Here is a 143567-nt window from a genome sequence, read left to right on the forward strand (position 1 = left end):
CCTTGAATACCTGTATAGTTTTGTAATCTGTCTATGAGTATGTCATGATCTATGGTGTCGAACGCAGCACTAAGATCAAGTAAGACTAGAAATGAGATGCAGCCTTGATCTGATGCAAGGAGCAGGTCATTTGTAATTTTAACAAATGCAGTTTCTCTGTATGAAATTCTTCATACAGAGACTTGGCACTGTATCTTACCCAACTGGATGGATCACATTCTTTTTACAAAGTTAAGTTGCCCCATTTAAGGGGCCAAGTCCGTTAGATTAAGTTATGATAATAAAAAATATCCTTTTTAATTTCCCTCTTAATACAGGCCCATGAAAATAGCTATCAATGTTAATAAGTACACATTTTTCTACAAAAAAACAACAGCCTTTAATGTGTCTGAATTATCTGAATGCATCACACCATGTAAATTCAAATGTGAACAAGAACCTTTTTGTTGACTTATTACAACATTAATATTAATAGTAATGTGAGTGAGAGTAGCGTGCTAGAGGATTTGCATCATGTGGTAAACTATATAAAAGAGCATTCACTGCATTCCCATATCCTACAAACCCTTATATGTCTCTCTGTTCCTCAGTATCAGTAACATGCGTTTAAAGTTTTGGTTTCTCTAAATACACATAAATAACTTTAATGAAAGCGTGACCTGCTATGGCCAGTTGCATAAAATGTTTAGATTAGTCTTACATTATCATTTAAGTTTGTCATCTAATTTTTGTCTTAAAAATTGATCATAACTTTTTTAGGTCAGTTACCAAAACATAGATTGATCTCATTTTAATCTGAAAAATTAGACTTTTTGCCCCTTGGCTAACTGCTAGATGTTCAGACTACTTATAAATTATCTTAAAGGCTTAATTTATGAAACTGAATAAACAGGTTGTACAGTATATTTAAATTTTTATGTATAAATGTAGTCTGTTTTATTAAGGTTTAGATCAAAGTAATCTGACTATTGTAACCAATGCACAAAATAATCTCTTCTGTCTGCATTCTTATCCTGGGTCCCTTCAACATATAGATGGATTTGGGATCACAATGATTTGGATTTAGAAGTCACAATGACTTCCTAAAATCACTGAAGAGTTGCACATGAATTAGCACAGACATTCTTCTGTAAAGTATTTGTCCAGACATTAATTTTATCTTTGAGGTCTCAAATCTCAGATCTGTCTGTGAAGGCATTACTGTAACCTGTGTGAGATGTATGGCATGTGAACAACAGGATATAATAATGACCAATCACCTGTGACATACAGGCGACAGGTCATTTTTCAAAGGTTGCATGCTTTAAAAATGAGCTGAAAGAAAACTTGCATGCATACAGCATTTTCTCTAAGAATGTATTCACTCAGATCACATGATCACTAACTGCTAGGTCACAGTGATTTGTCTTGCTGCCCTTCGTGGAAATGAGCAACACAAAATCAATTTCTACTTTTTCAGTCCTCCTTTTGAATCCAGTACACACTATACAAACCATACAATCTATTGTAAGCTTTGTATATATGTGCACATAGTACAAAAACTATGAGCACATATTTTCCACCACAACTTACACATCATTTCCTTTCCTAAATCCTAAAGGGACTCCTAAAGGGACTCAAAAAACATAAAATGAATTGCAATGTACTCTGTTAATGGTCCTGATATTTTAATTTACTTCACTAGAACATGACATACAGTACAAAACGCTGTTCAGTTCTTAATGAAAATCACAAAAAATGAGGGCTTGAAGACAGATTTCAATAACCTTAAACAGTTCATTAGGCTAATAATACTTGCAACTGAACTGCTCTGATTTTATAGAGCAGATCTGATGTTTTGATACACTAAATGTATTCCATGGGAATGGAAAAAATCAAATCAAAAAATGCCACAGAAATTACCATAACCTGAGGAAAAAACTCTTTATCTACTTCTAAGCTTACATCAATAACAATCAGACATTGACATTTGTGTAATTGAAGGCTCATGAAACGAGTTGAAGGCGTTTGTCTTTTTTCTTCTGACTGGTTGGTCTCTTTTGGATGAGTCTGGCTTATCAGACAGTGATCAACTGATAAATTGCCTTTCAGAAAGCTCAGAAATGACTCAACAAACAAAACGTATCATATTGCATTGCCTGTTTGCAGCTTAAAAAAAATGAGTCAAGAGCACCAGCGGTTTGTTCAGAAATCTGATATATTTTGCACACACACCACACACAAAAGAAAACCTTGTGGACTGTTTGCTTTATAATCAGCTGTAACACAGCAGATCTGAGAGCTGAGTTCCTTGTTCGCTATCAATCTGCAAAAAAATTCCTCAACAAAAGCAACATTTAAACCTCTCCCGCCGCAGTATTTATATACAGAATACCTCAAACCACAAAGGACCACAATCATGTGAAATGATAACCAACACAATTAGAAGGAGGCCCAAGAATGCTTGAATGCATGTTGCAGTTTTCATAGGCCTGTTTGAAGTGAAGAGATATTTGAGAAATTTTTTCTGATGAAAGACAGATTAATTTAATTCATAAAACTCATAAACAAATATCGCTATATATATATAATCCAACAAATAAGGTATTTCATATATTTTCAGTTGAATATATATATATATATATATATATATATATATATATATATATATATATATAAATTACATTTAAGAAAGTAAGTTTGTTGTGCTGCATTAAAAGTCAACTTGAAATGTTAAGTTGTACTAAATAGTTAATTATACTTATAATTATTTTAAAGGTGCATTGCTTAAAAAAAGTCCATATTTCAAATATAGTATATTTGAATTCAATGTAACCCTACTCTGTAATGCAGTTTTTCTATTTGCCTACATATCTGTCTCAGATACATTATATGACTCAGAAAAAAGGTTTTAAAAATTGTTACTCTCATGACTAGCTCACAGCTTTCAAGCCAATACATTATTACTAGTAGTCTGTGGTGTGGGAGACCCGGGTTCGAATCCACTGTGAGACACCAATGTGTCCCTGAGCAAGACACTTAACTCCTAGTTGCTCCAAAAGTGTGCGACCTCTGACATATATAGCAATTGGAAGTCGCTTTGGATAAAAGCGTCAGCTAAATGAATAAATGTAAATGTAGTATGGAGTGCCACCTGACAGATTCACTTCACTAATAGTGCACTAATAGTGCTCTCAGCTGACATGACTAGAGTCTACAGCTCTAATAACAGGTGCAGTACGTAGTGGACGTTTAAGAACTGCTCCACAATAAAACAAACCAAACATTCAATCTCAGTCTGAATTGCTTTACTGTACTACTCTTTGAGCATAATTTATCATGACCCCTAGAGGCAATTGAAAGCACAGCATGCCATTATAAGATGCTGAAGCGATCAGTGGGAGTGGCTCATCATGAGATTACTTCTTTAACTGAGGCGATAGCCGCCACATACAGGCGGGTGATGTGTACCTGTGCAGAAAAGACTAGAGGAATAGTGCAGCTCTCAGTCGCGTCTGTTTTGCAAAAGCGAGACGTTTCGAAATTTGATGTTGTTTATTTTTGCCTTTGAACTCCTGGAGTCGAAAACACTGGACAGATTGTGTACGAGGAGGATATAACAGTCTGCTGTATTTATGAGCAAATGGATTCCAACGGCACTGCTGACAAACAAAGTAAGTGTTGAATGAAAACTAAAACGGAACTTTGTTGCGAGTGAAATAAATTAATCCAAAATGTCACAAAAAGTCTTTCGAACAATCTTCTGACATGTTAACTAAACCTGCACGCGATGGAGTCTCAGCCACGCGCAACTGAATTTGAGCATTACCAAACATGGTTCCTCAGGTACTAATTTATGAAATATTTCATTTAAAAGTCAATGTTCCGAACAACGGAGGGGGTAAACAAACTGATGGTGAAGCAAATGTTATAATGTACTGTGCAATACATTGGAAAATTGATTTGAAAATAGCCTACTTTTGCGAATCACACTTTTTTTTCTTCAGACAGCTACCTGTTGATGTCTTATGATAAAAGCATGAATGGGTAATGAATAGTGTAAATTGAGTTAGAGGACATAATATGGCTGCCACACCCTTAGAAACTTTGTATTGTCTTGTGTTGGGTTTATTTATCCATCTCTTACAGTGCTCTGATTTTGCAGCAATATTATAACCTACTAGACTTTCTATTAAGGATGGGGCACAGGAGAGGCATCTGTAGCCTGGAGCAACATTCTTTGACTGTCTCACATAACATCCCTCTCATTACTTCAGTTCCTCTGCCTGAAACGACTGTCAAATTATGGGTTTACCCTGAGTTTTTCAACGGATCACAGTTTACAAAAAAAAGTGGCAAAACAAAAAATATTCTTAAAAAGAGAAACATTTTATAACAGAAAAAAAAAATCAGTTTGTGCAGGGTTCTTCCCAGAAGGTTACAGTGTTACAGTAAACGTGACCTGCGTTAGGGTTCTTAACCTGTTAACTGTCGGTTCCACTTTTTGAGCATAGACGTGAAAATGACATTTCCAACTTAAACTGTTATAAATTTTGAATGCTTTGGTCCACAGACTTAAGGTTAGTCTCTTTTTAAAGCAGACACTTGGCAGATTATTGTAAAAGTTATAAAGATTATATAACAAAAAGTTATGGAAGTTTAAATTTATGAAAATATAAAAATATATTATATAAAATATATTAAATAAAATATATATTTTACAAAACATGTTTTACTCTAAAACTGCTAGAAAATCAAAACCAAGATTCTGAACAAGTTGTGTTCAAAATTTGAGGTTGATATCTCAAAAAATGAGCTTTCAGTGAGATTTAATTTGGCCGTAGTACCGAGCTTTTCCCATAGATGACCATCAAAGCCCATTGGTAACCATTTAAGGGTGCCTTCATTTCCATAAATGAGTGACCTGAAACATGTTTTTCCATACTTTTGGGTCAGTATGGCAGTATTTGGTTTCAATTCAACCTCAAAAAACACAAAAGACATGCAACGAAAACCATGCACTTGCATTATAGTTCACAATGCATCAAAAAAGGATCATCTATTGCTTTTTCTATATATTCAAAACACTTTTAGACTTTTTAAAAAATACAATGGATGTTATCTATTGAACACTCCATGAAAATGAATAAAGATTTTTCTTGATTTCATGCATCACTATTTCAAAGTAAAGGTCAGAACTCACTCTCTGACTCTGATGATGAGTACTCTTCTTGCATATCAATAAATTACAGTTGCTCTGTACAATATTCAGTCTGTACTAAAATCAGTCACCAAATATAAAAACTACATTCTTTAAGCTTTCCAATGATATATTGTTTGTCAAGATTACTTTTGGTTCAGACTAGGATATTACTGTTTAAATAATGTAATTGCCCGGTGGGCACACTGGAGGGCCCATGACATTTAACAGGTTAAAAAGCCTGAGGAATTTCTAAATAACTGCGTGCTTGTTGTGTACACACTTCCTGAATCTCCACTATTTTTGTCATCCAGATGGAAATGAATAGACTCTACTGTCCTCCCTGAATGTCAGCAGGAAGCAGCCTGTGGGTTGTAGGGGCAGATAGACGCACTTCAAATTAGTATTAGTATTAGTCATAATATTACTGGGGGAAAAGTCCATAGAACCACTGCAAGTGTTTGCTTTCTTGAACAGAAAGCTGTCAGGTAAATGCATACATATCTGAATCCAAAACAAACCAAATACAATTTCAACAAAAGACCGTAAGTGCAGAACTTTGTTTAAACAAATTGCCACTGTGCAATAACAAAAGTTTACTTTGAAAAGTAGGTACAGAAATGTAGAATGGAATTAAAATGTGTAAACATAAGTGTAGCCTTTATCAGTTTCATTTTAGTGTTATTTATATACTGTCATGGTATTCATATTTGAAATCAGCTTTTTTATTTCCATTTTTCATTTTAGTTTTGGCTTTAGTAATGTTATGTGCTTTTGTCACTTGTTTATCAAATATTTCTATTTAAATCAAGTTTATTGCTCTTTTTTTATATTTGCACATTTATATATTCCGTTTTAAACCTTAGATGCCAATGTTTCATTTAAACTGTTCTCATCTATGGTTTGTATTTAATTTCAGCTTTCAATTCATAAATAATAATAATAATAATAATTGTTAACAATAATATAATTAGTCTGTTCCTATACATTTAAACATATAGAATATATAAACAATATTTATATTGCCGTTGCAGCACAACATTATTCTGCTCTTCACATGTCCTTTTTTATTAACGCATATGTTAGATAATATTTCTCACATGTCAAATGCTACTAAGGTAGGTATGAACGACTTTTCTGAAATTATAAGGCTGTGTATGATTCTGAAACGATCGTTATTACTACCAACATAATCAAGGGATGAGATTTCAAGTGCGGCTGCTGGCAAATACAGCCACTAGAGGGCGCCATTGATTCTGTACAGAAAGACGCTAATAAAAAACGAAACGAACAGGTATTTCACCTGCTGTTGTGTAGTATTCGACAGTCTATACTTTTAATAAGTATACTTATTAAATCTAACTTTAAACAAACATCCTTAAAGTGTGGTTTGAATTCACCCACGAATATAGCCACTCGATGAGATCAGGTGTCCCTTCAGTCTTATTCTAGGGATGAACTTTGGATTAGTACACGCCCCGAATCCAGGGACGACCGAGTGAGCACAACACAACAGGTCTTTGGGAAATGTTTGTGGCTTTCTTATTCAGAAGCGGTTTTGATTTTTGTCGCGGAATATTCACAATATGCAGTGTGTACGAAGACAGCCAGCGCGGACCAAATCTCAAGAGTCCTTATACCGCGCGCAGACGAAAACAACCGCGAGAAACAACATGAAACGTCTCGGTAGGACAAATAATAAAACAATAGTCTTGTATTTAACCTGAAAACTTGACCTTTCATACTTGCCTTTACAGTGGCATTCAGTTAGTTTTTTAAAGATGTGTACAGTTCATTGACAAGCACCTCGAAGGAAATCGAGGAAGTTGTCTTTCTTTATTAACTTGACTATCTAGAATGTATTGTAAGTGAGCTTTAGCTATTGTCGTAAATAGAGTAAAAACACATCACACCTAATTGATTCATGGTTGTGTAAATTACTCCTAAATACACACCACGCCTTTGTAAATAATTCATTTTTGCTATGGCAGTTTGACCTAAAAGCAGGTCCTGGTTGGTGTCAGTCTTTAAGCAGTCTTAATCTTTTGTGTTTTACATAAAAGCTCATAAGCCACGTTTTCATCTTCAGTAGGTGGGTTCCTTCCTCAACACAATCGTTTTCATTTGTTCTGGCTTCATAAAACGAATGTCTAGGGAAATAACCCACAAATCTGTCTTTCAGAATGAGCTTTGAAAGAATGAATGCTTGAGCAGTCTTGCTTTTGTCCTCGCCACAGGTTTGGAGGGTGACGGAGACATGCAGTTCCTGATGAATGGCGGAGATCTTTTGAAAGTCCGTTCAGGATCGTGGAAAAAACCCCGCTACTACAGACTCCAGGAGGACTGCAAGACCATGTGGCACCAATCCAAAAAGACCTTTAAGTCCAAACAGACATGTGAGTCCCAAAAAGGAGGTGCGCAGGGGTGTGTCAGTCATGCCTGTCTATCCTCATGTCCTGAATTGACCTATAATGTGTTTTGTTTGTCAGTATATATGTTGATGAATGTCTCTCACTGAAGTTACTACAGCTCTTCCTTCCTCAACTCCACATTTTTAAGCATAAACGGGGTAAAATGAATGCATAAAGACTAAATGAAGTTGCATATAATATGTACAAGCAATATAACGTTAATGTCTGTGACAGTGAAATTATCTTTTTTTAATATTAAAGTTATTTAACTATAATGAATATGAATACCATTATCAGGTTGTGCCAACAAACTCAGATGGACTAAAGCCGATGTTTACTGGGTGTGGTTCAAAAATACTGATATAGACATTAACATTGCTTGTGGTTTATTGAATTATTGATGTGTATTGCCATTCAAAGGTTTGGGGTCTGTAAGATGTATTATATATATATATCTCTCATTGTATTTTTAAAAATCAAATTTTAGAAACATTTTAAATAGTAATAAAAATCACAATAATGCTGTTTTACTGTGTTTTGGATCAAATATATGCAGCCTTACTCAGTATAAGAGATAAAAAAAATAAATAAATAAATACATCTTTTAACTCTAAACTTCTGAATTGTAATGTATGATTATATCACTACATCTTTTCATCATAATAATGTCATAATGATCTCTTGCCCATGGCAATGCTTCGAAGCATTGGCAAGAAGAGTTGTGTATCATTTTTAGATGTAATCAATTAAAAAGGCTGTTGATAAAAACAAATGTTTCTCCAAATGAGCTATTTGTGTACTAGTTGTGTGTTTTACTACAGCACATTAAAGTTACATTGTCATTTTGTGACCAGTGCTGTAAAACACAAGCGTGGGGCTATGTTTAAAAACGTATGTATATTTTCCCTCAAAGTATGCAAATGTCAAAAATTAATTTTTTTCTTATGTATAGAATTTCCTTATTCATATTACCGTGATGGTACAGAGTTTAACAGTAATCCCTAATAGAAACTAGGAAAAACTACTTTTAGGAAATATGTTTATTATAAATATAATTTTTATTTGGTTTTAAGCATAATCACTGTAAGCATACTCAGATATTTTAACTGGAAAATAAAACCGAGTTACTGATTTACAACACTTTTGCAGTTTAAAAAACTGACATCAGGTAATCACTAAATTTGGATGTACAATAAATAATCTAAAATATACTCTCATTTGCACAGTGATAAACTGCTGTGTTATTTTTGTTAATGTTGGGAAAGCCATGGATGATCTAGATCTGGTTCTGGGTTCAGTGGGACCTACGTTGTTATATATTATGTTTCTCACCCAGTCTCTGTTGAGGACATTGACGAGGTACGAACAGGTCGGCAGACGGAGGGTTTGAAGAAATACACAGAGGAGTCAGTGGAGGGTCGAGCTTTCTCCATCCTATTTAAGGGCCGACAGAAAGGCCTGGACCTGATCGCCAGCTCTGAGGAGGAAGCCAAGAAGTGGGTCGGCGGTTTGGAGAAGGTCATCTCAAACATGAAGAACCTCACTCCTCAGAAGAAAACAGAGCAGTATCCTTTTCAAACGCCTGTGACATTGAAGTGCAATTCAAGAATTACTTGTCAGACCTTTTTTTAATTGTCCTTACATCAGAGCTCCAGCTGGATCTACAGCTCTTTGCGTGAAGCAGATAAAAACTTTGATAACAAGATCAGTCAGAACGAGATGAAGAGCTTTCTACAAGACATCAACATTGAGGTGTCTGACGTCTACGCTGAAATGCTCTTTCAGGTAATATTTCTGTAATTATGCAGGATTTTATCCTAGTTTGCTCATCTATAATGATGTTCCCACAGTGCTACATCTCATGCATTAGCTAACAATAAGCAATACATTTTATACAGTATTTGTTGAACATTGTTAGTGTTTAGTTAATAAAAATAGAAATGTTCATAGTTTGTTTGTTAGCTCAGGTCCATTAAATATTATTAAAGGGATTAAGATATTTCTGATGAAATCTGAGAGCTCTCTGACCCTGCATAGACAGCAACTCAACTGAAATGTTCCCAGGTCTAGAAACATAGCAAGGACAGCAAGAAAATAGTCCATGTGACATCAGTGGTTCAACCATATGTTGCGAAGCTATGAGGATATTTTTTTGCGCAAAGAAAACAGTAATAACATAATTTATTCAACCGTTCTCTCCAAGTTACCATCTTCCGGCATTTTGGAGAGTTGCCTACCCCAGAACGTAATCAATGTAATCAGCATTGTTTATGTTCAGGATAAAGCATGTGCATGCTGAACATAAACAACACTGATAACTTGGGGAGAAGAATTGTTGAATAAATTGTTATTATTGTTTTCTTTGCGCACAAAAGTATTCTCATAGCTTTGTAAAATTACGGTTGATCCGCTGATGTCACATGAACTATTTTACCGATGTCCTTGCTACAACTTGACTAGTAATGCCTCTATTTTCTCTCTTTCAGAAATGTGACATATCAAAGTGTGGATACCTGGAGGGCAAGGAGATTGAGCATTTCTATGAAATCCTGACACAAAGAGAGGAGATTGATGTCATCTATGGAGAGTATGCTAAGACAGATGGTCTCATGAGCGCCGCTGACCTGCTCAATTTCCTGATGAAAGAACAGAAAGAAGATGTGTCTCAGAATGATGCCCTTCAGCTTATTGAGAAATATGAACTGGATGAAAAAGGTAATGCCTATGGATAGTTGCTATAGATAAAAAACATCTGCTATACACTACCATTCAAAAGTTTGGGGTCCGTAATTTTTTTTAAGAAATGACTTATTCAGCAAGGATGCATTCAATTCATTAATTACATACCAGAAATTAAAGACATTTAAAATGTAACAAATGGTGCTGTCAAAAGATTAATTGCATCCTAAATAAATTTTTGTTTACATAATATATGTGTGTGTGTGCTGTATAATCATGTATATGTAAATAAAAATACATGCATGTTTTTATGTAAGAAAAATATATTGTTTATAACAATATAAATGTATATACATGTAAATATTTCCAAAATATATGGTGTGTGTAAATGTACCTATATATACTTAATAAATATACACCCCACACACACATATGTATTTATTTTGAATGCGACTGAATTGCATGGAATCGTTTGACGGCACTAGTTACAATATATTTTTATTTAAAATAAATGCTGTTTATATTCTTTAAATTTTTAAGTTTATATTCTATATCTTTCAAAAGTATTGTGATTTCCACAAAAATATTAAGCAATTAAGTTTATAATCACTATTAATACTAAGAAAAATAAATGTTTTTTGAGCAGCAAGTCAGAATATTAGAATGATTTCTAGGAATAAATGGCATTTTAAGATTCAAACTTTTTAGCGATAGTGTAAGAAAATGAATTTTGTTTCAGTCTCAGGGAAAAAAATGCAAGTGTAACTACAATGTCTTTATAATTGCATGTCTGTGTTTTGCACTTTTTGTAGCCAAAGCCAAACAGCAAATGACAAAGGATGGCTTCCTAATGTACTTGCTCCAGCCGGAGGGGATGATCTTTAACCCGGCTCATAAAAGTGTTTACCAGGACATGAACCAGCCTCTCAACCATTACTTCATCTCCTCCTCTCACAACACATACCTGCTGGAGGACCAGCTCAAAGGACCCAGCAGCACTGAGGGATACATAAAGTAATCATGCCAATCATTCTGCTTTTGTTTGTTTGGATGACATGCATTATTAGATGATATTAGATTATTAGATAAAAAGATTCAGGGTCATAATGAAAGTATCTCAATTAATTCACCTTTCTTAAAGCATGGCTTATTTTTGAAGTACCCAGTTGTGTTGTCCCTCCATAGAGCACTTCTGAAGGGCTGCCGTTGTGTGGAGTTGGACTGCTGGGATGGATCAGACGGAGAGCCGGTCATTTACCACGGATACACTCTCACCTCAAAGGTCCTCTTCAAAGATGTGATCGAAGCCATTCAAGAATATGCCTTTAAGGTAAAAATATTTATAGCAATGAATGCAAACAGCTGTCATTTCACCAAGATAATATAGTGACTGATAATATTTGTTTTGGGACTTGTAGAGCTTGTCCTTCTGGTGTTCGTTCCACGTGTGCCTGACTGTCAACAATGTGTTTGTTTTTTCTTTTACCAGACGTCCGAGTATCCTGTGATCTTGTCTTTGGAGAACCACTGCAGTGTGGAGCAGCAAAAGACCATGGCTCAGCACTTGAGCTCCATCCTGGGTAGCGCTCTGGTCACCAAACCCCTCGGAGATCAGATGCCCACATGCCTCCCTTCCCCAGAGGTTAGCGATTGAAAGATGTTAATGTTCAGTAATCCGCTAAGCCATGTTATACAGGCATACTCAGTTGCAAGAATATGTAAGGCACACCGTTTGTTATTATAAAAGAGAGAATACAGGGTGCTCGGGAAGCCGATTCGAGCGTAGAAGGTTTGTTTGACTTATTGAATGCTATCCTTCTAATTACACACCCAATTGTAAATAAGAAATTAAATGGGCATGAATTATGAGGTTTAAATTATTTTAATAATGTATGAAGAACCAGATTGTTTATACATGCTGTAGAATAGGTCACTCCAGGATGACACATAAGTTTTTAATACTAGGGGGAAATTCTTCAACATGTTCTCTCTGCCAAAGCCCTTTATATCTGAAGCATGTTTTATTATATTGTGTTGGTTTTAACCGTGAAATAACTTTTTTTTTATAATGCAGTTAACTCTTTTGAAGAGATTTTTTTAACAGTTAAGTTTTAGAGTTTTTAGAAAAAATACATTTCAAAAACCTAATATAATTTGTAATACATTTTTCTTGCCATGAAAATAGCCACAGAAACTGTGATGGTGTTAAACATGAACAAACAAACAAGGAAAATGATGTAAGAAGAAAGAGGCGATGGGGGAATGGAAAAAGAGACCGTGTTCGAGATTGGTCACCAGGAAAGGTTATCAAAATATTTAGTTGGGATGAAATTAACATTCTGGCCGATGCAATAAACCAAAATAAGTTTTTTTGTTGATGATAACGATGCAAAGACATATTTGTGAACCCAGATTTTAAAAAAAAAATTTTTTTATCACAAGTGCATTTAAAGAATCTTTGATAGTAATTGTGCTTAATCTTGCTTTTTTGTCTGAGTAGTTTTTTATATTTATAATATTGTGTTTTTGAATATTTAATTTGTATCTGGCTTGTAAAAGCCAGTGAAACTGACATGGCAATACATTTAAAGGGTTAATTCACCCAAAAATGTAAAAATCTCTCAATAGTTACTCACACTTATGTCATTCCAAACCAGTAACGCCTTCATTCATCTTCTGAATGAACACAAATTCAATATTTTTGAGGAAATCCGAGAGCTTTTCTGACCCTGCTTAAACAGCAACATAACTAGCACATTCAAGGCCCAGAAAATTAGTAAGGACATTGTTTAAATAGTGTGACATCAGTGGTTCAACCATAATTTCATGAAGCTATGAGATTATTTTTTTGCACAAGGAAAACAAAAGTTATTCTCATAGCTCCGTAAAATTAAGGTTGAAACACTGGTGTCACAAGTATGTCCTTACTACTTTTCCGGGCCTTGAACATGGTAGGACCCTTCCTGTCTATGCAGGATCAGAGAGCTTGAGGATTTCATCAAAAACATCTTAATCTGTGTTCAGAAGATGAATGAAGGTGTTAAGAGTTGTGAGAGGCGTGAGGGTAATTAATGATAGAATTCAAATCTTTTGGTGAACTATCCCTTTAAATACAACCAACCAACGATACCTAAAACTGAAGATCCAGTGTCTCTTAATAAAGATAGATTAATGATATTGTACCAATATGTCATATGTTCCTACTGTTTAGTTGTTGGAACTTAAAAATATTTGACCACAGTATGCCTTGATTGACCAATTTAAAAGGGTTCTAGGCATGGTTTAAATATGCACTGGAGTATATGCCATTTATTCAAATTGAATATTTACTTAAACTCTGTTGAAACCAGTTTAAAAGATCAAAGTAGTTGATTGAATCCAGTAGCTGTGGCTTTAGATGTGAGACCTTAAGAGAGTTTTCCAGCCTGTCTGAACAGGAGATGCTTTCAGGATGGAATTCTGTGGAATGTGTGGAATGTATACCGCTGCTGCTCTCTATTTTAAATCGCTGCATCTCAAACTCTCTTTGTCTCTCAAAATTACAAGCATCAACTCAGAAACCCCAGACTGACACCTTCAACACATCAGTTGTGCTCGCATACTTCGAAATGAGGAAATGGCAAATGCAGACTTAGCGATCACGCCGGTCCGTGGTGGTTTTGTGGTGACCTGCTTTGAAAGACTCTGCTTTGTGTTACTATGACGACTGGTGCTCTGCCAGCAGGGGAGCAGATGATTATCATAGCTTACGTAACATTGTTTTCCATTCCCCTCAGTCAAGGTGCGGCCTGTCCTGGTCACTGTGACAGTCAACAACACAAACACTGCTGCTCTCCACTTACAGCAGAAGCTTCCTAAAACAAACAATCTTCAGTTTGTGCATGTAGAAATACCAGTATTGGATAGTATTCTGCACTGTTTTTAAGCTGAGATCTAAGAATTACATTTTTAGTTAGTTGCTCTTAAAATGGCATTCCTTTTGGTGACACTAGTTATTAAACACTGGTTTACACTTATGGCTGTCTCGTGTATTATTTAGGAGCTCAAAGGCCGGTTCATAGTCAAAGGGAAAAGACTAGACAAACTTGAGGACATGTTTTCAGAGTCCAAAACAGCAGATGAAGAAAGTGTAACAGAGGAAGAAGATGATGAAGGTGATGAAGACCAGGAAAAGAAGTCTAGTGTAAGCTGATGTACATATGTGATCATTTTATGAAAAATGTCTCTTTCTTTTAATTGCAATTTTTTTTTTCATTGTTGTAATTGCATATACCAAAAACCGAAAACAAAGTCGCTGAAGTTAGCGAAGGAGCTGTCTGATATGGTGATCTACTGCAAAAGTGCCCATTTCCATGGATTTAAAGATTCCCGGGACAAGCAGTCCTTTTATGAGATGGCCTCCTTCAAAGAGGGAAAAGCTGTGAAACTGGCGGAAGAATCAGGTGTGATGTCAGGACTTGTGCCGCTCAGACACAACACAAGCTATTAAACACATGAGTGTCATGAGACACAGACTTGGACACGGTCCAGCTGCACAGATTTATTACGATGCAAAATACACAGTCAGAAACATGCATAATGTCATAGGTGATGGTTCTGCATGAGGGAGACACAACTTTGAATATGGAAATGAGCAGGTGACTAACAAGGAAAAGAGCCATTCATATATTCATCACTTTACTGGACAGCAAAAAGAGAGACTGATTTTATTAATGAATGTAAAACTATCTATTAATATCGAAAAAAAACTAATTTATCTCATTTCAAATCTAAACAAATTTTAGTTTTAGTTTAAGTAAAATGTTAATTTACAGCATCTAAAACAATGTACGCTACAGTTCAGTGTTTGAAATCACTAAGATTTTTATTTTAAGATGTTAAAATGTTAAACGTTTTAAATATATTCATCAAATATGTTAATGTTAAATTAATAATTTTATTCAGCAAAGATTCATTAAATTGATCAAAACTGACTGGAAGTACCTTTATGATGTTGCACAAGATTTTTGAATTTTCTATGTATCAAAAGTTTTCTCAGATATTAAGCTACATTTTTAAAATTGGTTTCTTGAGCACAAAATTAGCATTTATACATTTTTTGAAGGAATATGTGACACTGAAGACTGCAGTAATGGATAAGCTTAAAAAATAAGCTTTGACATCTCAGGAATAATGTAAAGAAAATGTATATATGTATTTATATATTATATATTATACATTTTATATATTATATTTATATGTAACATATAAACCACAGCAACCTTTTGAACAGTAGTGTACATTTTGACCTAAAATCATATGCCTTTTAAAAGGTCTTTTCTATTTGTCAGCTATCCAAACCCATTCCTCAGCTAATTACATTTTTCTGTCACAGCGAACGATTATATCCATCACAATATAGACAAACTCAGCCGGATTTACCCAGCGGGAATGAGAACGGACTCCTCAAACTACAACCCTGTGCCTCTGTGGAACGCAGGCTGTCAGATCGGTAAAGACAACATTAATTTTATACCCACCATACAACTGACACAAAAACATCTATTTACAATCTAGTTAAAAGTGGAAGTTGATATTAATGTAACAATGCTAAACTCACAGGCTTCTTCTCCGAACTTGATTGAAACAATCCATTTGATCTGCCTTTTCTCCAGTGGCCCTTAATTTCCAGACGCCCTGCCCGGAGATGGATCTGAATCAGGGGCTCTTCCTCCAGAACGGACAGAGTGGTTACAACCTCAAGCCTTCTTACCTACGAGACAGAGACACTAAATTTGACCCCCTCACTCTTCCTGATGGGCCGTGGTTAAAGAACAAGATTCTTCATTTGATGGTAATGGATCTGTAGTTGCATTCCTTCGTTACAATGCTGCATGTTACATGGGCACTGTTTCTGTTGGTCTAATAGGTGATCTCAGCCCAGCAGTTACCCAAAGTGAGCGAAAGGAAGTCCTCCATTGTTGATCCCATTGTGAAAGTGCAGATCTACGGTGTGCCGGCTGATACCACTATGGTGGAAACGAAGTACATTGAGAATAACGGTATAATAACACCCTAAATGTGCCGAGTCAGGACTCCTCAGGATGTTGCTTAATTGTTCTCTATTGTGTCTCAAGGCTTCAACCCCATGTGGAATGAGAGCTTCCAGTTTAATGTGCGTGTGCCAGATCTAGCCCTCGTGCGCTTTTTGATTGAGGACTACGACTTCAGTTCCAGCAATGAATTTATTGGCCAGTACACACTTCCCTTCAACAGCCTAAAGAATGGTCAGTGTGTTAAAATACATGCTCCTCTCTGATTTGGTGAATTGCCATTACTGTCTTAAGTATGCATGATAAATATTTCTATAACCACATAAGCAGACAATCAATAGTTTGTTTGTTATGCCACAGGATATCACCATGTGCCACTGCTGACTAGGAATGGAGACCACCTTTCCTTCGCTGGACTTTTCGTTCACATCCTGATTGTGGATGCTAAATAACACATGATGGCACAGATTTTTTTTTTTTTTTTTTACTGTATCTGAAATGATCATGCATGGAAATGTGAAAGGGTCGGTATAACATGAGGCAGCTTGAGTGATTCTAATGGGTAAATGTGAAATTGTGGGAATAGAGCAACTTTTCTGAAGTTGTGATATGATGGTCTCACACATGAACTTTTTTTTTTTACTTTTTACAATTTGTAAAATACATTTTTAAATTTTATTATGCCGAATAGATGACTTAAACGTTGACTGTCAACCCTTAGTTTTAGTTAAACGGAGTACTGTTTTTAGATATTCAGGTTTTAGCAGAAGAATCATTTGATTTGACGGAATTACAAATAAACACAATCACTCCATCTCTAGATACATGTTCTTCATACACTGCATGACATTGGCATATTTTTGAAAGAGTATCATGCTAAAAGCTTTTAAATCATGCTATGATAAAGCAATAAATTACGATTCTACGCTATTTCTAGGTCTCAAATCAGTAAGTTGATCATGTGATTCCTTTGTATGGACGGTTTGTTGTTTGTATAATCTCAAATCATGCTGAAGAACACGATCATCAGGATCTACACAGACTTGTGGAGTTTATGTAGCTTTAAAGGGACAGACCACATTCAAAATCCAGGTTTTAATTTAAACTGTTAAATCGTGTTTATAATCCTGACTGCTGATTCTGTAAACGAACTAAAGCTAGTCTAAGATCTCTCAACCAACCACTTAAGAGATGCCCGCCTTGCAAGAGCTGACGTGCTTTGGAGAAACAGTAACACCTGAGATATTGAACTTTAAAGCACATGCCAAGAAGTCAAATGAAACTCAAATTGTGTTGTTTTTTAAAAAGGTGCTTTATTATAACATGTCAGAGTCCGGAAGAAAACCTACGACAACCATGAATCAATTCAGCTTGAAATCTACTCCAGACCTCAGCACTGTACAGCCTCTCTGAACTGATTTCAAACCCCTTGTGGACCATTTAAAGTGTCCGTATGGCTTACTAAGAAAAATACAATAAAGAAAATAATGCATAATTTAACAATGTGCAGACTTGAGCTATTTAAGTGACAAAAACAGTGTTTTAAGAACAGCACCTGACAGTTCAGTTGTGAAAAACAGAAGCAAACAACAACTGAGCAAAACCAATAGTGTTTTGACGCTGCCAGATCACCAGGACTATATACGGTGTTCACAGAAAAAGGTGAAATATGCAAATGTGAAAAGTATTGTTTGACAATTCAAACAGAAAGCTAGAAATCATACTAGCAAGCCAAATATCCAGGCAGTCTGGAAGACCGACGTCGACGACTGAAGAGAGGCTGTACAGCACAAGCGTGGGATAACAGAACCATACATCTCAAATACTGACAGAAGACCATACATGTGAGAATGATTTGCTCTCCGCAGAACAGGATGAAGAGAGAGAGATAGAGAGAGGTAGACGATGAAAGACTGGGGGGACAACATGTAGTGACCGAACTGTGACGTGGCGGACTCTGGGCAGAGAGAGAGAGAGAGAGAGAGAGAGAGGGAGGTTATTGCCTGTTCAGCAGCGGATCGGGACATCCCGTCACTGCTCCTCTCGTCTTAGGCACTGTGGTGATGGAGAGTCTGCACAGCTTGCGCCAAACACTTTTGAAACCCCACTGGGACAAAAAGGGTTTCGTTTAGCACTGCAAGAGGCCTTACTGTGTCCGTTCTGCTCTGGCACAAGCTGCACAGCGCTCTAGTCCCTGGGCTGGTACTGGTGGTACCCTACAGGGAGGTCTTTTGTAGTGTAGTATACAGTGGTAGCAGCAGCAGGGTATGGTTTAAAACAAGTCGAAACTAATAAAAAAAATATACAAAGATGATGGACCTGTACCAATTCTGAAGAACTTGCGACTCAAACAGAAAATAATTAAAAACGACACAAGGGATACATTTGCAGTTGTGCATCATGGTTTCCATAAAGGACACTTCCCCTTTAAAAACGATTAGCGGGGAACAACTGCAGTGTCTACGCTACTTCACCAAAGGCAATGAGATCAACGTAAAGTTCCAAAACAAAAAAAAAAGACTAGCGGCTATAATTCTGTTTTTGAAATGTCCGAACATTTGTCTCCAGCACCAATATTAGCGTCGGGCCTGTTCGCTGAAAACGAAACGTACTTCAGCGTCAGATTGCGAGACAAATATTAGCGATTGGCACGGTTTAAGGGGTTCGTTGGCAAAAGAGGCTGTGGTACGTGAGACGAGTAACCTAACAAGTGCAAATGCATTCCTTTGCTCTTAAAAAACATACTAAACATATACAAGTCTAGATAATAGTCTCGGTCGATATAATGGCACAAGCTAAAGCAAAATCGAAAACAAAAGGAACATGAGAAGAACAGAAAATGGAGAAATGTACCCAGCTTTACACATTTAAAAATCTCTGGCCTCTTTAACAGTGCTTTTATAAAAAGAGTCTGACCTGCCTCCGTTTTAAAGCATATATTTCTTGTAAAGATTAGGTTCTCGCGTACAAAATGTTCATTTCCCCAATAAAAATGACATTCAAAAAAGGCACTTTGTTGGGTCGGAGAGGAAACCCCACAGTCCTTTAACCCTACGGATTTCTACCTGCATAGCGACACCTCGGAGATTGGTTATGACTTGGAGATTTCGTTTCAAAAACGGGAAAGAAAGAGTAGTTGAATTTTTGGTTTATCATAAGCACTTTTCAAAAGAGAAATATTTGAGTGTCCATTAAATGTTCCGAGTCTGTTTATGTCCTGGTGTGCGTGGATGAGGTGAGGATTGCAGGCTGGAGGAGAGAGCGGGGGCACTCGCACTGGCCCCTCAGCCTGCTACCTGCCCCTCAGGTTCTGCAGCACACCGTACACGTCCTCCTCTTTGCTCAGTCCCTCAAAGAAAGGCAGCAGGTCCCGGAGCTCAGTGTCATTCATGTCATCAAACCACGACTGCACAGGAACCTTCACAACACACACAACACAGACAAAGTTATTATCTGACATGGTCTAATAATAATCACATTCATGTTATGACATGTTATTTGTCCAAAATCTTGATTCACATAACTGTATATTCACCACAAATATTGCTCTAGATTTGTCACACTGTGAAGAAATTTCACTTTCAGTGTTATGAAAAAAAAATGCCAAGAGTGGTAAAGCTGTACTGGTTTTTACAGACAGTGTAAATTGCTGCTGAAACCAAAGTAGATCCTAAATAAAACAAAAAAGAACAAGGATGGGAACAAAGATATGTATCGGAGTTCAAGTTCTGATTCCACAACGATTCTTTTGGCACTTCTGAGGCAGAAAAATAGGTGGGTTGGGGAATGCAATTTCCAAATGATAATATCATAAAATATATATATATATATATATATATATATATATATATATATATATATATATATATATATATATATATATATATATATATATAAATCCTTCCCACTTTATATTAAGTGGCTTTAACTATAAGTCGTTATATTGTATTATACATATATCTTAATTTAGAAATCTTTATAATATAAAATGGATAATAATAAAATCATAAAAAAATTAACAATACACAAAATATGAAAATGTGAATTTTTTTAATAAGTATAACATTAAACTATGGTAAAAAAAATCATAGTAATATGCTGAGCAATTTAAGTTTAATTAAATGACTAAAAATATATACATATAAAAATAAAATATGTATTTAAAATATATAAATACATAAATATTGAACCAATTTTTTATTATCTTTTGCAAAAGTTGCATTAAAAAAATACTAAATTTTTTAAAAAAGTGCATACTTATTTACATTTAAAGGGTGGATACTTATTTTACTCACTTATTTGAGGCAAATGATCATTTCAATAACTCATGAGTGTGGTAAAGACACGGTTTGGTTATACATTGTCATTTGAATAACCAGTTTTACCATATTAACCAGTTTAGGTCTGAAGCAGAACATAACAGAAATTATAAGCGGTGTGCGTAAATCAGCTAAATTGGCAGAGCTGTATGGTTGTGATTCCCTTAAAGAAAAGTCTCATAAGAGTCCATTGTGACTCTGAATGTCATGTTTACGTTTTTTTCCCACTGCTATACAAGTGCAAGAGTAACCAAGCTGTGGTTTAGTTAAGAGTTTCATCAGCGTTCAAAACTCACAGCATTTTCAGGATGGAAAATGTAGGAAGCAGGGGAGTTGTCCACAATGATGACGTTCCTGAGCTCTCTCCCGAGCCGACTAAGGTCTTTAACATAGTTCCCTCTGTGGAAAACGCAGGATTCCCGGAAGAGTCTCACCCGAAACACACCCCACTGGTCCAGCAGGTCAGCCACTGGGTCAGCATACTGAAGCACACACACACACACGACAGACACTTACAAACAAGTTAAAGGAGGACCTTCAAGCTGCTCATGCACTGATTAAACAGTCGAGTCACTGCAGAATCATCCAGCTGCTCCCTGCAACGAATACAAATAGAAAACAGAGAAAAGCAAGCTGCTAGGGCAACGCAACTCTATTTCCATGTCTGGGCAAAAAAAAAAACATCTACAAAGAGAACTTTAAGGAAACCTACAAACCACAGTCAGATAATGTGGCTCTCAGTAAGAAAGCTTGCTATTAAAGCCAATGAGCCGTTATGCTGTCAATATAACAGACACGGAAGCAACCAAGACACGTGATCTAAACTACAGTGAGCCGCATACACTCTCAACAGCTAATGTGTCACTAACAGCTATGAGAAGAACAAAACACATCGGCTACAGATACGGCGACAAATGAAACTTCACAGCGTATCGTAAAAGCGGCCAAACGCAAACAGTGTGAGCGTTCAAAGGTGAAGGCAGCAGCGACTGGAACTACTGGTACACGGCACGCATTCTGGAGGAGTCACAGATGCCATTGAGACACTTACCCATGCATTAGCGGCTAAAACAAACGCAGGCCACACAGAGACAGAGAGGGGGGTCAGATATTAGCAGAGCAGGGGTGTATCACAGCATTATCTCCCTTAAACACTGCGGAGTCTTTTGACATGTTTGATGACATTAAGAGAGTAGGTGTGGTAGTGTGGTGGACGAACCTTGGCTAGACTGGCTGTGAAAAGCACACATTCAAACAGCTCGCCCATTTTCTGCAGGAACTCATCAACGTGAGGTCTTTTGAGCACATACACCTATAAAGGGGAGATATTGTGATACACAGCCATTTAAGTCAGTTTAGTGCTGCTCATAATACATAAAATCATTATAAAACAATGCAATAATGCAATAAAGTGTTAAACCACTATTAAAGTACTTTTTAAATTTTATATATATATATATATATATATATATATATATATATATATATAAAACTACAATAAATTTATAAATTTAAAATATGAAAGTGCATAATATGACAAAACAAAATAATTTACACAATTAAATATAGTAATACAATATCAAATAATATAAAACAAAATGTAATAGTGATATGCTGCAACATTTAAGTTAATTCAAATGATAAATTTAATCTTTATAAATCTTTATAATTTGTAACAATAGATCAATCTTTGTTTTAACAAACTATAAAAAAGTAATATAAAAATGTATATACCTTTTTACAATACATAAAAAAATTGTACTGCAAGAAAATATTAAGTGATACATTAAATCCCTTAAGTTCATTTGAACAATAAATGTAATCTTTATTATGCATTATCTACATTATGTTATTATAATATATAACAAATACTGAAATTAAATCCTTTTTTAAAAAAACTAGAAAATATAATATGAAAATGTCTCAATAATAAACATAATAATAAAATTAGAAAAAAATTTTTTTATTAAAGGCCAACCTATTTAAGTTCATTTAAATAAGTAATTTAATCTTTGTCATCTTTATAACTCTTAATAAAATGAAACATATTACAATACTAGTACATGATCATAAAACAATACACCATAAAATATAATGTAGCAATATAACAATACAACACAATAGAATTCATTTTCTTGTTCCTCAGTCTGAAGGTTAAAACACTAAGGAACGGATGATTTGCTTTAGCTCCATGAAGACACACGACTGCCACCTAGTGCAAGTAATCATGAATAGGCCTCGAGGACAGACAGCCTATCCTGGATTACTTGAACAAGGGAACAGCCACTCAGCCACCACTTCATCTAATCATTCAATATTCCCATCTTCAGCAATCTGATGTCAGTGTAATATGAAACCAGCACATGTTTCCATCAGTACTGTACCTGATGCACCGTGCCGTCGATCTCCACTGGGACGATGAAATCAGCGTTGCTAATGGGCTGTGAGAAAGCAACAAACACAACACAGACGAGTTATGATCCAACTCAACCCACCCAAACCTAAGTCTGACATGATTTCTTCCAATAAAGTAGGTTTTACATTGAAAACTGAAACCTTGTCTTATTGCATGCAAGACTCATGAAATCCATCTTTCCAAATACAGAATCATTTCAATACCAAGAATCAACCATATCAGGTTGCATTTGATACATGAATCCATCAATTATAAAATACTTATCACTATTCAGCCAGTTGTATCACCGGATTCTTAAAAAAATAACAGCTTTTGGGGGCTTCTCATGGTTTTAGTCACACACGGCTATTCAACATTGTCCCCAACAACTTAAACATGACACTTTCTAATGTGCATTTTCTGTAAATCATAACTTTTCTCATGCTTTAGCTTTCTTATAGTAAAAAGGAATCCTCAAGTGGCCTTTTAAGTCACATCTACTATATCCAAATATTATGTAACAAACTAATAACAGCTGATAAGCATTATGACCGCAATCAGATATGACTGATTTGTGATAAGCTCTATTTGCATATTGCAGAAGCAAAATGACAAACAGCAGAGGGCGTCTGTGCTCTCTCAACACAAAGCTGCCTAATCAAATATTCATAATCTCTTGTGATGGAGGATTGAAAACTGCACACCTGAAATATTTGTCCTAAAAAAAAAAAAAGCCTGATATTTAACAGTTTATTTTTATATATATAAAAAAAAAAATCTTATTTGGTATATCAAGCTTGTATGGCTCATGCTCTATGACTCACAGACTTTTGGTTTATTCAGAGGCACAAACTATGCAATTTTGCTAATATTTATACGGCCAACATGGTGAGTATATTTATATATTTGGCGGGATATTTTTATGGATTATTAAGTAAAAATAAGTTACTTCAGTTCATTTAATCTTGAAATCTTACCAACAATATAAAAGTTATATTGTTTAATTATTAAAAATCATTTACGATTTCACAGCAGAAAGACACGTGTATGGCGACCTAAAGTGGGATGTTTTAGAATGATACTAAAATGTCTTTTACGTGCTAAAAAGTATGAACTATGAATCAGATGGCAAAAGGCATGTAGCCTAGTAGATTGTGTACCAGATGTTTTCAGCAAAGTTCTTATGTTGATAATTTAGAAGTCATAAAATTGTGTATTAATATGATAAATTTGGCTTTAAAGGATTAAAACCCATTTTTAAACAAACTACCCCACACCGATAATAATAAGATATGATTATATTATAGTTTTATTAATATTTTGATTCAGTTTTATTTATATATTATCTATCAGCAGCAGAGACAAATGAGCCCTGACTGGGCCGTCACTAAGCATCACAGGAAGCTCTGCCCGCACACATGTACATCCCTAACGCAAAATAGGTCACAGTGGGTCACAGTCACTGAGCAAATTACAGATAGAAGTCACAGTTACCCTGCATCTTCAGTCCATCCCTGGTTGTTTCTGAACTAACTTCTATAGGCAAAAACTGATAAATTACCTTAAACGAGCTGTGCACCAGAGTCTCATCCAAGTCTATTACCACACACTTCTTCCCATAGTCATTTATGTTAACTTCAGGGAGGAGGTACTTCTCTGGAGGCTGTGGAAATGTAAAACAGAGAGAGTAAACATCATGAACATGGAGCAATGTCAGAGAAATGAGACGGGAGGTTAAAATGCGGCGCGTTAAGACTGTTATCAAGCGAAATCAGCAGACATATGGGAGAAAAGCAGCACGGTTCCCAACCATCTACACATTTCCTCTGGAAATTGTAAGGGACAGCTAAGGGCATTTTAGGAAGTGTGTTTCCTGAGCTGCACAGATGACGCTCATGCAGTAACATCCCAGGCTCTTCCGAGCGGAAGTGGAAAGGATTACGGCCGTGCATAGGGATTAAAAGGTTTCTCACACATTAATCAGAGATGCAGGATGGGTAAGGTTAGAGACTGAGGGAGTGACTTCAGCACTGGCTGTCTGTATGAAATCCCATCACTTTATTTATAAGCTACGGGTGAATGGCTCCCTCTCTTGATCCAGTTCTCTAATCCTCGCTGCACCGTCTCAAAACAAGCAGAGGCAATCTTGTTATGGAGGGAGGCAGTATGCTGTCGAGTCCATCTAATCTAAATCCCTGTCTGTTTAATGGGATGAATCAAGTTTAGGAGGAACCGCTGAGGCGCAGTCATGATCCAGGTCCGAACACTTACAGTTCGGCTTGACATGACTTCCTAGTCAACAACTGTACAGCAAATCATGCAGCAGAAACACCATTATGGGGTTACGAAAATCTAATGAGGAAATCATTAAGGATCATGAGATCTGGATTTAAACAGACTAGCACTGAGATTAACAGCGGAAGAGACGCACTAAACCCTTATCAATTAAAGACCGCAGATAATCTGCCAACCTGGTCATGAAACTTTTAAATGAAGAAGCGTCATATTTTTACTTTGATCAAAATCACAACATAAGAAGAAAAAAAAAGGGAAGCCACTTGTAGGTTGACTTTCAAAAAGGTGCGAACCAAGACTTGAAGGGACAGTTCACCCATGATTACCCTCAAGCCTCAAGATTTGTATACGGCTTTCTTCTATCAGAGTTGTATTAAAAAAATGTCCTGGCTCTCCCAAGATTTATAATGCCATTGAATGGCTGTTGATTTTCAATAGTACAATAGAATTACAATAAAACACATTCATCCATCATAAAAAGTGCTCCACACAGCTTCGGGAGGTTAATAAAGACCTCCTGAAGCGAACTGATGCATGTGTGTAAAAAAACGCCTTGGTCCTACAGCATCCGCTGGACCACCACTCTCCCGTATACACTCGTATGACTTAGCAGAAGAAATTATGGTTTAGAAAGTTTTAAATATGGATATTTTTCTTGCACAAATCGCATCGATTATCTTAAGGAGGCCTTTTTAACCCCCAGAGCATTTTTAATGATGGATTGGAGCAGATTATTAGACTTCTATTGGACTACTGAATATCAACAACCATTATAAAACTTGGAAGAGCCAGGACATTTTTTTATATAACTCCAACTGCACTCGTCTGAAAGAAGAAAGTCATATACAATTAGGATGGCTTGAGTAATGCCAAATTGGGTCATTTTTATTTTTGGGTGAACTACCCCTTTAACAATAAGGCTGGCCTAGTTTTACCATTCACACATTTGGGTTTGGTATTTATAGATTTAAAAAGTATAAATTTCTTTCATTTTTTAATCTTACTGACCCCCAAATACTGCACTCCAAAAAGTTTTTTTTTTGTCATTTTGGATAACAGCACTTAATAAATGATTGAATATAAATGTTAAATACTTAGAGGTCTTCAAGGCATCATTAACATTATGTTAAACAATGAACCAACCAGTAATGTTTGGCATCGTATGGAATACTGTCCCAACAAAAATGAATTAATTTATTTCACTACATTATAGCTATAAAATTTTCAGCTTGTTAAAAAGTTTTATTCTGTAAATAATTTGCGTTCATGAACAAAAAACTGTGAAGAGGAAACAGGCTAGTGAAAATAGTGGCAGGCCAGGTTAAAAATTTTTATAATAAAGTACTATGGGATTCTGTAAACACTTTGGAGGTGGTGCAGAAAATTTTGCTCAGCACCTTTAAACGGACGAGAATACAGTGGAAAAACACTTGCATTATCAAATCAAAAGCAGTCATACTCCCAACAGTTAAAAAGCAGGAGGGTGGGCATTGACACATCTTGAAAATGCCTTAACCTATAATTGTGCGGTAAACTTTAGGCTTTCCAGGCGCTTCAGAAGTAGTATAATATACAGTGCATGCAAGCATCCATCAGGCAAAGTGCATCACTGTCCACAGAGCCGCTTCAAAATTCGAGTGTACAGTGGTGCGGCGCTCCATGCGGCATGCGAGAGCACACAGACAGACGACACGGAGTGGAGTGGAATCATACATACACTGGGAATAGGGATGACCTCAACCTGGTCACACTGGGACATGAGAGATGAAGACAGAGGAAACAAACAGGAGAGGAAATGAGGTGCTGAACCACAAGACAAATGAACAGTAATTCAGACAAATGTGACACAGTCTGCACAGAAAAAGAGAGTTGTGATGACTTCTGTTTAACATCAGCAAACCACACATGACGGTGAGATGCAGAAGCAGAGGTCCTTGAATCAATGCACATCTGATTGACTGTAATCATTCCCCGTGTCGAGAGGATGTTTGGGCAACGTCTCACCTTCGGTGGAGCTCCGTTCTCCTCCACAGGTGGAGGCTGAGGGGTGCTGTTGTTGTTAGGGGTGGCAGGGGGCTCAGCATCGTAACTTCTCAAACAGCAGAACAATGAGCTGAAGATGCTGCGAGTCCTCTTCTTCTTCAGACTGCTGTTAGACAGCGAAACTGACAAAAGAGTGCACAGAGAGAATATACTGAACACGGTTTAAAACAGATGACTGCAATAATAATTTACTAGGGATGCATTTTTAGTGGCAACATTGCTGCATATTGCTGCAATAGATTCTTTTTTTCATATTTTTATTTAGAAAAACACTTAAATTATCTCTTTAACCATTTTATGATTGTTTTTATGGTTACCCGCCGTAACGTGAAAATATATAAACTAATATAATACCAAAACATGTATGCTCAAAAGTGTCCCAACAGTTTGGGGTCTGTATGATATTTTTAATGTTTGTGAAAGAAATCTTTTATTTCACCAGACTCCATTTATCTGATCTAACATACAATTAAATTATAAAATATTATTGTAATTTAAAATAACTTTTTTTATTTTAATATATTTTAAAGTGCTATTTATTTATTTGATTGAAAAACTGAATTGCAGTCATCAATGTCACATAATCCGTCAAAAATCCTTCTATACATTTTTGTGAAAAACTATTTTTTTCCGGTGTCTCTGATTATTATTATCGGTCATCGATGATCAGTTTATATATGGCACAAAGTTCAATAACACTTATTTGGACACTGGTGGTGGGAATGTCCGAACACCCTTTAGGAAATTGGCTTTGTCCCAGTGCAGGATGTCACTTGGGATCTTTAATTAAATATCCAGAATATTATAACTGATTATGAACAGGCTTTACATCAACACACTGCACAACATCAAAGATCCTCACGGTTCTCCTCATTCACAAACACACACACACACACTAATAATAATCTGCCTTCATTCCAGCGACACGGCGGAGGCTCTAAATGTTAACACTGAGGTCACCAGCAAGTAAAGGCCCTTTAAAAATAGTGACAAGCAGGAAAAAAAATATGAAACTAGACCCCAGTTGCTCACAAACCCCACCCCGTCCCCTTTAGGCTCCTAAACCCTCATCCCTCCACTCATTGGCTGCTGAATCCAGCACCATTTTAAGGGACAGAGGCTATTTTCCCTCGTTCCTGAAGCTTGTGATGACTTCAGAGGCATTGGGAGGGAAGGAATATTTGAGGGAGAGAGGGAAGAGGAGAGGGAGGGGCAGCAGCAGGGGAGGAGGAGCTAAGAAAATGAACAGCCTATGAGAGCCGTGCATTCCCCTCCCGCCCCTTTAGCCTTCTCAAAGCTTCAGCCAAACATCTCATGCTTTTCTCCTCAAAATGTTAAAAACTCTGCAATACTTTACACCCAAATTAAATTAAATGCATCCCAAATTATGAAAACTGGAAAGATTCTGCTGACATTTACACCTTTCAATAGTTTTGATGGAGAAAGCAACTTCTAAATATGTATTACGAGCTGTTATTTTCTTTTCAAAGGAGTGGATCATTTTTCATAAGTGGGAGGACAGCAGCTTGGCTTTACTCAGGAATACTGTAGGAGCAGACATGTCAGAAAGCATGTACAGCGTCACACATTGAGGTGTAAAAACACATATCTCGATATCTACTAACTAGCCCTTCGCAATGAGAGCGTCTTTGCAACTCCACAACAGAGAGCTAAATACAAAAGGCAAAAACACAAATCTGTCTGTAATCCAGTTTATATTTAAATGCCTTTAAAAGATAGAGCAATAAACATTAAAAAATCTAGACTACAAAAGCTCCCAATGAGCAACTAGGTCTAATTGTTATATAAAAGTATTTCCATATGAATTTCAAAATAAATATAAGAAGAATAAAATGCAGTGAAGTGCAGAGAGTTTTACATGATTGTGGACAGAATGCAAAAAAGATCCCTGTCAGGCAACGGGCCAGAGACATTGATCACTGCGGCGGACTCACTCAGATGCCATCAGAGCCTGAAGGCATGAGAAGATGCAGCTGCCTTAAAAAAAATCCTGTAATTACTACTGACTTTAATTACTTCTGGCTTAATATTAATCTGCATGTTGGAAAGACTCATTAATGGCTTTGAAGAGGGAGGCCTGGTCTGGATGAGATCAAGGCTGTGTATGTAAATCACAAAAGGCATTTAAAGTGTTGCCTAATAGGCCATCAAGAGCACAAGGACCATTTTAGAGGGTTCAACTTTATTCTGTGCTGTTTTGAGAGGGCAGCTGTTGAAGAGCTTCTCTACTCAGCCACCCAGAGGTCAAAGGTAAAGCCCTGGAAGTGGTCCATCCAAATATCTGCTGTCAGAGCCGGACATCCTCAGATGGGCAGCCAGAGGCAGCTCTGCAAAACTACCTTCATAGCTATTTATCTCTATAGCAGAGACAGATTAACTCATTTTTCATTTTCTTCCAATCTTCATTTTAAATATTTAGATATTTAAGGCAGGATAGTATAGGCACACCTATTTTTGTTTTCATGCACTAATCAAATTTTATTTTAGCTGGCTTTTTTCATAGCTCTTTTTTTTAAACTAATGGAAAGGAAACATATATAGTATAAATACAGTGTTTATTATATATATTTATCTTTTTGTGTTTGTAGATTTCCACTGCAATACATATTTTTACACAGTGTTTTCTCAATATTACTCATTTCTCATGCACCGAGCCAGAAATATTTAGTTTCACTTTACCAAACTTTCCCGTTTTTTTCCTACCAATATACTTAGGACTTTTACAGATGTGTTTATTCTTACATCTTTTAGCCTAATTTATAGAACACAAAATTCCTGAAAAGTTGCTTTTTTTTCTTTTTTTTTGTGGTTGTTTACAGTATTTTCTGATTTATGGAGTGATTAAAAAAAGAAACCAAAACCACTCTGTATAAACCAATCGGTAAAAAAAAAAAAAAACTGTCAACATAAACCAAGAATTTTTTACCTGATTTTTATCAAGTCTTCAGATTTATTTTCTGGATTTTTATGCAAATTAGTGCCAGAATAATTACACAGCGAATTATTTTCATTACATTTCAGAAAACTTGGTGTTATATATTAGTGAAAATGTGTGCCCGGTTCACCTGTGGAGTGCATTAATTGTTAAAAGTTCGTTTACCTCCTAACAACCTAAAGCAACACATGACTGACTTTTCCGTTGTAGGCACCTAAATAGCACACAATACTGTTGCTGACTGGACTGAAAATAGAACAAATCAAAGTCCACTGCTTAAAAACACACCAAATAAAACATGTACCCTTTAAAGCACTCTAACGTTACTTGTGCAATTCTTCCTGATCACTTCTGCCACATGACAGAAAGAAACATGTTTATATTGGTCTCATCCAGATCAGGTCGACGGACGCTGACAGAGCCCAAAACTTTCAGTCTCTCTCCAGCAGTTTACATCGCGCCTTTACGACGACTCCGTTATATAAACACACACACACTCGGTCATCGTTCTGCGTCAACAACACACTGTCATATAAAAAGCATATTAAAAGTTAACAAAAAACGCATTATTCTCACTTATGTTAGTGCAAAAAGTAATTAAATGCCTAAAATGTTTCTTGTGTGTTGACTTAGGCGCGCAGCCCGCTCGTTTAAAATGGTGGGTAACGTTAACGTTAAAGCTAACAAAACGCGCAACAGCGAGCAACTTCAACACACAAAAACACCTCTCACCTTTCTCAGCATTTGACGAGAGTATCTCTTCCTCCTTGGGGTTCGTAACCTGCGTTATTATGGACGTGTTGTCCATGGAAACGAGATATTAGCTCCTTTTTCCAGCGAGTTGTGGCCGTGTCCGTGTCTCAGCTTGTGCTAACAGCTAACAGTTAGTTGAGTTAATGGCAGATCTCCAGCCAGCAGCAGACTGCTGTCGCTCAGGCTAGCGTGGGCGAATGGACGGCACCCGACCACTAATCTTTGCGTTTTGTTGCATTAAAATACGCGTCGCGGACACACATTTGATCAATCAGTCCGTACGGATGCGCATAACAAAAATCAGTCGCGCCAGCGCCGAGTGGCTAACAAATAGTTGGAAGCTGGATTGCTAATATAAGACAGCGTTAGCGAGTTTACCATGAAACCTCCAAATGTAGGTTAGTCTGAATAAATGCCCCGCGCGATGTCTGAACGCTTGCGTCTAAACTCCTGGAGCTATAGCCGACAGCTGTGCGCTTAAGCGACCGTCAAGAACTGCCTCTTCATTTTTCCCCGTGTTTTCTGATTTCTGCTTCCAATATGGAGACGGCGAGTGTTTGATATTCACGAGAGAGAGCTGAGGAACAGCAGGAGGAGGTATTTTCTGGGAACCCCCTCCCTCCTATTAAAAATAAAAGCGCAGTCGCGCAATGACAGGAGTGCCTTCAAAGTTGACTGATTTCTAAATTAACGTCTTAGACACTCGACTGTGGAGCTGTTTAATTTATACTGAGGAGCTTTAATGTGCGAATAAATAGTGAAATGCTACGCTATTTATAGTAAAGAAATGGATATGGAATGTAAATAGGCATCCGCATCACACACAATCTAGTAAAAATCATCCTTTGCTTGTACAAAGCGGAATCAGGCTATATATTTCTGCTTGTGAGGTTTAAATAGTTAAGGGCTTTCCCTGTGCGTAGTTATTTTCACAACATCGTATCCCATGTCTCCATCTGCTGTTCAAAGATATTGTTGCAGTTTTGTTAAATAAAGAAATTATTTAAAAGTTTTTGTTTCGCATGTTTCCCATGATCTCTGTCTCTGCTATGTAAAAGCTGAATAAAATAAAAACAAAATAAACAAACAACCGGGTGTGTATTTTATGCTGTGCCAGTAGGTGAATTCAATAGAAGAGCAAAACCTAAAGGCTGTTAAGAACACACATGAAACAGCTACATTTTCTAGCATTTGCATTTTAACCAGTGAATTTTGTGTTTCGTTTTTTATTATATTTAACTGTAAACTGATGAACCTATGTTACATTTATTTATGGTTTCGTAATTATAGTTATCATAATGTATATTTTATAGTTTTGAATCTTTGCTGCAAACCTGGTTCTTCTATGCATTTTAGGCATTTTACGCTGTTTCAAATTCTGGGGCTATAATCAATAGTTGGGAGCAAACTGCATATAGAAGCACATTTTTAAATATTCAGGTGGGATATTGGTATTTAGAATATCACCTGTCATCCAAACCCCCAACAAAATTTTAATTTTTCCCCAAATTCAACTTAGTGTAATTCAGGTCCTACTTTTACTCATATTGTAAGTTGCAAAATTTGCAGAAAACAGAATCATACTGAGGGAGAAAATGATGACATGCATGTGATAATTTAAAATGCTTTGAGAAGTGTCCATTATAACAAAGGATGATAGATAATAGGCTATTTGGCTATTTTATGCTTTTTAAATATGTCAATTATGCCAATTAGCTGTATTTATTTGTTCAAAAACTTCAGTAAAACGTCTTTCAAAAACATTTAAAAGCCTTAAATATTATGAAATTTTGGTTGCAAGATTGTTGACAATGGTTGAAGTAAACATGGTTCATCTTCATTGGATTAGCCTACTGTACATCTACACACGGATCAGAAGATGACAAAAGAAGGGCTTTCTCCAGCCGGCCGTGATGCACCTGTACCCTGAAGCGCTCATTCTTGAATTTGTGCGCCTTTTTGATGGACTAGTTCTAGTGCCACCCCTCTGCAGTTTCAGTCCGGATTATAAATACACTCTCTACACCCCTCCCGCAACATCCACACCAGCCATTGCCGCCTCTCACAGTGCACCATCGGTACTGGGAAACCGGGACGGATGTATTAGGAGAAGCCCCTACTCACCCCCCTTTTTCTTTTCTTTTTTTTCAATTTTGTGGGGGTTGACAGACATCTGTCTTCAAACATCTGAGCGGCTGTGAGGTTAGTACTGAGCAAGTGCACTTCCTTTTGAATGACACTGTACTTACCTTACTGTACACGGTGCTGTACACAGACAGAGCCCCACGGATCATGCGGCGTGTGGGCGTTCAGAGCTGTGCAACATCTTTTACATTTAATAGGACTTCACATATGCGAGCACCTATATTAATTAGTTGAAACAGATACTCAGGTTTTAATTGAGCAGGTACACGCATGGTTTTTTAATTCATTCAGTGTTGAAAGGAAATTGATTTGGGAGTTCAGTCCTCGGTTTTCATACTCAGGATCTCCTGATGTGTGGGAGATCGCATTGCGCTGCAGCTGCTGCACCGGACCATGAGCACCTGCTCGGGCTAAAATAGGAAGAGACTGCAGCTGACTGTGCTGTTTCTGAGGAGCCGTCAAAAGAGGCACTCCCATTTACAGTCTTGTCTTCTGAGAAGTCTGTGGGAAGTTTTTTTTTTTTTATTATTCGTTTTAGTTTTGTTATATCTTTATCCTATTATAATTCGATTGTTATTGATTATAGGGCAGGCTGAGGCTGCATCGTGGCATATATATATGTGTTTCTTATACATTATTGATGATCGATGTGTGTGAACTTCACAATAATTATTGTAATTAGTATGGAGTGTCTTCCCTAAACGAAAACAGCGTTTACTTTTACTTTTACTGTTGGCACTTTGCAGAGAGGCTACATTTAATACAGTATAGTTTACAGCAGGCACAGTAACACAAATAATGATATCTTTATTTCACTGTAACGAACGAACTGCACAAATAAATGGTAGGCTACATTAAAGGCTCACAAATGAACATGTTTTGCTGTACCATTTACAGTAAATTTTTAAAGCATTACAGAGCACCACTCCTTTATAAATTGGATTTTTCAAACTAGTTATTCAAGAAAAGCTTGATTCTGGGTGCCAAAACCCGAAATGACAATAGGTTGCCTCTTGACTGTTACATCAATGTAGTTGCAGTTGTAGTGACCTTGAATAATAACTAAAACAATGATATTAATAAATCGAATAAAATAAAAATAAAAAATCATGAAATTTTGATTCTAGCACTTTATTACATGTATCTTCTAAAATCGTTACTTTTTACATTTAAACTCAAGTTCAAATTTGTAATGTCATTAATATTAATAGGCACGTCAAAAAAGTCTCCTGTGATTGGATAGCCATTTTCCCCGCTGATATCATTAGGTGAAAATTTCGCCGGTTTTTCTCCGTCAGCTGTAGCTTCACAGTATTACCGTAAATTGTATTTTCTTACAGTTTTAGAGCTAAACTTTCTCGTTAAACCACAAATATACATTTTAAAACCTTAAAATTATTAATATAGTGTACTTCTGACCTGTTTATAAAGTACCAAAAAGAGGATAAGTATCAGTGGAGATCTGAGGAGACGAGGGTGAGTGACGTTTGACCTGCAACGGCCGTTAGTGAGTATGAGCGCGAGGCTAATACAATTAACTTCAAAACGGACAAATATTAAAGTAAATACAAAATTAGGATTTCACATCCTAATAAATCACTGTTTTATGTACATTTGCCATATTAAACCTTAAAACCAACCGTAAACAAGCTTGTGGAGGTATTTGTTATCTGTAAGTTTCTTTTTATTTACCGTATTTATTTCCTGCAGTGGTCAATGGTTGATTTTAGTATAGAGTGTAACAGGATTTTAATCTTAATACTTCTCTTCAGGTTAACCATGGGGATTAAGACAGCCCTTCCCAGGACCGAGCTGTACCTCTACACTGCTGTCCTGTCTCTTGCGCTCTTATGGGCAGGCAGCTGGATCATTGAGGCCTCCAGTGGTACACTTTATTTTTATCTCTCGCTTTTTCTTTCTACATTAAGATCACAGAATTATGTTCACATCAATCACGAATGACCTAGAATACAACGACTGAATGTGCATTTGCTTTTGTTAGTGGTAAATCAGAGCACTGTAGTATTATTGTTTCTATGTGTGCAGACTGTTTTGCTTATTGACATCCGAGCCGTGCAGGAGCAAACTAGCCATGTCCTGCCTCAGCCTTTTTAAAGATCACATATGGATTATGTCTTATTTTCGGTTTATACACAGGAACATCAGTTTAGACTAACGTTAGACTCTAAAAGTACCAGACAGTCCTACACTGATAACCCTCAACAACCCTCAACAACGACTCTTATATTAAATAAAATCTGTTATGCAATTTGTATTTTATTTAAAATTCATAATACAAAGGTTTGTCAGATTTCACAGTACCATTTCATAATCTCAAAATATATTTGAGAGGCTGGATTATTACAGAGAAACCCCTGAATATGCAAGCAGGCAAACTTGAATTTATGTGTGTGTGTGTGTGTGTGTGTATGTATATAAAAAGAAAGCTTTATAATTTAGCCTGAAACACACCTTGCTGCTTTTGGGAAACTTTTGTTTTTTATTTGCAGAGAATGTGAACAGAAAAGCATTTAGGGAGAATGTAAAACCAGGATGGCACTACTTTGGCAGGAAAATGGCAAGTATTTCACACAAGGGTGTAACTTTGGTTTGAGAAGTGGGGGACACACAAAATGGGGAACATTTTCTCGATTTGAATCCCATTTCCTCCATTTACATACAGTTACGGACTATGGTGATACAAAATCCAGGAAATGATTAAGTTGTTTAATTGATCTATTTATCACTATAAATGTGTCAAAATGTGACTGCGTATCATAACTTTACAGACTAGACTGGGCTGATGTGTAAAACTATACTCAGGCTCACCACATATCCATAACACTATATAAAATATAGGCTAACTCAGGCTAGCTCGACATTAAGCATTTTCTTTGAACAAGTAAATCAATTTTTACGAATTAACTTCCATTTTAAATGAACAAATATTGTAAGTGAACAACAATAGCTCAAGTGTACAAAAACATTTATTATTAAGACTTATTTTATTTCTGCATCTGAGTATAATGAGTTGAGTAGCCTATAACAGCAGCCAGAGTCTGCTTGTCATACATTGCTGACAGAAAACGCTGCTGTTTAAAGTGGACACAGAATGTTCTAGGCAACAGTGTATGTTAACGTTAGCTCATCAAAAGGTGTAGACCATAGACTGTAAAAAAATAAGTGGACAGACATTTTGATTACCCTGACCTGAGCTAATTTACTGAATCAACCAACTTGCATGTCCTTTCTTTTTTTTCATCCATGAAGACATTAAAGTCATCTGTTGCTGGTGTTTCATGACTGACTGCGAGACCGGCTGCTCAGTAGAACTTTCAGTGCGCTTACACTATTTAGAGTGTGCAAGAGACGTCCCTGCCTGTACGCGGACGTGCGCATCGACACAGACAGGCAGGATGTCTGTTCTGCTCGGTCCTGCTCCTCCGTGACGATGACGGCGCGCGGTTAAAAAAATCATAACAAACTAATTTGAAAGTGGGGGGGATACGAACGGGATTTTGAAAAGTGGGGGGACATGTCCCCCCTGTCCCCATAGGAAATTACGCCCGTGATTTCACATCCTCTACTGCTGTAAACACATTTAAAAGCCACCTCAAGACATTTTTTTGATGAGGCCTTCTCTATTTTTAATGATTAGTAGGTTTGAACAGATGGATTTGTTGTCTTTATTTTATTTTTACATTTTTTTTTTAAGTGTACAGCATGTTGGTACACTCTGTGGTTTCATGGGGTTGCTAAAGGCTTTATAAATAAGTTCTGATTTAATGTATATTACATTAATGACTCTATTTAACCATATTCCATCTAAAATTTATCACTTTCTGTGACTGATATTCTCTGTCTCTTTAGGATGTGTCAGATTTTGAATGGGTAATGTGGTTTACCACTTTCCGCAACCACATCCTGTTTGCCCTCTCAGGTCATGTGATTTTTGCTAAGATCTGCTCATTGCTGTCTCCAAAGGTACTGTATGGGGTTATTTACCTTATGCACAATGATCAAGTCATTTAAGAGTGATAATATTTTGCTATTGATATTTTATGTGAGTGTTTTGTGAATATTGCATGATTTTATGTATGGACTGAGTCTGAATACTCAATAATAGTAAAAAAAAAAAAAAAAACACATTTTGCTATTAACAATGCATGTGTTAAATGATCTAATATGATTGTTGTGTGAAATTTTACATGCTTTCGTGTTTTTTTCTGCTGACCAAGAAGACTGGTATAGATTTATTCAAGGTAACTCTGAAAGTACTTTCCATTTGTATTTGGATTATACTGACTAACCAATACTACTACTGCTACAACTCAAGCTTATACTGGACTTATTTTGTAATTTCTAACACTAAAAACAGTAGTTCCTTAAAAAGTCCCAAAAAATAATCCAATTAGTATTGTTGTACGTGACAGCTGGATAAACATAAATGTGCCTTTTTAGAAGGAATTTTCTTCCTAACCCACAGAACAGATCTTTGATCTATATGCTGTATGGATCTCTGGCTGTGCTGATTACTATGGGATGGACATACATCAGTCTCATCCTGTCTCACTGCATCATCCTCTACAGCGTGGCCCTTGTCAAGAGGAAGTGGCTCTGCTTTGTGGCTGGACTTACCAGCCTGGCAACTTTCAAAATGGAGCCCTTTAACACCTGGCAGGTGAGAAGGTCCATAGAGAGTGAATGATCGTTTCTCTAGTATGATTTACAGTTATTGAATTGAACCAAATCAAAACTGAACTTACTTGAGCTGAATAATGGAACTATTGTCTTTGTGGAGCTTCTTTACAGCAGACCTTGAATTTGTTTCATATTTGAAGAAATTAGCATAATTATTTCTGTTATTTTCCTGTTTACTACTGTGAAGCGGCTTTGAAATTACCTTTATTGTGTAAAGTGCTATAAAAACAGTAGTACTTTAAAAACCTTTGTTAAAGTTGTGAAAGAATAGCATATATTCATAATGTGTGTATTCTTGCAGCAGTATAAATATTGTTTGTGTTGTTTATAACCCCTTATATAACATGTTTTCCCCCACAGCCTAACCACAACTCCCTCTGTGGCACAGGTGTCCATGTGCATGTACAGACACATTTAGTTTGTCATTTTGATGTTCTGATAATTTGTCTGTTTTGATGCAGGAAGGATTTGCAACAGGCTCTTTTGATCTCCAAGATGTCCTGTTCTATGGAGGCTGTGGCTTTTCCATTATGCGCTGTATGAGCTTTGCTCTAGAGAACTGTGAGAAGAAAGATGGCAACTACAGTTTCCTGGATCTGATCAAGTACAACTTCTACCTCCCCTTCTTCTTCTTTGGACCTGTCATGACCTTTGATCGATTCCACCAGCAGGTGAGTCCTGTATTTGGAGAATCTCTCAACTTCTTTACATTTTTCTCAAGAAAACTTTCAGTTTATGGACGCTATATAATCTATAGAATAGAATAGTTAATTGTTATAGTGTTGATAATGTCACTCTGGTTAGGTATGTACTGTAATGATACCTATTATATTCTCAGGCTAACAACCCTAACTTGACACGTAAAGAAAGAGAGATGTGGAACATCACCATTCATGCTTTGGTGCACCTTGGGGCTATCTTGGTGGTGGATGTCTTCTTCCATTTCTTGTACATTTTGACCATCCCTAACGATTTGAAGCTTTTGAAGCAACTGTCTGACTGGTCTCTGGGTCAGTTAATAACTAGAAAATACAGTAGATTTTTAGAAATAATGTTACAAGTAGTTTCTAATTAAATGTAAGGACAGTTTCATTTGTTTACTATCACTAGTCGGTCTGAATTGTTTTGCTATTCAGCTGGCTTGGCGTACTCCAATCTGGTGTATGACTGGGTGAAGTCAGCCGTCCTGTTTGGTGTCATTAACACGGTATCCAGACTGGACCATCTTGACCCTCCTCAGCCTCCTAAATGCATCACAATGCTCTATGTCTTCGCTGAAACGTAAGTATAGTCATTAACAGAAGAGAAAAGACAGAGTATGTTTTTAAAGCAGTTGACGACTGTCTAACCAGATAACATGTTTACAGTTTCTTCTGACCTTGTCTTTTTTAGACACTTTGACAGAGGAATCAATGACTGGCTGTGCAAGTGAGCAAATAACCAATTCTGTCTGTGTATCATCACCTATAATTTTTTAAAACATATATTTCTATAATAATCATATACTCAGGAAAAACATTCAACTTTACATGTATCTCCTGTTCTTTGTTAAAGATATGTCTATGATTATATCGGAGAAAACCATGATGCCATCTTAAAGGAGCTTCTTGCAACCATTTGCACCTTTGCTGTCACAACTCTGTGGCTCGGACCCTGTGAGCTGGTTTACATCTGGTCTTTCTTTAACTGCTTTGGCCTGAACTTTGAACTGTGGGTGGCTAAATTATTTTCTCTGCCACCGTTCTCCACCATTGAGGTAAGATCCCAAAGACTTTCAGTTGTGAGGGATTTTTGAGCATTTGGGTTTTGAATCATTACAATATCAATTGATTGTCTTTCAATATTACATCATGACTGATTAGCCTACTTTTCACTTATATGAAAATAACATAATTAGCTTACTCTCTAATAATGCAATGTTAATGTTTTTCTAGCGGAATCTTATGTCTGAAGCAATGTCACGTCGAATCAGGGGCTTGTTCAATGCTGTTAACTTCTGGCAAATTGTCCTGTACAACGTCCTGGCACTGAACAGTCTGGATTTTGCTCAGCTGGTTGCTAAGAGACTGCTTCTTAAAGGTAAGTGTTTCTTTTTAGACCATTATATAATGAAAACGGAAAGTAAAGTAGCTAGAATCTTGTGCAGAAGGTGTTTCTTACCTACTGTACAACATATAGTTGTATCAGCAAAAAAAAAACTCCAGAGGAATGGGGCAAACACAGCATGTACACAGAGAATAATAGCACCCTTGTGATTCCCTCAGGCTTCCCCTTGTCCACTCTCTCGGTGCTGTTTGTGACTTACTGTGGCGTGCAGCTGATAAAGGAGAGAGAGCGAAAGCAGGCTCTGCTGGATGATCCAGAACCAGTGCCGCCCACAGAGGCGGACAAACAGAAGGCCGAGTAAAGGACAGAGAGGTCATTGAATCTGATCCAGCTCTTGAGGTCCCTCTTGTTAATTCTGCCCCTGAGCTTTCATGCCAGACCGATGCAGTCACACCACTATGGTAAATGATTTGCACAAGTCTGTTTTTAACTGTGTATAGTTCTGAAGTGCACTTGCTTTAGCTAAATGCAACCTGTTCTCTGACATACTCTAGCACAAATAAACCAAGTGCATTTTTTATTTATATTTTCAGTGAATATGGCTATTTAAAGAATGGGCTTGCCAAATATTTTATGAATAAATAATATATTGAACAATAACTGTTGTCTTTTATTTCATTACTCTTAATATCTTTACAGCAGTGTAATTCGAGTATTGTTGAGATATTATAGTTTCTAATAATATTTTTAATTCATTTTTTTTATTTTAAAATGGCTATTTAATTTTTATTCATTTCAGTGATTCACTACATCATTTTAGACACTGAAAATGCGAAATGATTCCTCAACCACTATATGTAGTTGAAATGAAGATTCTTCGTTTTTTTTTTATATTGTATTTCAATTCAATTTTTTTTTTTATTTCAAGTAACAACTTCTTAATGGTTTTAATTTAAGTTTTAGTTAACTATAATAGTCCTGGTTTACAGCCATTATTATGACACAAAACGTACACTACGCTCCTAAACAATAGTCACAATGATGCCCCATTAAACCACAAAGCTTAGTCACTTAACCACATTAAACTTTGTGATGTCCCAATCTTTTAAATGATACGGTGTGAACACATTCCCCTATTAGGCTTTGTCCTACATCGAGCTTTGAGTGGCACACTAGAGATTTGAGTTGATTAATGGGCCTAAAATATACACTGATGAATACTGAAGGTCTGCTATGCTGTCATCAGCACACAATTACATATCTCCTAGTTTTCAGTCTCCCTTTGGATTTTTTGTCACATTACACAGGTTATTATCGCAAATGAGAATTTCCCTTGTCTTCATATACACTAAAAATACACTTTTTTCTTTCTTATGGTTCCATGAAGAACCTTTATTATCCATGAAACCATTTCCTCACACAGAAGGTTGAAAAGTATTCTTCAGGTTATTAATATTATTTAGACTAAGAAAAAAGTTTTAAGAACTTTTAAGAACTATTGACTGAAAAGTTCTACCTCTATATTTAAAGTGTGCCTTTAGAAAGTTTTTAACTTGAAACTGGAATTATTTCATTAAATATCTACTCAGAGAAATTGCTTTAAACAAAGACATGTGTTCAAACGTATTACACCATGGTCTCAAGTGAAGGATGCATGTTTCCAATTCTTGTTTTCCCTGCAATCTTCAGTCCTCCCCATATACAAAAAAAAAGTAAAAACAACAAAAATATAATGCATTCTACTGGAACTGGAATAAATAAAGCACAGTTACATTCACGGTGCCAATGTTCAAGTCTAGCCCGGGACACATCTTGTTACCCCTGTTGTAAATTCAAAGATTTGCAATGCTTGCTTGCTACTATGAATTGATGCTAATAGATGTAGGAGCCCATAATACCAAATTGCTCCACTAGAGGGTTCCATTAGGTGGACTTTATCTCCCAAAGCAAGAGGCAGTTCTATTTCTGTGTCTCCTTTTGAAACTAGTCTTAAATGGGTCTGATTTCCACCTTTTCTTTCACTTTGTAACATTCTTTTCAAACTATTCACACCTCACAATCATCTTGTGGTGTTCTACTGTCCTACTCCATAAGATCTACAACTAATTCCCAGTGAGCAACATGTCAGCTGTTGGTCTGATCTGTTTGGTGGGGGGAAGGGAGGGAAAGCTTGTATTTCAGGCGCTAAGTGTGGTTCATTTACGCATTTCTATATATAGATGGACAGTCAGTAGCTGATAGTTTGTGACAGCTGAGGAGCTGAGGCCACACCAAAGTGTCACATCCTCTGCCACTTCTCTTTTAGAGTAACAGTGTTAATACAGTCAGTTCAGTTTTGCAGTGGGAGAGGCACTCCTCCCTCCTACTGAAATATTACATCAAACCATACCAAGATGGCCTCCTTGTCAGTAGATCCAGTGACGGAGCCACGGATGTACCAGCAAACGCTTCTACAAGATGGGCTCAGTGATCTCCTGGATGCTAACAAGTTTGTGGACTGCGTTCTGAAGATCAAAGACAAAGAGTTTCCTTGTCATCGGCTAGTGCTAGCCGCTAGCAGCCCTTACTTCAAAGCCATGTTCCTTTCAGACCTGGAAGAGAGCAAAAAGTGGGAGATTGTCCTAAAAGACATTGAACCTGGAGTCATGGGAATGATCCTAAGGTACATATACACCTCGGATATCAACCTGACTGAGCAAAACGTCCAAAACATTTTCATGGCGGCGAACGTGTACCAGATTCCATCAATCTTCAGCGTCTGTGTCTCGTATCTACAGCAGAAGCTGGTTCTTAGTAACTGTCTGGCCATTTTTAGACTGGGTCTGTTGCTGGACTGTCCACGTTTGGCTATGGAGGCTCGGGACTTCATCTGTGACCGGTATGCCCTCATCATTCGGGACCAGGACTTCCATCAGTTGGGTCCCAGTGAGTTGGCGGCTATCATCACATGTGACTCTCTGAATGTGGAACGAGAAGAGTTGGTGTTTGAATCTCTCATGGACTGGGTGGAGTACGACACGGGCGAGAGGTTGAAAGACCTGCCACAACTTCTACACTGCGTACGTTTCCGACTTATACCAACGAGTTACTTTAAAGAGAAAGTCGAGGGCCACAGATTGATCAGGACGAATCAGGAGCTCAAGAAGGAGCTTCAGATCGTCAAGGATGCACAGAAAGGAGTGCTAAACAGGGTCAAAAGGGTCAAGGAGGAAGGCGGGACAGCAGATTCTGAGGACGAGGATGAGGAGGGTTTGCTCCCGGGAATCCTAAATGACAATCCACGTTTTGGAATGTTTCAGTCAGACCTTTTATTGATGATTAGCGATACAGGAACAGTAGCGTATGACGTTGGTGCAAATGAGTGCTACGTGGCATCTTCATCCACCGAGATCCCTAAGAACCATTGCAGTCTTGTCACAAAGGAAAATCAGATCTTTGTTGCTGGAGGTCTGATGTACAATGAAGAGAACAAAGAAAAGCCATTCAGTTCCTACTTTCTTCAGGTAACGCATGGTCAAGTCTTGCTAATGTTGCCAAATATGTTTGTATTACAAATCAATGAATCAAAGCATCATGAATCTCTGGTTCCAAAAATACATTTGTGAGAATGACCCACAGGGTCCATTTAGCTTCAGAACAGCTGTTAAAGCTTTGAACCTCATGTGTCATGGTTTTAATGTTGCCTGCATGACATTTTCCTTGTGTAATTCAAGAGAAACCTTTGAAGGGATTGTGTAGGAGGAATCAAACAGGAACAATGTTTATAGATCATTATATTTGAATCTGAGCTCTTCTTCTCCCTACAGTTTGATCCCATGAGCTCTGGATGGTTGGGGATGCCCTCACTACCAGACCCTCGGTGTCTGTTCGGTCTGGCGGAGGCTGAGAACTCTATCTATGTGGTGGGAGGAAAAGAACTGAAGGAGGGAGAACGTGCGCTAGATTCTGTTATGATCTACGACAGGCAGTGAGTACAATCATATAGCAAATGACATACAGTGACAGACCTCGCAGATGCAGCAGTTTTCAAACTGAAGGCAGGTTGCACAAGTTCTGAAATTCTCATTTAAGATTTATTTCTAATTTTTTTTTAACATGACGCACTATAAATGTATATCTGTCAACCCTCCCGTTTTCCTGGGAGTCTCCCATATATCACACCAATCTCCCATCTCCAGGTAATTTTAATGGCCCAAACCCTCGCTATATGAATAGCCCCATCAATATATTATTCCAAGATTATCCATCTGCCACATCTAATTTGAAACTCATCCTACTCACACATTTGACACGTCATACAAATTTCAACCCATTTGTGACCTCAACCTGGCAACCTACAACCTTGCACTGTTGAGATCTGTGTAGGTAGTGGATGTAAAGATCAGTCTAATGAATCGTTAACTGAATGGACCAGAGCTACAACTGAATCAACAATCAATCATTTGACTCACTTTACATTGACATGTCACAGTTCTGTGTCAGTAAATAATTAGTTACTTCAATACAGCCATTGGGCATATTTCATTCTTTTTGGTAGATCTTGAGATTGATTATACCTCTCCAGGTCGGCCCTTGCCATAACCCCTGATCAACAGGATTTTGTCTGTCATGGCTGAAGGCTGATAACTATACAATTATACACAGGTCATTCAAATGGGGAGAGTCGGACCCTCTTCCATACGCAGTTTATGGACACGGAATTGTTTCGCACAAAGGACTGGTCTATGTGATCGGTGGAAAAACTGAGAGCAAGTGAGTAAAGAATTTGGTTTTATCATACTTTACAAACACACTATGCCAGGTTGTCTTGGGTTTTCATAACCGGACTTGAAATGTGATGTACAGGAAATGCCTGAGGAGAGTATGTGTCTATGATCCCTCTAAGTTTGAATGGAAGGATCTGGCACCCATGAAAACTGCCCGCTCGCTGTTTGGCACTGCTGTTCACCAAAACAAAATCTATGTGGTGACTGGAGTCACTGATAATGGCCTGACTAGCAGTGTGGAGGTCTATGACATCGCCAGCAACTCGTAAGTCACACTTTTGTCATATTTTGTCAAGACTCCTTAATCCAGGCAATTTGCTCACTTGTGTGTCTCCTGCTTAGCTGGTCAGAGTTCGTGGAGTTTCCTCAGGAGAGAAGCTCTCTTAACCTGATCCAACTGGGCGGCTGCTTATATGCTGTGGGGGGTTTTGCTATGATGCCCAATGAGACCACAGAAAAACTGGAACCCACTGAAATGAATGATATATGGAAGTGAGTACTTATGTTCATCTAAAATTGGTTTAATAAAACTTACTGGCCTAAGGAAACTTGGTCATATATATTTGAAAGTAAATAATTTGAAATTGCGATTTGCGTGACAGGTTTGAGGAGGAGGAGAACTGCTGGAATGGGATTCTGAGGGAGATTCGTTATGCTGCAGGGGCCACTGTGGTTGGAGTAACTCTGAACACCTTGAGATTCACCAAGATCTGATCTACAGCTCTCATCTATTGACAAAATATCACCCACATCTTCATAAAGAGCAATACATATTCCATTGAATAACTTGTCACAGACTTTGCTTAATATTGATTTAGTTCGCTTGTGATAGATCTTGAAGCTGCAGTCGGTAACTTTTGACGCTCTAGCGGTTAATAAACAGAACTGCTTGCATGTTGCGGAAGGACATTGTAGCCGGAACTACTTCTCTCTGTTTATGTCTATGAAGAATCACAAAGGTACTGGGTTACTCCGCCGCGGTACCCCTGAAGCAATCTAAAATAGTCCGAATATAAACACTTAGTTATATAGTTGCACCCTAGTGATTCAGGACAAGCTAAAAACACGGTTTGGAAAATGGATTCATGGTGTACTCGCTTATTATATAAATTTTGTAAATTTTGAACACAAAAAAAAGTTACGGACCGCAGCTCTGATTGGTTGTTTCTTACCGGGAGCGGTATAATAAGTGTTTATATTCGGACTATTTTAGATTGCTTCGGGGGTACCGCGGCGGAGTAACCCAGTACCTTTGTGATTCTTCATAGACATAAACAAAGAGAAGTAGATCCGGCTGCAATGTCCTTCCGCAAGACGCAAGCAGTTCTGTTTATTAACCGCTAGAGCGTTCCGAGAAAAACTCAGCAGATGGAGATAAACACAAGACCATCTATTTTTTTTCATGAGAATGCTTTGTTATTTAGATGTTAAATAATTTGACTTTTTTAAATAACCATGTACACTGATTTCTATCATTCTATTATGTTATTTTAGATGACAACTACAACTGAACATTTTGCAGTTATGACCAAGTACAATGTTCTTACATTCAAAAAACAGAAATAAATGGCAGTGACTGAACAATAATTGAATATACTGTAGACAATGACCAAACTAAAAAAACGCGAACAACTCAACACGATCATTTGTGATAAATGTCAACACAAATATTGTCATACACCTTCCAAAGTCACATGAGAATAAAAAAGTAATGGGTGAAAGAATACAATTGATTTTCTATTCTGTATGCCGTCTTTTTTCATGTTGATGCTGCTTGACATCATGACTTTCATGATGGATCCTGAATGGAGCTTCAGAGTCATTTTTTCATCATGAATAATAAACAGCTAGTGCTGTGAACACAAACACTCTGCAATAAAGAGATCGGAAAACCGCTCGGGATTTGGAATGTTGTGCATAGACCAAAATATTCATAGAATTACACAGACAGAAATGAAAACATTACAGCAATAAAATAAGGTTGCAATACCCAATTCATAAAAAATATTGCTGTGTAAAAATATTTACAGATCTGAAAACGTCAAGATTCTTGTCTACAAGTGCAAAAAAGACCAGTTAAAAACAATAAAAAATAGATTTTTCATTCAGAAGATCAAACACTAGAGTCTGCACGAGACTGTGAGAAGTGGATAAACACTAAATAGTGGAGAACAAATGATTTTTTCATTAATAATATATAATACACTGGCTGCTGTTGTTTTTCTGACCTACACGTTCAGCCTAAACACATTCATGAATCTGAACATCACCAAAAACACAAACCATCAAGGTTTTTGAAAATATAAAAACAAAAACAAATGAGCCGTATACTTGAACCAGAAATGTCCATCTGTTGACAACATACAAACTGTAGTCATTCACAATTTAGACAAAGTCTCAGTTGAATTACATTTTTAAGGTGCTTCTGACACAAAATTCTAACAGAAATAATAAAACTATGACAATATTTAAGGCCTAAACAAATCTTTATGAAACCCCTTAAACCAACAAGCCAGTAAAGTGCCAGAAACCGAATCTCCTGCCTGCACACAAACAAGACCTGCGTTACTTACTAATAAGTCTCTGACTACGCATACATATATCAGGTCATCACCCAAACACAAATAGTGCTAATTAACAAACTTTTACATAATGCATCTGAAAGCGACATAAACCAAATATTCTGTTGTCTATTTATTATTCTCTTAATATACTGTACATAAAGTATATATGTCTTACATTTTGCATTCTACATTTGGGTAATAGTTTTTGTATCATACATATTTAATACTTTTTGCCTAACTAGGTTTATTAAAGCACAGAGGGCTGATTTGATATGGGAACGGAAGGGATATTAGAGAATATGACGTGAAATCAAAGACTAACATGATATCTCAGACTCTCTGCTACATAAAAAGCATCTCTGCATCACAAAAAGTATAATACAGAGCAGCAGTTACAGGTTCCTGGAGTCTGTAGAGTAGAGCGGCGTAAGGGAACGCAGCTGAGAATGTGACGGACCCCCGTCCACTGAGTGGAGCATAGATGATGATAAAGAGACTACGCCATGCAGATGCGGCCTAATATCTCTCAATGTTTCCATCCCGACCGCCAGTTGTTGGTTTGCAGCAGCCTGTGTTTGATTGGTAATAGCGGAGGAGTCCAGCAGGGGAGGGTTCCTGACCTGGGAACACTTCTCTCGGTGAGCTTTCAGCATGTTGGAGAAGCGGAAGCGCTGGCCACACGCTTCACAGGGGTAAGGCTTTTCTCCCGTGTGCGTGCGCCGGTGCCGCTTCATATTGGGACGACTCGTGAAGCTTTTCCCACAGATCTCACAAATATATGGTTTCTCTCCTAAAAAGAACCAGCAGGCCTCTTAGACTGACTGTGTATTTCTAAGTGCTATACAAGTGTACAAGCATCTCACCTGTGTGTGTCTTCATGTGTTCATCAAAATACTGTTTCATATTGAAGTCTTTCCCACACCACTGACACATAAACTGTTTGTGTCCGATGTGGATGCTCATGTGAGAGCGCAGCTGGTACTTATACTGAAAACGCTCACTGCAGACCTAAAGGACGAGGAGTGGACACATTTCAGACATGGCCAGCGGTTAATAAAGGAAATCATGAAACCGAGTGTTCTGGTCCTGGATGCTGATTGGTCAATTCTGTGCTACAATCAAAACGTTATTGGTTATTTGTTAACGTTATAGTTCACCCAACCAAAAATGACAATTCTGTCATCGTTTACTCACATGGTCCAATAGAGTATATGTAATAAATTATATCAAACAAAATATTTCTTGCTGAACCTACTTTTTGTAATCTCTGTTTGATGCTTTGCACCACAATGACTTTAAATTATATTTTTAGAGTAATTTCTCCAAATTTGATGTGCGATTAATTAGATTAATTAATTACCACATCATGTAATTAATTAGTTAAAAAAATGTAATCGCTTACCAGCACTAATATATATATAATTTAAACATCATTTTAATGTTAATGTACTTATGTTTTATATTATTTTGAAGCAATAATGTATATATTCACAGCTTTTTCTTTATTGCTTCATTTGACCGTACCTCACACTGGAAAGGCTTCTCTCCTGAATGTTGGAGAGAGTGGACCTTCAGTGACATGCTTCTTTTAAATGACTTGCCACATGTCTCACAGGTAAATGGCATCTCTTTTGTGTGGGCTAAAGATGTGCAGAACAAGACAATGATTAGTCAGATAATTCAAGTTTACTGTTTAAAGTATAAGACCAGGAGTAAAGGTCTGAGAGAGGAAGCATTCATTTACCGTATTTTCAGGACTATAAGTCACACTTTTTTTCATAGTTTGGCTGGTCCTGTGACTTATAGTCAGGTGCGACTTATTTATCAAAATTTATTTGACATGAACCAAGAGAAATGAACTAAAAATGAATCAAGAGAAAACATTACCGTCTACAGCCGCGAGAGGGCGCTCTATGCTGCTCACTGAAAACATACAGCGCCCTCTCGCGGCTGTAGACGGTAATGTTTTCACTTGGTTCTTGGTTTATAAATAAACGCGACTTATAGTCCAGTGCGACTTACATATGTTTTTCCTCATCATGATGTATAAAAAATACGTGTAATTTAATTGAACTTAAAAGCAACTCACCAACCATGTGCTTGCGTACATGAGCCATTGTGTAGAATTTCTTCTCACAGATCTCACAAGTGTACTTCTTCTCAGCAAAGCCATGAACAATCTTATTGTGCTCATGGAGCGACCAAAGCTTCCTGAAAGCTTTTCCACACGCTAGACACTACAAAATGAGACAAAAACAAATCTTGTCCATTGCATTGGGTCAGTTACTTTATTGCATTATTTCTTTATCGCAATTGTCAGCAATAAGAAAAAGAAAAAATGGGTAACTATCTACAAAAAGGTTGCATTTGTTAACTTTATTCAGCACATTAACTAACAATAAATAATACATTTATTACAGTATTTATTCATATTTGTTAACACTAGTTTAAAGAAACCTGTTCATTGTTAGTCTGTGTAAGCTCAGGTCCATTAACTAACATTAATAGATACAACTTGTCATTTCAGTGATGTATAAGTAAATGCTGGAATCAGTATTAATGAAGATTAATAAATGCTTTAGAAGTATTTTTCATTGATAGTTTATGTTGACTAATGTTATCAAATGGAACCTCATGGCACTGTAAAGTGTTACCAATAAATGTTTTAAATATCTAGGTGAAGTGCAGAAATATGTATTTTCTGTATTCATCACACCATATGACATTTCACAACCAGAACTAACTTTGCTTTGACATTAAAAGGTCAAAAAATATATTTTTTTTATATAATAATTAAATGTTTCTATCTCACACACATACATACACACACACGCACACCTTTATTTATTTATTTATGAAGAGTTCAGGTGCAAAACCTCTAAATGTTGTCAGCAATTTTCTTCTGAAATTAGCATTTTTATCAGGCCCATGTATTTATGTTCAGTTATTGCACTTTAATTGCATAGAAAAGGACCTATACACTGTCATTTGAGTACAATTAATGAACCTTAACATACCAGCCTGATAAAAATGCTCATTTCAGATGAATTTGTTTCAATACATTTTTTTTTTCAATTCCCATTTGCCCAGTAGCAAAAAACAAAATCCATGACAGTGATGCTTTACAAAAAAGGACAAAAATATTGAAAGATAATGCTGGTCAAAGCTTACCTGTATGCTCTTCTCACAGTCGCTCTGCTGATGCAGCAGTAGCTCGCTCTCCATAAGGAAGCGTTTGCCACACTTGTCACAAATATGCATGCGGTTATGAGACACGTTCATGTGTTTCTCCAGGTACCAGCGGTTGTTGAATGTCTTGGGACACCTCACACAGGTGAAGCTCTGAAACTGGTCCAGAAGCTGATCACTGTTCCCTCCATGAGCCGTCTCCTGCCTCTCTCTCACACTGTTTCTCCTGGAGACCATCGCTGCAGCATCCGCAGGGGCCCGGGTTTCTCGTACTGCTCTTTCAGACATGAATGCAGGGGATATGTGTTCTCCTTCCTCTTCACTGCTGCCTTCAAGTCTCACATCATCATCTTCACTTTGCTCGCCTTCATCTTCCTCCTCCTCCAAAGCCACATTGTCTCTTGATTCCTCAACAGTCTCATCGCTCCGTCTTCCTCTGCCAGGAAGCTGTTGTCCTGAGGGAGACTGAGCTGCTGCGTTTCCCTCTAAACCTTTAGACAGGTTAAGTGTTTGGTTGTTCAGGTTCAACTCCACAATAATTTGCTCTCTATTAAATGAATCAATATCTTCAGAGTCCTTCAGGTTTTCCATTTCCTTCCCTTCTATTTTACAACCATCTACTTGCACTGGACGCCCATCGCCAACCTGAACAGCATATGGGTTCCCTTCACTTTTCCCTCCAAGGATCCTGGCACAGGTCGGGTCCTTCTCTTGCTTGATCTCCATGTGAAAGTTGGAGTTCACTGAGTTGCTGTTGCTCCAGCTCTGAGCGCCGACTTCCTGTTTGGCTTGGTCCACACTGGGACTGACGTCCAGCGAGCCTCTAGTAATGAGCTCACTGCAGGAATTGGCGATGTTGCTCATCTGGAGCACCGTGGCAGCCTTGAGCACGTCTTGGGCATTGCAGCCGGAGACCAGGAGCTTGGAGGTGTAGATGAAGTTGAGGATCTGCTGCAGGCCTTGAGGCTTGAGGGTCTCCAGAGAGAGTTCCACGCGCCGCAGCTCCTTACTCGACGCAAACAGCGAGTGGAAGAAGGGGCTGTAGGCTGCTAGGACACCCTTATGGGCCTGGAAAGAAGTCTGGTGGTGCAGGAGGACGATGTCTACGTCACATAGATCTGGCTGAAACAGACGCTGCTTGTTCAACCTGTCCATTAAAAAGGTGCAGTGAAGGGCCACATCCTCAACGAGGGAGAACTCTGCAGACGGATGCTCAGCAGTTTTCTCCACTATGAGCTAGAACAGAACATCAGACTCAACTGAGATGCACAGAAACATTCAATGTGTTAATATTAGATATTGATTTTAATTGCAGTCAAACAACAGGCTGGAGTAACTGTCATTTTAAAGGTAGCTGTCGAGCAAATTAAATTTTTAAATTCTAGCAAACATGATTTCTATCATGTCTTTTATGCCTTTGTAAATTTAATAAAGAAGGTAACTCAAAAAGAAAAGTATTTTACATATTAATGACATTATAATATATAATAAATAATTTATGTAATTTACAGAGTGTCTAAATCTATATTATATTCGATTCGATTAATATGATTTTAAAATGTATATTGCAAAGTTGTTGTTATATCATATATATTTTATAAAGATAATGTAATAATTTATATTACAATATTTTATATGCTATGTATCTGAATGATATACAGGCTTTCCAGCTATCATTATATAGTCATTTAATTATCCAGACAAGTAAACAGTGAAGATATGTAAAATATTATATTATATTATAAATATATTTATTTTACAAAATAGTTTCTTTATTATTATATTATTATATGTCCAAGTTCTACTAGATATACCAACATTATTACAAACAGACAACATTTCTCATTTAAGCTAGCATTCTCCAAAGCAATGAGCCGGGACGGGTAAACTCTCTGAAATAGATTTGGAAAAATGGTCCATTTAGGGGTATAACATCTTGTCACTGGGGCAGTTACAGGACAGCTTTCTCCCTTCTTAACCTCTATAAAATATATAATAGCATCATAAAACTACATATTACTATACGGATCCTACATACTACACTAAGCTACTAATATGCAATCTTTAGGGATGAAGAAGGTTGCTTTGAGGGTACTGCCCCTGTTTAAAGCACGCTTGTTCTCAATGTAATTAGTTTAGTGGAGGGCGATATTAAAATTTGAACGGATGTTCCGATAATAACAATCATTACATCAGCATCTTATCGAAAAGTAGCAGAAAGTTGTAGAAGCTCTCGACAGATGTGAAAGCAGCATGCTATCAGCACACCTGCATGATCCTCCAGATGTGACTGATGTCTGTCAGATTCTACAGGCCGAGTAAACATTCACAGACGTGCAGGTAACAAAAAGAGTCAGAGAAGGGTCTTACTACCATGGTGAATCAGTGGTCTCTGTCTCGATGGAGTACAGTGTCCTCTCCTTAGCATTGCACAGCTTCGTTTTCATGGAGAGAGCTGTCATTTATATCCACACTGCGCTCTTCTGTTTAGACATCTGTCCGATTTCGCCATGTCCGCATGCAGAAGGGCTCGCACTCTCGGCCGGGGGAGTGATGATGATTGGAGGTGGAAAATCATATGGGTCGTTTTGTCTGAAGCTTTAAAGCGACAGGGACGTGATTAAACGAAAAGGAAAACACAATTCGTTCGGAGCTAAATTATGGCTACAAATGGCAGAATGATCGCTTAGGTAGAACCATTTTTTGGATACGTTCGAACGGTCTCCTTAAGCACCTGGCGCCGCTGAGCAGTCAGAGCCCGAGGCAGCGGGGTCAGCGAGTCCACCGCGGAGTGAACCGGTTCACCGCGGACAGCGCTGACGCCTGCAGAGCAACGCTGCGGCCGCGCGGTGGCGCTACAACACAGCTTTTTTTTAGACGCTTTTATCGACGTCACACAGCTGTGACTGAGAGGTTACATTGATTTTTTTTGTTCACCTCTACACCTTATTGGATCTATAAAAGAATGTTACTTTTCATGTTTTGAAGTTGTTGTTTGCTATTTGACGTCTTACTCCGAACTCTTAAAATATTTTATTAACTGACTTAAAAGGTTTTGTGAGAACAATCGCAATAAATGCCTTTGCTATGATCTCATTTTTGCTGTCAGTGCAACTGTTAGATCCCTCCAGAACAATCAAATCTAGTTTATTACAGCCTACTAAAAGGCAAAAGTGTTTATTAAAGACTTTTTCCAAGGGTTGGTGCACGTCATCAAAAATGACAAAAAAAAGGCCACACACATGTAAAATATGGGGGATAAAATTATATATTTTGTTAGGAGCTAACATTTAGTAGGCCTATATTTTAGACCTATCTAGTTTAGTTTGTATGGGTTTAGTACCATGGTCTAGTGCAGCTTCAGACTAGATCTGCAGAGGTTAATACTCAGTGTATGCTTTATAGATATGTTTTTAGGGTTTTGATAGTGTAGAAATAATTATCAGCTGAAAAACACTGAGAGAGAGTGAGAAAAACTTGTATAAAGTTGAAACAACACCAAAAGATGCTCTGACTGTAAACATGACAGAGCTGTATTGTAAAACAGAGGGACTGGATATGAAATATATCTTAGCTGAGTGTATTATTTACGTTTATGTATTTAACCCTTATGAATATCTTTATTTAGGCTAATTGATGTCACTTTTGACTTTAATAGGATTAAAACTTTTTTTTTTTAAATGCCTCACACAATAAGTCCCATGGAGCTCACTGATATTTCATTCTTCCTATAAAATATCTACAGACTAAACTCATGTTATCTTAATCTCTATATGAGACCGACTGTATATAACAAAACAAAAAAATTTAGCCATGCACAGAATCCTAAAATGTAGAATGATTTATCTTATTTTGTCTCTTTGTCTTGGGTGTTGTTCTCATGCACAAGTTCAGAGTGTGCTGCAAAAAAGTAATTCATTATAACAACTGCTCTGCTGTAGCACATCTAGTGTTAAACTGTCAAAAGATCACAATCATTGGACAAATGTCTTTAACAACATGGTATTAGAGGAAGGTTGTAAATCATACAGTGGTGTTGAAGTTCATGAGTAAGCTAATGTAAGTTGCAAATAAACATAAATCACAAGGTCTATAAGAAAGGCATCTAATAATAAGACTCTCAAACAAAAATGATTATGGTTGTAATAATGATTTATGGGAATTTAATTATAATATAGTCTTTGAAAATAATTTCCAGATGTGAAATAAATGAGGCTTTTGGACATAAGAATGGGTTGCATGCTTATTGAATTAATTTTTATATCTTGCTAGTTAATATGGTGTGATTCTAGGCTGAGTTTCCAGCTCTCTGTGGGAGTCATTTCATTAATTTCAATGAAATCGTCAGGAGACTCTGCCTCCTGTTGGCTCATCTGCTCACAATTATAAACATAATTTTGTTTATGTATTGGAGATCTGGCTGTAATTTTAAACCACGCTTGACCAGCGTTCTGCTGTGACATCAGCACGCTCACTGGTATTCAGACACTGAGAATGACATAAGGAGAGACACACAAAGGGATGAAGAGAGGCAGAGTTACGAGAATAATTTAACAAGGGATTTGGTAGATAAATAAATGACAGATGTGTTTTAGATATGAGGTAAACAAAATGAGATCTGCTTCACCCTCCACTGGGTGCGCTTTCACCCACTCCATCATTCTTGCTCAAGATTTGATTGTCATGCTAACAGTGATGTCTCTGATTTTGAAACCTCATGAGAAATCTGAAATCCACAATACACAAAAAACAAAGCAGTTGCTATTGTGCTTGAATTAATGCAAGAATTAATACAGTGTGTTTGGTTTTTACACAGAGCCATGTGTATATAGATACACACAAAGACGGATGCATGGATGGACACATTTAGAAGGCAGTTACCTGTTAAAATTAAAAATGTAAATAAAACACAATATAGTGATAAAAAAAATTGCACACTGGTGATAGTGACTTGTTAAAATAAAAATAATACATAATTTAATATAAAAATCTGTTATTTTCTCTGACCAGCATATACATACTTTTATATGAAGAGAAAAGACATTCAAAGATCTACTGTAATAAAATTGATCTGTATACTTAACAACATCCACAATGCACTTTCCAAAAACAGCAATAAACACTCATATACTGACTATACTGATTTTCTCTTAAATGTACATCTTATTCACAATGAGGTACAAAAGAACTGTGCATGCAAACATAGGAGCATTTTCATGGCAGCTACTATGACTAACTCTGCACATGCACTTATGACAGCTAAAAAGATTTCAGACTAAAAATACCCTTAGAAAGACCAATCTCCTAAAAATGCATCTTTTGCAAATACAGAACACAGTTACAGAACAAATGTCAATTTTCACATGTATACAATTACACAATAAATCACTATTATAAAAGATATAGCATGACGCACTACTGCTGCACAAGCAAACATGCTTTTATGGCTCTCGATGAGAGACGTTTGTGTTTGTCCACATGTACACAGACACGCAAGCACATGACACGAATAGGGAGGATGCAAAAACAGAATGTCAGACTTTTTTCCTGGAATAAGGAAGAAGATAAAAATAAAACCTGCTCACTAGAGACCCAAAAGGTCACCGTTCAGCTTTACAGATTATTAAGAGACTGAGAAATCTTGAGCGGCATAATGAGGGCAGGGAAAACAGAAAAACACAACTGACAGATACCAACTCTAGAGCTGAAGATTAATTTCTGTGTTGCTGTGCACGAAAACAGGGCAATGATTCAAACGAGTCTTCTCAGAGTCAATATTGCATCCTTATAAATCTAGCGCCGCTTGACACAGTAGTTTGGTGAAACACAATCAAACGTCAAAGAGTCCATTTTACTTGCATGTTTCTCTCCTGCTCGAAGTGTATGAACGAATGGCCAAACGGTCACCATGAGCTGCACAGTTTCCCTCACGTTCCTACTGAGCGGTGAGATGCACAGATCCTACAGGAATGATGGCAGAGCAGCAACCTGCAGATGATTGAGGTGGTCCGGGTGACAGAGCACAGACTCAATGGTTTGTGTGTCTTGTCAAAGACGGAGCATCACTCAGCGCTCAGACGGAGGAGAAGTCATCTTGACAGGAGGAAGCGCGGCGTGTGGAGGGGCTGCATTTTGTCATCATGGTGATTTGGGAGCTGAAGTTGAGGCCGTTGCTTGCCGTCGAGGGCTGCTGGTATTTGGTGTCGGCTCCCAGAAATCTCTGCATGTGCCACCGCCTCCACTTTCGTTTGATCTCAGACTGGACCTGGAGAGTGTGTGTATGAGATCAATAAAATATCAATAATTTTCTAAAATAATTTTTGTTAGAAAAGCCTTTTAGAATCATGAGAAAGCAAATTCAGTCATGGGTTTCTAAACTATTGACTGGCATGTACAGTTCTCTCTAATATATATACAAAAAACATTAAAGTGCCCCTATATATGGGTTATGAAAGGTAATTTTTTTTGGTTTGGGAGTACCCAACAACAAGTTGACATGCATGCAAGCTCAAAAAACACTTATAATATACAGTATTTTTCTTTTTACCTTACTTGCTCAACAACTCGCAAACGATTCGTTTAACGATTCATTTTCCCAAAAACCCTCCTTTGCCTGACACTAATCTGTGGTGACTGGTCTGATCGATCTCATTTTCATTTCATAATGCCCGATAAAGCAGTGTTTGTAAGCGCAGTGCTGCTTTGTGTACAGCGTTACAAGGGAAACCGCTATTTTACCTCCAAAAATGGCAGTTAGTGGCAAAGAATGAATTTGCTTTTTTTTAAGACAGACACGACAGCTGAGACAGCTTGAACAGCTTGAGATTCGTTTTACAAAAACAACTTGTTTCAATGTTTCAAAGTCGACTATTTCTTTTGAGAGACAATAACTTTACACACGGTGCAGTTTCAGATTTAAAACTTTGCAGGATGTTTTCATTCACTCAGAGCTGTTCCACACTGCATGAAAGGTCATTTCCAAAAATCCGTAATTGGGCACTTTAAAATTTGATTACATTACCTCTCCATTTAGAAAACAGTACAGGACCGCGACACAAAATCCCTGAAGAAAAATAAAGAGAACAGTCAATTATAATTATAATTTAGCAACAAACACATTTTAAAAGAAAATAATGAAATAATACAAAGTAAACCATTTTTATCTTTATTTAATCTAATTTCAGTATTTTCTGATCAATATATTTAGATACATTGATGCTGTTCTTATCATAAACTGTTTTTAATTATAGCCTATGTAAACACATGTAGAAAATTAACCATCTTAGTCTACAAAAAGCCATGTTTATATTTCAATTTTAACTCGTCTGAATTTAGATCAAGATGGATGGTAAGTCTTGGAAGTATTTAAAGGGGTAGTGGGGGGGGGGGTGATCTGTCATCATTTTTGTTCTTCTGTTGCACACATTTTGATAATGCCTTTATTCTTTTCAATACTCAAACTGTAAAGAAACTAAAGCTTTGGAACATTACGAGGCTGGGTAAATGATGGCAGAATTGTCATTTTTGGGTGAACTAAGGCCATTTTTGCATGTCCTCGTTCAACCTTTTCATCTGGCTGTATAACAAACATGGAGGGAATAAATATCACTGGGCATGTCTGGGGTTGCGGCGCGCTGGCAGATCCCACGGTGAGTCTAATGCTGTGGCCAATCTTAGTATTCTATTGGCATTTAGAGAATCTAAACTAGATAAACAATCCTTAAACAAAACAGTACAACTGTGGGTAAAAACATATTTCTGTCTCCTGCTGCCTACCTGAAAGGACCCCAGGATCAAGTCAAACACCAGACGCACATAAGACTTGATGTGATGAGGCATGAAGGCAAAAATGATGTAGTTTATCCCAAACAAGGGAATCAAAAGCAGAGTTGATTTTGCCAGTCTCCTGAAGATCAAAAGAAATGGCATATGTTGGAATACGTTTGTGTTGCATGTAATGCATGTAATACAGCAACGTCTATGGTCTAAAAACTCACGAGTACTGGTGTGACTCATTTCTCCCAATATCCCGGGAACTGATTTTCTGACGAAGTATCCGGATGATACAAATAAAGAGAATGAAGTTCATCTTGAAAAACAACAATAACAGATTAGGCCCTGTTTTAAAGTATTTCATGCACCACCTGCCATATTTGTGATTTCTCCTGCAAGTTCACTCACCAGTATTGTTATCAATGTAGGGGTTTTTATAATCCACCACAGATCATCGTCAATAAAATCCCAACATCTATCAAAAGAAAACAACATAATTATTAATGGAGCAACATATTTGGGTTCCTAAGTAAAATTCCCAACCATTTCTTGAATAGAGGAATTGATTTTAAGCAATAATGTATGAACCATTTGAGACGGATCATTTGAGCTTCAAGGAGATTATGTGATGGTTTATGCTTCTTTAGAAGATTATTGTAATAAAATTACAAATGATGTTTGTTAAAACAACTTAAAGTTCTAACTCTTCTCCGAGGCGACTGATTTAGTGCATCTCTTGAACTCTTTGTTAAATTGTTGTTTAAATCCCTATGTAGAAAATGACTGGGAAAAATATTTCAAGAGCCAAGGCTGTTGAAAAAGTGGATTCTCACTGTTTGAACAATCCACATGAAGACTATGCAAAACCAAACAAAGAAATAAACAAGAAAAACGTGGCAATGAGAAATGAAATGATCCACATAAATTATTTTCAAATGTCTCCTCCTATGAGCTCTGCTCTAAATATAGCCTACTGACCTCCATGAAGGCAAGTCATTTATCATCAAGGAACAGCCTTCAGTGAAATGTACAGTGTCAGCTATACTGTAACTATTGGCAAAAGGTGTGTAGAAGACAGAAATGCAACTGAGCTCATAAACAAAAAACACTCATATCCTTTACTCTGTTTTAATTGTCGCTCTTAGAACAGTGGCTACAACAAGCAAAATGAATTCTTATGGCTCCCATGAAAATATTACGAAGTATCAAAGTGTGATTCTGCGAGCACAAAGTTGTGTTTACTCACCCAATATCATGTAAATAAGCTTTTGTGATGCTCCAGATTGTTATGAAGACACCTGGAACTCCTGTAACACAAACACTCGTATTGACTGTGAATATTGTCAATATTTGAATACATACAGCTCTGACATGTTGACATTCCTCATTCAACTGGCCTACGTGATCATTCGGAATTCAAAAAAACAAGTGGATTGTCAATTATCCTTAAACCTTACTTGACCCTGAGCTCTGAGCCTGCTTAGCCTAAATTTAAGAAAAGTGACACATGAAACGTTTGCCAACACAATACAGTGACGTCAGTGGAAATGTTAACTGTTAAATCTAGAGTGTGTACATGCACACATGCTATTGACTTTAGACATCAATCGGTCATTTGCATTTGACAGGCGTTTCTCTCCTGCCATGAAGAATTATGAGGCCGAGGGCCGATACATCTTAATGCCACTGAGCACATACGCACCCCAGCCAATGAGAATGTACCACCAGAAGTACTTCCTCTCAGAGAAGAAGGATACGGCCAGGAGAGCATGCAGATACAGACCCTCCACCAGCAACCAGAAGAAACTGGCCATCACGCCATACTGGAAGAAAACCAAGGCAGCCTTGCAGCCCACCTGTAAAATGCAGAGAGGATTTTGTTTAGAGCTATTATGCGTTTGTGTATATTATAACAGGAACTGCGGTCTTGCATGTTTACCGTGTACTTAAACAAAGGGAATGCCTTTGCGCTAGTGTGTTGCATGCGCAAGACATGAGAAAACATTGTGCGATACTTATAAAGCGAGGCATTAAATAGAGTGTAAACACATATAAAGAACCTCTGCATGCTGTTCTGTTAATGTTTGACGCTCTTGTAGTGCGCTGTCTTTATTATCACCTAGAAGTGTTACTTAATTATTGCAACAATCACACAGCACTAAACAATCTTTAAAGGAATGATCTCTAATAAATAGTGAATCCATTTTAATTACTGACAATATCTAACTAAGCCTAAATAATCCTAAATAATCTAAAGGCTGTTTAAATGTCAAACATGTTTTTGTGACCTTGCAAAGGTGTTTACAGAGGGGATACGTGCCATCAAGAGTGTTTGAGCGCCCTGTTGTTGTGACAGATGTGACATATTCTGTTGGCAGACAGCTGCGTCCAGACGGCCCAAAACACTCAGACCCAGATGAATAGTGTTTATACAGGAAAACACACAGAGAACACATTACTTAACCTTTACACACACTGGCCATCCAAACCGTTGGATGCATTGGACTCGCTTTAATTAATAAAATGTCACTTGACACTGCATATGATATTAATAACTACGAAAATGACACTAAGCAATATAAACATGACCATGATGTTGGGTAAATACAATGTCGGCCATGTCCGGATGAGGGAGGTCATTTACAAACTCTTCAAAGATCTTGAAGGACTTCTCAAATACTGCTATGTCTCACCACGGAATCATTTAAAGACCATTTAAAGAGCAAGCCTTGTGACAAAACATCCGAGAAGTTTACTAACGAACTAATGTTTATCAACTGCTGTATGTTTCTTATGAGGGGAAAAAATGTCATGATGCGGTTACATTTAGCAGTGATAAAGTAAAGTGAACCAAATACAGTGTACAAAGGGTTTGTCAGGTGCGGGCTTTATGTGGTTTTATTCCAGTAAAAAATATGATGTAATATCACTGAATCAACCTGACTAAGTTAGGTTACAGCAACCAAAGTCATTTTTAAATGTCAGTTCAAGTAAAACTGCCTGTTAATATGTTTTACTGTGTACCAGGAAATATAATCATAACTATAACTGGAGTTTAGATGTCTGTCTGGAATGCTTCATTCTGATTGGTCAGTGGTTGTGTTTTCAACATTCAAGATCTGGAATTAATTGATTTTTAATGATTAATTTAGTTAGAGACAGACCTAATGTATGCTACGAGGTTGATGATATGTTGAACCAAAAGGCAACATTGTACTGCATTAACCTTATTTAAAAACATTTAAAAATCATATTTTACTCTGGAATTCCTGGTAACAACTACATTACACATGATTCTGCAAAGACTCAATAGCGCCCATCCAATTTTATGAACCCCTGTGCATGACTTTGTTGAGACTTAAAAAAGTAATTTGTTGTAAAGTATTTTGCCTGTGAAAGAGTATCTTTGAATTCATATTATTCATAAAACAGTAGGCAAAAAGTTAATAAATTACCTTTATGACAATGACATCAATGTACTATGTTCAGATCACATTCATCTCACACATACACACACACACACACACACACACACACACACACGTGGGCATGTTTTTGTGACATATCAGGACTCAACTCTGTATAATGACACAGGTGTGTGTATGACACAGGTATTACAAGGAGAAGGTGACTTATGAGGACATAACCCATGTCCCCATTTTTCAAAACACTTATAAACCATACAGAATGAGTTTTTTTCTTTTTGAGAAAGTAAAAATGCACAAGGTTTCCTGTGAGGGTTAGGGTTAGGTGTAGGGTTGGTGAAGGGCAATGGAATATACAGTTTGTACAGAATAAAAACCATTACGCCTATGGGATGAGCCCACTTTTCACAAAAACACCCCTGTGTGTGTGTGTGTGTGTGTGTAGTATCAATATTACACTATTAATATTACTGCTATATTGTTGCAGCATTTGTCTTGTTGCTAGGAAGACTGTTTTGGATATCATAATGGACTATGGTTTCTCAGTAAAGGCTTTAATTTAATATAAAGTATAGGTAAGATTAAGTAAGTACACATATAATAATTGGCATAAATGCACAGTCAGCCAGTCTATCACAATTATACCCACTGACTGTAAACTGATCCTTACTTAAAAACCACTTACAAATCCATGGTGGCAGTCCTCAGCTTCCTCCACCTCATACAGGACTACATCCTTCATCATTACAGCCACAGCCTTCAGTATAAAGGACATGAACAGGTGAATATGGATGTAGTTCCTTGTGCAGTGGAGTTTTCTTAGCAGCAAAGATAAAAAGAGACACATTAAGTTGTTTTAGCATTATAAATGATACGCAAAAATGCAATTAACCACATGCTCATTGCTGCATAATAGGCTCTGCATATACTGTATATAGACAATGCATTATAATAACAAGTGCACAACAAGGCAATTCATTACATTTCCATGCATATTGCTATCTACACTCAAGAGAGTGTGCATACAGCATTCATATATGCTTTATTCATACATGCTACACTTCATATAGGCATAGGAAACTCATATGCTGTGTGTGATATATACTAAGACTCTCAAGATCTGTGTTCCTGTTTAATGAAGTGTGATGCAAGAGGAAGCTTTTCAATACACTTGAGATATGGCTTGACCTCTGAGGTCACTGAGGGGAACATCTACTGTGAGCAATGGATCTACTGAGAAGCTTGTGCACGGCAAAGCTGCATGTTAGTGGTTACAAATTACTAAGCTATTTTGTTTGAGAGGTTGTGCAATAACGGATTCTGTGTATAACCATATCAAACGCCTGAATATGTGCTCTTTCGCAATGCACATGTTAAATGTGATATAAAACTGGCCTTTTTGAACAAGGTCATCTGGCTTCACACCAGTATGATTTAGCTGAACATTGATTCGCTGCTAGATCACAATAAAATGTGGGCATTCACTGAGGACAACAAAACTATCAAATGGGAGATATTTGGGAGTTTCTTCTATATGGGAAAAGCAAAAGCTATAAAGAGCCAAGGTCCTGTTCTATAACACAAGTCAATGGTATGTTTTGAGTTGTATGGAGGGTTTACCTGAAAAGGCACAGAATGATGATGGCGATGATGAGGGATATAAGAGACACAGAGTGACCAATAGTGTATCCAATTCTCACAGAGCCCAGGAATTCACCCTACAAGGAAAGAAAGAGTGAATGACTGACTTATGACTAAACTCAGAAACACACTAATGATGATTATGTAGAACTGGAATCAGAACTACAAAATCAGTCTTGATTTGTTTTGAATATTTCAATTATGCTTACTTTGATTAGATTATGGTGTAAAATTCTACACCATTAGGTGGTGCCAAGAGATTCTCTTTATTGATTTATTGCAATCGATTCATGTAAAACACAGATTCATCCTGAGCCTAAACAAGTGACACAGCTGATACTGGTAGGTCATGCTATAATGACAACGTGACAAATGTAGTATGTTTACATTATTACTAATCTAATAATGTAAACATACTACATTTGTCATGTTGTCATTATTATCATTACAGTAAGTCTGGATAGTGCACACATATTGAACATACTTTTTTAAACAGTGGCCAAGTTTTACAAAAGACAGACCTTCTCAGAAAGTGTCTTTATGAGTGAGTCATTGAATCATTTACTCAACCGGTTATAGCAGCTTCTGCTTTGTAACAGATTTGTAATATTAAGATATTATGAACTTAATATTGTGCCTAAATTGTGAGCAGCTCAACTTTAAATTATATTCGGAAATATCTGCAAGGCTGTTATTATGAAAGTACAATAGTGTGCTGTCGCTCATGTGATATTGCTTCAATTATTTCAGCAAACTGAGGTTAAGAACCAGATTAATTAAATGGCAAATTAGCCTAAAACTGCGATAGCATAATAGTGTTGATGGAAGTAGAAAGTGCAAATTAAAGAACAGAGATGCAGCCAGATAATAGTTTCCATAATGACTAATGCAGTCTACAAAAATCAGTGCAAATTAGCAACTATCACAACTAAGTCAAGAGCAGAATGGGTTAATATATGGCAAGCTGACAAGCTGACGAGCGCACACCATAATAAATCACACTGCATAATTTATTAATACTCTCCTCTGTAAATTTTGGATCTGAAATAGAAACTCCTACAAATGCACATTCGTTAAGGTCGGCCACAAAAACAACTGTCTTAGCCTTTTCATTGCTATTTTTTCACTGTCTTTAGTCAATTCCAACAGAAGTTATTAAATGCCAAAAGAGATTTTGTGCTGGCACAAACTGTTAGTAATTCCAGGCCTAAATGTCGCAACTTTATTTGATTGTTGAATTAGTTTTATGAAAAAATATACGTTTATTGTTTAAAACGCATTGGGTGCCAGTCCAAACAAAGCAAAAATACACACCATGTTTCTATCCTCTGTGTTATTGGGGTCATAGCCACAGTTATATGCAGCGACAACTGGCTTTATTTCTGTCCAGCCGTTGAGAGTACAAGTCTTCGATATGTTTCCTGCAAAGGGCAAAAGGACAATGAATACTTAGGTCAAAACAGAGAGAAGAGTGTTAAACCACAGCCTCATTCCTCCGATAATCACTGCTACTCAGTCATACTTAAAACACACAGCCAAAGAAGAGGCTGGCGATTACTGCAGAGCAAGCGAAGGAAATAAGCACTTCATCGATCTCAAGCGGCCAATGACTTAATCATTCACTTTAACTGAAAAACTTTTTGCATATTGTAACACAACTTTATGATCTGATTAATTTTAGCAGAATTATCTGACATTTTTTGGACCGTTTTCCATGTAATTTGTGAAAGCAGATTTCAGCGACTGGTCATACTGTGCTAAACGCTCATTGGCTTGAGAATCCTCTCAGGCCTGGAGGACTTCAGACTGAATGGGCTTGATTTCTGCACCCAGCCTGTTTTTGTGAAGTAAAGAGTAGACATGCTCATCATCAGGTAATCATTCTCTGAAAAGTGGAGGAGGAAAAATAACAGATGTAGTCCTGTCTGTCTTATTGCTGCTTGAAATACCAGCTGGGAAATCATTTTACTCACTGGACACATAATGACCCCTTAGATCCTCCTCTCACTTTTCTGCACTACATGTTATGTCCATGTCACGCTTATCAAATTCATGACCTTTCTACCATACTCTTGAGGCCAGGATTTTTGAGGGTTGATGTCACAACAGAAGATGAATAGAAAGGAAAGGAATTTACAAAAAACTCCCAAAATATTCCTTACGAGGCGAGGATTATACATTTTTCTCTGACTTAACCCCATATTAAAATATCATGCAGATGTCTCAGTCGGCCTTTTGGAAATATTGTTTACTATCAATGAAATGAAATTAATTTAAATTAAATGAAATGCTATTTTAATGTACTGTTAGTGACTGGTTGTATTTTAATCTAACAAATTCACAGAGGATGATTTGCCTCACAACGTCAACATCAACATTTTCACCCTTGAAATCTCTGGGGAACGTAAGGGCATCACAGAAGGTAGGCATAAACCTCTAGAGAACACAACAGGCTCTACTTATGGACAGTGAAACACAACAGCATACAGGACTCTGCTGTACATTAATTAGACCGGAATGCTTGTAACAAAATGGCACAAAATCCATTAGCAACTAACCACAAAAGCCTAACCCTAACCACAAAAGTAGCATTTTGTACAGTGGAATTTAAATACCACCTATAGCTACTATGATTATGAGACTGTTCTAAAAGCAATAAAACTGCATCAGAGATTTCAAAATTAATTTGTACATGAATGAGCACCAACAGAGCCCCATTCCATCTGCCCACCATGACCTTTAAACATGTTAGCAAGAACAGAGAAGCTTATTTTGATCATTTCTAAAGTTAAATACCAGGCCCACGTCCAATTAAAATGTCTCTGTGGTAAGAAAGACAGAAAATACCAAAAACATAGACAAAATTTTAAAATGATTAATATGCGTTTGGCAAAGTTGTGGCAGTGATCATCTAGCTCAGATGTGACGGCTTGAAAACCTCATTACCACTGTGCCAGCAGTATGTGTAGCTGATGATGTTTACTTCTGAGAGAGAAAAAAATCCACATTTAGACAGAGTGAGGATTGAGGACATTCAGAGATCCTGCAACAGGAATATATAAAACATGAGCTAGTGCTAACTAACAAACAGATTATAGTCAATAATGAATAATGATAATGTATGAAGATGTGGATCGAACATTGGAGCTAATCAATCTGCAGTTATGTTATTTCAGAGCATGCCTTTGAATAGGTCTTCTGCGTCTAAGCATGCGGAGATACTCGCTGGGCCTCAGGTTAAAGTTCGCCCTTGTGAGAGCTTACGCAAGATTCCCTCCAGCCTGAAGGGAGAGGATGGGGGTTCTGGTTCTGGTAAAGTTTTGGTCCTTGAACAAGTGTTGATGGTAGCATGACTTGTATAAACATGAATCAGACTGGGCTTTTGTTAAAGCTCTTTGAGCAAAGTGTTATTACAGCAGCTTTCTGCAATGAAGGTGGGTGTGTGGGTGTGTCCTTCTCTTTCAAACACAAGCTGCTTGACAGATTACGACAGCGGCTTTAAAAGTGGATCTGCTGTCTGTGAGAAGACGCAAGAATGTGGGTAATTAAAGCAGTATTCGGGGTTCAATACAAGTTAAGCTCAATCAACAGCATTTGTGGAACTCCTCCAAAAATAATTTAGTTTCCTCCCTTGTTTTGTTAAAAAAAGGAGGTTACATTGAGGCGCATATAATAGAAGTGAATTGGCCAATTTTTGGATGGTTTAAAAGCAGAAATGTGAAGCTGAATTGAATTCTTTTATTAAAAGTATTGCATTCTCTGAGCTGTAAAGCTTGTGTGGGGTTTAAAGGTTTATAGTCTTGTGTCGACATGTGATGAAGTCATAAAAGAAAGAAAACAATAATTTTACAATAAAATTATTTCAGCACATAATATTCATGTCTGTCAAGTTTCAAGTTTTGAAAAAGTATTTTCATGTGTAATGCTCAGGGTTTTTAGTTATAACTGAAACTAAAACTATAAAAACTATTTAATTGTTTTTGACATTTGAAATAAAGCGTAAATATAAATATTAGATGAAAAACTTAGAAAATTAGAAATGTTGCATTGGGTAATAACTGAAATAATTTTTAAGCCGTTAAAATTGTACTAAAAAGTACTGAAACTACTAATTAAAATTACCATAATTAAATTCATAATTTTAATGAAAACTGAAATAAATAGAATATTATATAGAAATATCTAAAAGATAATGTATATTAAATAGACAAAAATATATAGAAATATTAAAAACGAATAAAATAACAAAAGCACATAATAAATTACATAAAATAAAACCCTTAAAATTGTAATTGCAAAATAATTCCAATTCAATATATCAATAAATATTTTAGATTGCTTCCATTCACTTCTATTGTAACTCACTGCAGCTCAGATTCAGCATTTTATTATTATCATTTTTTTAATCAACAGGACACAAATTTTGGAACCTGGAACTTTCCTAGTGTTTACCTTAGTTTGCAAGCAAGAAAAGTAACACTGAACATTTTTGGCTTGGTAAAGTTTACTTTCTGATAATTTACATGAGGTGTGATCATGAGGTCACTGCGCTATTGATAGTGTGTTTGACTGAAGTGAAGTCTGAGTTATGAGCAAAGAAACCACTGAGAACAGTTGAGAAGATTAATGACTGTATGTTTGCTGTAAAGCTCCTGGGTAAAAAGTTCACATGTGTTAGGACACTAGAAGCTCCACCCAAAATAAATTTATGACATGGCCCTGGATCTGTGTGCTGCCAAGTTTCGTAACGCTTGTTTTCATTTCCATGCTCCTATAAAAATGAATTGCTTCTTGATTAGTCCATAACCAAAACCCAGTAGATTCCTTTGAATCAATAATCTGATACTACCACTGGACAGATTAAGCTTCAAAGAAAGAATTTTACTCCTGCTGGATAATAGAGGAACAGCTGGAATACCGGGAGTGAGATTTAATCTCCAGGCTTGATTACACAGAGCATCACTGCTATTAGAAAAGAGCCATAAACTGATATTTCTACACACAAAATGTATTCAATGTTTTGCTTGATAGGTGCATTTAAACCATATTTTTTCTCCAATAAATGGCACTTTGTATGATGTTTTGTTGGATAGCTTAATTTTAAGGGCTGTTAAACATGTGGTTGGGCAACAAACAGACAAAAGGGAGACTCTACAAAATATGAAATCAGCATAATGGCAGCGATCACTAATGTAGTGTAAACACTAGTGTGTACAGTGGGAGCCCTGATAAAAAACAATAGCTAAAATCATCAACGTTCACTGTTGAATATCTTTTAAACACACTTTCTGGGCAATAAACATGAATCATTTCTGGGAATCGGTGCTGAGGTAAACAAATGTTACCTTTGGTCCAGAAAGCCTCAATATGTTCGCTATAAATTAATGAGAATTTTTGTGTCCACCGGGCCCGTGCATGTCCTTTGCGCTTTTCTCTGGTTCATAAATTGTTCCATCAACACGTTTGTTATATATGTCTTTGTCTCCCCTAAAATCCAACTCAACATTCCCAGTCAATTACTTATCAGTGTTTTCCCATCACATGATCAAGTTGGCCCAGCCCAAATCTAATATATTCAGGTCTTTTCCCAATCACATCTGGCCTGTATCACAGCTCACCAAAGGCTATCTCCTGCATGAACTCCACAAGCACATGAGGAAGATAAATCCACGGCATTTCACCCTGTAACTTCTAAATCCCTCAATCCATGTTTTGGATTTCTTCCAGAAAGCACTCTCTCAGAGCACTCAAGAGTTTCACAAGGAAAGGCATGCCCCTTTCAGCAAGACACAGATATGACCTGGAAGCCATTAGATGTGTGTAAACAGTTCATAGGATGAAAATTATGGTTGTAAATCAAAGCTGACATTCTGACGGAAAGCACAAGTGACTGGAAGGACATGCAAATAAATCAATTCAAATTCTGTACTGTCCATATGGAGATCATACAAAGAAAAAATGCAGACACTTTCTATAAGATAAAGTCAATGTGTCACAGCTACTATTTGAAGCTCAACCAAAAGTGCTGTATTCTCCACAATGATATCTCATTACAGTAATGGACCCTACATTACATGGATTTCACTGCTGCATTTAAAGCAGGAAAACTTATTGATCCAAACAGTCATTTTCACTTATGATTTCATAATTATTGAGCAACCCAACCTCATGAAATACTTTCATTGGTGTTCTTGTGCCAAACTTAACTGATGTAGTCAGTCCTCAATTCCTACGGACATTTTATTCCAACTTCTAAAGTCAAAAATGACTTCTTTTACTCCTCTGTGTACTTGAGGGGGAAAGGGGAAATTTAAGAGGCAGAGTCAAATCAAAATGATATTATTATTACAGAAAATATGAAAATAAAAGCTGACACATTAACTTTATAACAAAAAGCCATTTTCGATTCTCTAGATGATTACATACACTAAAATAAATCAGGGTAAGGTTTCATTTTAATGACATCTGGTATGATATGAGTGCTCATATTTAAACCTGTCCATCATAGGTCTGTATGATTGACAGGTCCATTGGATGATATAACAGAACAGAGGTCCGCAGTGATCCAGATGACTGCATGCTGGTAATATATGCTGAAAGCAGTTTAGTTATTAGGCAGTCAGCAAATAGTACATCAGCAAGTCAAGTACTCAAATGGACATTCACTCATACATTTTCATGGTCACCAAGGGTGCATTTATTTATAAAGAAAATACTGTTAAAACAGTAATATTTGTTTTTTATATATATATATATATATATATATATATATATATATATATATATATATATATATATATAGTATTTTATATATTATAGTTTAATATAATAATATTTTTTTTATTTTATTTATTCCTATGATGGCATCATTACTCCAGTCTTCAGTGTCACATGGTCCATCAGAAATCATTCTAATATGTTGATTTGATGCTCAATTATTACTGGTACCCACTTAATAATAGAATAATAGTGAGTCTTATCATGATTAATGCTGAAAACAATTTTGCTGCTTGAGATTTTTGTGGAAACTGTGATACATTTTTTTCAGGATTTTCAGGATTTTTAATAAATATGAAATTTTAAAATAACTGTTACATTATAATTGTCTTTACTGTTACTTTTGATTGAACATTACAATATGTATGTGTGTGGTAATGGAATAAAACCCATATTAAAGCTGATTTACATCAAAACAACTTTTTCTAATGTAAAATATACATATATATTTATATGTACACAAATAAGCATCCACAGATTCAGTTTCTAAATTTAAAGCTAATCCTGATTAGCCAAAACACAGCCACAAAAGGCTTATCAAACATAATTCAAAGTTTAAAAGTTACCCATGGCTTTTCTCGTTTTAATAAATTACAGTGGTCATGAATTCTCAGCAAATAATTGGCCCATGAGGCTCTTCCCAAAGAAAATCTCATGAATACAGTTCGTGTGATAATGCTTCTGCTTAATTACAACAGCAGGTCCCAATAGCACAGACAATCCTTCTCTTTTCTCCAGAGTTATCAAAGACTAATCAGAAGAACTCAGTAGAAGGCTTTGTGAACAATGTGACGTTGGTTATGATGCTAATTCAGTAGTGATGACATTTGCTTTCTCTAAAAGTAAGTCCCCACAGAGATTGTTGAATATAGTGACTTTAAAAGACTTTATCAAGAATATTAAAAGTGGAGTCCAGTGAAAACACAAGGAGAAAAACAGGTTTAGAAAACATTTAGCATCTTATGTATCGAAGAATTTACTGACATACCTGTCTGATCACTGACATGGTTGAAGTAATTCGGACAGGGGATGGTTACCAACTCCCCAATCCTAGCTGATGGCCAGCATGCTATATCCCATTCACCTGTGCAACCTTAAAACAAGTGAAAGAAAACATATTAGGACATAAAATACTCATAAGATACAGGCATCTAATCACGCTGTAATTGGTGATCTTTTATCAGTTGCTTCTTGACACATCAAACGTTCATCACGTCCTCTTAAGGCCAATTGACACTGTACCGACAGACACAGGCAGATGGCAACAGACATGTTCATCTGATTTAGTAAGCTACAATAAATGAATAAATAAACTTGTGATGTAACATCAGGTCACTAGTTTTGAGCACATCTCAGGAGGTATTCGGATTTCACATTTATTTCTATAGCACTTTTTACGATACAAATTGTTGCAAAGCAGCTTTACAGAAAATTTTAATTTCTACAATATTTAGTAGTAGCTTATCAGTGGTGACTGTCAGTTTATGTACTTATGTCAGAAATATTTATATTAAATCACCCTCTCCTCCAGAGAACCCTCCATTGCCAGCACCATGCTATAATATCCTGGACATGGCATTACCCCCAAGTTTCTCCGTACCCATCCTCTCCCCAGATTCCCCTCTAGGGCACTTCCCTGAACCTCCTTCACCTCCTAAGTCTCCTATGCCTCCGCTGGTTCTGTCCATTTCTTCCTCATCTCCTGAGCACCCTGAGATAAGCCCAGAAGAGGCTCCCTATCTCCTATTATGCCCAGAAGAGGCTCCTGTTCTTGAGTTAAGCCCAGAAGAGGCTCCTGATCTCCCGTTAAGCCCAGGGAGGACTCCTGTTCCCCCATCAAGCCCAAGGAGAGCCCATGAACCCCAGCTCGCTCCAGTGTTGGCTCCAGGCCCCAAGTCCAGCCCTGTATTCGGCTCCAGCACCAGAGCTTGCTCCAGTGTCTGCTCCAGGCCCAGATTCCGGAGGGGGTGGGGGTAGAGATCCAGCCTTAGAAGCCAAGGCGGGGGTTGGGGGAAGCTCCGCCATGGCCTCCCGATTCTCCACATCCGCCATGGCCTCCTGAGTCTCCACATCCCCCATGGCCTCCCGAGTCTCCAGATCCGCCAGGGCTGCCCGAGTCTCCAGATCTGCCATGACCTCCCCAGTTTCCAGATCCGCCATGGCCTCTTGAGTCTCCAGATCCACCATGGTCTCCCGAGTCTCCAGATCCGCCAGGACGGCCCGAGTCTCCAGATCCACCATGGCCTACCGGGTCTCAAGATCCACCCTGGAGGTCCTCCTCAGAGGGGGAAGTAATGTCACAGTCATGGACTTCTATTCTCTTGTTCCTTTTGAGTTTTCCTTATTTGGTCATGTTCCTTTTCTTATTTAGTTAATTGATTACTCCCCACCTGTTTCTGTTCTTCTGATTACTTCCTTTGTGTTTATAAACCCAGTCGGTTTAGTTCAAGATGGCCGGTCCTTAATGTGGTTTAAAGTTATATATGTGTTTGTTCTTTGCAGATTTTATGATTAAAATCTTAGTACTTTTGGATTCTAGTGTTGTACCCTCTCCTTGAAGACACATATTGTTACAGTAGCTGCTGTTCCAACCAAGTAAAATTAATTTGTTTTACCCAAGCTAAAGAATAATAGTGCGCATTTGATCATATATAACTGCAGTCCAAGATTATGAAATGCATTATTTGAATGCTTGGCCAAAGAGATGTGTCTTTAATCTATATTTAAACAAAGATATGGTGTCTGAACCCCAAACGTTATCAGGAAGGTTATTCCAGAGTTTGGGAGCCAAATGCGAAAAAGGTCTTCCTCCTTTAATGGACTTCGCTATCCTAGGAACTACCAAAAGTCCAGCGTTTTGTGACATTAGGGAGCGTGATGAGTTGTAGTGTGGTAGGAGGCTAGTTGGGTACACAGGAGCTAGCTCATTAAGGGCCTTATAGATAAGTTATAATATTTTGTAACTGATACAGAACTAAATAGGTAGCCAGTGAGAGACAGAAAAATTGGCATAATATGATCATATTTTCTTGACCTGTTAAGGACCGCTGCATTTTTGACTACCTGTGTAGCTTGTTTATTGAATTTGCAGGACAACCACCTAGCAATGCATTACAATAGTCCAGTCTAGAGGTCATGAATCCATGAACTAGCTTTTCTGGATCATAAAAAAGGTAACCGTTTTGTAGCTTGGCAGTGTTTCTAAGAAGGAAGAATGCTATTTTTGTAGCATGGGAAATAGAACACCCATATTTTTGACTGTAGAAGAACTAATAGTACATCCATCTAGATGCAAATTGTAATCCAAGAGATTTTGTGTACTGTTTTATGGTAGAATAAGTAATAAATCTGTTTTATACAAATTTAAGAAAATTTATGATAATCCGATTTTTAACATAGTCTGTTACCTTAGATAATTTAGAAGTTTAATCTGGTCTCGTTGAGATATATAGTTGAATATCATCAGCATAACAGTGGAAACTAATCCTGTATTTTCTAATAATATTACCAAGGGGCAACATGTATATTGAAAATAGCAGAGGACCTAGGACAGATCCTTGGGGCACTACATATTTTACTGGTGATAATTGAGATGACTCCCCATTTAAATAAACAAAGTGGTAACAATCGGAAAGGTAGGATCTAACCTATCTTAAAGCCTGTCCTTGAATACCCTTATAGTTTTGTAATCGATCAATGAGTATGTCATAATCTATGGTGTTGAACGCAGCACTAAGGTCAAGTAAAACTAGCAATGAGATGCATCATTGGTCTGACACAAGAATGCAAGTCATTTGTAATTTTAACAAGTGCAGTTTCTGTGCTATGGTGGAACTTGAAACCTGACTGAAATTCCTGATAGAGATCTTTTTCTGCAGGAAGGAGCACAACTGAGCAGACACAACTTTTTCTCAAATTTTTGATCTAAACGGAAGATTTTAAATGGGTCTGTAATTTGCCTGTTCACTAGGATCTAGTTGTGGTTTCTTAATAAGAGTAATAACCCCCATCTTGAATGGTTTTGGGATGTGACCTAAAGATGACGTTGAGTTAGATGATTTTGAGAAGTGGTTCTTCTGCTACAGGTAACAACTCTTTCAGTAATTTAGTGGGTACCGGATCTAACAGATATGTTGTTGGTTTAGATGCAGTGATAAGTTTATTTAGCTCTTCCTGCCCTATAGTTGTAAAGCACTGCATTTTATCTTTGGGTGTGATGAATGAAGCTGAAGTATTAGACACTGTAGAATCTACATTTGCTATTGCATTTATGATATTACCTATTTTATCAGTGAAGAAATCATTACTGTTAAACTGTAAGTGAATATTTAGATCAGATGGCATCTGGTTATTTGTGGATATGCTCGGCACTGGCAGCTTTAAGAGCATGTCTATAGCTGGATATACTGTTTTCCCACGCAATTCTAAAAACTTCCAAGTTAGTTTTTCTCCATTTGTGCCCATGAACTTAATCTGCTTCTTCTTGAGCCAGACCTTTGCTGCAATGGCAGTATGTTTTGGGTCATTGTCATGCTGGAAGACCTTCAGTGTTCTGCAAAGGTTCTCATCCAAGATTTTACAGTACATGGCCCCATCCATTTGCCCCTTTATGCGGGGAAGTCGTCCTCCGTGCTTGACTGTTGGGATGGTGTTTTTGGGGTCATTTCTATCCCTCTAAACACGGCGAGTTGAGTTAATGCCAAAGAGCTCAATTTTGGTCTCATCTGACCACAGCACTTTCTCCCAAGCATTCTTTGAATCATTTAAATGCTCTTTGGCAAACTTTAAATGGGCCTGTACATGTGCCTTCTTGAGCGGGGGGGGGGGGGGCACTGCGGGCACAGCAGGATTTCAGTCCATTGCGGCGAAGTGTGTTACCAATAGTTTGCTTGGTCACTGTGGTCCCAACTGCCTTCAGATCATTAACAAGCCTCTCCCGTGTAGTTTGGGGCTGATCCCTCACCTTTCTCATGATCATTCTTACCCCACGAGGCAAGAACTTGCACGAAGCTCCAGACCGAGGCAGACTAATGTTTTTTTTCAAATAATCACACCAACAGTTGTCTCCTTCTCACCAAGCTTCTTGTGGATGGTCTTGTAGCCCATTCCAGTCTTGTGCAGACCTACAATCTTGTCTCTGACATCCTTTGATAGCTCTTTGCCCATGGTGGTGGAAAAGGTTGGAATGGAAGATAAAGATTGTGTGGACAGGAGTCTTGTAAACCTGACAAGTTGACTTCTAAAAGATACACTAATCTATGTTCCACATGGGCACATGACCAATCTGTGGGAGCCAGAATTCTTAAATCAAAACTTTTAAAACAATTTCTAACCTTTATATAATGTGTTTTTTTCTGGATCTTTTGGTTGATATTCTTTATCTATTGATTAAAATAAACCTATATAATAAAAATTACACACCCTTAATTTCTTTGTAAGTGGGCAAACTGACAAAATCTACAGGGGATCAAATAAACATTTCCCCCTCTGTGTCATAGAGTTATCTGGGATTTTACTGGAAGATCAAATTATTAAATTTTCATTCAAAACAAACTTTAATAAATTAAACATTTGTATGAATGTATCATTAACAATGAAAACTATAACATGCATTTAGAAAATCACATTTTCCTTTCATACCTACTTTTAAGTGATACATTTTGTGATCTTTACTTAATTCCACGTCTCTGAAATTTTTTAAAACCAACTGATATAAAAGATTTTATAACACACTGGGATACATGACAAAGAAAAACCAATCATACGCAATGCCATGGGAGAGGGCTTTATCAAAGTTCATCTCACGGTCTGAGAAACCAATTTGCATATTGGTCTAAGATACATTACTCAGGGGAGATTTGTGATTGAGATTTAAAAATGGCACAAATGACAACACACAACATTGAAACACTAGCCCATAGATAATCAGACCTTAAACTCACAGCTAACCAGCTTTCATAATTACTTTTTCAGAACAAAATCAATATTAGATTAGGCTGGAATAGGCAGTGTTTTGGTTTAATGAGGTACTGTACATGACCCAATAGGCAGGAAACTGAAGCTCTTAAAGTCCACTTATAGCTACTCATTATAGCTTTTTTCACACACACAAATCCCTGTCAATGATTCAAGTAATTAAGGTGCCCCAATATTGGATATGTTATCAAAATTTGCAATTAAATGTGTTATCATAACTCATTTGTGGTTTTTGTCTGCCTTGCCAATAATGAGAAGTCAAGATAAAATCATAATATTGAAGTGAGAAAGAGTGTTATTTTTTTAAATAAGCATCATTAGTTGGAAATGGCTCTACAGACTTAAGCATTGTGATAGTGTGTGAATCTGCACTGAACTGAATTCTGTGGGTAGGCTAACACACGGATGTGCTCTCAGACCATCTGATGCAAAACCTAATCAATGATGGAAAATAACTCAGGAAAAAAAACCTGAATCTACTTGCTGCAAGCAAAACTAACTGAGCCAGTGCACTGAAATACTACTGATTTAATCATACAGATAACAACAGTGAAAACACTGATGCTGTGAAGATCACACTTCACAGAATGCCATTTCTGCCTAATTAACCAGCATGCCTTTGTAACCTCTTCCGAAAATCAGACAAACAAATGCAAAACAACAATTATCTGCATAATTCACAGTATACTGTAATAAGAAGAGAGGTCTGAGCTGACTGCAGCTTGAGGGAAGAAATGAGGGGAAAATATTGACACATTTGCAGATTTGCAGATAAGCAGCTATATGTTTTTGCACATTTAATCAGATATTAAAACACTCAAAATGTTGCTCTTGCAGTATTAGCCCAACCTCATCATCCACATTTTTATTCTGAGTTATGCTGCTATTTCTAGCTGATGAAGAGACTTTTAGCATTAAAACCACAGAACTTGCTTGTAAAATGTTAATTTGTAAACTGTAAGCACTGTAAAAAATTATTTAGCAGTTTAGTTGTTTCAATGAATTTTTTTATGTTGACACAACTTGCAGTTACTGAATTTGTTCATTCAACTAAAAATTTTAAGTTTTCAGTGTCTCAACTAGTTTGAAAGTTGACTGAACTAGGTTATTTGTCCTCATAACTAAAAAAAATTTGTTGACTCAATTCAATAGCAATATCACGTTCACAACATCACTTATCGCGAGATCTCGTCATTCTCGTGAAGGCTGTTGAAGAGAGAAGAAGGCCGTCAGACATTCTAGTCAGTTTCTCCTCAAAGTTTGGACATTTTACTAGAATACAACTTTGGTAAGTAAAATATTCGTATTCATTGGCTTAATGTGTAAAATTACATTTGTTGTCTCAGAAGAGTAAGTATGGTTTAAAGAGTCTTACATTCTGTATATAAGGTACTGTATGTAAATGTTCGTTTCGCGGCACTCTGAAGCCTCAAAATACAGGCGGTTCCACAGTATTTTCCTTATAAATATTAAAACAGATATTCCCCCATGCGGGACAGCAGAGCTGAACTTATGTGGAGAACAATAAAAATACAGTCTGTATGTATTATTTGAGCCCAGAGCTGCGTTAGAGACCGTTCAAACACAGCGCGCGAGAGCTCATCGGATCACTGTATGGATTAAGAACGGCGGGAATTTAAAAAAAGGAACTGCTCTTAACCTGACAGCGTAAGACATCCGTCAGAATATTCAACGATGAAAAATTAGGAGATAAAAAGAAGATTACTACTCGAACTGTGTCTTTTCTGTATGTTATAAGGGCAACGAATGAGAAGCACAGATGAGCACCTCCCTCAGAGTTCTTCCGGAGCGCGTAACTTAAGCCTAGTGCTGATGATTATTTTACAGTCTACAGTTCAGATGAAGTTCTGAAGGTAGCGTTACAAACTCTTCTTTCAGTTTTCTGAAGTAACGTTAGTCATTCAAGTGCCTCACTAGAACCTAGTACCCAGTGTAATGCTGCGTGAATATCTGTTTTTATACAGTCTATGGTGAATATACGGTCATAAGTAAATTGCATACGTTCAAATCTACATATTTTAGAATAAAATTAATAATAGCATATATCTTGTATAAATAGAGATACAATAACGATCGACACAAATGTGTTAAATTTCCTTTTATTGTGTTATAATTATGTGTTGTGTCATTTAAAAGCATCGTCTGGATGGTATAGTTTGTCTTAATGCATTTAATACAAACTTGACAATACATTTGACTTTCTCTGTAAAGATTTATTTATATGTATGTTTATTATTTTACAGTGTTTTAACATGTTTTTGTATTTTTCATGTTTATGATATTTTGGGATGACTGAAGATTCAGGGCAGAATTCAATAATCCTGTGAATGTACCACAGCGAGTCCTTTTGCAGTTATTCATCAAAATGCTATGCAGACATAATGGAAATGGCATTTACATGGTAGAGCTTGGACGAAGTTGTAAGTAAATTTATTTATTTATAAATGCACATCTATTGGAGTCTATATGCTTTATGATTGTAAGGCCCTGTTTAATGCATCCCTTTGTTTTTATTAAAGCACACAGGCTCTACGCAGGAATTCATCAAGGACATGACTGCTGGGATTACGCTTGTGGATGACCAAACTGAGCACCATCAGTCTGCAGTGATGTGATCCAGGTAAAAGAAGTAGAAGAAATCTGGATGATCTGGGGTTGTAACACGTTGTGGGGTTGTGTACTGTGTTAGACGATCTGGGACTGGGTCTAACAGAAATAAACTAATTCAGGTTTAAAACAACTTGAGGTTTAGTAAATGACAATTTTCTTTCTTTTTCTTTTTTGAGTGAACCCTTTACGAAAATGTAGATATTTGCATTGGAAAACAGCTTCAAATTTTAGAGAACATAATTTGACATTATTTTCCCTTCAGTTTTATTCCGTGAATTTTCTATAATTGGTATTTAAAATGTCTTTATAAAGTGTTTAATTTATTTTCATAAAACCACCAGAAACCCTGTTTTTGGACATAGCCATTCTTTATTATTTTGCTGAATACTGTTTTGAATCCTGAAAAATGTTCAGTGCTAGCATATTGGCCATTAGCAACTTTGCTTAAAGGATTATTTCACCAAAAAATTTAAATTAGGCCATGTTTTACTCATTCAAAGGCATCCTATGTGTATATGATTTTCTTCTTTCAGACAAATCTGATCTGAGTTGAATTAAACATTGTCCTGGCTCTTCCAAGTTATTTAATGGCAGCAGACAGGTGTGTTTTTTTCTCAGCAGTCCAAAAATAGTCAAATAAAATGCACCCATCCATCAATAAAACGTGTCTCACATGGCTCTGGGGGGTGAATAAAGGCTTCCTGTCGCAAATCGATGCGCTTTTTGTAAGAAAAATATCCATATTTAAAAAGTTGTAAACACTTTATTTTCTCTTCCACTGACTATCATACGTGCAAGCCTAATTTTGTGATTTTACTTCGTGATTGGCGTATTGTTGTCTCTCCTCCACTCTTCCGTGTTCGTCACTTATCATCGGTGCATGCATGACCCATATGTCCTATTTTCATCCACCCGGAATGGCTCTCACGAAAGTTAGAGAAAAGGGTTTAAATATGCTTTGAATATCATTTTAAATATGTATATTTTTTTTACAAAAACACATGGATTCGCTACAGGAGGCCCTTATTCACCTCTCAGAGCCATGTGAGGTACTTTTTATTATGAATTGATGCACATTATTTGACTACTTTTGGACTGTTGAGAAAAACACCCACCAATTGCCATAAATATTTTTTTATATAATCCGACTGGATTTGTCTGAAAGAAGAAAGTCATACACACTTACGATGCCATGAGGGTGAGTAAAACATAGATGGGTTAACCAACCCTTTAAGGGTCATGCTTTACTCTGAACATGCAGTCCAACAGACTATTATTTAAAAGGAATACTATATTTTCTGATCATTGTATAAATGGTGTGACAGATTAGACACTTAGAATTGGATTAAGAAAAAAAAAACTGAATATGTTGTATTGGTTTGTCACATTTTATGTCATTCAGAAATCATGTAGTGAAGAAAATAATTTCCCCCCATTTTTAGCATAGTTGGTTCTGGAGGTGTATTTTACACTTATCTTCCCATGGGATTTTAAACTCTTTGTGTTCAGCAGAACAAAGAATTTAGTACAGGCTTTTAACAGTTTAATACAGGAAGTTATTTTGAATGTTTCTAAACGAAACCGTTGAGGAGCACCATTAACAGTTGACTTTCATTTTTGGTTAAATTTTTCAAAATATCTTCCACTTGAAGTTGAATTACAATTTGCATTTATTGGTAGCTGTGCTTTTAATAAAACACACAACTTTAATAGTGTATGTACATATGTGTGTTCATTTGTTATAAATGTATTAAGTAATGTAATATTTTTTTCTTTTCCCAGCCATCCAGTGACATTAAGGATGTTGAGAAAGAAATTGAAGAGGGCATTCTGATTGTAACTGAGGAGCAGCAATGTGATGTGCTTCCCAAGGAATAACCAACATTGGTCTCATTTGGACATCCTGTCATCACTGACATCTCCCATGTCCCCAAGGCATTTGGACTCCTAATGGGTCTGTATGCAGTGAACATCCTCTACCTCCAGCGCATTAAATACACCATTGAGGCTCTGCAAAAACTTGTGAAGACCAGCTGCTCCCACCATGTGCTCGCTACAGCGGCAGGAACTGTAGGTGTGGAGAAGTGAATGTCCAGCGCTCTCTCCACCCTCAACACCACAAATAAGGTGTCCTTGAGCAAGGCACAACTTCTCCCCGGGCGCTGCAGCATAAATGGCTGCCCACTGCTCTGGGTGTGTGTTCACGGTGTGTGTTCACTGCTGTGTGTGTGCACTTTGGATGGGTTAAATGAAGAGCACGAATGTATGTCATGTCACTTTCACTTTTCAGTGTTCATGATGTGTCCATCAGCACTCTTTTTAGAATGTACATTATAGTTTATCATGTCATGACTTGGAATATGCATGTTCTCATGTAAACAAATGTTGTTTCCCCTCTCATTTTCTTAAACAGTATGTACACATTTTCAGTATGTAGCATTATGATGGGGGACGAGTTTGGAAACTTTCAAGATCCTTCTGATGTTAACACTTCTGTCTGGTCATGTTGTGCTATGAAATTTAGAATCTGACGGTTTAGATCTTTGTGCTTCCATGTGCATTCATTCCATTTATATCTTATTATACAGAAGTACAGTACACTCATTTTTTTTAACTAATTGTGATGTTATATACATATATCTTGGTTTCTCATTTTGACCATGACTTGCATTATGGTGGGGGGAGTGCATGTGAACTTGTGCAGGGTTAATATGCAGAGTTCAACCTTCTGATTTTCATATTGAGTTATGAAATTAAAAACAATCCCTGTGGTTTTGATCTGATGAATTGAAATGCAACTATTTGTTTCTCAATCCCATGCCAATGTTATTTATTATACATCACACTTTCAAGTGTCGGTTCAGATCTTTAGACATGTGTTTGTATTTTGCATTTTTTGTTTTGTTTATCAATTATCAGTTGATGTGTTGACAGCAAATTGCTTGTTCAATTTAAATGTGAATGAAAGTGTTGTCTCTTATCATTAAATAAATTACATAAAAAAAAGTGTTTTGTCATCTTTATTTAAACATTTAAGGCAGTGGAGTAACATTTGTTTATGATTATTGATCGAAGTTAAAAAAAAAAAAATCCCTGTTGACACAACATGATTTAGTTGACTGGACTAGAAAATAATAGTCAAGTCAACTTAAAGAAATTTGTTACCTGGACTAACTCCACTCTAATTTGAAGTTGTTTCAACAAGAAATTTTTTGTCAAGATAACAAAAAATTTTTAGGCAGCGGGGTAACAAAATATTTTTAGTTGACTCAACAAATTCTTTTTTACAGTGAGTTATTTTATCCCTATAAAGTGAAAAACTGTACATGTTTTAACGTAAAACAAAAACTATTTATGATCAAATTATTTATGATTATAGCAAAATAAACATAATTTATTGGAGAGAAACGGTAAAAAAAAAAATTTTTTGTTTCTTGTATATTTCTGTTAGTGATGTGCATTTTGGGCAGCATTTTTGCTATTTAGTTAAACTTTGTTGCATTATTTTAATTTCATGTGCATTATGAATTATAATTTTTTTGTCTTTGTGTGTATGAATCTGTGCACAGTCTACATAAAAGTACTGGCCATGTTTTACGGATAGCTTTTTTACAATGAACTCTAATTCATCATGTGACTTTTTATTATAACACCTGTATTATTATTGTGGTTATCAGTGCATGTTAAAGAACAACAAAGCCCCTTTGCGCAAGACATTTCACTCAGAGGCCATCTTTGAAATGCTTCTCAGGCAGCTATTTCTGCAAATACAGCTCCTGAAGTTGCATGTTTAGGCAGGCACCATGCAAACCATAGGAAACTGCAATGATATGAACACTTTACGAATTAGCACCTGACTCTTTTATTTAGATGACGAGACTTCCTGCCATATTGCACATTGCACTTTCTCCTATTCATAATCTTTGCCTATCCATCGTTTTTGGTAAAAAGCTGAATTTGGTATATTAACTTGAATAGAAACATATGGTTGTAAAATACAGACACCAATATATCATGCTGAACTACCTGAAACAACACCACTATATTTTCAAAGTGAATATCTGGCAACCACAACTGTTGCTTTTTTACCATGTATTTAACATGATATTTTTACAGTGCATAAAACCAATATAGAGAAATCATTGTGTCTTTTTAATGCGTACAGTTGTCATATAGTGTCTTATATGCACTGTACATACCTGATGTGACATTTTCCAGCTTGGACAAACATTCTCTTTTCTCCGCTTCCAGCTCCCACATGACCTCACACATCTGGGCAGACAGCATCTGTTTAAAACAAAAACACAATCACAAGATTCTGACAAGAGGTATGTTTTACATGCAATAAAACATGTCTTCAGTTTTTAAGCTTCAGAGAAAAATTACATCACATTTCTGAATAGCAACAGACCTTTGATCATATTACAATTTGAACATAATTACTTTTTGAAGAGTATGAAGTGAACTGTTGTGCATGTGACACTGCCTCTCCCTTTTCCTGAAGATTTGATGAAGGGTAGGACAATTCATTTTGTTCCTTTGAAATTTAACAAGCGTTGCATAAGTACCTTCACTGTACAGAGCTCTTAATAATGTCTCCCTTCACCTCTGTCAATCCCTAAAGGACTAACCTCCGGACATCTTTATGGTGGAAAAATTCACGACATAAATTATTTGTCATACAGTTGTCTCTCTGCAGCTGTATCCAATTTTCCTTAAAAATGTAGGCTGTATTAAACAAGAAAACATTCTCAAGGATTCCTCCGTAGAGCACCAGAGGACAGTAAGATTTATAGCAGGTATATGGCAGATGAGGCCATTGAGAGGTGGCATCAATCAAAATTTCACTTCAGAGCAATTTTTACTCTCAAATCTGTCCACATGCTTACAGAAAGTACGACCATGGGTCAAATGTTATTCTGTTACCTGAACAGTCAGTAAGTGTGATCTACAGCGGTGTTTTACAACTTGTTTTCCACGGCACTAGCCCCATAAATAAGGCTCATGAGCGCCTTCTTCAACATGTGTCCCCTTTACCTTGTTTTATGCTGAATATCATTTGTTATTATGATCAATATTATTAAAATCACTTCTGAACAAAACCCAATCTAAATCTTTCTACGTACTGACAGATGTACCGCTCTTCAAACATTTTGAGATATGTGCCGTTCATTTTAGCTCAAGTGCAATGTTGTGCGTTATCAGAGCACAAGTTCTCTGTATTATTATGTGCCCAGAGCAAACAATAGCAATCTATTGACCATATACTGTACTGCGTGGGGTGACATATTCTGAAGAAAATTCAGCTGCATGGCAAGCTGTACTTTATAGAGACATGAGTCACTACTGTCTGCAGTGAGGAAGAAGCTGTGATCAAGGACAGTGCTGACGAACAGAGAAGAAAATGAGAGTTGTTACCAAGGCGTCACACTAAGTGAAGAAAATCATTCTTTTCACTATTTCAAATAGAATGATTAACAATATGACAACCAGTTTAGATGGTAAATACATGCTGTACATTTGAGTATAGAGGAATCTTTCCATGGTAACACTGGTACTGTGAATGCATGCTGTTAATCCTAGCGATATCAGTTAGGAGAACTGATATTCACTGACTGATTTCCCAGGTTAACCTGCAGGAATGACCAGATTTCTAACATTAGAAACCCACATTTTACAAACTTTTATGTGTGATGCATAACAAATCTAATGATGGAAATGTAAGGTAAAGCAGCATGTTAACATTTTGGCACGTTTTAAAATGTTCTGAAATCCTAAATAAGTACATAAGTTTTACTTCTGGCTAGAGATAAGGAAATTTGAATTAATTCAATAAACAACTCTACGCATTATAGCCTATCTCTTCAAAGGCACATAATCTAACTGGTTATTATTTAAATGTATAAACAAGCTTTATTAATACCGCTGAACAGGATATGCTTTATCAAGATACCAGAGAACATTTCAGTGCATAATAGAAGCTTTATAATCAACATAATTACGTGCTGTCTATAGGCTACCTAGTTTTAATCTTAAATATGATTCATTTCTGACGGATAATGCAGGAGAGTTTAAATTGACTTCTTTCTTACCCAAGCTAAAGGCAAGCCAATGAAATACTTCACAGTCTCATAAAATGTAGCCTACAGTTTTAATCGGTTCCTTTACAAAATTCTGCTCTATGAAAGAAAGGGCAGCAGCAGCAGTTGCTGTGAGACAGAAGAGCAAAAGAGCAACAGGACCTGACAGTTTGTTTGAGGACTAGGTGTGTTAAATAGCCTTCTTGAGAGCTTTTCTTTCGTCGATGACTAATTAGATAGAAAACTGTGTTGATACTCACAGGTCCTAACGAGCAGGTGATGAATAAAATCAGCATTAGTTTAGACATATCCATTTCAGGAGATTCAGCAGGTTCCTGAGATTACTTTGCGAAAGGTACGATGCTCAGAGACAAGTTGACGGCCGAAAAGAAACTGACAAAGTATCCGAGACGCCAGGCAACTATGCGCTCCGGTGCGCGCGGGTTCAGCAGTCCTTCGCCACCAAACCTTTCCTTGTTTCTCCCTTATACGAAAAACACTTCATTCATAAACGCCTCCGGAGTGATGCAAAGCCATTCACAACAGGCGTTTGCGTGCACCACGTAGACACATGACACGCGCGAGTTGGACTCGACCCACGTCCTAACGCGCACTTCCACAGTAGGTGTGTGTGAGTGTGCGTGTGTGTGAGTGTAGTCTATAGTAACAGCAGCACAGCCCTAAATTACAGTCATAAGTGACTTTTTCTCTGTCTTAACCTGTACGCACAGCTCTTTTCATTAAGGGCACAGAAATTGTTCACAGCCTCTGCTTTCCACTTTCCCGTTAAACTTGTGATCTCTTAAATTATCTACTGTAGTTAAACGGAACGTTATGTAATATTGTGATATGTAATGTAAGACAATAATGCAAACGAACACACCAATACAAATATGAGAGCTCTTGCCATCTCATAATCACCAATGTAACTGACTGTTGGATGTGCATCGGAATTTTTAACAAACGTGAGAATGTCTTCCATTTATAGAGAAATGTATAAGGTAAAACAAAGCGGATATGTAAATGAGTATGCGCTGCTTGCAGCATGAAATCAAATTTCATCTTTTCAAAATAACCAGAAGAACGAGAGAAGTGCAGCATGTATATAGCTTGACAAAAACATTCTCTGAAATGTTAAATGGTGTACATGTCCTAAAGAACTGATATTCATTTTTATTTATCACATACTATCAGATCTTTCAAAATACTATACTTTCTACATTACTCCAAATGTACTGCTCAAACCTTTTACTACAGAGATGCATTGATTTTATGTTGTGCTGTACCAGCACGCGAAACTGCACCTTTCATCATTACTATAATATTGCATACAAATAAGTTATACTGGAAGCTGGAAAAAGACAAAAGTCAACCATTTTTGCTAAATCTGTGCTCCATTTCTATTATTTATCTATTGATATTAAGTGGCTAAAATGAAAGGTGTGAAACAGACAATTGACTCACCCACCATGCATTAAATTATTTACCACACACTACAGAATAATACTGGCCAAAGATCTGTGAAAACAAATATGTACAGTACAGACATGAAAGAAGCAAAAACATCATTGGTTCATTTAACTTTTGTGTACTAGCATCCTGGTGTTTGTTGAATGTGCCTTTGTGAAAAGGTATCCTGGTGTTTTGTTGTATTTAATTTGGATGAGTCACAGAACTGCAATAAAATCCTACGGAATAAAACCGCTGAAATATAATACAGTGTCACATGTTACCTGAAAAGTGTTTATGCATTCTGTTTAAAGTCCCTCTTTCTAAAGCCATATTTCTAAATTACTCAGCTACTTTGTGTTATCAACTTCCCCGATCAACAGTGTCATAAACGTATCACATCCCTTTCTCTTGACATTCACAAACAAAACCTTCAAAATCTTACTCAATCATATATTGTTTCAGTGCTGCCAGTCTAAAGAGGAAATATGCTTTCACATGTGGAATGAATGAGCTGAAATCATCTTTGGTTTTGGCCGTGGCTTTGTGATGGAGAAAGAATATAACACTTCTTATCTCATACTTCATCTATCACTATCTTCTGGACTCGATCCTCCTTCAGCCCACATCCTGTTGAAATGGAGGAACCCTGCACCACCCCCTCAAGGCCTGTCTGCATTAAAACAAGCCCTTACTATCAACAAGTGCTCTCGTATATCACACACCTCATAAAGGTGACGGAACTTCAACTTTGAGAATTACTGGTCATGTCCTGTGAGTTGATATGCTGTGAATAAGTGGTGACAATATTTAGTTAAACTGAAAGAATATTATTTATCACCTGTATATTTCCTTAACGCTTCTGCTATGGAAAAAATTGTCCTTAACTACGTGCAAAACAATTGACTTAACCACTGCAGTTATATCACAGTAAATGAATAAATAGCATTTTCCCAATTGATATTTAAGATCCCATGACAACAGCGTCAGTTCCCAGAAACAGCAGACATGTTCCTATTGATGACAATTAATATTAGGAAACATCATACATCTGGGTGGCATGATTGACCAAGAGCCGAGTGGAAAACAGTTTTATGATTATCACTTCACACTTCCTTCATAAAGTGTGGAACAATAGTTTATTAAAGATTCATTCAATAACTCCTAGTTACATTATTTCACCATTGTCATCGGCTGAAACGGAAATAACTTTTTGTATTTTCAGTCACACCCAAGAATAAACATGGGAACAATGACTCGATTTTTCTTACTTAAGTGGGTTATTAGCCGAGTCTTTTGATAGTCTACTATCAATATCAAGGCATCAATTCAACTCCAAAGAGAGCTAATCTCTGCTTTATTTGCAATACGATTATTTATTTCTTGTCAGGCTGTCTGATAGAAATTCTTATAGGTACAGTGTTTGGCCCGAAATGGGCTAACTTTATTAAACATTAGCATGGCAAGCTATATAAAGCTACAACAAGAATGACCCTGAATATTGTAATGCCATAAAATACTAAGTCTATATTATTTTAAAGGATAATCAGTCACCAGATATGTTTATTCTTTCTTCCTCACTCAAGCACCCTCATAAGTAGTTTATATACAGTATGTAGGCATATATTTTATTCCTCTCAAAGCTGTGTCTCCAATAAAAATACCCACTAGGCAAGGTTAAATCACAGGGGTGCAGGAGTAAAAGCTAATTAAATCATCGAGGGTTGATGCTTTGGGCAGAAAAGGGGGTTGTGATTTATAAGCATTCGGTCAAATCTATTCTCCAAATGTAATAGGGTCACAGACTGACACAAAGGTGGACCTCTTGACTCAATTTAGCCTCTAGCAAGTCAGCATGAAATCTGGTTAGAGATCGGTTTGCACATTAAACCCCCTTACCTGGAAGGAACCAGAAGCAATGGTGGATGATGATAATAGTCTATGGCTTTGTTGTCCTTGAGAGGGAGCAAACTGTGTAGCACTAGCACAGCTGCTAAAGTCTTCTTAGCTATACAGGTGAATCTTAACACTCTATTCGTTTGCTTCTGTTTTTGCCCACAGACAACAGAGTGTTGAAGGTTTACGGTGGATTACATACTGAACAGTTTTATTGTAATGCAGAGATTTGTGTGTTTGGCTGAGAGTTGATTACACAAACAAATATGAAGCGTTAAACCTGCTGTTTGAATATCAAAGACTGCACAAGTCGTGGCCTGCATGTATAAGGAATCGTGTGCCAGTGTATTTTGGGAAAATTCACAACCTGTCTCAAAAAAAAAAAAAGAGAGACCACATCCAATTTTTGCACATCCAATTGATTTAAATGATTTAACGAATCAGAAAAGTTATTGGTATTTTCACTGCAGTGAGTCATATACTTTATAATACTACCTTCAGTTGTTCCTTATTTAGTCCCTGAATGTTCAATACCTTGGAGAAATTGATTGAAACTGGAATCATCCTTGATACTATGCATGTGGAGGCTTTTACATTAATGGGAAACACAATGACGTAATGGGGTGAACATATAAATAGATAATTTGTTAGTATGAATTGCAAAACAGCTTTTCTAATTTTTGACACGCTGATAAGGAGATTGTCTTGATGTACTTTCACCAAATAGGTTATATATTTGGACATGATGCTTTGTCAGCTGGTCCAACAGAGCCATTTTAGTAGTTTTCCTCCACTATTTGAATGATCATACAAACCCTGGTACATGATCAAACTGGAATGCTCTCTTGTTTAATCTGCTGGTCATATTCAGTCATGACTGGGCAGTAGTAAGTTGTTTAAAAGCGTGAGGATGTCAATGATTTGCTTGCAGGTAAAGACAGAGGTCTTGAACAATGTGATCTCTTTGTGGAATCTAATCTCAGGCTTAATGACTGACAATCATCTTGCCCATGATTTTTCAAATGTGCGTGTAACTTACAGTTGTGACATTGATGTAATAAATAAAATTACATTCGGTAGGAAATACTGTGATAGTGAGATAGCTGGACACAAACATCATAAGGGACAAAAACATAAACACCTTCTTTTTTCCCCTTTACAACATTTTTACTTCTGCACTACACTGAAGCACTGAAGTTTTCTTCCCAGGTTACACCTCTTACACGTGGTTGCTTTCCTGTAGTGATATTTTAGTCAGCTCAATTTGTTTCTCTGTTGCAACAACTAGTTGACTGCTTTCTGCAGGACAGGAGAGCTGCCGTTGAAGATGCAACACCCCATGTGCTAATTTTTACAGTGCAAGACATTTTTTCTTCTTTTTCTCAGAAACAAAGAGTTTTACTGTTAATGAAATGCTGTAAATTTACTGCAAGTGCTTGATTTATGGATTATCGGCAGTAAATTTAGATGTTGAAAGACCAGTGGTTATAGAGGGTTGCAATCCACACCAAGGTGGTTTCCAGAGCACTTCAACTAAACATACAAGCAGTTTCTCACAAATCATTCATCCTAGTGTATCATGCAACGTCTGTGTTATATTTTTAGTGATCATTAACAGTGCCAATTGATGCTTTTCAGGTATTTTTTAATATTCATAAATGAGCTTTTTATAAACACTTACTTAAGAAATACGACAAAAAAAAGTAAAAAATCCCAACTTTCTTTTTGAGCATTTTGTCTTTACTTACTCTTGAAACATGGTATTATGATTAATGTTGGCTCTTGTATGATATAATGCTTCTGATACTTAATAAAATAGCTTTTTTTTTTTTTTTTTTTTTTGCTTTGGATTGCTAAAATATTAATGTTAATGTTAATTAATACAGACATGTAAAAAGGTAACAAGCAAATGAATACATTTTAGATGTTTATTTAAATAGCAATATTTGAATGTACAAAACTGTATCTATTTTTACAGCAATTGTTTTATAGTTTACCATGAGTAAGTGCTCACATCCAACTGACAATAATTCTACAACCAAGAATCTCCAGAGGCAATACATACATCTTACTTTCAGTTCCTAAACTAAACTGAGGACTCATCATTACACCCTGAGCTCAGAGGAAGTGGCTTTTAACACTGTTTTTAAATTAGTATGAAACAAGACCTCATTGTCGCTGCTGAATGATGCTGGTTAGTACTACTGAGTCTACTAAGGCTAAGGTAACATTTGTATTTTTTTTATATATAACACATTTAAGTGAATTTGTTAGTACATGTAATTTAATCTATATATGTATTTTAATATTCCAGGTTTACTTTGAGAAGATATGACAGAAGAGGAGACATGTGGTAAGACATACATTTATTTCCACTGCTTTTTGTGCCTTAATGTGTGTTGTTATCTGAAGTCATGGTCAAATCATTTCAATATCAATCAATACTGTACTTTACATATTTACATCCACCTTTGTCACTGTTTTTTCTTTTTCTTTTTTTTTTTCAAGACACTTTTGGCAAATGGTTTCGCTACTTCTTGTTCAGTGTCTGGGTCATCGACATGGTCCTGATATTTTTGGTTTATCACTTAGAAACTAATTTGAGAGTAAAAATAAGAAACTGCCAAAACGAGGGATGCCAAGAAGAAGACTATGTCAACAACGAAGCAAGTGGCTTTACATGCGAACAAGCCAGCTGAAGCAGTACTTGAACAATTCATGTCAAATTGCTCTTATAAGAACTGACACGTTGTAATGGACTGTCTTAATATGTACTGTATCTTACAATAATGTATCTTAGTATGTAGTCTGCAGTAGGCTTGACAATGTGTTGCTCAGCTTTTCTGATAAAAATACATTATACTGTAAAATAATGCTTTGTTTTAAAGTTATACTGAAAAGATAATATGCTTGTCTAATACCATTACAAAAAATTCTGATAAGTTTCAGGTGGGTCAGAACATTATCCTCTTAAATAACCCCTTAAATATGTGAGAAGACTCAATATGCTATATTTTTGTTGAATTTGGAGACATGAAGGAAATTTTGTCATTTTTAAAACATTTATTTTTCTTGCAGTCTGAACATTTGTATGCTTTCGAGTAGTAAATGTCCAAAATTTGTTAGTGTTGCAATAACGGAAGCATATGGACAAGTGACTAGACATCAGTCTTAATATAAAAATAACCTTAACATCCCACAACATGAGTAACAAGCTGAAGTAATAAAAAAAAAAACAAGTTTGCTTTGCCACTAACAGAGGAGTTTTAGTTTAGAGAGGATTTCTAGCAAACATCAGTTTTTTGTTTTGTTTTTGTTTTTGTTTGTTTTTTTCATAAAGAGCAGTGGTTGTCAGTATATAATGCATACTTTTGTCTTTAAATTCAATATTTAATGCAACATTTGTTTCATTAGTTTCGTATTTAAAGAGGAAAAAGAAAAGATTCTTCACATACTACTTTAATACCAGCACAGGGTAAGCGAGTCTGAAATGGAGGGGATGTTAATCTCCTGGGAGGAAAAAATGTCCTTTATTTGTCTTTTAGTTTCTCATAAGTAATTCATCCTGTAGTGAACAAGCCAAAGTACACAGGGTCAAGCCTGCTGCAGCTGCTGCCAGGAGACACACACATTCCAAAGGGCAACAACATGCATGACAAGATGCTTCAGTTCACATCCACACCAAAGTAAATGTACAAGAAGACAGTGTATATTCACCAGACACAAATGTTGTGTGGCAACCTTGAATGTCTCTGTAATCACTGTTGAAAGACCAATGGTTTCAGAGGCTTGCAATCAACACCAAGGTGGTTTCCAGAGCACTTCGACTAAACATACAAGATGTTTCTCACGAATCATTCATCCTAGTGTATCATGCAATGTCTGTGTTACATTTTTAGTGATCATTAACAATGCAAATTGATGCTTTTCAGGTATTTTATTAAATAGTCATAAATTCGTTTTTTATAAATACTATATCTTTTTCTTTTTTTTTTTACTTAAAACATACAACAAAAAAGTTACAACTTTTTAGTTATCTTTTTGTCTTTACTTGCCCTTGAAACATGTTATTATGATTACTGTTGGCTCTTGTATGATATACTGCTTTTGATACTGTAATCAAATTGCTTCCTTGTTTCTATTTTGCTTTGGATTGCTAAAATGTTAAATATATGTAAAAAGGTATCAAGCAAATGAATAAACTGTCATGTACTGACAAAACTCTGTTTCTTACTTGTTACTGTACATAAATGCATACACTCAATTACATTATAAAATAAAAAGCTGTCATGCATAATAATGGTGTTTCATAATACTGCTGTTTTATTTCAACTTAAGAATGGTAGAGTAATATAAAACAATACTGGCACAGTACATATCTTGGACATGGCCTGGCTCAAACTAAGAATAGATATAATGCTGTTTCATGGAAATTTTCAATGAAAAAGACATCTGTTCCAGCTGAAATACTTTCATGCAGGTACTGCACCCCTGGAAGGGTTACCGTTCAGGGCACGTCATCTTTGACGTTTTCATGAGTGTTTAGTGTTTATGATGTATGGTTATTTATCAGTGCTGCTGTTTGGTGACATCAGGACCTCAGGACTTACTTCACGGAAGTGAATCAGAGTCATTTGTCTACAAACCAACAACCCCACGTGCACCACTAACAAAATACAGGCCAACACCACTATAGAAAATACACAGTAAGTACTGTGAGAACAATGCAGCCTTAATATGTAACATCTTTATGAGTTTGTGCTTTAACCATGCTATATTTATAGTTAACCAAAAAGACATGGATGTGTTATCATTGACTAACTTGATTCCAGCCAGGTCCTGCTGCGATGTAATGCTTGCTCAGGCTTCCTGTTAGAGCACAGATAATCACAGGGTAAACGGTGAGGATGGAACGGACGTGCTTCTCTATTAGGTTTTCAACTGTAAACCTGTAGAAGAACACGTATCTTAAATATGAGTCAATCTGAAATTTGAGGAAATTTCAAATGATTTGTTTTATACCATTTTAAAGAAGGGTTTCTCTTGAAATGTCATGCGGGGTAACCAACAAGTAAAAAGTACATATGTATTATTCTTAACCTAACCATATATTTGTACACACTTCTTAATCATTATTTTTTTAATCATTATTTTTAAAACAACTTTAAATATATTTTTGTCAGCGCTTTTGCAAACTTCATGTATTATCCCTTCATAAATATCATGGACATTTCTGGAGAGTCACACCACATGAATAATAAAAGCCAAACCACCAAACTCCTCAACAGGGTTGTTAAGAATCTCGTTTTTAAACTTTTTATTCTGTCAGTTGTATCACCTGACATTTGAGACTTTATGCTCCCCCCAAAAATCTTTTCAATATTACATTTACATTTAGCAGTTTTATCCAAAGCGACTTACAAATGAGGACAATGGAAGCATCAGAATCAACAAAAGAGCAATAATATGCAAGTGCTAACAAGTCTCAGTTAGCTTAAAACAGCATACATAGCAAGTTTATTATTATTATTATTATGTAAAGAAAAAGAAAACAGATAGCATTGAAAAAGAAAAGTGCAAGCTAGTGTTAGAGGCTTTTTTTGCTTTTGTTAATTGTATAATAAAACAAAATAGGCTATAGAATACAAAAATATTAGAAAAGTTAGTTCGTTTAAAAAAAAAAAGAAAAAAGAAAAAGAAAACAAGCAGGAAATGAATAGAGTGCAATATTTTAAAGAATAGAATTAAAATAGAGAGTGGTAGAGTTATAGGGTCAAATAAATAAGTGAAGTGACATTCAGCCAAGTATGGTGACCCATACTCAGAATTTAACCCATCCGAAATGCACACACACAGAGCAGTGAACACACACACTGTGAGCACACACCCGGAGCAGTGGGCAGCCATTTATGCTGCGGCGCCCGGGGAGCAGTTGGGGGTTCGATGCCTTGCTCAAGGGCACCTAAGTCATGGTATTGAAGGTGGAGAGAGAGCTGTTCATGCACTACCCCCACCCACAATTCCATCCGGCCCGAGACTAGAACCCACAACCCTTAGATTGGGAGTCCAACCCTCTAACCATTAGGCCACAACTTCCCTGGCAACGACTTCCCTGAAAGACGGAAGAGACAGGCAGAATTCAAGGCTTAGTGTATCCCATCATGCATCATGTTCTGGAAATTAATCTTGAGACTTTTTGCCAACATCGCGCACACACACACCATCACACACACAGACACACACACGCACACACACACATGATCGCGCTAGAGGTCACGGAAATCTTTGCAATGTAAGTGAAATATAAATTGTAATAATAATATATTACATATAATTTGGTAGTAAAAACAAAGTGCTACACGTTTTATTGCTGCAAAATTTAGTATATTTAGTACAACATTTGGAACTGCTTTTCATCACTTAATTAAAAGCCTCACAAATTAAAATAATGACTACTGAACAGATATTTAGAAGTTGATTTTAAAATGCAAAGTATTTAAAATTAAGATAGGGCTATGTAAAGACTTGCATTTTTACAATATGTGCCACCCATATGGTAATGAAAAGTTTGACACACACTTGTGGTCTTCAACCTCACTTGAACACTTGGGCCGCATATAGGAAATACGTCATACAATTAGTCAAGTGCAAAGACCGCACGTGTAGGTATTTGGTCAAGGCATTCTTCTAACTTGATTACGTTACAAAAGATGCTCTGTTGTGTATAGAATAAAAGAGTGCAAGAGAGCCATCTGCTGGACAACAACACGACTAACCTTTGTCTCGACTAAAATTACATTTCCTAAAATAGTATATGAACAAATTTAGCATTAAAAAATCTTGGCATGTAAATTAGTTTATTCCATTTCTAAGTATTGTTCTATATAAGAAAGTATCTGATCTTAGCCTTGCTTTATAGATGTCTAACAGGATAAACATTCATCATTTTTAACCCTGTAAATCTGGCCATATGAAATATTAGTCAGAATCATGGATAATAATCATAATTATTAACATTGTTTTATAGACTATGTACCATATTTGATATATCAGGCTTGTATGGCTCACATACCTCAAACACATCTACATTTTACAGTGCCCTCCACCATTATTTGCACCCTTAGAAATGATTTTGAGTAAAATATTCCTGAAGTATATTCCAATTCATATTTAAATTGTTTTAACACACCAGGGTGACTAGGAGTATGACATTGTCCAGCCATGACTTCCTGTTCCACGGGATTATAAATATGAAGAACACAAAGGCCCAATTCCCCTTAATCATCCATCGCTGAACAAGATTGTTGAGCTTCACAAAATAGAACGTTTTTAACTTTCAATAAAGAAACATCGAACCATTTCCACCATCAGGGCAATAAATAAGGGGTTCCAATCAAACAGTTGAAAATGTGTCCTGTCAGGTTGGCAATCGACTGCTTAAAAGCAAAACAATTAATAGCTGCATTTCCACACACAGCCACATGAGGACAGCAGACTTCTTTTCATATGTGTGCTGATTATAAATCAAACTGTGTCCTCGCCGGTTGTAAAGTCTATCTATTCCTAATTAGATTTATTAAAAATAAACTCCATGTCATTATCACCAACAACTGGACTTAACATGAAAATGCAACTATTGACAAATGCATTTTCTATTGCAATAATTTCGTCATTTTAAAGTTAATTAAAAAACAAAACAATTATGAAAATCGCCCTTATAAACATTAAAGGGTTAGTTAATCGAAAAATGAAAATTATGTCATTAATAACTCACCCTCATGTCGTTCCAAACCCGTAAGACCTCCATTTATTTTTCCAATCAATATGTTTATTGGTCTTTTTAGAATTTGAAATGATATACAACAGAACCCCCTCTCAGACACAAAATACAATTATATCATATATAAAATGTTATATCCATAATGCCCTTTGACACAAGTTAACAGAGACCAACCAACTCCCAACGAGCAGATCACTAACTGTAAAATTATACATGAGCGTCGTCCTCCTCTTGATCTTCTGTTAAGTCTGTGCCTTCTGCAAAAAGCATGAAAGGTCTCCAAATACTTTCAAACAAGTTCTTTTTTCCTTTTAGCCAGTATGTGATGCGTTCCAATGGAAGAGAAGCCAACATCTGCTTAACCCACTGTCCAATAGTTGGTCTTCTTATGTTTTTCCAGTGCAGTGCAATCAACATTTTAGCTTGTAATAAGCATATCAATGAACAGCTTCTCGCTTTTTGTATATCCTGTGTGCTTGGGATATAAGCCTAAAATTATAAAAGAAGGTTCCAAAGGGAGATCTTTAGAAATAATATCCTTCACAATTTGCTTTATTGCAAATGTCCTAATTTCTCTGCATTCCCAAAAACAATGGAACAATGTACCCTTTTCTTCTCCACACTTTGTACATATGTCTGGGATATTTGGATTGTATTGGTTAAATTTAACAGGAGTGACATAAACACGCATAAGCCACTTGTATTGTAATAATCTCAAACTAGAGTTTATAGTTTGCTTATGTGCTTTACTACAAGCCAATTCCCACTCATCTAGTGATACATTTATTTGCAGATCTTTTTTCCAGGCTTCTAATTTTAAGGTTGAATTATCTGGGGAGTGTGATAACAGTAGTTTATAAAGTTGTGAGATTGCTCCCCTTTTAAAGCTATTTTCACTTATCATTTCTTCTTACTTAGATTTGGGTGGTTTCCACAAATTGCTTTGTTTTGTTCCTTTATAACTTCTAAGTTGGAGATACTTGAAAAAATATTTCCTTTGAATGTTGAATTTGCGTCTAAGCATGTCAAATGACATCATGTTGTCCGAGTCTGTTGGATATAGATCTTGAATTTTCTCCAATCCATTTAAAGCCCATTGCTTAAACACTGCATCGGCTCTCCCCGGGGAGAAGTTTTGATTTCCCCAAATTGGGGTTAGTCGTGATAAAATAACTGGTTCTTTAATATACCTTTTAACACTATACCACACCTTAACCATGTTTTTAACTATTGGATTTTTAGTTTACTTCATCAAATTAGTTTCTGTATCAGAAAAAAGGTACAAAGGTAACGGCGGGCTCAAAATGTTACTTTCCATTTCTGTCCATTGGGGGGCGTCATTTTTGCTAAAATAGTACCCTATAGATCTAAGCTGAGCTGCCCAGTAGTACCATACTAAGTTTGGGCATCCTCCGTTTATCTTTGGTATACAGTTTAAGATATTTTAGATTTAGTCCGAGAGCACAACAGACCCGGAAGAGTCTAAGTCTAAGAAGAGACAATGCTGAATAAAGTCGTAGTTTTTGCTATTTTTGGACCAAAATGTATTTTCGATGCCTCAAAAAATTCTATCTGACCCTCTGATGTCACATGGACTACTTTGATAATGTTTTTCTTACCTTTCAGGACATGGACAGTGTACCGTACACACAGCTTCAATGGAGGGACTGAGAGCTCTAAGACTAAATGTAAAATATCTTGAAATGTGTCCCGAATATAAACGGAGGTCTCATTGGTTTGGAACGACATGAGGGTGGAGTTATTAATGACATAATTTTCATTTTTCGATGAACTAACCCTTTTAAGCCATAGTTATATTTAGAACGCTTGAAATCTGTTGAAATTTTACTTTTCTCAGATTACATTATAGACTATTATTAATAGACATTATCTGTAGTTGCCCTATTCCAAACTGTCAAATGTCATTAGGCGTATTTTTATAACAAAGGTAAAACTAAAAAGAAAATCTTGCACCTCTACCAAGAACTATATGAAATGCTTATCAAAATGTGTTTACTGCACACAGGAAGAACAACATTGTGTAAACATCTCTGACTGAAAAAATTACTTGGTTTAATTCAAATCTACAGAATGTCAACACATGAGGATAACAGTGTCATGCTCTTTAAAATGTGCTGAAGCACAATAATGACCACAAGAGAGACCAGGACTCAATACATATTGTACAACACACTGTGTTCCAAAAAAACAATATTTCAAAACTGGGGGGGATTTAAATGCATCTCTTCTGCTCCTCGAACTGGTTGCATAGAGAAACAAAAAATACTTCTACAATCTGAAACAGATTTTAAAATAAATAAAACCTTTAAATGTGCAGTTTGGATCTCTCCAATGATTAATGCTGACGATTCAGACTGAACATGGCACACAGTCTGACAACAGGAAGTAGGGTTGCATTAAGGCACATAACAAGCAGGTGAGAGGTACGGTGAAATACTGAAGACCAGGAGTCAGCTCTTGGCCTGCTTCCGTTTCAGAATCAGCTCCGCCAACAGTTTATAACGGGACATGCACTCCTCCTAAATAGGTTAAAGAGAATCAGTTCATTAACTAATATGAAATCCAGCCTTTATATGCAGTTAAATGTTAATTTGAATACATTTTCCAATGATTGTCGGAGAATGCTCACCTTGGTTTTTCCAGGCACCACCTTAGCAATCTTGTCCCAGCGTTCAGTGGTGCCCCGTGGGTATTGCTGTAAGGCCAGCTCCAAGAGCTTCTGCTGGTTCTGTGTCCAGACATCTTCAGCAGCACTGGGTTTTTCTCTGGAGGCTGATGGTTTCTTCTCATCTTCACTGTCATCCTCTACAGCTGTGGGGTCGAAGTCTCTTTGTCGGTGTCCTTTCACTCTCTCCTCCACTGCTCCGGCTCCAGCGCTCCCGACCACAGACTTTTTTGTCCGTCTTCGGAGCGCTTTGTTCTCAGAGTCCTCTGCCCCAGCAGTCTCTGCTGAATCCTCCGGCTGCTGCTCCAGGGGCTCCTCTCGCTGGGTCATCAGACTGTCCGGCACTGTGACGGCTCTAGAACTCTTTCCTATCACTGCACCACCCTTCAGCTCAGAAAACTTCACCAACCCTGGAGATAAAGACAAATCGTGCAGACAAGAGAGAGAGAGAGCAGGAGCGAGAGATAAGTGTTCGGAAAGATATGCCTGCTACCGTAATACGTCACAGTAGGTGATAAATCAAACACTGTAGGTGGAATTTGATTCAAAATATTTGATAAATAGTTTACCTGACGTATTGGTGACAGAGTCTTTGACTTGCTTCACCTTTGTGGTCACCTGCAAAACCAAAAGCATTTTTGTTCATAGTGGTACTTCACACACATCTTTATACCAGATTTTTTATATTATTATTATTATTAATTATTTTTATAATTTGAAATAACTGTAAAATGTAATAAAATACAAAATAATGTATATACATTTTTTGTATTTATATTTATTTCTGTAATGACAAAGCTGAATTTTCAGCAGCCATTATTTTACATGATCCTTCAGAAATTACTCTAACATGCTGATTGTGCTGCTTAATATTCTAGTGGAAATCATGATACTTTTTTTCTGGATTCTTTGATGAAAAGAAAGTTCAAATGAACACCATATATTTTAAACAGAAATCTCACCTTTTTTTTTTTTTTTTTCTCCATCAAGTGAATCGATTCTTGCTTATTAAAATTATTTCTGAACCCAAACTTTTAAATGGTTTTATTTTTCTTGTGTGAACAAAACTCAGGAAATGCTACTATCCACATGTATGTATGTATGTATACATATAAAACAGATTTAGTTCTGTATGTTATGTGTAATACTGATTGAATAAAAAATATTCTAGTAAATTTCTTAAACTGACATTTTTCAAATGTTGACATTGGCCGATAAGTTTTCCTTCATGGCCGATGTGTTCGAGGACTTTTATTTTGACGGCGCAAAAGTGCTCACACTCTCTCTCTTGTTCGTCGTTGTCATTAAGAGTTCTGTTTAATATGGATAGAAGTCTAATAATCAGGTTAAACAAAGGAATTAATGTATATAAAAAGTATTATAATGATTGATTTTATATGAGGCCTATTAGTAATAGAAAGGCATTCTTGTATATTATAATGTTTATCTCATTATAATAAATATCCAGCATGATTGTGTGTTCTCTGCGTAATGGTCAATCCGTGTGAATTGAATGCTTTAAACTTTGAACTCGTGATTTCAAATTTATACTGCATTTGCCCACTGTCATATTCATGTAATTTTCTCTGTGTGCTGTATGTAAAATGAGTGTTACCCTGACTTTATTTGAAAAATATGATTCCCAGTGCACACAAACTTCCCAGAATACTGAATTCCCTGTTGGTTACAGTGTTTACTTCATTTTTAATTATATTCTTATTCAATATTTATATGTCATCTAAAGTTTAAGTATGTTTCTTTTACACATGTATTTTTTAATCCATTGTCAAATGATTTAAAATTTCTTAAATAATAATTGAAAAAATATAGCTCTAAAAAAACAACAGTAAACAATCATTATTCAGCTGAAATCAGTTCCTCGTTGATTCAGTTCAGAAAAACCTATCAAATATATAATCAGCATTATAGCTGCTGTGGGTCAATTACTAGTCAGAAGTTAACTGTGCCAATTACAGATTTACCTCGGTCACTGATCTGCCTAACTCATGAGCAATCTTCTCCCACCGGCCCGGCGTTCCTCCTGGAAACTTGGCCATGCAGCGAGAGAGCTGGCTGAGATCCTCGTCTGTCCACTCTTTAGCCTACAATCATCACCAGCCATTGCTTAATTCAATACTTCCAATCTGAATCAGTGTCCTTTCAGCAGAGACAAACACTTACTTTCTTCTTCTGCTGTTTTTTGTCTTCTAACCAGTCATCCATCTGTTCCTCAATATCTTCAATAGATGTTCCCTGATCATAAACTGGCACAAAAGCAGCATTTGTACTGGGTTCATAGACTGGAAACTCCACTTTAGGTTTCTTCACCTTGGGCCGTTTTTCTTCTGCAAAGCAAAATCAGTCAGTAACATGTATTATCAAGGGTCACATAATCACAACTCCAGGGGGCTATATGTGCAGAGGTCAGAGTGAAATGTAGAACAGTGCGTGATCGTGATCTTACTCTGCTGCATTTCCTGTTCTGCCAGAGCTTCTGCCTCCTCCTTTTCTTTTACTTTCATTTCCTTATAATCTTTATAATACTGCTTCACATCCTAAAAACAAAAGAGATGGTCATGGCTACAGCTTAAGCCTTAGAGTGTCTATTTTGTAAACGCATCTCCAAAGCATAAAATCTGGTGGAAAAGTACCTGTATGATATGAGGGAGAGACTTCACTGAATAGTACAACCAGATGCTTAATTTGAGAGGCAAAATGTCATGCCAGTGTGGCCTGTCAGATCTACAACAAAAAAAACTATGTCAATAAACAAAACAAAGAATCTAGTTTCATTCATGGTTTCTGCAGGTTTTGTACAGAAACTTTTGAAAGATCTTTTTAAAACCAAATTTAAGCAATTGTTTTAAAGGCAACAGTATGTCTTAGTTCTCAAAATGTAAATGTGTAGGGAACACGCAATAAATTGGAATAAATAACACTTGAAAGTTTCAAAATAAAACTTAACAGATCTCCATTACTTTTTCATTCATTTCACACAAAAGCTTAAGCAGATTAATAATGTTAATAATAAAGAGCTTGTTCCTTAGACTTTTTAACCCTGGTTACCTCTCATTTTTGTCCTGTGCCAAGGACTTAATCTCATCTGTTATCTTATTGCTTTGCTTCTTTTTCTTCTCCCTCTTCTTTCTGCTCAGAAGTTCATCCTGAGAAGAATCAAAATGTAGCAGCTATCACAGAGAATACTGTACATTTAGTATTACAAAAGCTAGTCTCAGCCTCAGACATAACCCCTACAGAATCGGAATGGGAAACAGTTTGGCTGCTGTGATGCCGAACCCCCTTACAGAAGAAAACTGTCATGTTTATAACTGTGACAATGAACGCTCATTAGGATCAATTAAATGCTGGATTGTAAAAAGTATATGAAGTACACAGCACAATTTTGCAGTAAAACTTGCACAAAGTTCTTAAATGAATTGCATGCCAGTCTGTTATCGTAGGGACAAAGACTATACATTTTCATGCTGCTAAACAAGATGATAGTAGGCGAGATACAGAAGCATTACAAAACCACAACTATGCTATACAACAATCCAGCACTTACCAACTGCTTCTCAAGGTAGATGGACCATATAACTGCATAGTGACCCACTGTCAGAATGAGGAAGAGGAGGAAGCCCAACTCTCCATTACTCATCTTCCTAACACGTCGATAGTAGAAGACAGGCTGCCTCCAGTCTGGCAGCCCATTAACCAGGATGTCATCATATCTGTGAGAGTTGTAAGAAACTTTTGTTAAAAGCAATTGTAAGATTCAGATCAAAGACCCCCAGTCATAGTCACACTGGTACAAACTGTGATTAGGGACCTACTCAAGGGCAAATAAATGTTGATAAATTATTAAAGATCACATTTCATCACTATTTAAGAACCTCGAAGAGGTTTATGCTTAAGAAACACTTTTCACTGCTATACTAGGATAGTGGTGCTTAAACAGGATGCTCCCAAATTATTTATATTGAAGAGTTAACTTTAAAATGATAATAAGAATAATAAACAGAAACATACAACAAATCTAAGCTTTTTTGTTATTAAAAACAAACAGAATCTTAAATACCATAATTATAGCAGAAACATCTTTAAATAATGTGTTGGACAACAAGTAATGAGTAATTTGTGAGTAGGCCTTTAAGTCAAAAATCTTGAGAATAGCTGGTCTAAGATTAAAAAAAAATAAAAAATAAAAAAATAAAAAAAAAGTCCACAAGCAAATCATGAGAATACCTCACCTTTGTCTTCTTTCCTCATCCTTGAGGACTTCGTAGATGGCAACTAACTAGTAAGAGTAAACAGAGAAGATATTTCATAGAAGCAACAATTACCATGACCTACATTAAGCCAAAGATATCTTTCATTCATGCTAAACAAAACACCTACCTTTCGAAACTGGTCTTCAGCATTTTCATCTTTGTTTTTATCAGGGTGTAATGTAAGAGAGAGCTTTCTATATGCCTTCCTGATCTCAGATGAGGATGCATCCTGTTATAAACAGAATCAACAACATAAACATCAAAAACATTTCATTGCAAATATGGACAGGAAGTTAGGAACGCTTATACTGAGACTTTGCTGCAGTCAGGTTAAATAAAATAACGGGAAAAAAACAGCTGCAGAATGTCTTGTCACCTTTATAGTTTCTTACAATAAACATACTATCAATGTTGCCAACTGTAATATGCAACTCACACTGGCAGCTGTACCTGGTAGACTATTTTGGACTAGCAACAACCAGATACCAGCTGATCATACCAGTATGGTTAAGCTGGTTTCTAAAGCACAGTAGCTGGTTTACCTGTCTGCACTAGCTGACAACCATTTTAGACTAGCTGGAAACTAGCTAGCGTGTTCCAAAAAAGGAGCTACAGTCTTTTTTTAAACACAGAATTAGCATTTCTTCGGAAATGCATTGCTAGCAAGTTTCTTCAATGTAACGTAAACCTAAATGCCGAACTAACGGTTTACGCTATAGGATATAAAAAGGTTAACTAAGTGCTAATTTGTACGAATAACGTTAGCAGTTATTTTTATAAAAGCATGGGCTCTTCGATGCATCAAATATGACTTACAACCGACTAGCGAAATTACAGCAAAACTATAAAACATCCATTTATGAGCGGAGTAGTGACACGTCATGTAAAAGTGTTGTGTTGTGCAGGCCCACAGCCGGGGACTTTCTTTTTCAATGGCCACCGCCGTCCAGCTTCCGTGGGAGGCAGAGTACGTTTACCACGAGTCGAGAGACCTCGTAGTGGGGCTTTTCAGCTAACGGCTCGAGTTGCTTTGATAAGAATGCCATCTCTGTAAACGCACTGGAGGCGACCCTGCGATAAATCTACATCGGCGCGCTGCTATATGTTAAAGTTAAGTGCACATCACATTTACCGACACCGTTTGAATGACCGAGTCAAAAGCACGCGTGACAAATTTGCGAAATACATCAAATCGCTCTTACCTGATTAACCGACAGGAACTCATAGAAGGTTTGGGGGATTTCCTCCACTAGGTCGAAAAGCTCCAGGTCTGCATCCCATGCTAATGTTGGCAAAGGCTGAATACCGATCAGCCCGGAGAACAACACTAACGTAAGGATCTCGGGCAAAGACATTGCTGAAAGTTTTTTTTTTTTAAATATATATAAATATATACTTGAGAAGGTTTACTACCTACTACCCTTTTGGACAATCTTGGTTTTGAAGCAAATTTAGCATAACTTCCCGTTCTTTGGCTCAAACGGGCCCATCGCTCAGTCAGCCTGCTCTACGTAGGCAACACACGTTTCACATGCAGCCGCCACGGCGCGAGCCAATAAGCGTGAACGCTTCGGTAGTGACATGATGCTATGGTATTCACCCTAACCAGGGGACTTTCAGGACTGTTTTAGCGGTATCGATTATATTTATGATACTATAAATCAAGTATTACGTGCATTATGTTTCATGATAGAGAGGTATGGAGAGTTTTTTTTTTTTTTCAAATTAATAAACTGATGTGACCTCGTTACAGCATTTTCCACATTTGTAATGACATTATCTAGCCTATATTTTGTCTTTTTTGTTTTAATCTCTTGTAAACGAAGTGATGTCATCAGTAGAAACGTACTATCTTTTAGAACATACTGGATAATTTTTTTTATTATTATTATTGAAGAAAATAAAGATTGCTACTTTGTCGTTGTTTGTTGGATAGCCTACTTCTCTTAACCTAAGCTCCGTTCATCGTTGGTCAATTCTGCAACATTGACGTTACCTAAACAGTTTTCCATTATTCACCGACCGTCTCTGTTCTTAGTCTAAAAAGATGATCACAGCCAGGACTAGTCCCGTTTCTTTTCGACAGCAAGCATTGTTCAGTGAAGTTCAGATAGAAGTCAATCTGATTTAAACTCTCATACTGGCAGCAATAGGCCTGTATTCGAGTGAACAATCCAGTGGGGGCGTAATAATAAGCACGACTCGTTACATGATATCGACTAACGTTTTTCTAGACCAAGTTTTATTTGTGACAAAGAAAATACGTGAGTGAAAATGAAAGATAAGACAATCAAAACTCTGAGATAGCTAGACAGAGAAAGCTCACAGTTAGCCTAAACTTTATATATTTAAAAGTAGGGACTAACTAAACCAAATCTACTGTTAAAATGCAGGCCTACAGAATAATTAATTTAATATTTAAGCAGATTTAGTGGTCTCAGACATTTGCTGTCACTGGTATGGTGTACAATAAATACAAGTCTTGGGGAAAAAAAGTAATATTTTTCTATAATATTTAATATTAATATTATTTGTATATTTTTAATTAACGGATGCAAATTGTTTTCTATCTTTGATTTGGTCTTTATTGGGTTGTATTAGGACAGGCCTATGCAAACATAATTATGCAAACGTTTAATTATTTAATGTTCTTTTGATAAAACTTTAAAATGATGAAGAATTTTCTGTAAATGAAAAGCTCATGAGGTTAAGTCTGTTTCACGGGTTAGCCTTATTGGAAATACATCCCCATTGTCCTTTCGGTTTAATTTAAAATCGTTCAAGCCAATTTCTTTGTTGGTTAAACTCTTGTCCTTGAGTCGGCACAGACCAACTTTAGGGACGTAAGATATGACGGGAAAAGTGCTTTCATTTTTATTTTTTTTAATTGTGAGCAATTAAACCAAAGAATAACAACTTGAGGTTTAACCAGTTGATAGTTAATAAGGCACTGGAATATTGCTGCAATGAAGGCATACATACAAAATAGTCTATAGGCTATTAATTTAAATACAATATGCATTTGCCACCGCCTAAAATTTTAAGTAAATCAGTAAAGCGCAAAAGCCAAATTTACCGGGTCTAAATAAACAGGAAATAATAAAAAAGAAAGAAAAGAAAGTATTTTCAAAAGATTGCTTTCCTTAGCATATTGTGGTTAATTGTGGCGATCTGTAGGTCAGTAAGGTCTACAATATATATTATTTTACTTGTGCGTTTGTGTGAGTGATATATTTTAAATGCATCACAATAAAAAAAAATATATATTTTTTTTACACTTTCTAATTCTGTACCTATTTACCCTTGGAAGATTGCACTTCCATTTTCCACCCCGTTTAGTCAATCCCATGAAACAAATCTAATTAATTATAGCCTATTTGATTTTTTTTCTTTCTAAACAGAATGTCAGTATCGAAAAGGAATTTAAAAAATGATATTATTTATTATATAGCTATAGGCCTAGGTGCTGTTTTTAGACGAGGAAAAAAAGCAAACAAGCTCATTGACTTAACACAGTCTAACCGACAATACATTTAAAGTTACATTTCTATGAATGATTAAACCAGTAATATTAGCATAGGCTATACTGATATTTTTCTCCACACGTTGTTTCATTCGTGTGCTTATAGCTTAATATTATAATAGAACAATATTCATGTTTATTCATGAACTCGTCATCATTCGATTAAGACCATCAAAGACACAGCCGAACTAGACATAAACTCAAAGCGGCTGTAGCTATCTGTAAGTCCTGACCTCCAGCTCCCATTCAGTCCACAAATCAATTTTGTGGAATCAGTAAACGATCAATAATCAATAGTGTAATTAAAGTTTAACCCAATAGGTAAGACAAAAGAAGAAACGCAGTCACTGTTCATGGTCATTTTTTAGAGATCTTTTCTTTTTATTTGCCATTTATGTAGGCTATGTTATAATACATCGTCTTCATAAGGTCTTAAGAATGATCGAATAAACGACAAGACAAAATAGCACGTGCTTTAAAATGGTTATGTAGGCTATTGATGTGTAAGTTTCGGGTCAACATTTATTCACGCAGTGAATGTTGTGTAATACGAAACCGTGGAAAGCGTTTATTCTTCACATATTTTTTAAATACTGCAGTAGTTTTCCATGATGCGTAGACGATATGGAGTTGTCAATAACTTTACAGTTTTTGGAAGAGGAGGGCATTAGGCTATGTCTCTCTCGAGTTATTACTCAAGATTTCGTGCTGTATTAACACCCGATAGGCGACTGAGATACAGCCTGTTTGGTGAGTCACATCTGTAGTCGGAATAAAGAAATAGGTATAGGCTAGATATAAACGGTGTATTTCAGAAAATGACACTAGTCTCTGAGAAAAGGCTACAATTGTCGTATTACACCTTGACCAATTCGATTCATACGCGGAGCTAATTGCATGTTTCTATTGTAGCGATTGATTACGAGTGAAACTGGTACGGTAGATGGTAATCGAAGAAGCTTTATGGATTTGCAGAACCCGGTACGGTTAACGCTAAAGTGCTTCGGGTTTCCGCCAGCTTGCTGAGCTTCTTTGTTTTCGCTGAAGTGCCTGTATTAGCAGCTGACGTCATAGACTGCGCGTGTGGTTTGCAGCTGAACGCAGTGCCCTAAACAGGGGAGACCGTCCAGTGCTACAGGGAAAAACACCAACCTACCACACAAGCGATCGAGTGCACGCACACATTTTCACTGATTATCTTATAATCACTGAACAATTATATGTAGCTTGACCTGTTTCACTAGAAGAACGCCATCACGGTAAATGCAAACATTTGTGAACGGTTTCTGTAGTTTGTAAACACCCTAACCTTAAAATATAATAATAATAATAACAACCCTGCATAAACCAAACATTCAAGTTGGGACTGGTCAGTGAAGTAGCTATAATGATAATTTACTAAAAATGGCTTGGCTTAGAACGCCACATGTTTATTTTGTGGCAAGGGTTGAAGTATGTGACATCTGTGAAGACAAATAGGCTATATATTGTATTTGGCGAAACATTGCTGTAAAGGATACATATTTGCCTCTATAAGGCATGACATTTTGAAACAAATCTTAAATGTATCTGTGCACTGACAGTAAAATTTCACCACCCAACTTTTCTTCACTGTAACCACTTAGAAAATGAGTATGAATAAAAGCAACTGCTTTATCCTATAGATAACTGATTGTTATCTCTTACCATAAAGCACAATAAATGTACATTTTAAGGCCTATACAGTCTAAAAAAAATTCGGCAAAATTCGGCAGAATTCTTTTGGAATTCTTGCTTTACTTGTTGATATAGGCTACATTTATAGCTGGCAGTAGCCTACGGTCATCGAAGTACAATGCGTATATTCTGCATAAGTTGCATAATGCTCTGGAAACAAGTTGGCCAATAAAATGTAAATCTTACTTTCTAAGAAATCAGCGTTGAAAGATAGAGAAAGCATTTAGAGCGTCTTTCCTTATTCTGTTTGCCTAACTTTGTTCCATTTTAAAATGCAGCCTAATTCTGACTTATTCAAAATTACCCTTCTGCTTGTTCTGCATTTGGGAATTTAGCACTAAATGCGATTTTTGTGAAAATAATGATAAATACTGCTTTTCTAAAAGTTTATAGTCCACGAATCATTCCGACCAAACTGCGAGGCTTGGGATTTTCATCTTCAGAAGTGGTGATGTTTGACAAAGACATCCGTCAGAGGGGTACCCTATTGATGATATCCCCACTACTAATTCCCAGGCTACCCGCAAGGAATGAGATCACGTGGTGGAGTGGGGCGGTCGAACTAAGCCATTTTGGGGACCGTGTCAGTTTGCACTGAACCATCAGGCACTGTGTTTTTCAGATCGCCGTGCAGCACAACTGTGCCTCTGGTATTTCCCATCTATGACCGGGATCTGTGGATTTATCTGTAAATCAAATCGGAAAGTGTCGGCGAAGAGTGAGCTACGTTAACCTATGTGCAATTGCGCAAAAAGGCCACAATGAGCACGGCGGAGAAACGTTAGAGCCATTGACAGCGTCTGCAGCTCATTCCAAGATGGCCGCTTCGGTAGCATTCATTTTTTGCTGAACGACTCTCAAGTTTCATTGTCTACCACAACAAAGCTAAGAAACCATCGCGAAATATACTGGGTATGTGCGCTTTAATGTGCTTTTCTTTTCTCTGTTGGGAGACAAGAGAGTAACAATGTTGCCTCTTGTAGCTATAGGTTGAGTGTTTCTCATACGTAGCTACGAATTTCATTTCAGTTTTGTCACATTTCTTATAAAACGCAACCAGTGACATACTGTAACACATTATAGCCTATATGTTGATGAGTATGTCATCTTTGTAAAACAGAAATGTGTATGTTCTTTCCATGTGTTGTTTTTAATCTTAAACTCGGCGCGCGCTGAAGAACAGGCGAGTTGGGGCAGGTGTTAACGGGTGACCACTTTCATCCATTTCTCCACGATCGAAAATCACACATTAGGTCTCTTATTTTATAGAGTTGAGTAGTCTAGAGATTGTATATTCGGGGAAAATTAATTTTACCGTGTTTTAACATCGTCGATTAATTTTATTAACTTAAATTCCTGTGCGTGCGCGGGTACCTCCTTCTAGGCTGATCCACACGAAACCAGAACTTTGTTTTGAGGCTGTTAACTTACAGCATATTTTAAATATGTTTTCGAGCTTGCTCCTTAATTGTTTATTTGTCACTGAATGTAGCCTAACTTGGCTCTTGCGATTTTGTATTTAGCTTTTAAAAATAACACAAACTGTCTCGATTCAATGCAACTGCTCTGAGACTGGGTTGGACCAGGACACGTCAGACTGAGAAGAACCTTTTTTTTTTTTTGGTCAAAGTAGGACAAGAGTCCTAACTGTAAGATTTGATTTTTTTTTTCGTTAGTCTGATATATACATATTGTCTTTATTAATCAGTCAGTTGTCAAATGAATATGAAACTCACCCCTGCTAGTTAATAAAAATATTGTTGATAACTCCATCCAAGAAATTAGGCCTTATGTAGCCTAAATACAGTCATCGGTTGATAAAACTTCTCTTTTGTTTTTCCCCTATGACCTTTCCACCACTCCGTGCCTCACTGATTTATTAATTAATCTTATAGGCTATAGCCTATATTTAAAACGTTTTGCCACACCGCAAATGTTTCTTTTTCAATTCATAAAATGCTTGCTTGCAATCATCTTTCTAACAATAAAAGGCAGAATACGCATCATAGTAGTCGCGAATGTCAAGATATGACTCTTATATCTGCAGTAGCTTATACGCGAAATTGACAGATTTACAGTAGCTAACTGCAGTAATTTCCTTGACCTAGACCTCTTCTTCCTTCACAGAAACAGTTCCGTTTCCAGAGTGTTTAATGTGCTATCAGATACGAATCATAGTGTAATCTGAATATTATTACTAAGCCACATAGATTGGTCTTATGAGCTTTCATTATCGGACAAGCTTGAGAAATGACTTTCTTGAGGCCAGTTTCAAACCAAAACACACCTGTTTGTTCCGCCTCTGCTGGAAACTTGGCCAGCTTGTTTCCGTTATCCACTGATCAACTAATTCACTTAACCTATGAAAAAAATCAGTCTAACTTAATTAATACCGACAGTTGTTAGCCTACTTAATAAAGAAGGGAAAAAAGGCTACATAACCCCCCCCCCCACCCCCTTTTATTACGAGTGTTTTGAATATTTTTTTTTCACTCACTGAAAAGCAGTGCTTTGTGCTGCACTTTTTTAATGGTAGCCTTAGTTCGTTATTAGAACGCTATTGGGTTATTTTATTATATTATTCTGGGCTATGTCTTTTATATTGGTCTCTCGAACATATCTCTCAATAACTGAGCAAAAAACATTATGGTTGGACTGTGTCAAATGTAGAGTCTACTTTTATTAGATGGCAATGCGTTGAATTCAGAGCACTTCACTGAGAAAGGTGCATAAGTGAACATTAGCTCTTACAGGATATTGATATTTGAAAATGTTGCGCTGAATTAACGTTACACACACACACTGATGTCGCAGTCGAGAGACAGCGGGATCACAGATACGAGCTCTCGAGCTTCCGTTGACTGTTCCTCATTGAAGACGTCGGCAAGGCAGGGAAGAGCACTTTGTTTTCTCTTTCACATTTGAAAGCGAAGCGTGCTGAAATGATGGTCGTACGACGTGTTTAACAGGTGACAGTAGGCTACTTACCGCTTCGTAAACAACAGTGTGTGGTGCTCAGGTCGCAGCCTCATGCGAGAGAACTCGCTTGGACACGGGGCTTTCTGTATCAAAATGGCAGCCACGTTCAAGTTAGCCGCATGCTTTTTAGAGAGAAACACCGTTGTCGAAAGGAAGTGGTGGCGTTTTACCGCTAATTGGTTGAATTTATGGTCATTTGTAGTGATCCGGTCCGTCTGCGGATCTGAGGTATGCGGTTCCGTTTCGACTGGCACAACGCCAATTACAACCCGTCGTCATAGCAACTGTACGTGTGGGCATCGGGCTTCACTCTCACCTGTACGAACCGCGCAAATCAAAGAAAACCGTTTTCACTTGTGCTTGGACTTTGTCCTGAAGCGCCAACGAGTTTAACCGAAGGCGTAGTGAATTTAGAATAACAATAGTTCATTTGAGTTGTCAGTATAGTAGCCTATTAACGGATTACACGTTAAAGAGCCTAACGTTAGATGTGTTTTGTTTGGCTTTGTCGCAATTGTGTCCGCTTCAAGTAGCCTTAAAGTGGACTATTTAACCTTAATAACCCGACTTTATATTTTTCTAATGTGACTGTAAATATTAATTAATGTCTTTTTTTTCTCATCAGGTTTGCGAAATCTCATGACAATGCACCGAACAACGAGAATCAAGATAACGGAGCTAAATCCTCATTTGATGTGCGTTTTATGTGGAGGATACTTCATTGATGCGACCACCATTGTCGAATGTTTGCATTCATGTAAGTCTGTCATAATCTCTATTATTGTAATCTTATTTACCGTTAAAGCGTTTCTTTGTTGGGCGTTCAAACTGGGCTGTCTTTTGACCCGGTATGTCATTTGTCGTCTGTTGTTTTCACAGTCTGCAAAATGTGCATTGTGAGGTATTTGGAGACCAGCAAATATTGTCCAATTTGTGATGTCCAAGTTCATAAAACAAAACCTCTCCTCAATATCAGGTATGGCTTGGGAATACCATAGCCTATTTGAATTCAAATAGCCTATTTTTTTATATTTTTGAAATACTTTTAATAAATGTCCATGTTGCTTTTTCATCCACAAAAAACATTAAAGCTTTACATATCTGTGCATCAAAAAATACTCAAAAATGGTTGTTCATTTCAGGTCAGATAAGACCCTTCAGGACATTGTTTATAAGCTGGTGCCTGGTCTGTTCAAAAGTAAGATAAGTGTGCATTTTAATTATGTTTATTAATTATTTGTCTGTTAAAAATAGCTTTAATCAGTAGTGATTTAATCAGTAATCATTGCGCCTTTGTTACTCAGATGAGATGAAACGAAGGAGAGATTTCTATGCGGAGCATCCAGTTGATGGTAAAATGTTAAGACAATAATTGTGATATTTTAATTAATAAGCACTCTTTTTTTAAAAATGTAGTTGTAATTATTTCTCTGTCCTTCAGTTACTAATGGTTCAAATGAGGACAGAGGAGAAGTGGCAGATGAAGACAAGAGAATCATTGCTGATGATGAGATCATCAGTCTGTCCATTGAGTTTTTTGATCAGAACAAGTAGGTTCAGTTCAGTGTAAGCTCCTTGTGGAGTGTAATTTTCATTATCATTCTTTCATGTTGCTTGTCAATGAATAATGAAATAAAACTTTAGTAAAAAGCATGTTAATAGCAGGCTACTTCAGATGGGATATTTAAAGTTTTGTAGTTAGACATTGTATTTATTGTTTTCTCTTAAAATGATCAGGATTGACAGTAAAGATGGAGAAGAAAAAGAAACCACAAAAGAGGTAATTAATTTCTGAATAGATCAAATATTTTAGAACTTGTCTCATGAAGTCAATTTTAAAGGGTTATATTGGACTAATTGCTGAATTTTTGTAATTATCTCATTTTTCTAGCTGAATGTAAAGCGCTACTTACAATGCCCTGCAGCTATGACAGTAATGCATCTCAGAAAATTTCTCAGAAGTAAAATGGATATACCATGTACCTTTCAGGTAATCTTCTCTCTAAATTTGTTTGTTTTACTTGTGGCTGTCTTTCTGATGCAAAAGCACACATTTTGCACTTTTGAAGAATTCGTTAATATGAGATTTTTCGTCACTTGGTTGAATTTCATGTCACATTCTTTTTTTTTTTTTACTTTCAGATTGAAGTTATGTATGAAGATGAACCTTTGAAAGATTATTATACTCTTATGGATATTGCTTATATCTACACATGGAGAAGGGTAGGAGTATTAAATCTGATATATTCAACACATTAAACTCCGCTATTATATTTTAGTCCAATTGTAAAGATAATAACATGTTTGATATTTTCCAGAACGGGCCCTTGCCATTGAAGTACAGAGTTCGACCTGGTTGCAAAAAAATGAAGTTGAGCAGCCCAAGGGATGATATGAGCAGAGGCAGAAGGCCTGATATAGAAAGTGATTCCTGCAATGACAAACCAAACAGCCCAACTGCTGCTGCCGCCCCATCCACATCCTCCACTCTGCCTAGCCCAAGCACTCCTGTTCAGTCTTCACATCCCAGCTTCCCCCAAATCTCCACCATTAACGGAGTCTCTGCCAAAGTGGGCCAAAACGGCCAAAGTGCTTTCAGCAGCAAAGTCTGCAAAACTTCTCATAATGGCTCCAACTCTCTTGGGTAACTTGCTTATGGATGCCAAAGCCATCAACCCCTTGCAAACAGAGCTGTGATGTATATGCTTTCTTTATAAACCACCTCTTCAATTTTTTATATCATTTTTAAATATTTGTTTTCTCGCCACGTGTGAAAACGTTGTAACACAGCATTGTGTTATATTTTGTATTAATTACTATGGCATAACTAATATTGTGAAGAGTACTGGAGGGAGACTCAGCAAGAAGGAGAATGTATTTAGGTGTTTTTATAAACTCTGTCTTGTTCATTTTAGATTAGAACATCAATGTATATAAATAATTTCCTTATCCATCAAGTCTTCAATAAAACACATGGAAGAGGCACGCGCAATGTTTTGATTATGCAGACTGTATTGATTTTATTCGGGTGAAATGTGTAATACCAAACCAAATTTATAAAGGGCAGAAATTCAACGTCAGTATTGTTTTGGATAAACCCAGAAAGTCAAAAAAAAAAAAAAAAATTTACAAAAAAAATGTGCTATGTATGCCTACACGCTGACCAAGTTGAGAAGTAGGCTAACATTTTTCTTTCTTTTTCGGTTTGTTATCACGTGAGGATAGATAAATTACTCCGATGTATTTTCTTGCTTCAAATTTCTGTTCAGCGGATTTTTGTTAAAGCCAATGTATCATTTACTGTTGTACAATATGAAACATTTGTCTAAATAAACATTTTACCTTTTTTTATTACTGAACATTGTGTGGCCTTGATGAAACAAAACCACCATTAGATAGGTTGTTTACGATAGGCCTATTCTTCGACAAGAATCTATTTTGACCCTGACTTAATTCGGTTCTTATTTCATCTTAACCAACTTTGTTAACTGTACAAATATAAATAATCAAAAATAAATTTTAATGGTCCAAACTGCGACATTTTTCATTTGTGGGAGAATAGCCGTATGATGCTCTCATGAACTGAATAGTGTTCTTTCGTAATTTTTACAGTTCAGAGCAGGAAGTGTCTTTCTGTGATCCGTAGATATGATAGCATAATCCATATACTGAGAACCCAAAGTTCAAACAACAAACGTCCTTTAGTGACCGTGTGGGTGCAAACCACAAACATGTTTATAGATGGCTATTCCGTTAAAGACTAAAATAAATGCATAAATACATAGAAGACTAAGGATGGTTAGCAACGGCTTTTGCTATAGCCAACTTTTGCTTTGACTGCTTAAAGTAGGTTAAAGATTTGATAAAGGTCTAGCTATGTCCAGCCGTAATAGTTGCTAATAGCCTAGAGTTTGGTCGCCTCTCTTGTCCGTGTCAGATCACTGAAAATGTACAAATATTAAGAAATCTAGTATAGTGCAGTTAGCCTTCGCTTTCCTATTTTAAATCAAATTCTTAGGCCCACTGTAATTATTGCGTTAATCGCAATAATTTGAGCTAAATCAATAGGCCCAACCAATGATCTCTGAATAAACACAGCGTTTAATACTGCATTAATAGACTATTATTAGGCTATTGTCCTAAGAGCATGCTTGAATAATCTCGTAAATTAGGAGCCCTATTAGCAGCAGTAGCTGCTTCCGGTGGTGATAAATAATGTATTAAAAACAGTTTTAAATCTTAAGACTTATATTTGTATAAAAATAAATAAACCGAACCGTTTTTTTTCATTGCTAATTCATCGCTTTAAAGATTTCTGTGGTTTATGTCTGTGGCGATGCAAAGCCGAGGTGAAGTGTCTCAGTTTGAACATGGACCGATTTATTCTGGAGTAGCTAGTTGAGCTCAAGTGGGGTTCCTTTTGGGGTTTGCCTTTTCAGTTAAAGACAATACTGATTTTGGAAAAATAGCTGGTTCAACCTAATAATGGTTTCAACCTAAATAGAAGTACCATATGGAAGCACAAATGTATCGCAAACATGTATGAAGAATAATTTTTAGCGGAGCAGTTCAAAGGCTCTTCTTGATTAATGAAGGACACTCAAAGGCAAGTTATAGAAACTATTGCTCAAAACCTTTCATATTAATACAAAAAGGTTAATTAAAAATTACCATGCCGAAAATAAATACGGTTTTGTGGACTCTGGCCTTAATTGTCATGTAACTTCAGTGCAGCACGATGCGCCCTCTTCTGGTTGTAAGCATGTAACGCACCTCTACAAAATACACTGTAATTACAGGTTAGGTTAAGATATGTATAGTAATATTAGGCATTATATATATATATATATATATATATATATATATATATATATATATATATATATATATATATATATATATATATATATATATATATATATATATATATATATATATATATTTTTTTTTTTTATTGTCACACCATGCTTTGATCATCCCTATATTTACAAATTGTTGCCTTTGAGATTATTCATTATATTCTGAAACTCAAATAAAATCTGATCCAATTATATATATACAGCTAAATTTAAATTTGATCAACCATTATTTTGGCTATCCATAGGTTTAATGATGAACACATCGAAATGTAAACCTTTTAGGTGAAGCACTTTATATTTTTTAATGGTCTTTCTTTTGAAAGTAAGATTTTGCCATAATACATAAATATTACAACCATTAATCAAGCGGAGCAATGCATCATTTTATTGAGCAATGCTTATGGGACAGAGAGCTTTTAAATAATTTAGGCCTACAGCACATACACACAAGAGCTGCACACTTTCATGACGTATATAACAGTTATGACAAGTAGACTGACAACCGATAATATATTTAAAAGGGCTCACATTAGCTTCAACGCATTTTTTCTCTTCCTCAAACATTACAGTATCAAACTCACACTGCACCATCAACATGGAATCATGTTTTTACAAATTACAACACATGAGATCATAACTCTATACAATGAGAGACAAAGTGAAGTCATTTCCGCCAAAAGCTCAAAGAAGTGGCTTCCTTGAGATTCACGTGCTGTACAGACATCAAAGTCATCACTGTGTGTTCATGAAGCCTCTCGCCTCTTCCACTGGAAACTGTCTTAAAACAAAAACTGACATTGCTTATTATCTAATTAGTAATTGATAGGATAGAAATCAAAATACAGCAACACATCGAGCCTGTGAAACAACTTCAATTATAACAACAATGTAGGAATCAAATGAGTAAATTAAGCAAATTAATCAGGTTAACCATTTCAGGAAAATCTTTACGTTTTTGTACCGTTAGGACTGCAACATTGACATAATATTGCAAACACGTAATACACCTGCATATTTACACATCTACACAGGAACAGCAAAACCACCTTAGGGTTCGTCCCATTCACCTTTCCCTTTTTAGAAAATAACATTTTTCAAACGTCTCTTTTAAAAAAATGATTCAAATACAAAATTAAATAATTCAGAGTAAAAAAGGCACACCCTCGCACAGTGTATATATGTCAACACATACAGTGGAATATTTAGGATTACTTTGCAAACGATATTTCAGAAGAAGACATATCACAATATCTATATACTTTTATAATACTAAAGGTCTCTGGGATCACACAAAGTTTCGACAATGATGCTGAGAGAGAGAGAGAGAGATATCAACAGAAAGAGGCAGCATTCTCTCGCTCTTTACAGTGCAGCTGAAACACTATACGCAGATTCAAGCATCTATATAGCGCCAGCACAACTGCATTCTCAAGAGAACGTCCCACTGTAAACTTGCTAAATATTGTTGTAAAAAAAGGGAGATACAAAATATGCTTCATTTTCATATGATGTTCTCTAATCGAGAGCTAAACAACATAAAACAGACAATGTTTTGTTCTTTTACTAGGGATACAAAAGTGGTAACCCATTAGGTGCTTAACACATTCTACGAATCGCTACTATTGCATGACCCTCTGCGAGGCAGTGGTAAAACTGGAATCATTTGCATAAACGTTTTGGTGCATTACATCATGTGCAAAAACAGTGGCATTATACTTAACTTTATTATCGGAGCCAATTGCAAATATTGAGCTCCTGTGCAAGACTTTACAATGCACAACAGGCAGATCATCCAAAATCCAATTTAATGATTGGATCTTAACTATAATTGCAGTAATTGATCCTGAAGTTGCATTCTTTTCCAATGTTACAAACAGATTTGCCTGCAGCTAAAGAGCAATAGTGCAATAAACACTTTTTCAATTATATGTTCCAGTTTATTTTAATTCTGACTCTGGTCATATTTGTTCAGGGCTAAACCTATTTTATATATTGAAATATATTTGATTTATTTATTGGACTTTTTTTAAATTAAAGGAATAGTTCTCTTAAAAATTAAAACATGCAATTTGATGAAAATGCACTCTGTCTCAGGCCATGCAAGAAGATGAGTCTGTTTCCTCATCAAAACGGATTTGGAGAAATTTAGCATTGCATCACTTGCTCTCCAACGGATCCTCTGGAGTGAATGGGTGCCGTCAGAAAGAGAGTCCAAACATGATAAAAAAAAAATGCACTGATGAATTTGTTTTAATGCATCTTTTTGTTTCACAAGACATTAATAGATCAGCTGGAGTTGTGTGGATTACTATCAGCTCTCATTCTGACGGCACCCATTCATTCACTGCAGAGGATCCACTGGTGAGGCATTTCTCCTAATCAGTTCATATGAAGAAACTAACTCATTTACATCTTGGAAGGTCTGAGGGTGAGTACATTTTCAGCAAATCAAATCAAATTTTGGGGTGAACTATTCCTTTGAGAACAACAAATTTTTCTCCGCAAAGAATATGAGGACAATAAATATATAAGCAGCTTCAAGAGTTCCAGTATGATAATCATACCACGTAGCTGGGCACAATAAACATCACTCAGTTTCTCAATCAACAATATCTAACACAAAGATACAGAACGCTATATATGCATGACTATATCACATGTATGCCTTATCAACCACATGGAGCCACAAACCTACCGAACAGAGGAGAAAAAGTAAACGAATTGTAAACAAAACAACTCCGACGTGATCATGTGACAAGTGGGAGAGTGACACTGGATCTGTTAACCACTGGAAAACCTCTCCCAGGATATGAGCTCATATGTGACCACCTGTTGCTCAGCCTCAGGCAGCAGTTAGGACAGAATGGTGGTGATGAAATCATAAAACCGCTTTGAGTATTGCTCGGGGTTGACCGTTGAGATCTCAGCCCCTGCCTGGAGAAAGAAAGAGCAAAAAAAAGGTGTCGATTTCTATTTATTTAATACTAGCACAGTTTATGACATATTGGACTCTCACCCCATGTTTGACCGTCTTAGCTGCGTGGGCTGCTTTCTTCTTGGCATCATATGGAGTGAGAATGTCAATCACCGCCATGAAGTAGATTTCTTTTTTGGGAGCATCTGAAAGGTAGAATGCGCTACTGTTTTTAAGCAAAATACAAATGTAATAAAGTGAGACAGAACTGTGAATTGCTTTTTGCCTCAGTGCAGCGCTGCCACTGAATATTTAACTTATATTTAATCTACTGACCTTGTGCATCCTTTTATATGCCATGCATGGCTTTGAAATGATTGGTTTTCTGGAATGCATTCAAGATTGTTGTTGCAAATACTGTTGATTTGTCACAAATCTAGCTGGATAACATCTGGATGAAACTATAAAAATGTGAAAAAATGACTTATGACAGTCTTGAAAGCATTAGTGACATGTTAAAAACTACAAATCAGTCAGTACTCAGTAATGTTATTCATCATTTTCCAGCAGAAGTACGTTTATTCATTTATTGCTTTACAGTTGCTTTACAGCTGTGTACATTTTTTTTTAGCTTGTTGCATATTTCATTTTTGTAATGAAAAAAAAGCAGGAAAATGTAACATTTAATGAATGACTATTTCTAGGAAATATAAAAAAGCATTTATAAAAGTTGCATTACAGCTGTAGAATTCCAAGATCATTTAAAATTGTATTAATTTTTTTTGTAAAGAAGCAAAGAGAACATTTAATTAATATATAATTCCAGTTTGTATATATGTGTGTGCATATATGTATATATGTGTGTGTGTAAACATTTACAAAATTTTGAAGTTGCAATACAGCTGTTTGTAAAGTCTTTTTGTAAAGACAAAATACAATTAGGTTCAATTTGTTAACTATATCTAATGCATTAACTAACAATGTGCAATACACTGTTACAGTATTTATTAATCTTTGTTAACTTTAATACAAAAACAACTGTTTACTGTTAGCCCATGTTATCCCAGATCCATTAAAGAACATTAATAGATACAACTTTTGAATTGAATAACGTGTTAGTAAACATTGGAATCAACATTAAGATTATTAAATACCCAATAAGTATTTTTCATTTGATAGTTTATGGAACCTTATTGTAAAGTGTTAACTAAAATACAACAATTTACTGATTACATATTTCTAGTATATATATATATATATATATATATATATATATATATATATATATATATATATATATATATATATATATAAAACATTGTGTGTCAGGGCAAGGAAAAAATTAACTATTGACCTGACTTGGTAAAAAATATTAAATTAAGCAATAACTGATAAAACATAACACTACATTTCTAAGCACTGAATGTGCAATATTCCACATTATAATGTAAATATAGCTTCATTTAAGATATGGTGTGTCTCTCTATACTGTTCATTGTAACATATTTTTTTCCCTCCCCAGTGTATAATGATTTTTCAAACCTGTAATTACAAATAAAATTCAGTGAGTTACTTGTTCAGTATTATTTGTGCTACAGACATGACACCTCAAATAAAAAGTGTACTGTTAGTTTTTTTTAAGTAATCTGACTAACAATTTTGGTCCGGTGAACGATAAAACAGGCAAAAAATACATTGAAAATGGCTCTCATACTATATCTAGGGAGAAGAAAATCAGAAGAGATTTAGTGGGCAAATAAGCAACACCCTAACAGTCTAAAACCATCTAGCAACACCCTAGCAACTCTGGTTAACTGAATTCTAGCTGGAAAACCACTCACTTTCATGGCTCTTGATGGCATATACGTCAATGGCGGGATCAAACTCTCCGGGGCCCAGAGGTCTATTGCTGTCTAGTGTGTTACTGGGACTGTCTGGTGGGGAGCCGGTGGCCCCTCCGTCGCTCTCCGTCCCCTCCTCTTCTCCAGCGTCGTTGTCTTCACTCTCCTCTTCGGGCTGTTCCTGCTCCCCTCGCTCCACATCATGGATCCCCACCAGCAGACTGTAGTCCATCAGCTTCAGCTGGGCCAGGAACTAGAAACACATTTTCCAAGGGATTAAGCATGAAACATTGTCTTTTTTAATTAGACACAGTTTAATGACGCAGAGGGGTGATTAGGACGAATGAGTGTTTAGATAAGAGTTTAATGGGCCAATTACACTAAACAAAGCAAATGAACAGGACGAAAGCGGTAAAGAACATGATGGATAATGCACACAGACCTCTGCGTCATTCTTCAGTTTCTCCAGGAACATTTTCTTGTTCTCCTCATCTATGTAGATTTTCTGGCCGTCATTGATGAAGTCATTGTCTTTGTAAGTTGGAAGCTCCTTGGTCTGTTGTTCACATTGGGAAATAGTGTTAAAAGTTCATCAGGAGCAACATGTGTACATTTAAGCTTTCAGTTTACGCAGCAATTAAACAGAATGTCATTGACATTTGTGACCCTGGACCACAAATCCAGTCTTAAGTCACTGGGGTATAGCAATATATATAGCAATAGCCAAAATATAGACTGTTTGGCTCAAAATTATTGATTTTTCTTTTATGCCAGGTAAAGATTGTGTTCCATGAAAATATTTAGTAAATTCCCTACTGCAAATATATTAAAACTAAATTTTTGATTAGTAATATGCATTGCTAAGAACTTCCTTTGGACAACTTCAAAGGTGATTTAGATTTTTTTTTTTGCACCTTCAGATTCCAGATTTTCAAATAGTTGTATCTCGGCCAGATATTGTTCGATCCTAATAAACCATAAATCAATGGAAAGCTTATTTATGTATAAATTGAAAATGTGATCCTTGTGACTGGTTTTGTGGTCCAGGGTCTCATATATAAACTCAGACTGTTTGGATTTGTTAATAGACTCAAAAATGAACATTTTGACAGAAATTAATGAATTTATATATAAATATTTTTACACGTAGAACAAAACGAAAGGTGATGTGGTCATTTCTGTGGCATTTGCAGCACCAAATGAAATGGCAAACGATGGTTCAGCAGCAGCAATAAATAAATAAATAAAATGCATTATAGGTGCAGTTGTATTTGGTGCTGCTAGTATCAAAGAATTAACACAATTCACATTTACTTCCTCATTAACTACAAAATCCAAACATTTAATGATGTATTTTTTGATTTTTGTTTTTGTCAACTTTCTGTTACATCTCACAAAAATTCACCATCTAAAAAAATAGTCTTTTCTGAGACTAGTCTCATCTGAGAATTCACTGAGTGAGCTTAAAAATAGCGGATCCCAGAAGCAGTGGAGTGTAATATAAAGCAGACGGCCTCCTGTGGACACTCAGAGCAACAGGGGGTGATTTAGATTTCACGATTTGAGCCAACAGACAATTACAGCATTCAAATAATTACAATCATTAAACCAAGGGTTATTTCCTAAATGCCTACTTCCAGAAACATCAGCCATTCCAAACTAAAGCCTACAGCTAGAGTCAAGATAGGGGATAGTTCACCAAAATAAATAAATAAAATAGAATAAAAATGTGGTTGCCATTTGCTCTCACATAGTTTCAAATCTGTATGGCATTCCTTTTTCCGTGGAACACAAAAGAAGATACTTAGAAAGCTTTAATAGTTTCTGTTCATATTATAAAAGTAAATGTGGTTAAAAATAACACTGGATAATATATATACATGTTTTGACCTTTTATGATTTAACATTTAATGAATATTTGAATTGATTCTTGAGCCACAGAATGAGACTTCAATCCTAACTAACAGAACATGCAGATGGACATATGAAGGTATACTATGGCTAAGCAGAACACTTAAATGCTGATACACTAGTATTCCAGTTCTTTTCCCTAATTCCATAAGAGACTGTCGAAGAAGAAGTCACTGCTTATTTCTGGAACAACTTAAAGCACCAGCCCTGGGCTCGGGTTTACAGTCCCTTGTGGGATCCAGAGGGAACGGTGATTTCCTGAGGCAAAATGCGGGGTAAAGCATGTTGAAGAAGAACACAGAGCAATATGGGACAGTTCTTTGCTGTCGTGTCCTTACGTGTCTTATGGCGCAGTAAAAGCGTGTGGCAATCCGGATGGTTTGTAGCTTTTGGCTCATGCGTGATTTGGACGGAGCCTCCTCAGGTGGACGTGGCTGCAGGGAAAAGGAGTGTCAGATGCAAGCAGCTTCACCCACAAATCAATGTGTGGAGGTGTGAGACGAGAGCTGTCTAGATAACTTTGAGGACTTGTTTTCTTAGTCATTTTTACTTTATTTCATAAAACAAAGACGTAAAGCCTTCAGAAGGAAATGGAAGAATGAAAAAGATGGAAATATCCCACATAAATGCATCAAATGAAAATGTACACTGTGATATAAAGTTGACTGATAACATGGCTGTTGTACAGTAAACAAGTAAAGACACAAAAAATCTCGGGAGAATGTTAACGGGATAGTTCACTCAATGAAAATGTTCCAAACATTTAGGAGCTTCTTTCTTCTGCTGAACACAAAAGGAGATATTCTGAAGTATGTTGGTATCCAAACAGCTTTTGATCTCCACTGACTTCCAAGGTATGGAAAAAATGGAAGTCAGTGGGTACCAGAAACTGTGTGGATACCCGCATTCTTCACAATATCTTCTTTAGTGTTTAGCAGAAGAAAGAAATTCATACTGGTTTGGATCAACTTTTCATTTTGCGAGAACTATCCCTTTTAAGGAAATCACACTTGAGAAGTAAAGGAAATATTTCATCAAATACAGTGAATGACAACAAATCTAGTCTGTATATGACACATAATTACAAATACACATCAGTTAATATTTGCTATTTTTGAGAGTATCATATACAGCATTAGAATGTAGATATAAAATCTCAATGGAGGAGGAAGTAATCAAAGAAACAATTTATCATGCCAGAAAGACTAACATGCATATAGAAAAAAACTATATATATATAGATATATAGACATGCAAATCATTCCCATGCCCTCCATTTGTACACAGCTATGAAACAACACAAGATCAGGTTTGCCTTATGTGAGAGAATCCTGTACACAAGTATAAACTGCAACTCATTAGCCTTTTATTAATGGACAGAATGTTTTTATATAGTTTCCACAGTAAATCAATGAAAAACGTGTAATCCAACAAGTCCAATGCTTCCTGAAGACAAGTACTCAATCTCTGATCTATTATTTACAATGGTTTCTGTTACCATCTCTTTACATCCAGAGATCAGTACACTTAAATTACAGTGTAAAACAATAGAGTATCACAGTATACAGAGACACTAGGGTTCTTGGGTTTAAATTAATCCAATTACCTTCATTCTTCTCAGGACCATTACTTAAATAAATTAAATAATACCCCTGGACTAAGAAGTGCAGTTCCCCACACTCCGAAGCAAATTAAATAAAGCAAACACTGAACAAAAAAGGAGCACAGAGAGTATTTGTTCTAAGGAATGGAGTAGAAAATGGGATCTTTCACACAGGAGAATTTTATTGGAGAGTTTATTAATACACAACACACATGGAAAGGAAAATGATGTTATAATTGTGAATATAATGTTTGTTTCCTTACACATCATTTCCAAACTCGGACATGCAATAATACATTCAGTTCAGACATGCAGTTCATTTTCTAATGTAATAACAAACTGAAGCACAGAAGTTCACCCCTTTTCCAAAATTCTATTCCTTTTACATATAATAATAAAAAAGAAAAATGAGGGAGAGTTTACCTTTTCTTTGTCGCTAGCCTCTCTTGCCACTGTGGATCCCTAAAAAAGTACATAAAGTCGTCATAAAAAACAAACAAACATTTATTCTCATTAAACCATGACTTTTTTATTTTTATTCTATAGAACAATCTTTTCAGAAGTTATTTAACTTGCTTCAAAGACACATTTAAAACAATTCAAGATTTGTTCATGAATCAGACATCACATGAACATGAGACACGAACGTACCAGGGAAAACTAGGGTGGATTTCATGATTTTCTGCGAACAATGATATAAAATTATTGTATGCATTGAAATAGCATATGTTTTATGGACTGATTTCAGGATACCCCCATCCATTCATTTTCATTATACCAAAGACAAGACAGGCTCTTCAAACTACAATTACTCACCTTCAGGTCATATTTTTTGTAAACAGGCAACCGGTGACTGAAGACGTTACGAGTGACGATCATGTAGGTCTCATCTCCATCCACTGTGAGGCGATACATACCCAGAAACTGAGGGAGCAGCGTGTTTCCATGGCACTCGACTATATACTACATTGAGCCAATGCGAAAAAAAAAAAAAGAAAAGATTCACTTCAAAGCTTGTGAGACTCCTCGTAGGATCATTTTAACAAAGAAATAGATGCTTCCCTTTACCTGGTGGTACTTTTTCAAAATATTGTGCATCTCGGCCACGTCCTCGCTGGTGATGATCTTGATGACATACCTCTTGTTGTACGAAGTGTGGAAACGAGCTCCACTACGGCCCTGAGCGTCACTGGGAATTGGGGCCCTGCGTGTCAGAGAGTTCTGCCATGGGAGGAAAGAACAGTGAAGGATTTCACACGGCCAGGCTTGCACTTAAATAACTTCAATAAATCGGTGAGAAGCTACTGGCACTTCTCCTAGACTGCAGTTTGCAGGCAGCCTGGAATGCCATGTCTGGGTGCCTCTTTTATTGAACCTCATCACAAACTGATTTTGCTCATTTGGGTGGCAAAGCATCCTCTTCTATGGCAATGGGAAAAATGAGAAAGAACGTGTGGCAGTTAGTGCCCTGTGCAGAAAGACAGAAGTCAGTGGGTTTGCCTTAAAATGGCATTATTCAAGCAGCAAAAGCACAGCTGCGTTACTGCCTGTGCTTTGGACGCCATCTTTAGTATAGCTGCCAAAAATGCAAGGTCTCTGCCGTTCACTGCAATAGACACACTCTGTGTTGCAGTTGTACTGAGCGGGATTCACTTTCAAGATGTTAAAAGCTGTCACAAATTTCTGATGAAAAATTATTTAGTAAATCAGTGGTTCTCCATTGGTTCTGCTTTAGGATTCCAGATCTGAATACCAAGAACTGTTCAAACTGTCAAGGTTATCAACAAATCGATCTGAAATAATAATCTATTAGTAATACAATTGAACTGCATTGGCCGAACAATATGCAAAATTATTTAAGTTATTTTTGACCTTATACATGCTTTTGGAGATATACTAGCATTTTCTCATGATTATTAGAAGCCTATTTTACTATTAATTTCTTGGTTAGCTGCATTAGCATTGTTTTTTTCCTCACTGCTGTCCCTATCTCAGAACAGGCCACATAAGGCAGTATTTTTGGGTTATGATGACCCACCAGTTGTGAACATCTCTTCTTGATTTTAATATCATTTGTGTTTATTGATTTGAAGATGTTTTACTGAAGTCATCTTGAAACATTCAACCACAAATGCATCAAAAATTGGCACTTTCACTTCAATGAAATGTAAATGCTGATTTCTACAGTCCCTGTGCTGGGTCAACAGTAGTGTAAGTGTAGTACTGAAGTATTCTGGGAGATGGGCCAAATTCAATACAGTATTTTCAGCATATGGCATTTAAATTGATCTGAGCATGAAAAATCGAATGACGGCTGTAGAAATAAAAAACCTGATATTATTGCAGTTTACTTATAAAACTTCTACATATGAACCGAGAAACACAATGTTTCATTTTAAAGAGGTCACATCATGAGTAATTGACATTGATTCACAGGTTAATGGATCAAAGTTGAATAACCATTTCAATTTTAGAAATTAAATCAACATTGATATTTCAACATCTTACTTTTCATATAGATTTTCAATGTTTTGTCTTCAACTAAATATGATTGTTCATTTATACATATTTTGTTAACCTTTTTACGACCATTTAGAACTAAATGTGGTTTCAACGATTTTCAACATTGAATCAACAACAACTGACAGATTCCAGCTGTGAAAGTTACTTGAAGACCTTAAACTTCACATGCACAGGGTCTCAACAGCTTGTGCGGACCATCTCAGGGTGAATGTGTCAAGGTGCACTGTAGACATTGCAAAGAGTCTTACTGAAGGATGAGGCAGAAAATATTATATTGGACATGACAAATTTGCAGTCGATGTGTGAACAGACTGAAAAGATGTGCGCATACGCAATAGTCACATTGAGGATGTGCAATGTTTAGTATACTAATCATTATATAGTGACCCTTGCAAATCATTTGAACTGTGTCAGTACATCATAATTAGAATGAGGCATCAGTTTACTGTCGGGGATTTGTTGTGTCACGCCGCATTCAGTGTAGTGAGACAGCATCACTCGTTATATTGGGCTCTATAGTATTTTGTCACATCACGCGCATCCCGTGTAGACATGGTGAGAGCCACGTTAATGCATGTGAACACTGATTTCCATTCACTTTCATGTCTATTTGTGTCTGAAAAACCATTTTTCTCAGTAAGTATATTTCTATACTTCATGCTGACATAAAATTTCTGAAATTAATAACTAATAATTAATTAATAACTAATTTGTATCTTCTAATCTTTTAATTTGTATGTTCTATAATATTTATCTATGCTTGCAATATGTTTATTTCCTATGCTGTTTCACTCACCTACGAAAAAAGCTCAATCATTGATAATTTATTTCAAAAAGAGCTATTCAAGTCATCTGGTGATTTGTTTTTCCATATCACAATATATTGCAGAAAAACTAAGTTTTTTTTACAATATCAAGTCAGTAACAGTAGTGAACAATAATATGACTCAAGTAAGAGTAAAAAAGTAGTTTGCTGAAAAACTAAGAAGTTAAGTCAATGTGTTAAAACGTACTTTAGTAATATTCTTCTGTTTTTACCCAAAATGAGACATTGTGAGAATTATGGAGCAGGGTAAACCCTAGCACTCACGTACTGTAATGTCTGCTTCACAAGTGAGACCCAGGAAATCCCTTATATGTACAAATGCACCAGATATCACTACAGCTAAATAACATGGAGATAGAGATGCTTTGACTGATGAAACACAATTTAAGATATTTTAAGATAAGATATGTCTTTCATACTTTCCTGGACCTTGACAGTGTAATTTACTTGGCAGTCAATGGGACAGTCACAAGCCTCCAAGTTTTAATCTAAAATATCTTAAATTGTCTTCCGAAGATGAACAAAGCTATTATGGGTTTGGAACGACATGGGGGTAAGTGATTAATGACAAGATTTTCATTTTGGGGTGGAGTATCCCTTTAGAGGCTTAGTTCACCCAGATAGCAAATTTATGTAATTAATGACTTACCCTCATGTTGTTTCAAACCCATAAAACCTCCATGTATCTTCTGAACACAGTTTAAGATATTTTAGATTTAGTCCGAGAGCTCTCATTCCCTCCATTGAAGCTGTGTGTACGGTCTACTGTCCATGTCCAGAAAGGTAAGAAAAACATCATCAAAGTAGTCCATGTGACATCAGAGGGTCAGTTAGAATTTTTTGAAACATTGAAAATACATTTTGGTCCAAAAATAGCAAAAACGATGACTTTATTCAGCATTGTCTTCTCTTCCGTGTCTGTTGTAAGACAGTTCAAAACAAAGCAATCTGGATATCCGGTTCGCGAACGAATCATTCAGTTCACCAAATCGAATTGAATCGTTTTAAATGGTTCGCATCTCTAATACGCATTAATCCACAAATGACTTAAGCTGTTAACTTTTTTAATGTGGCTGACACTCCCTCTGAGTTCAAACAAACCAATATAATTCATGTACTCAAACAGTACACTGACTGTACTGCTGTGAAGAGAGAACTGAAGATGAACACAGACCCGAGTCAGACCTGTCTGTAATTGGCTGTCTATAGTTTGATAAGCATAAGCGGGCTCTGAGCATTTCCGACAAGCCACCTTTCACAATAATGGTATCTATCCGTTAAATAACTTAAAGTGTGCAAAGTAACTTTCCAAAATATAACAAACACATAACTAATATTAAGCAAGGACAGAATTAAATAATATAAGAATAATATATAAATCCTGGAAATTAATTCAAATAACTGAGGGTTATTTACAAGGAGATCATATTGTGCACATACTAAAACATTCAACTTGTGGTCAGCCGTGCCCATGACTTTCATTAATAAAATAGCTTTGAAACTGTTTCGTTACATTATATTTCTCAGCCACAAGGAGGTAAAGGTACTGTTTTTGAAGTAACTAAACACAAGTAACTCAAGTAACTAAAGCTTAATTGTTTGTAGAAAGAGAGAGATGAGCAAGTGCAGGTATTTCACACATGCTTCACATAACTTCAATCCCTCTTTCTAGAAAATTAAATTAAATTAATTCAAATAAATGTGATCTTACAGCACTATTTTATCATTTTTACCCTTCTGATCAAATATTTATTCAAATATCCAGCTTTAACTTGTCAATGCTGGCAAATGGCCAAACGAGGCGAAGCATTATTTTCTAATAATTCACTTATTCCGCTTATACTACGGTTACACCTCAGATAACGTTCATATGTATTTCAAGACATTTGTTCGTCCTTAAAATGCTCATGTGTATTTAACTTCTTACGCATTTCAACCCACACCTCTGTTGCTAATTCCAAAACGTGATTTTAGACCGGAGTAACAGTGGCTTGAGCTGTTGATAACAGACATATGTAGTTAATAATGAAGTAATTATAGAGAGAGAGACAGATTAAGAGTATGTAAATTGCTTGAGTTTGTTCGTCTCTCAACAGTGTTCAGCAGCATCGTCTCTAATAATAGCAAAACTGTAAGTTAATCTGTTTCAAGAACAGCAGTGGCTTTGCCTCGCTTGTGAGAAATGTCATGTAGCTGTTAAGTTGCTAAACTATTTCCTAATAAAGCACTGATAAAGAACAGCACTGACAACATTTTTCTGTGTCCACGAGAAGCACTTGACCACTTATTTAAGCACTTATGTACCTGATATTCCTGATCATCAATGGAGAACCGCTCTCTCAGATTGCGGAAGACTAGAGGACAGTACTCCTTAAACTTGAAATGGCTTGGCATGTTCTCTCTTTGGAAGTAGAAAAAGGTGCAAAAGCTGATAACTAACAAAAGCAAAGCAATGAACATATACATAGCAAAATTATCAGACAAAGTAAAAAAAACAATCTGGAGTCTGTCTTTCTTACTTGTTGAAGAGGTGGTTGTCCACCTTGATCTTTGAGTTGGCTTTAAAGTCATCAGGCATCAGCATAACAGGAATCTGGATGTGACTGAGTTCATTTATCTGGAAGAAAGTAACAGGGAGAAAATGATTCAATAATGCCAGATTACTAAATAATTCGAACAGCTGAAGCATTTCTAAAAAAGCTTTATATCTGTTATACAGGAGACTTCTGGACCTGCTCCAAATGAATAAATCAGAGCCTTTTCTTATTTACCGAGAACTATCTGCAGTACAGGGGCCATTCCTCAAAATGTGCTGCACTGATGGACCGCTGCCAAGAAACAACTTCCTTTCACTAACAGCAGCAGCAGTGAAAAGCAGAGCCGTCTGTGCCAACAGAGTAAGCATTACTTATTGGCTGGACTGTCCACTTCCTTTTATATTGTTTTAAATAATTCAGTACACGACAAGTGGTCTTTCATGGGCAATAGCACATGCATGACCTCAAGTCAATTGACTGACTGAGAAAGGTGCCTACTTATCTAAGGCTAACCAGATTTTGGTGTACACATCCGTTTGTCAAACATGCTGGAATCCAACCTGGCTATTTTGACACTCCTTTTCCATCATATGAACACACCACACACACACACACACACACACACACACACACACACACACACACAATGACGTGTTGTGTGTATGCAGAGAGTTATTTTTGTGCATCTTCCTGTGCCTCCATCTGTCCCTGCTGCATAAGGGGGTGTCCTCTTGATGATTAAGAAGCATTTCAGTAAAGAAGGTCATGCTTTGTGATTTAAAACAAAGCCAAACAGTCATCCACAAAGAGATAATAAAGAAAAACTGGGGGTGAGGGCAGCGAGTTCACTGAGAGCAGCAATGAAACAGCAGCAGCTGAAAATGGGAAAGGACAAACTCACGGTCAACCAGCCTGAGCCTGTCTGACGCAAACTCACACACAATGTATGTCCCATGCGATTCAGAGTAAAACTGTTTTGAATTTCTTAGTATGAATTTAATTATAAAATTGAATAATAATTATATTTTCTCTTTTTGTTAGAAAAAACTATAAATATGCAATATTAACAAATAATACATAGAAAAATATATTAAATTTTTATAATACATAATTATACTTTTTTATATTAATTGATAAAATATACATGTATGTTAGATATAACATATATATATATTTAAAGATATATTAAAATTATATTATTAATTTAATGACAAAATATTTTAAGTCTATAATATTTAAATATATATTTGAATATATAATTAATAAAATTGTTTCATAAATAAATACTATTATATTAGTGGTCGACCGATACATAATAAATATACACAGTACACACATACATATTGTGTACACAACTTTTATTTTGGATGCGATTAATTGTTGCCCTGCACCAATATAAATAAAAGTAACATTAAGCATTTAAAACTAAATATTCTGCTTGAAAGCAGTGTATGCATTATCATTTTACAATTAATGCTAATAACAAAATAAAATTGGTAATAAGAACTGTGACTTGATAAATATAAGTAGTGCGGCCAAAGTGTGTTGATATAATTACATGCACATATAGATAGTAAATGGCGTAGTGGATCTTGACCCCCACCCCTTTACAGTCAGTTATATAATCAACATACAATTTCATTTGGATAAAGCCATTGAGATTAATCAAGCAAGCAACCAGAGGCTTTTCTGGCAGAGTAGGCCACGTGTTTTCTGAAAGCCACACTAGAACATGTGAGCCATTAACATTACAAGTGATTTCATACTTCTTTTTATTGCATTTCAAATCAGAGCGGAAATAATTCCATTACTAAAACCTGTTTTAGGGGTGTGGATTAGATGAGAGAGAAGAGATGAATCGTAAAGAAGTATGAAACACATAGACAGGCATCATGCATACGCAGGACATTGTTGGATATATATATGTGCTTAGAGGAGGGGTTGTATTGGCCTAAATTATAAAAATAGGCTATAAACGCACAGGCGATGTTCATGAACACTACATTTATGAGGACGAAAGATCTCAGCATCAGTAAATTGAAACACGAAGGATGGATGGGAAGAATGTGCTAATGATGTTTGGGAGCATAAACCTGCAGGCAACACTGATTCATCTTGGGGTTTAGTGATGTTATCCTACTCAAGCACACAATCACTTTCAAGATGGAGTTCATGTCAAAAATTGACAATCTATGTCTTTATATATTCACACACACACACACACACACACACACACACACAGCCAGGCTCTAGGCCTGATGAGAAAATAAATAAAAAGGCCATTCACACAACCTCTCCATTTCAAACCTGGGATGCTGGCTTGTGTTTTTCTATACTCAGAGGAGCTCGATTTGTAAAGTATTCCTTCCTAATCAAACACTCTGATGTTGACAGACGACACAACTCTTGCACCAAATTTCACTCGCTTAGACTTAAACATTCAGTCGGAGACTCATATACTACAGTACATACTATGAGTTAGTGAAGCATGAAGTCACTCAAATAATACACTGTAAAAATGATCACGATTTTAACCGTAAAAGACTGCAAAAATGCTACAGTAAAAACCTGTTTATTGGTTAACCATAAGTTTTCGAACTACCGAACCGATTTTTTTATGAATCATTTTATTACCGTGAATTTAAGTAAAGTCTGTAAAACCTAAAATGCTTCTACCGTATATATATATATATATATATATATATATATATATTTTTTTTTTTTTTTTACATACAATTCTGGCAACCACCACAGCTTCCAGTATTTTACCGTAAATTTCACAGATATATATATATATATATATATATATATATATATATATATATATATATATATATATATTTTTTTTTTTTTTTGTACTGCCTGAAACTGTTTGCCCTTAAACACTGGATGTTGCAAGTTAATTTACAGATAATTAACTCAGCACAATGGCCTACAAAGTCTTAATATCAGATATCAGGGTCTACAAGATTCCTAGATAAAAGTATTATTTTAACGAATTGGTTAAAGCTGCGGTAGGGAACTTTTGACGCTCTAGCGGTTAATAAACAGAACTGCTTGTGTCTTGCGGAAGAACATCGTAGCCGGAACTACTTCTCTCTGTTTATGTCTATGAAGAATCATAAAGGTATTGGGTTACTCCGCCGCGGTACCCCCGAAGCAATCTAAAATAGTCAGAATATAAACACTTATTATAGGTGCACCCTAGTGATTCAGGACAAGCTAAAAACACGGTTTGGAAAATGGATTCATGGTGTACTCGCTTATTATATATATTTTTCTACATTTTGAACACAAACAAAGTTACGGACCGCAGCTCTGATTGGTTGTTTCTTACCGGGAGCGATGGATTTCTGCAAATGGCAATAGGACCACTGGGAGGAGCCAGAGGAGATTGATTTTTTCACAGATTATCTGTCTCATATTCTACTGTCAGGACATAATGACAGGTTTTACAAATATGTAAAAAATATATTTTTACAAAAGTTACCTACTGCAGCTTTAATTGGCCTACAAACCAATTCTGACATGGATGCCACCAAAATAATAAATATGATTATGAACATCATCATTATCCAGTTATCATTTTCTGGATATTGTGACATTGCCACGTGATTCTATGGTATTCCAATGATGCCATAAAATTAATAAACTAACAAAAAGACGTAAATGAAATTTAGATTTTTTTCCAGTAGTATCTGCGAGTCCTACAGAGTACACAAAAACAATTATCTCGAGTTCAATGTATAAATGAATAATTATTCTACTGTAGAGTTTGCACCTCCACACAACACAAAGGTTACAAATAATGGTTTTAATGCATCTTCTCAATACATGTGCATTACAAGAGCAACACAAGGCTCCCAGACACTGGTGTTCAGATTCCCAGGAGACCAATTAAAGGTTTGTCAGATACCTGGAAATCTTCCATTCCCACAGGAGAAGCTCTCTTTAAACGTGTCATGTTGTTTCAGGTTTGAAACACACACACACACACACGCACACACATATTTAGTCCTACAGTTGGAGTTAATAATAGGAAAAAAATAACACTTTTCTTGGAATGAATTATTAGAAATAAGAGAATAGAAAAGGTCATAAATATAAAAATCTGTTTATTATGAGTTCACTAGGTAAATGAGAAATAAAAGAGCATTCTTGAGGCATTAAGTGCTGGCGAAGGATGAGAGATCAGGAATCTCAATGCGGTCTGTACAGCAGTCTGTATAGTTATTCATTCAGCGTCTCCAACAATCACGACTGTGTGCCAGAGCCTCTCATCTGAGCTAACACTCACTGTGCTTGCTGACACAATCATTACACTGATTCTTGAGGACCGGGACAAAACATGTCACATAACTGAAAAACAGACATTTCGTTTTCAAGAAATTCTTTTGAAGGATTCGTTCAGATTTATCACAATTATTCACCAACATTTGATGGTAATATCTTGCTTTTATGTTTTCCCTTTCCTGTTACTCAATATGGATCAACACCAGCAGATACATAAATAATGTGTCAAATGAAATACAAATATTTACAAACCAAGCATTCATGTCGAAGAATTAATCAGCTGTCACCACAGGATGCTTTGAAACTGAATTTCAGCACCATCTGTTGAATTTTCACCACCATCAGATGTAGTGATAATATAATATGTTAATGCTATGATAACAATATGCATATCACACATTTTAAAGTAGCCATTTTGTCTTGCTGGTTTTACAACTAGGACCTAACCCACTTAAATGACCTAAAAATCTTAATTTATTAACAATTCAAGTGAGAGAGTTGATCATATTATGGCACAATCGTTTATAACAGTATAGAGTCTGTGTGAGCTCATAACAGGTGAAATATGTATGGACCTTCGGAATGAAAGCTGAATTTGATTTGAATAACTATTAAGGAATAATAATGTTAAAAATGTTTTTAAAGCTATATAAAGAATCAAAAAATTATATTCTAATTTTACTAGTAGCCTACATTAAATATCTGCTTTTGTTCTTAGATTTAACATACATGTCAATACATATAAATGAAAACAAGTGTAAATGTTGCCTGTTTAAAACTGAAGTGCCATGTTTTGCATCGATTATTGATCGTGTCGCGCGAGGACAAATAGCTCGCGTCGATGTTTCGAGTCTAGAAAGAAGGAAACGCTACAGTTTAACGAGGGATCAAGAAGCCGCAAGAAAACTGTCGCACGTGCCCTCAATCCGCTCACGCTGAGCATCGCAGCTGTTATAAACCTGTAAGAAAACTGGACCCTTACCGAGTGGTTCACTCCCCACATCAAGACGCTGAGCAGCGGGTCACTGGCCCGAAACAGCTTCACCTTCTGAGACACGAAATGTTTCTTCTTGGTTTTGGTTTTCCTGGCGATGGATGCAGCGAGGTTGCTGGCTGCAGAGGCCATGTTTAGCGAGCAGGCTCGGATGAATGAAATCCCTCTCTGTGGCGAGGTCTTGACACGAGCTGTTCGGAATCAGCAGCGCCCCGCCGGATCTCGACATGCAATTTGTCCCTTTCGTTATTTAATGCATCGCGTTCACGCATCCCTCTGCAAACGCGCAGCTGACGAGCGATGAAAAACTCTCAGAAAGCCCGCTATCCACCAACTCCCACCAGCTAACTGCTAGCTGTCATTGACGTTAGCTTGAAGGTTACAGTTGGCTGGATGTGTGCGCTACCAACTCATTCACACACACAGCTTTGCGAACTAAATCTTAAGCCCGCCCGGCAAAGCATCCCAGAGGCTCCAACGAATAATATCCGTGTTCATCATGAAATGTCACAAAAAGTAAATAGATGCACAAATTCAGAATGCAGAGATTTTACACCACCCCGTTATAAAAAGGTGTGTCGCCTTATTTAAATCACGGCGAAACCCCGTTAACAAGCGTTATTATGGTCGACCACTTGCAAATCTCACAGTGCGAACGAAACTAACAAAAAAACAGGCAAAATACTAAAAAGGTAACAACTACTCTCTAGCTGAAGTCAAGCCCGACGCAGAGAGGGCATCTGAGCCCATCCACTGCGGATGTGCTGTAGGCAGCAGCTGGAGCAGGGTTCACTGTCTCTCTGACAGCTCTGCTTTAGCTCAGCTCAGCACGCTGACACATAAATCTTGTGTTTCACGTACTGCTTTTGGTCTGGCGCCACCCTCGGGTTGACACGGCAACAGCACAATGAAATCCAAGAAGTCCTAATGGTTCACTCATCTCGATTTGGTTTTTGGTCAGTAATATAAGCTTTTTAGGCTCAGTCTTCAACGATAAAAATAAATAAAGCTGTCTGAAAACAAGAAATCAGCAGTCTAACGGTACCCTGTGCAAAAACAAAAACGAATCCACGCAGAAGAAATGTCGCCGAGGACGTAAAACCAATTAATTCCATAAAGCGTAGCTGGATAATCAAAATTATTGTAGGATTATAATACAAATATACCTAAAACCTTTAATATGCATGTTATTTTTTTTAGGATACTTTGTATTTCATGCAGATATAGTCACAGGCCTTCGAAAATGTTTGGAAGAGCACATTTAATCAGCCTACATTTAATTAGATTTAAAACCATGTTCCGTATTAAAGTTACATTTTTGTTTATAAATAGACCTAGATTTTACACGAATTAATAGCACTAATGAGAAATATGCTGTACACTCCTATGTTTTATGGAGCGGGACGCCTCATGGGGGCAGACATGTTAAGATCACAGAATTATCTCGCTAATCTTGTTATCGGACACTTTTGCTCACAGAATAAATTAACCTGATGGCGCCTAGGGGATTTTTGAAATGGCATTAGTAAATGATTTTTTTTTTGTATGATACATTCACATTGCAAGTGTAACTGTAAGTTAAAAATGATGCAAAACACACACACAGAGAAGGTCTAAACTGAAATCGCTTGGCATATGTAGCTTATACTTTCTAGATAATAATACCGTCCCCTCCGTCTTAATCGCTCGCCTTTTACAATCAGAAGGTAATAAACACTACTTCTAACATGCTCTCAAAGGCGCATCTTTCGGTGTTTTACTGCCCTCTTTAGGCATCATGATGGCATTATTCTTAACCACGTCATGCCGCTACTCATCATAGTATAAATTAAGAAATATTACCGAGATGCTGTTATTCATGCCTCTTTAGCCTAGGTTTTATGTTTGAGGGGAGAAACTAAACAAACAGCATCTCTTAGAAACCAAAACAGCATTACAAACATAAAGCACACCATGCTGTCAGACCTAACAAAACACCATAAAGACGAAATAAAACGCGTCACACCGTACAAAACCTGATTCTTTATTTTGACCAATTTGTTTAGCTCTTTTTGGCTCTTTGAGCATGTAGCTACAGAAAAGCCAAATCCCCGCGGCCAGTGTTTGATTGCTCCTCCAACAGTCTCAGTGGGTGATGTTTGGTGAAATCTCACGCATCTTTGCTCCAGTTCTCTCACTGTGAGAGCAGCAGCACGCTGATAAACACTCGCGAGCCACGCACTTTAAAGCTCTGCGACATCAAGTCACCGCACGCTGTAGCAAGTCTGACATATCTGAGATATTTTACTTGTTAGTGGATTATCGGAGTGATAGGAGAAGTTATGCTATTTCCCCGGTCCATCGAAACAGCTTAAAAATGAATCCTCATTGCGCGCGCTGTGGGAAAATTGTCTACGCAACAGAGAAAGTGAACTGCCTGGACAAGGTATGTTCTCTTCCTTAGAACTAAAAATGTATATATGCTTCTGGATAAAGTGCTTTCATAAATATCTCTCCTGGATTGAGTTTTATGTGCAGTTTCCATCTCTCTACGTTTTTCAGTATTGGCACAAAGGATGCTTCCATTGTGAGGTGTGTAAAATGACTCTCAACATGAACAACTACAAGGGATATGAGAAGAAGCCCTACTGCAACGCGTATGTTATTGCCTTAAAAAAAACTAGTTTATTAATGAATTACATGTTCATATACACTGGTAATTTTCTGTTAAATTGGAGGTGTTGAAAACAGGCTACATGAAATAAATGATTGTTAATAACCTGGATTGTATTTATTTGATAGAACATGAGTACGGTAGAGTCCAAAAACCCATAATGACTCGCTTTTCTTTCTCCAAAAAGACACTATCCAAAACAGACCTTTACAATTGTGACAGACACCCCTGAGAACCTACGACTGAGACAGCAAAGCGAGCTCCAAAGTCAGGTAAGATCTCTTCTTCACTTTCACATTATTACACGTTAAAAAATATATTTTGAAAATACTGATCGAAATGTGAATGAGGCATATCTAGGGTAGAATAATGTTATTTGTTGTTATTGGTAGAGACAATTCAAAGGGATGAGGCGATCACTCGGCTGCCAGGGAGGCACTGGGTGTGATACTTTGAGGTCAGCACTGGGAAAAGCAAGGCAGCTGTCTACTCCGTGGTGCCCTGACCGATCCCCTCAGCTTCTCCACCTGGCAGCCCAAAGATGCTGCCAAGTCCATACTGGGGCCTAATCCTGGCATTATGACAGAAAAAAAAAAAATATTTTCTTAAAAAGATAGGTCAGCAAGCTGTTAAAATATATTTTATGTACTTGCAAAATTGCATTTAATATTGCTCATATTTTGTGTTCGGGATAAAAAAGAAAAAAAAAAGATAAGCTCAAATCTGGACTAGAAACAACCATACAGGACTCCCTAGCAACCAATCAGGAAGGCACTTAAAAGTACTCAGAACACGTACCAACTTCCTGGTTTTCTTGTTTTACAGGTCAAGTACAGGAAGGATTTTGAACAGAGTAAGGGCCGGGGCCTCAAATTTGTCTTGGATACTCCAGAGCTTCAGAGACTGAGGAAGGCCCAGGATCAGATCAGTAATGTATGCCGGGAAATGCAGAAAAACTCATGTATCCAAATGGAAAAAAGCAAATATGTAAATTTGATAAATGAATGTACTTGATATTCAAGCATTTATTTCTCATACAATACATACTGTCCAAAAGTTTGGGGTCAGTAAGATTATTTTTTCTTTTTTAAAGAAGTCTCTAAAGCTGACCTATCCTGAATTTGTTTGGCTAAAAATACAGTGGGAAAAATGAGTAATATTGTGAAATATTAATACAGTTTAAAATGTGTTCTGTTTTAAATAAATATGTAATTTATTCCTGTAATGGCAAAGCTGGATTTTCAGCATCATTACTCCAGTCGTCAGTGTCACATGATCCTTCAGAAATAATTCTAATATGTTGATTTGCTGCTCAATATTTTTTTTTCTTATTATTTTCAATGTTGAACCAGATTTTATGGAAACTATGATACATGTTTTACATTATTTGATGAATAAAAGTTCAAAAGAACAGCATTTTTAATAAAAGTATTATTCTCACTGACCCCAAACTTTTTAATGGTAGTGTATACGTTATTATTATAGTTTTATTGAAAAACCAGGCGACTGAAACTAGTGAATTCCCCCATAAACAACAAAAGTGATAAATTTATCATACATATTATAAGAGGAGTTAAATGCAGAATGCTCCCATAATTCAAGATGAGGGCAGAGAATGCTAATATTTATATAATTTCATATAGTTAATCAATATCACATGAAGAGTGCCATTTTTTTCCACAAACACTTCACTAAACAAGAAGTTAATATCAATAAACTTGCGTTTTAGACATAATAATGCCAATTTTAGCTCTATTTCATCAAAAAAAAAAAAAAAGAAGTAGTGTTTGGTGTCTGAACAACATGACGGTCTATTGTTCCTGAATGAATCAACCGTTTAAATGAATCAGTTCATTCAAAATGACTCACTTAATAAGCAGCTTATGAAGCCTACTGGTGGTTTTAGTTTCACATTTAAAATATACGTTTTAAATATTTGCAAATATCAGTATTCATTGTTTTAGGATTAAAATATCAAAACATTTGTAACTGCAGGTTAAATGCATACATGTCTTGCATTAAACAATGTATAAATACATCTGAATGCCACTTCAGATGCAGCTTCTGTGTGTCCTCTGCATTGCAAAGATGAATTTTGTCGATAATGAGAGTAATAAAAGAGTAAAAGTCACTTTAAACTGGTTGGAATATATACATTTCTATCACTGCTTTGAACTGACCACACAGAATATGAAGAATATCAAAAATTTTAAGAGTCAACTATCCACTGCAGTCCTGTAGCATAACACACTCAGTAAAATCTCGTCTGATTAACTTTATAGATAAAATCCCAGAAAAAAAAAATGTCTATATTGCACACCCCTAAGATTGTTTGGTGCACATAAGTCTCTGATCATCGTAAAAAAAGCTTTTATCTTAAAATTGTTTTCTCAACATAACAAGACAAAAAAAAAAATCCAAAAATTTTTCAAGGTTTTATTTTTTTTATTGAAGGGGCGTGGATGGCGAGGTTCTGATTAGAGCTTTGACAGAGTTTGAACACTGTATACATCACACTTACATGTGGAAGAAAAAGCTGCCTTCTCCATTCTTTCAGGCAAAGTATCCTAAGGATTTTGAGGGGTCTGGTTTGCATGGGGTCACTCAGGGAACGCGCGGGACGTACCTGGTACAGTCTCAGATGACACCTAACCATGAGACGGTGGGGAAAAGCACACATAAGGGGGGTCATCAGTACATCATGGAGATGAATCGAAGACCTGGCGTCATTGTGGGTAAGTTCTCTAATGTGAGATGCTCACACCTGGTAGTGAACCCTACAAAAAGCGAAGTCAGTAAATCACCTAAATCAAAATATCAAAATTACAACTGTAAGCAAAGTAGTACTACTGAAGGTCAAGATCATCCTGATAATTGTTGTTTTAGCACCTGTTCTTCCTGGTGCATACTATCCCAATGGCCACAGCCATGGGCACAGCTACATGCATCAGACAAGCATGCATTCACTGAGGTCAATGCAGCTGAGGTCACAACACAGGAGCATGGTGAGTCCTTATACTCTACAATATTATGTAGCATATGCACTCTTTTTGATTAAAATTTGAGTACCATAAAATACTTACTCGTATTGCACAAAATCTTGGTAACCAGACTGTGTACAGGGCCCTGTATGACTACACGGCGCAGGATTATGATGAGGTGTCGTTCCGGGACGGTGACATCATTCAGAACGTGCAGCCCATCGATGACGGCTGGATGTATGGAACGGTGCAGAGAACGGGGAGGGCGGGCATGCTGCCTGCTAACTATGTAGAGGGCATTCGCTAGCTGTCTCACTGAGCCTCAAATCACATGAACAGTTCTTTTTTTAATAGTGCAAATTGTCCCTCGAAGTGTTTATAATGTTACCTTCCTTAGTTTGTTACTCTGAACATCCAGTGTAAGTGAATGTACACTACTGTTCAAAAGTTTGGCACATGTAAGATTTTTGTATTTATTTATTCACTCTTTTTTTTTTTTTAATTAGTGCTTTTATTCAGCAAGGATGAATTAATTTGATAAAAAGTGACAGCAGATACTTTGCTGTGAAACATTTCCATTTAAAATAAATTTGATCTTTTCAAATTTCTGTTCAACAAGAAATCCTAAAAATCTGTTTTTTTTTTTTTTTTTTTTTTTTTTTTTTACCAAAAAAGCAACAATAACTGGTAGCACAAATGTTTTCAACATTAATAAAAAAAAAAAAAATTGACACTGATCTTTGCATCATAGGAATAAGTTACATTTAAAAATATTAAAATAGAAAACAGTTATATTAAATTATTTCACAATATTACAATTTTACTGTATTTTTTTACACCCCCCCCCCCCCCCCCCCAAAAAAAACTTTGGAAATGTAGTGTCTGTCATGTAATAAACAATTTTGTACCAATATGACATTGACATAAAAAAAGATTTAAATGTGCAAGATGTATAGAGGATTGTAAAGAGGATTTTGTCACTTAAATATGAAAGAGTGCTTTATTTTTATCAGCATGTTCCCTTGTAAAACATGAATATTTGTGTAAACTGTTCTGCACTATGTAAATTAAATGTTCCACTAAAGCAAAAATGTATTTGAATTGTCAGTCTGCATCAAAACATATTTTACCCACCATTAAAGCAGTATATCAAAGAAAGTATAAGAAAATAATACTTTTAATAAACATTTGAAAAATATGATGCTGATATCAGGGATTTATGACTTTTAAGGGACTGACATTTCATCAGCAAGAGTTCCCAGCTTAAATACTGCTACCATCAGTCAAGTAGCATTTCTGCTATAATCTCAGTTCACCTTCATCTTAACCAAATTCATCTTCCTTTCTTCATTTTGGCAACTTTCTCCTTGCGCTTTTTCTCATGCTTCGGCACTTTATTTTTTCTTTTCTTCCTCTGAGCTTCTTTAACCATTTTCTTTCTTTCCTGAAAGACACAGAAATACAAACTTATTCTCACAACCCACAACACAATTCATCTATTGCAACATCTTCCGTTCCCATTAGCTACTTTTCTGTCCAGCTGTGCTTCCTCAGTGTGTCTGCCGCCCTCTCCTGTGTCATCATCCTCCTCCTCCTCTCCTTCAGAGCTTGAACTATCACCCTTTGTGGAGTCTTCCAGTATGGAGGGTACCTGTTAAATAAAAAAATTCAGCAACAGCATTTTTAATCTGATTTCTCATTGTCATTACACTTGAGTTTGGCAATGTCTGTTGTTTATATTCTCGGTCTTAATCCACCCACATGTCATGTAGGCAAAGACAATTCCCAAGAGACCTAGTGGGTGCATTAATAGTGAAAACAAAGTCTTGGCCACATGAGGTGTCTTAAACCTAACGCTTAATCATTAATGCGCCACATGGTCTTCTTAAAAACAAAAACGCATTCTCCTCACTGTTTGCACTCCAGAAAGATCCTTCCTGAGGCCTGTCACTGTCTGGTAGAGGATCTGTAAAGGAGAAGAGATCATTTCATCCACTGCTACTAGTTCTCAGAACATCAGTTTATTATTTTTCATTTAGGGTGGGGAGACGTGCATTGTCTGTGTTTGTATCTTCAGAAGAAACCTCCACCTTTTTCTTCAACATTGTGTCCACATCCCTCTCATAATGGGTGACTTCAGTAACTGTGCGTGGAATGTAGGCTTTCTTAAATAGATCTACGAATTAATTTTTGAGACAGATCTACGAATTAATCATTAAACTGGTTCCCACAACAGTGATATTTCAGGTGACATGTATTGCTGTACTATATGGGGTTTTTAACTAAATCATTTTATCATGATAGCTAAGAATATATATTTCCATCTGTATGAATCTTTATATATATATATATATATATATATATATATATATATATATATATATATATATATATATATATATATGTATATATATATATATATATATGTTGTGTGTGTGTGTGTATATGAGATATTACAAAATTAGCAAGTGTTTACCCGTTTTTTTATTATTATTTATATACTGTTTTAATATTTATTATTAATACTTTGTATTAGCTTTATTTTTAATATTTTTT

The 143567-nt window shown here is 36.4% G+C and overlaps 11 protein-coding genes and 1 long non-coding RNA gene across 22 annotated transcripts in view; 6 read left to right on the forward strand and 6 right to left on the reverse strand.

The window, feature by feature from the left end:
* The first annotated feature begins 3427 nt into the window (after positions 1-3427).
* On the forward strand, positions 3428-17115 carry LOC113045854 (1-phosphatidylinositol 4,5-bisphosphate phosphodiesterase delta-1). Of its 2 annotated transcripts, none has more exons than XM_026206551.1 (15): positions 3428-3653; positions 7417-7575; positions 8927-9155; positions 9246-9375; positions 10077-10305; positions 11082-11283; positions 11455-11599; positions 11759-11911; positions 14309-14452; positions 14561-14711; positions 15644-15760; positions 15924-16102; positions 16178-16310; positions 16386-16535; positions 16662-17115. In XM_026206551.1, the coding sequence occupies exons 1-15, from the start codon at positions 3623-3625 to the stop codon at positions 16751-16753; spliced, it is 2244 nt and encodes a 747-aa protein (XP_026062336.1). In that variant the 5' UTR covers positions 3428-3622; the 3' UTR covers positions 16754-17115. The 2 variants fall into 2 exon arrangements, with proteins under 2 accessions (XP_026062336.1, XP_026062335.1); XM_026206550.1 differs by lacking the exon at positions 3428-3653 and adding an exon at positions 6610-6865.
* Positions 17116-17593: 478 nt separating this feature from the next.
* LOC113045855 (CTD small phosphatase-like protein) lies at positions 17594-31691 on the reverse strand. 2 transcript variants are annotated; one of them, XM_026206552.1, is made up of 8 exons: positions 31042-31690; positions 27315-27475; positions 27028-27060; positions 24577-24678; positions 23005-23061; positions 21840-21932; positions 20917-21102; positions 17594-19719 (listed from the first exon to the last, which is right to left on the reverse strand). In XM_026206552.1, the coding sequence occupies exons 1-8, from the start codon at positions 31115-31117 to the stop codon at positions 19594-19596; spliced, it is 834 nt and encodes a 277-aa protein (XP_026062337.1). In that variant the 5' UTR covers positions 31118-31690; the 3' UTR covers positions 17594-19593. The 2 variants fall into 2 exon arrangements, with proteins under 2 accessions (XP_026062337.1, XP_026062338.1); XM_026206553.1 differs by lacking the exon at positions 27028-27060 and having other exon boundaries at positions 31042-31691.
* A 1398-nt stretch (positions 31692-33089) lies between these two features.
* Positions 33090-40498, forward strand: LOC113045856 (protein-cysteine N-palmitoyltransferase HHAT-like protein). Of its 6 annotated transcripts, XM_026206555.1 has the most exons (14): positions 34510-34526; positions 34639-34683; positions 34980-35092; positions 35718-35785; positions 37078-37191; positions 37446-37469; positions 37694-37888; positions 38370-38579; positions 38747-38918; positions 39045-39189; positions 39301-39336; positions 39463-39664; positions 39843-39987; positions 40173-40398. In XM_026206555.1, the coding sequence occupies exons 3-14, from the start codon at positions 34987-34989 to the stop codon at positions 40313-40315; spliced, it is 1560 nt and encodes a 519-aa protein (XP_026062340.1). In that variant the 5' UTR covers positions 34510-34526; positions 34639-34683; positions 34980-34986; the 3' UTR covers positions 40316-40398. The 6 variants fall into 6 exon arrangements, with proteins under 6 accessions (XP_026062343.1, XP_026062344.1, XP_026062345.1 ...); XM_026206558.1 differs by lacking the exons at positions 34510-34526; positions 34639-34683 and adding an exon at positions 33090-33264 and having other exon boundaries at positions 40173-40498; XM_026206559.1 differs by lacking the exons at positions 34510-34526; positions 34639-34683 and adding an exon at positions 33090-33264 and having other exon boundaries at positions 37449-37469.
* A 1690-nt stretch (positions 40499-42188) lies between these two features.
* LOC113045857 (kelch-like protein 40a) lies at positions 42189-45650 on the forward strand. Its single transcript, XM_026206561.1, has 6 exons — positions 42189-43457; positions 43761-43921; positions 44599-44706; positions 44800-44985; positions 45063-45212; positions 45323-45650. Exons 1-6 carry the CDS (start codon positions 42348-42350, stop codon positions 45432-45434), a joined length of 1827 nt encoding a protein of 608 aa, XP_026062346.1. The 5' UTR covers positions 42189-42347; the 3' UTR covers positions 45435-45650.
* A 306-nt stretch (positions 45651-45956) lies between these two features.
* zbtb47a (zinc finger and BTB domain containing 47a) lies at positions 45957-53252 on the reverse strand. Its single transcript, XM_026206562.1, has 6 exons — positions 52847-53252; positions 50456-51709; positions 49374-49521; positions 48809-48924; positions 48148-48292; positions 45957-48074 (listed from the first exon to the last, which is right to left on the reverse strand). The coding sequence occupies exons 1-6, from the start codon at positions 52847-52849 to the stop codon at positions 47677-47679; spliced, it is 2064 nt and encodes a 687-aa protein (XP_026062347.1). The 5' UTR covers positions 52850-53252; the 3' UTR covers positions 45957-47676.
* Positions 53253-54611: 1359 nt separating this feature from the next.
* Positions 54612-85408, reverse strand: LOC113045859 (vasoactive intestinal polypeptide receptor-like). The gene is made up of 13 exons (XM_026206563.1): positions 85037-85408; positions 82896-82983; positions 71078-71182; positions 64627-64733; positions 63292-63389; positions 62357-62489; positions 59949-60102; positions 59493-59553; positions 58655-58721; positions 58471-58562; positions 58250-58379; positions 57495-57536; positions 54612-56738 (listed from the first exon to the last, which is right to left on the reverse strand). Exons 1-13 carry the CDS (start codon positions 85088-85090, stop codon positions 56547-56549), a joined length of 1323 nt encoding a protein of 440 aa, XP_026062348.1. The 5' UTR covers positions 85091-85408; the 3' UTR covers positions 54612-56546.
* Positions 85409-90269: 4861 nt separating this feature from the next.
* On the forward strand, positions 90270-92310 carry LOC113046422 (uncharacterized). Its single transcript, XR_003276080.1, has 4 exons — positions 90270-90345; positions 90436-90474; positions 90630-91596; positions 91693-92310. It is a non-coding gene; the product is annotated as an uncharacterized LOC113046422 (long non-coding RNA).
* A 5641-nt stretch (positions 92311-97951) lies between these two features.
* Positions 97952-104398, reverse strand: dnajc1 (DnaJ (Hsp40) homolog, subfamily C, member 1). The gene is made up of 12 exons (XM_026206564.1): positions 104061-104398; positions 102986-103087; positions 102838-102884; positions 102153-102318; positions 101654-101751; positions 101239-101329; positions 101052-101142; positions 100769-100932; positions 100570-100689; positions 99157-99205; positions 98552-98997; positions 97952-98441 (listed from the first exon to the last, which is right to left on the reverse strand). Exons 1-12 carry the CDS (start codon positions 104211-104213, stop codon positions 98373-98375), a joined length of 1596 nt encoding a protein of 531 aa, XP_026062349.1. The 5' UTR covers positions 104214-104398; the 3' UTR covers positions 97952-98372.
* A 2630-nt stretch (positions 104399-107028) lies between these two features.
* Positions 107029-114435, forward strand: bmi1b (bmi1 polycomb ring finger oncogene 1b). Of its 3 annotated transcripts, none has more exons than XM_026206565.1 (10): positions 107029-107131; positions 111702-111833; positions 111956-112052; positions 112219-112274; positions 112381-112428; positions 112518-112626; positions 112814-112856; positions 112968-113066; positions 113219-113299; positions 113395-114435. In XM_026206565.1, the coding sequence occupies exons 1-10, from the start codon at positions 107056-107058 to the stop codon at positions 113722-113724; spliced, it is 1071 nt and encodes a 356-aa protein (XP_026062350.1). In that variant the 5' UTR covers positions 107029-107055; the 3' UTR covers positions 113725-114435. The 3 variants fall into 3 exon arrangements, with proteins under 3 accessions (XP_026062350.1, XP_026062351.1, XP_026062352.1); XM_026206566.1 differs by lacking the exon at positions 107029-107131 and adding an exon at positions 108648-109009; XM_026206567.1 differs by lacking the exon at positions 107029-107131 and adding an exon at positions 110887-111066.
* Positions 114436-118205: 3770 nt separating this feature from the next.
* Positions 118206-136205, reverse strand: pip4k2ab (phosphatidylinositol-5-phosphate 4-kinase, type II, alpha b). The gene is made up of 11 exons (XM_026206568.1): positions 135366-136205; positions 130073-130170; positions 129858-129954; positions 125273-125425; positions 125021-125167; positions 124628-124666; positions 122940-123035; positions 121133-121246; positions 120691-120943; positions 118952-119055; positions 118206-118869 (listed from the first exon to the last, which is right to left on the reverse strand). Exons 1-11 carry the CDS (start codon positions 135507-135509, stop codon positions 118789-118791), a joined length of 1326 nt encoding a protein of 441 aa, XP_026062353.1. The 5' UTR covers positions 135510-136205; the 3' UTR covers positions 118206-118788.
* A 1223-nt stretch (positions 136206-137428) lies between these two features.
* LOC113045864 (LIM zinc-binding domain-containing Nebulette-like) lies at positions 137429-141642 on the forward strand. Of its 2 annotated transcripts, none has more exons than XM_026206572.1 (7): positions 137429-137802; positions 137919-138013; positions 138218-138302; positions 138856-138963; positions 140588-140765; positions 140917-141035; positions 141153-141261. In XM_026206572.1, exons 1-7 carry the CDS (start codon positions 137734-137736, stop codon positions 141162-141164), a joined length of 666 nt encoding a protein of 221 aa, XP_026062357.1. In that variant the 5' UTR covers positions 137429-137733; the 3' UTR covers positions 141165-141261. The 2 variants fall into 2 exon arrangements, with proteins under 2 accessions (XP_026062357.1, XP_026062356.1); XM_026206571.1 differs by having other exon boundaries at positions 137447-137802; positions 141142-141642.
* A 237-nt stretch (positions 141643-141879) lies between these two features.
* The window catches only part of LOC113046423 (serine/threonine-protein kinase RIO1-like), a 3383-nt gene continuing 1695 nt past the window's right edge, over positions 141880-143567 (reverse strand). Inside the window, exons 3-4 of the mRNA XM_026207279.1 lie at positions 142924-142977; positions 141880-142662 (exon numbers count right to left, since the gene is read on the reverse strand). Coding sequence (XP_026063064.1) covers positions 142504-142662; positions 142924-142977 — 213 coding nt within the window. The 3' untranslated portion in view covers positions 141880-142503. The remainder of the gene's footprint in view (positions 142663-142923; positions 142978-143567) is intronic.

Source organism: Carassius auratus, chromosome 27, assembly GCF_003368295.1.
Source record: "Carassius auratus strain Wakin chromosome 27, ASM336829v1, whole genome shotgun sequence".
Taxonomy (NCBI): domain Eukaryota; kingdom Metazoa; phylum Chordata; class Actinopteri; order Cypriniformes; family Cyprinidae; genus Carassius; species Carassius auratus.

Excerpts from the sequence above, each read along its gene's own strand:
- LOC113045855 (XM_026206552.1), bottom strand. The coding sequence starts at position 31,117 with ATGGACAACACGTCCATAATAACGCAGGTTACGAACCCCAAGGAGGAA. Across the intron at positions 21,933-23,004 it reads TCGACGGCACGGTGCATCAG|GTGTATGTGCTCAAAAGACC; the intron begins GTACAGTACTGA and ends TCCCCTTTATAG. Across the intron at positions 21,103-21,839 it reads TCACAGCCAGTCTAGCCAAG|TATGCTGACCCAGTGGCTGA; the intron begins GTTCGTCCACCA and ends TGTGTGCTTCAG.
- zbtb47a (XM_026206562.1), bottom strand. Across the intron at positions 48,293-48,808 it reads AGAAGCCTTTCCAGTGTGAG|GTCTGCAGTGAGCGTTTTCA; the intron begins GTACGGTCAAAT and ends CTCGTCCTTTAG. Across the intron at positions 48,075-48,147 it reads ACACATGAAGACACACACAG|GAGAGAAACCATATATTTGT; the intron begins GTGAGATGCTTG and ends GGTTCTTTTTAG.
- LOC113045864 (XM_026206571.1), top strand. The coding sequence starts at position 137,734 with ATGAATCCTCATTGCGCGCGCTGTGGGAAAATTGTCTACGCAACAGAG. Across the intron at positions 138,014-138,217 it reads AAGAAGCCCTACTGCAACGC|ACACTATCCAAAACAGACCT; the intron begins GTATGTTATTGC and ends TTCTCCAAAAAG. Across the intron at positions 141,036-141,141 it reads GGTCACAACACAGGAGCATG|ACTGTGTACAGGGCCCTGTA; the intron begins GTGAGTCCTTAT and ends CTTGGTAACCAG.
- LOC113045859 (XM_026206563.1), bottom strand. The coding sequence starts at position 85,090 with ATGGATATGTCTAAACTAATGCTGATTTTATTCATCACCTGCTCGTTA. Across the intron at positions 64,734-71,077 it reads CCATGTCAGTGATCAGACAG|GAAACATATCGAAGACTTGT; the intron begins GTATGTCAGTAA and ends TGCCCTTTGCAG. Across the intron at positions 60,103-62,356 it reads AGGACTGCCACCATGGATTT|GTGGGCTGCAAGGCTGCCTT; the intron begins GTAAGTGGTTTT and ends TGCATTTTACAG.
- pip4k2ab (XM_026206568.1), bottom strand. The coding sequence starts at position 135,509 with ATGGCCTCTGCAGCCAGCAACCTCGCTGCATCCATCGCCAGGAAAACC. Across the intron at positions 130,171-135,365 it reads TGTGGGGAGTGAACCACTCG|ATAAATGAACTCAGTCACAT; the intron begins GTAAGGGTCCAG and ends ACTTTCTTCCAG. Across the intron at positions 118,870-118,951 it reads CTAAGACGGTCAAACATGGG|GCAGGGGCTGAGATCTCAAC; the intron begins GTGAGAGTCCAA and ends TTCTTTCTCCAG.
- LOC113045854 (XM_026206550.1), top strand. The coding sequence starts at position 6,766 with ATGCAGTGTGTACGAAGACAGCCAGCGCGGACCAAATCTCAAGAGTCC. Across the intron at positions 10,306-11,081 it reads ATATGAACTGGATGAAAAAG|CCAAAGCCAAACAGCAAATG; the intron begins GTAATGCCTATG and ends CACTTTTTGTAG. Across the intron at positions 16,103-16,177 it reads ACAAGATTCTTCATTTGATG|GTGATCTCAGCCCAGCAGTT; the intron begins GTAATGGATCTG and ends TTGGTCTAATAG.
- LOC113045857 (XM_026206561.1), top strand. The coding sequence starts at position 42,348 with ATGGCCTCCTTGTCAGTAGATCCAGTGACGGAGCCACGGATGTACCAG. Across the intron at positions 43,458-43,760 it reads TCAGTTCCTACTTTCTTCAG|TTTGATCCCATGAGCTCTGG; the intron begins GTAACGCATGGT and ends TTCTCCCTACAG. Across the intron at positions 44,986-45,062 it reads TATGACATCGCCAGCAACTC|CTGGTCAGAGTTCGTGGAGT; the intron begins GTAAGTCACACT and ends TCTCCTGCTTAG.
- dnajc1 (XM_026206564.1), bottom strand. The coding sequence starts at position 104,213 with ATGTCTTTGCCCGAGATCCTTACGTTAGTGTTGTTCTCCGGGCTGATC. Across the intron at positions 101,143-101,238 it reads CTCTCCCTCATATCATACAG|GATGTGAAGCAGTATTATAA; the intron begins GTACTTTTCCAC and ends TTTTGTTTTTAG. Across the intron at positions 98,998-99,156 it reads CTCTGTCACCAATACGTCAG|GGTTGGTGAAGTTTTCTGAG; the intron begins GTAAACTATTTA and ends CTTTATCTCCAG.
- LOC113045856 (XM_026206558.1), top strand. The coding sequence starts at position 34,987 with ATGGGGATTAAGACAGCCCTTCCCAGGACCGAGCTGTACCTCTACACT. Across the intron at positions 35,786-37,077 it reads ACTACTTTGGCAGGAAAATG|GATGTGTCAGATTTTGAATG; the intron begins GCAAGTATTTCA and ends CTGTCTCTTTAG. Across the intron at positions 39,665-39,842 it reads CACCGTTCTCCACCATTGAG|CGGAATCTTATGTCTGAAGC; the intron begins GTAAGATCCCAA and ends ATGTTTTTCTAG.
- bmi1b (XM_026206565.1), top strand. The coding sequence starts at position 107,056 with ATGTCTCTCTCGAGTTATTACTCAAGATTTCGTGCTGTATTAACACCC. Across the intron at positions 111,834-111,955 it reads TGTCGAATGTTTGCATTCAT|TCTGCAAAATGTGCATTGTG; the intron begins GTAAGTCTGTCA and ends TTGTTTTCACAG. Across the intron at positions 112,053-112,218 it reads AAACCTCTCCTCAATATCAG|GTCAGATAAGACCCTTCAGG; the intron begins GTATGGCTTGGG and ends TGTTCATTTCAG.